Raw genomic sequence first — 143,353 nt, forward strand, 5'->3', positions numbered from 1 at the left:
GGCTAGTCACAAGCAAGGGCGACCGGAGCGCAGAGCGAACAACACAGGAGGCACCGAACAATAGCGCGCGCACACCAGTCAGGCACTTCCTTCTCATCGTCTTCTGTGAATATCCGTAGCAATATCAAAGTGACGAAAGTAAAGAAATGTAGGGAAGCAAACCTCTAATCCTGATCTCGTCGATGCACCGCTTCTCTACTAGGATGCAAGTCAAGAACGAAGCAGCGGATGACCCTCAAAGCAGGCCATCAAGCGAATGGAGTCGACCGATTTTCATGACGTCGTGGTTAATTCGATTAAGCCGTGGTTATTCCCATTTCATCTGCCACCCTCTGTGAGAGTCTAGTGGGAGGAGCGCCTCAACAGTGCAGCAGGAATAGGATACAGGTAGAAGCAATATGAGAGGGAACACGGGAGTGCATGGCTGCCACAATTCGTGAACCACTGTCGCCGAAATGCGGCGACAGTCGGCAGCAAAGGCGCATGCCCAGTGAGCATGCCCGGCTGCTCTTTCCGCGGAGGTCGAGCACTCCCGTGTTCCCTCTCATATTGCTTGCACCTGTACGCGGGGTGAGGTAGGAATTTGCATTGGCGGTAGTGCGCTCAGTGAGCGGTGTGTGGACAGGCCCAGTATGTGTGTGCACTGCGGCAGCATGAGCAACATGCGTACTTACCTGACAGCGGGAGAGCCAGGGTGGTTGTAGAGGCGGCGGAAGCGAGTTCAGTAAGGATTTCTTTCACATTTTTTTTTTCATAACTCATGTTTCATTGCGGCAGTAAATCACTGGTTTTCCCATTCAGTCTGTGAAATTATGACCACGAGGCGCATTACGCATCTTTGTTATATTTCAAAACTACCATGGGGTCTCAAACGTTCCCATATGCTTTTCATGTGCTGAGTTTTTAACGGTAGAGCTTCTGGCGCCATAAGAAGCATACGGGTTATGTGTGAGTCTATTCAGTAATAACGTAAGTAATAATGTAATGTAAAGTAAGTAATGTTAAGCTCGTCCTGTCGTGTCTTCTTCCTGTCGTCTTTTTTTACGCATAACCTTTCATGGAATTACATGTAACTTTATCTGCAATATTTTTTTCGTTTCTTGAAAATGAGTCACATATTTTCAAGGTCCGCTTCATAGTGTGGTAATTTATATTGTTTGTAAAGTACTTTGAAGTGAATGTAAAACGTTGCAAAAGCGGCATTTTATGTGCATTGGAACTAAAACTGCAAGCGTAGATTTCGTGTGAGTTGGAATGAATGGCATATAAAAGCTGCATTCGCTTAACAGGAATTCCTTCCACTTGTGGAATTCGCTAGTAATCAAGGCCCATGTCCACGGAGCTCCAATTAAGTCCATTTTTCTGCGGGCCAGCAACATTCTCATTGGGATCATGGCTAGAGTCGTTTCGGTCTTGAAACAAGTGGCCGGCTTCGCTGCATCAGATCATTACATATTGCCCTAAAGTCAGAATGTGGTAACCAGTGGTTCTAGTTATAGTACGCAGTTTTTGCTAAAAATATAGAAGCTGATGAAAATTACAGTTCGGTTATGTAAATGACTTGTGTAGCATTTACGGAATGCATCGCTTTATTTTGTGGGAGCACCATCACGGAAGTGCTGCTACTGGGTCTCTTGTTTCAATAAGCGCACGTTAACGTTTAGTTTGCGATACCTTACAATTCAACGAAGCTTTTAGGCTGGAAAGCATTGCTCGTGGAGCATAAGCGCGATACTAGGAGCAGATAGTGCAATTTGGTGCCCGTTTCAAAAAAAAGTTTGGCGGAGGCTTACCTTGGTTAAGCCCGGTAAATTGCGAAAGCAATAGCCCTGGCTGCGCCTGGTTTGGCTGGTGGTGTGTCTTGGTAGTGCTCTTAGTAAAGCTTATGTTATGAAAGTTTTGCCCATTTGTTTTACATGCCATTATGCTCACCACACGAGGGCCCCCACGTGCTGGGAGATTTATGCGTGTCTCGGTCGCCAAAACGAGCGGCTGACGCAAACGGATGATTGTCTAGAAGCTTCCCTCTTCTTTCACTCCCACTTCCTCCCTTCCTGTACGGTGAGGTTCGGGGGGTCCACCGAGATGACAGAGAATTTCCTTTCCTCAAAAGCGTTGCGTTCAAGGGGCAAGGCATCGTGCCGAACGGGTGGTGGCGTTCCTCCCTTCCTGTGGTTCGGGTGTCCACCGAGATGACAGAGAATTACTGCGCCATGCCTTGCCCTTTGAACGCACCGCTTTTTGAGGAAAGAAAATGGCGCAGTAATTCTCTGTCATCTCGGTGGACACCCGAACCGACCGCTAAGCGCGCCGCGCGCGGCAGGAGCGGGAGTTAGGCCGCGCTTGGTAGCTGCGGCCTCGCTACGCGACGGCGCGAGTTGGGCCCCTGGTTTTTTGCCGCAGATGGCATGACGTCACAGCAGGGGGTCATGCTAAAGGTCATTGGTAGCTACCGGCCTCGCTACGCGACAGCTGAAAGTGCAACAAGTATTGCTTTCGCAATAAAAGCATAAAAAAAGCTTCGTACGTTGACTAGCGAAAGTGGTTTATGCCATTACATTATCTTGAGGCAGAGAGTGCAGGGGCTAAACAAGAGGGTGCTCAATGAACGAAAACAGGAACACATTGTTAAAATGCGTCAGGCTGTTCCAGGTCACTGCTGAGGTTGCTGTTGCAGTTAATCGGCGAGTGACACCGACAGTGTTGTTAAAAACACCGAATATTTCACTCAGTAGTGTGTTTCAGATTCCTGGGAAAGAAAGATATTGAAGGACAGAAGGTTCAGCCGCCGTCTTCGGCCTACTCGGCTTAAGAAATTCGTTTCCCTGAAGCTTCCGGATAGTCTTTTCCGCGCCAACCGCTCGCGCTCAGTCGCCAGTGCTTTTTTAAGTAGCCGTCGTTTCCTGAAGGAGTACTTTTCCATTTTCATTCTTTCGCCATTTGGCTATTTGCCTGGTGCATTTTTGTCGTAGCCGGCCAATGACGTTGCCTATTGACTTTCAACAGTGAAGCCAAAGTCGGAAACTTCCAGTCACGAAGAGAGAAACTAATAAATCGCGAAATGAAGACTTACAAAACCTGGACCTAGGGCCTTGCTTTCTGTAGTATATTTTCTTGCCAGTTTTAGCTTGTGACTCGTGCCTGCAGACTGCAGTATCAGGTTAAGCTTAATGATTTAATATTTTTCGTTTTTTTCTCGCGGAAAAATGTTGATTTGCTAGTCAGCATTTAATAGGCGCGGCTTTGTTCAGCTTGCGTCCCGTCGTGTTAGCTATTTTCCTGAGAATATCCCATTTAAAAGTCGCGTTCACAAAGGTAGTAAAGAAAATATGCACCACTGGATACTTCACAGTTATTTCCGTTGTTTATTTCTGCTTTGGCGGCAGAAGGCTGCCATATGTATTACCCTCTCTCCCAGGTGGTCTAAACTATACTGGAGTCCTTCGCCACTGCTTTTCTTATTGTCCAAGGTTTCGCTTCTGCGCGGTTAGACACGCTTTTGTTAGGTTCCAAATTTGTTATTCACTTGTCCCAGATTAATGTTCATCCTGTTCTACTTTCACTGCCTTACCTGTTACGTTTGTTTTCTGCTGTTAGTCAACTGCGCTTTTTTTTCTTTCTGTAAGGAAATACAGCTGTTCACCGCTCTACTTTTGGAGCCTCAATCGCGGGGATGTGGAGGGTATGTCATGTGCGGCTCGGTTTCCACCCCCTGTTCACAGCTGGAGAAGCGCTTCGGGCTCGTGAGGCGGTGAGCGTAACTGCACGCGAGTTTGTGAATGATGGCAACTTGCGGGCGAACCCGATATAGAATCATGGATGCAGAAGACGACGCAGACTTGATCAGAATGGACTCTTCGTTAAACTATAAGGTGGCAGGTGTACGCGTCCAAGTGTAGCGAAGTGTACGCGTCCAACTTCAGTCAGAAACAGCAGATCACTATCGCCCACATTTTGGAAGAAGAACAGCGAAGTATCGGTGAACCTATGGGGGCAACGGACGACAGTGGCGGTCCAAAGGGGGGGGGGGGTTCGGAGGGTGGTCAACCCCTCCCCCCCCCCGCCTTACAAAAAAAAGCCTTTGCATATCTACCAGAACGTCCATTTTCGGGCTGTCATAGGGCGAGGTATGATTTTGACGTAGAACTGGAAAGCTTTTTTGTCTGTGATGCGTGAAGTATTTCCCTACATTGTACGTTAACCATGTTAGCGGCTGTCTTATTTAACACAATTATACATTATACAGGTTGGTAGATATAGGAGTACATTTCGTAGTCATATTCGAGGTATCGTGGTCCTGCCGTGCCCCCACCGTTGTCTTGCCTTGGCTACGGCGCGGCGACGACGGCGGCGGCGGTGCCATCCACCTGCGGTTGCGGTGGCCAGCAACCTCGTCGGGACGGCAAGGAACCACCCACTCATGTCTTTACCCCACCATGGGACACAGCGACGCCCGTGAGGTGATCATCCCTTTTTGACTTGACAAAGAGCGCCGACCAGCCGCCTTGTCGGAGGGTATCAAGGGCGCGCAACAAAGCCCCTTACCTGTAATGAGTTATGAAGGCCGCTAACCAGGCTCATGAAATGTCCGGGCATGTGCTTTGACCTTCCTGGACCCGCCGTGGCGGGATGTCTCAGCCGTTGACCTCTATTTCCCCGATGTCGAAACGAATATTGCTCACATGACTTAATACTTAAAGCATGACTTATGGTATAATATCTATATCGTTTGCCATTTATTTTTAAGCAACAAAGCGCACAAAAATTGTTGTACAAATAAAATGTAAATAAAATAATAGTTGTTTCCATCTGTTTTGCTTTTTGTTATAACAAAGTTCGTCCGACCTCCCTAAAACCAGTCTCTGGGACCGCCACTGACGGACAAGGAGTCCGAACGTGGCGACCACATAAATGTAAAGCGTCTCACTTTACGCTTAAACGGTTAGAGGAGGGGTTTTTGATTACACTGATCTTTTCTCCTATTTCTTCACAATACAGTATTATTTTCACCTCCATCTAGAACCGAGGAACGACCAGTGCTTTCTTTTTGATATTTCTTGGGCTTTATTTAAAAAGCGAGAAGAGGGACACGACCACTTGTAGCTGATACGCGAACTGCCGAATATCGAATCAGATGTTTTAACGGTGCTTAACAACTGTTTGGGTACGAGTTCCACAGTGAAAGTGCCCCTTTGTCGGGTGGCTACGTGCGGCGTATTGTTGACTTTTCTTTGCCTCTGCTGAAGCACTTTAACTTGAATTCGCGCAAGGCGTCCTGCTGATATGTATGCTGCATTATTATGCGAAATTCGACGCAATGCAAGCTGCGTTTCAGGGGTCGTTCTCCAGGACAAAACGTGCTTGTTAATGTCTGTGCCAGCTGACTGAGAATATCATAGGTGACAGATTTTTTACATTAATTTTTAAAAGTGTTGTCAGTTTCCGCCTATCTTGCTTGGCTCGAGTTTTTATCATGCACTGAGATTTTAGGGATGTATTTGCCCATTTGCTGTCAGTACATACGCATGAAAGCATTGACGAATATCACTTTTTGCTTACTATGATCCATTGTATGCAATGCGAAAAAAATGTGTGCATTTTATGCAATGAGAAAAAGGTGGAAAGGGGGCCCCCCTACCTAGCTAGGAAAGCGGACTTCTGGAGGGCTTGACTTCCCACTTCACCTTTGAATCCGATTTGACCTTCACTGTTTCGTTCCGCTGCTGCGTGAGCTTGTAGTGGGTCGAGACCTCGTGGAGGGTAGAGGCAGGTGGTTTGGTGGTGGGCGGGGCTTCTGGAGGGTGAAGGTTTCACTCACCGAGGATTCACACAGACGACACCGTCATCTTTATCGAGTGTGCTCGTAGTGCTTTCGCAGTTACAATGTTGAGGTCTTGCCAGTGTAAGCGTACAGGCATTAACTGAAGGCTGCTCTCTGCACTTACTTGTGTGTACACCTACGTGTCAGGACGGGCTCAAGGGAACAGGGACAAGGAGGTTTTTTGGCTGCATCCGTGTTCCGAAAACTTCTGAGCGACCTGTTCATTGTCCAGGTGGCTGTGGGCCATATAGTCTATAATCGTTTAGAGACGCACAAAAAACCTTTAGCTTTTGACCGGAGCTTAACTATCAAAGTTAGAGCTCTTCTGCATTTACTGTTCGAGTGAACAATCTCCTTAGAGAGAGAAAAAAAAAAACAATTGGCTGCAGTTACTGCGAAGGCTATCCGCGAAGCTTACAAAAATGCTAAAACGTTTTGTGTTTTTGCCCCAGAAGCATACACAGTGGCTTTCTTTGTCTTCCGGCCTCAAAAATCTAACAAACCGCACTTTCAAAAGCCATGGCAAATTGCGCGATTTGTAAGCGGGTGCGTTATTTGGGAGTTATTATAATATTTAGCCGTAAAACAAGTTAACATATTAGAGCTCAAACACGTTGGAAATGCAAGTATCTGTCCGTCGTTTCTTATAAGATTGCTTCGGTAGTAAATAAGACAACACTTGTTATAGAAAACTAAACAATTATTGGTAGCACTTTACTGCATTGGCTACTTTGGGGTATATCCGCACTGTCGGATTTTTTCTAGGTGACTAGCTTTTCCAGCGAAGAAATTTTCTTGTCTGTTGTAGTCAAAGTCTTCCCGCGTTCCACCGTAGTCCTTCGGAATCAAATCGGAAGGAATGACGCCAAGAAGTTCCGACAAGTCGTTCCGAATGAAATGAAGCTGGAAGAGACAGCAGAAAGAGCAGAAAAGTATGACGCCACATGACGAGTGATCAGTCACATATGTTTCAGGAAATGATGCCTTTGAACCACACGATATAGCTCGTAAATTTAATGTCCTGAGGTTCTGTTAGGAACAAAATTCTGTGCCAACAATTTTCCTTTATATTCCTCCTAAATGTCTAATATTTCCAGCCTTGGTCTGCAATAAAAAACACTGAATATTTGCCCGTACAACCAATAACCACCGGCTTGTTTTCAGTACGACTAAACAGGATTACATATCCTTCATTTTTCGTTTTCCTGATGGTATATTTATCCTCGAATTGGAAGGAAGTGCAGCTTCAAAACGTTTAAATGCATAGTAGAGATGTGTAAATATGTTTCATTTTGAATAGTGTCTCCCAGCCTCAATGTGTGTTCGTAATATATGTGGTATAGTAATAAACTTACCCTGTTTTTCAGTTTCGCTTTCAGGAATGGCTTCGCAATAGCATAAACTACTTCGAAGACAACGGGTGTGTTCAGGAAGTACATGGCCTTGATTCGGGCTGGTAAAGAATCCTAAAATAAAGAGCCAGAAAAAAAGTATAGGATGAACCGCGATATAATCTCTGTCAGAGCATTTATGCGTAGCTGTTATGGACATATTCTAGTAGCCCTAAAGTCGGCATCTAAGATATGCTGTAAAACATGCAGTCAGCAATTAGCCTCCATTCACGTGAGAGAAGGGTGCAGTATTTTTGTTGTTTCAGTGCGCTTGTCCCTCATTCTTGGAGACAAATCCTGGTCCCGGCCATACTATTGGCCTTAAGAAGTTCGTTTAAGTATAAATAAATTTGGTTCAGGACAGCGATGTGTGCCCTTTTATATTGTTTGAATCTGTACTTTTATTTTTCTGGGAAATTCAGGAAGGGAGTGCTTGTGGCACAACCAGGACGCTCTGCAACTATTTTTTAGCGCCTAAAGACGCGCACGAAAGTCTCAGTTTGGCGGGCAGAAGAGCCCCGTACGCGCTTGCCTGCTGAGCTGGTTGAGTGGTCGAACAGCAGTTCGCCTGCAGGCTAGTAAAAGACGCAAAACCAACCATGGCCGCCGGTCGTGGCCGACGTCGTCGAGTCAGGTTGGAGGTTTGTCGCAGTTCCTTATTTTTGAAAGATTTGGCAGTGTGCTCGCTATTCGCGAGCTATCGCCTTCTGCCGGCTTTAGCAGCGCGCGTTGAGCGCATGAGGCAAAAGGCTCTGAAGGACATTGCGACCGCCCGGCTACCAAAATTCTATCAGCAATGTTTATAAGTACTATAAAATATCCGATGAGAGTCCAGTTAGACTGATTACCTCATTCGAGCATTTTCTGTGTCTGATTATGTGTATAAAATAAAACAATTCGATAGAGACTCTTAAGAGTTATTACATGTGGGAATGAGAAAGCATTACGGTTCCTGGGTGTAATGACACTCTCCCACACGCACACCATCCACACTCACACGCGCGCGTATGGCACCACCTGGAACAATGTAAGACGAACGGCTGCATCACAATTTTCGTACAAAAGTCTGAGAAGGCATAAAATTCAAGGTTATTATGTCGTCTGTTCGAATCTCTGTAGCAAGCTGGCCTCCAACTTGACTAGCACATGTAAGCTACGTGCCACCCGGAACATTGCACGACAAACGGTTGCGTCACAATTTTGGAGGAGGTGGTGACGAATCGCGGCTACGGCCGCTTATCTTTTTTTTTCAGCCAGCGTCCGCTTCGGCAGACGCGGTTGTTGCTGCGACACGCGTCTTTTCTTTTTCTCTTTCCTCTGATCTTTTAACTCTTCTCTATCTGCACGTGGCAGCGGTGGTGGCTCGGCTGGAGCCAGTCGGCAGGCCCGTGCAATTTCCTTTTCATCCTTCTCTCAGTCGCAACAACAACAACAACGTCACAATTTTGGTACGAATGCCGGGAAAGCTGATGCCACATGCAGGTCCGCCAAGAGAAAAGTGTATAACAGCTGTATCTTACCGGTACTCACCTATGGAGTAGAAACGTGGATGATAGCGGAAACGAATCAAATTAAGTTAAGGACAAAGCAGCGAGCTATGGAAAAGAAAATGATAGGTGTAACGTTAAGGGCAGGAAGAAGTCGGAATGGGTCAGGGAATAAAGGCGGGTAATAACATCCAAGTCGAAATCAAGAGGAAGAAATGGGCTTTGGGCGGGGCACGTGATGCGACGGCAAGATAACTGCTGGTCCTTAAGGGTAACTGAGAGGATATCAAGAGAAGGCAAGCGTAGCCGGGGGCAGCAGAATGTTGGGTGGGCAGATGAGATTAAGAAATTTGCGGGGATAGGGTGGCCGCGGCTGACGCGGGACAGGGTTAATTGGAGATATGGGAATGGCCTTTGCCCCGCAGTGGGCATAGTCAGGCTGATAATGATGATGATGGAGGGCGGCCAGTGGTGAGTATATATGCATATAGACGAACAGGAATGTACAGGATTGTCTGAAGTGGCGGTGTTAGGCTTGCTGTGTGTGTCATATGGCCACTTGATGATGCCACCCTATTTTTCTAGCCAGCGCTAGGATTTTCTGCATGATCTGCGAGTACACACACACAGGCCGCCGGCTTTCCTCGTAATGGGGCTTATAATGCTTTGTCATTAATAATAGTGATGGTTAACCATATCGATACTGTTCTCAGAAAGCATAAAAAGTTGGTTTTATTATACTCCTTCTTGCCGTCCTGAGCAGATTCTCAGTCAAAAATAAATTATTTACTTACCTGCAGCAACCAGAGGAAGTTATTGCATGGTGGTAAATACAATTTATTCAAGGCGAGACAAGCTGGGAAAAGGCGAGTAAGAAAAAAAGAAAGCAGTGTATGCAAAAAAATAACAGGAATGTGCACACACTTGGTAACAGGGGCACTGAAAGCACAAAATAAATAGAATCTACACATGGCTAATATCCTAGAAAGAAAAATATAAAAATAAAAAAATTCCGAGAATACACACGGACACAAGAATACACGCTGTTCAAATCAAAGCAGGAAAATACAGAATATACACAGAATAATCGGATACGTGACTGCATGCAGACCCCGTGAGTGACAGCATAGGTTGCAATTTTGCGTTTGTCTCACAGTTGACAGTCGTGAAAAAGAAAGCAGCCTTGAACATATTAATGCGACTAATGATTACTCGAATTTTTCGTGCGTGATCACATCTTTCAGTAAAGAAGTTGGTGGTAAATAAGTTGATGGCCAGAATTCATATTTTGCGACGGCAAACATGAAATAAAACTTTTAAATTAATGTGAGGCCAACGTGCGCTTAATGCATCCTAGCCCAATGAGACCTGATTAATTGGCGTGATTTTATGTCTGAAACCATAATTACAACTTTCAAACTGAACCACCCCGTTTCTAATTTTCTGCTTAGTTTAATAATTCAAGACTGATAATCTAACCGGAATACAGATATAAACTGCAAAATAAGCATACTTCTAACTGCACTAGCTGTCCGCCCCTGAGTATAATTTTACCATGACTTTTCTAAAAGGAAGCACTCTATTATTTTAGATTCCGGTTTACATCAGACAGCCTGCCCGATAGCTGATGCACCTTGTAATCATGAATTACGCCTGTGCTTTTAATTAATTTATTGCGAAATAAATTATCTGTTTGTCCGCAGGAGGGCTACATTCATTAGTACCAATGAAGTTGGTCTCAGTTCATGAAAGAAGTGCCCCAATTATTGTGTACGTAACTCTAGCGCAGCATGCCACATAATATCTTGCTCATGTCCAACAGACCCTCAACCTGCACTCGCCTGAGCAATGGTCAAAGTCCTCCGAAGAAACCACGGCGTGAGCTCCATCAGGTGGTGAGCACCGAAGCCTTTCAAGTCAATGACGGCCACGAATCCCCGTATCTGTGTTTCTTCTTCAAGAAGATGGCATTCCATGGCCCACAAACCGCACCTGACTAGCTCTGTCATGGAGCACATGTCTGGTCTCCAAGCGCCTGTAACCATCATCAAGTCACTTGTTATCTACCGGGAAATTTACTCTTATTTGGCTTTAACGGCAGCATCTAGCATGAGCCCTCTTTACAGCCACTCTGCCACATTGCTTGGAACAGGCATCTGGGGATAGCAGTCAGTTAGGTAGACCCTTGAGACCGAAATGGTGTGCCTGGTGACGTGGGGGTCATAACCAAGGCGACTACCTAGGCACCAAGAGTAACTTTTCAAAAAATTAAGCCATCGTGCTTGTGCCAGACAGGAAATGTTTAGATAATCGCAGAGCAGGAAATGAAAATGAACATATTGTTTTCATTTCATCCTTTACTTGGTTCGGAAGACGCCTTGGCCGACAACCATGTTAGCAGAAAAACAGGCGTGTCTTATGGCTATATTACCGTTAGCACCAAGTCCCGCTATTTATAACTTTCTATTTATAAAAAAATCCTGCATTACAAGGGTTCAGGCATGAACATGTTAAATGCGATGTGCAAGAGAAGCAGGTCGGATTAGTTAAGTTTTGATACATCGTTTTGGAAAAACTAAGCAAACCCTAGTTCCCACAGAATGACGAAGTAAAAGACATGCATGATGAGGAGTACACACGCATGAACTATAGTATGGCATGTATAGCATGAATAGTATAGCATGAACTATAGCATGAACTATAGTATAGTAAAATTATGAGTAGCAGACTCATAATTTTGGCAATGAAAGCAAAAAAAAAAGCAGTCAATTCTCGCGACGCGTTCTCTCTCAAAGGCGAGTATAGCTAAGATAAGGTATGGGAGCCGTCAAGACATATTTTACCTTTTGTTTCATGAGCGCACAGTCACGCGGAAAAATCTATGCGCACATTAATTTTTATACTTTTTATACCTGCGTGTAATTTTACTGCGCAATGCTCGAACATTGCTGGGATAAGCGAGTTTTTATGCAAATGAAATGGCGGAGATGGGTGCGATTTTAGGGCCGGAAAGGTGTGCTATAACATTGCAAGGTAATGAAGGCTCGAATTTCAGCATCTGGTGAACGTTTTTCACCAAATATAAAGTGGCGAGCGATAATATATTACAAATGTGGCCCCGGTGCGTCAGTACACGACGATGCGTGCCTATATAGCTGACTGGGAAGAGGACTGCAGCGTCTTGGCAACGCGAAGCTGACGAGTTTCGATTCACATCGACGGATAATGCTCAATCAATTTTTAGAGGGGCGACACCTTTTATGACAACGCTGGTCACTATTCACGAAGCTGTGCACTTCTGGAAACGGTGAATATTATGGATTACAGGACTACTGTCGGTTTTCCGTTTGCATAATTCACTGCAGGCCCACATCCACGTAGATGAAAGCTTTTTCACGTCCGCCAGTCGTGGCCCGATCAGACCGTCATTTTTTGAGCAAAGATGGGCATGTCCGTTCAATTTTAAAGTGCTTCTGTAACAGCTTCCGAGGTGAGCACGCCAACTCTTTCAATCACTTCAGTGTGTTGTCATGAACACGTAAGCCAAATAATACATTTCTACACGTAGCAGAGAACCCACAATCAGGCGCGAAAGTTGGCGACCCATTCACGGCGACATTTTCATGTTCGCCGCCTCCTCCGTCGCGCGCACCTGCGTATACAAGTTGAGAGGTGGCTATTAGATTCTTTAAGACGGCAGGTAGCTACCATGGCCGCGGCCAATAACTGCATAGCTCCGATGGTGTAGGAAGCTCTGCCACCGGAGGTAGGGCTGGCGAAGGAGTACCGAGCTTCCAGCGTGCAAAAAGTGACGAGTGGAGAGGGAAAGGCGTGAACACGCTGAAATTCAAGTTTTGACTACAGATAACAGCTCCTACAAAACGCGTTACAAAAATTCTTCCTGGTTTATATTCGTGAGCGGTGTGCTTTAACATTTCAGGCATACCGACACTTTACCAGAACCCTTTTGAGTAATAAACCCCTTATTATCAAAATAGGAGAAAGAAATTGAAGCAAATAAAAGCATGAAAAAAAATGGTTAGTTTCGAACATAGTTCCCAACTCAGTTGTAGGCTGCCGTTACATACCTGAAAAAACCGAGAAATAACTTGATTTCTACGAAGGTTGCAAAAGCGAAGAAACTCAAATACTCGTTCAATCACACAAACAGCATTCGCCATTACTTACTGTTTATTTTGTTTAGTTAGGAACCAGTCTGTAAGATTTGAGCAAAAAGTTTTTGAGGTGGCTTGCTCAGAAAAATCGAGCCTAGCTGTATTAGATATATTAATCTGTAAAACATAATTAAAGCTTTTAGAATTGATGCATTACACTTGTATTTGCGCCGATGGGCTTACAAGCGATGTTGAATGCGAGCATTGTCCAAAAGGGACCTAGGAAATAACTTTCGATGGCGATGGAATTAAATAATTGTCGTGTTACATGGGCGAACAACGTCTTGAAAACTAAAATTGCAGTGTTACGTGGGTGTAAGACGTCTTGAAAACTTTCACTTCAGTGGCATCTGTTTTCCACCATTTACACCGTCTGATTTCCACGGATTTACATCGTCGAAACTTTTATTGCTGTCAAATGAGTGAAAAATATTGCAACAAATGTTGGGAGCACTTACCGTAATTTACTAGCGCCACCACTCTCCCTAGCTGGTCTCTGTCTTTGGAGTACATAATGAGCTTGCGGTCCCGGAAGAAAGTCTTGTACAAACTGCTTGAAGTAGTCAGCTCTTCGAAATACTCTGGTATGTCCCTGCGTGACCGAAAGTACTTCTTAATGGTTTTGAAGGCGTCCTCCACCTTGTACTTGCGGGTGCGCAAGAACATGAGCAGGAAGTCGTCATCTTGCGGAATTCGAAGGCCAGGCTCTTCTGAAAACGCAGAGGAAACATTGCATTTTAATTCCAGGTATCATTCGACTGCTAAAGGAACCCTGATGCGTGAATCAATAACAGGTCGTCGAGAAAAAGATTTCATTTTTTTTTTCAAATTTTATTAGCCCTATGAGGTGTGGCATTTAATGAATGTAGCAAAGTTGCAAGTATTTTAAAAGCCTTCTACCAAGCTGGTTTTATTAAATGTATGTGTACCGTGGATATTATGGAATTGTATTAGGGAGGAATGAAAATTTATTAACCTCGCCTTGGAATGTAGAATATAGCTGCAAAGGAGTCATAAATAGGAGATGATAATTTTCGGGGTCACTTGAGGTATAAGCGGGTGTCCAAGCTGAAGATACTGTGATAGAATAGACAACACTACTTAAGCCTGGCCTTTTTTTGTGAATAGCCAACGTTGATAACGTCAGAAATAACGCTGCACCCAAAATCCTTCAATAACAGCTGGAGGAACATAATCAAGAACATCGATTTCAAGCTTATCTTCATCACTTGTTCAAAATGAGGTATTGAACAGCAAGAATGAAAAAAAAATTAGATCTACACATTGCACATTTAGCTTAAATACTTGCTTCACAGATATCGCCGCATAGGGCATTGACGTGGTAATTTGTAATAGCCTTAAGTAGGGCTTAAGCAGTCTTAGAAACTCGTGTGACCGCTGCTAATTGAAATGAATGTTAGCAAACATCAAGTATGAAGCGAATAAGCCGGGCAACAAGAAGCTAGCGCCTTTCTGATTTACATACCCAACAATTCTGGACAAAGGCATCTTTGTGCGGGAAACCTTTTATGAACGCCACTTTTGCATATCGTGGAAGATTTCAATATAACAGCCAATATATCCGTGGATCACCCAATGGAAATCTTGTATTTTTTGTTCTATTGACGTTTTTTGTAACGTAAAAAGTGTTCCCCGTGGGTTTTCTATGGCATTCTTAACTGTTCGATGTGATCGATAGAAACGCTTTAAAAGAAAAATTCTGCTACATATAAGAAGAATGGAACATCACCTTCAATATCTCTATGAGAGTGCCTCCCATTTTTCAAAGTTTTTGCCTGGGAATGTTGGGCATGGAGTGAATCACCGTTAGACACAGTAGCCTACTATAAACACTCTGCTTTCTATACCAGCTATGAAATTGTGAATTAACTTACACGTTAGACAAGTAATTAACAGCAGTTTCAACAGCTCTTTAGGTACCTATATCGTAACTATGCCTTTTGTGGGGTTACTTAAGCCTGCGTTTGTTCAAAATATAAAAGAATAACCAGAGTATGCAGCTTGAAATTGGGGTACATGATGCGCCTTTTATTTCATAAGCAAGGTATAACTGAGTCTAATGCAGCTAGTCGCATTCTTTCGAACTAAGGCCGCACTGCTGGATTATCCTATTTACAGATACTACCTACGATAGCTAGACACAGAAATGACTTTCGTCTTTGTCTTAAAACAAAACTTCCGCCATCTACGATTAGCGCAGTTCCTTTCGTCACCTTCCTCGTACCGTCTCTTCGCGGTCAGAGTCATAAAACAGTCGTCGTGACGTCCCACGCAACTCAGCTTGCTCTGCCGTTGCTTCTTAAAACATCACATGACTGGAAATACACCATCTTATCAACAACATGCATTGCTAACTTTTTCCTTACCGCGGAAAATGAGCACTTTCACGCTAGGGTGCGTAGAAGGTTTATTCCCTCATAAATTTAAAAGTTTCGCTTTGTTGCAGCACGTCATAGTGCAGCTTTTTACCGCTATTTTTAATGACATAACAAATAAACAACAGGATATATTTTGCTTAGTAGGAAAAAAAATCTTCTATAATCCTATCAGTTTGACTGGCATAACGATTAATAAGGATATTAAACTGTATTTAGACAGAAAATTGGAGAATAAAAATACAGCATCTACGTTATTCGCATTAGTATGTAAGAAACGAGTATTCAGTTAAAGAAATCTTCGCGCTAAACTTCGCGATCAGTAAAAAAATATAAACAGCTCGCGCGAAGCGCATTGGGGTACTCCAGAGTGGAATTGTACCGGTCCATGTTGCAGGAATTTCCATCTGCTACATTGTTGGTGTAACAGAATCGCGCAGAACCTGTTCAGTACCTTCAGGGAGGCTCGGCAAGCAACGGATCCCCTCGGCAACAGCGAAAACAAATGGTACAGAATGCCACCTGTTGACAGTCTAGGCTTGTTGGAGTAGTCCCCTTTGTACGAACTAAAATCAAACGTATGCTCATCATCTATTTACACAAAGCTGTCGCTTGTGTCGGTGCTCCAAAATCGCGAGAACAACGCCGTTACTTAGCAGAGTCGATGTGAGACGAGGACGCTACCTTGGAAGTTATGCGCACAAAGATCGCTCCGCCATAGTTAACTTTAGTTTCATGGATGTTTTAAAAACACTCCCCGTGGGGATGAAGCAAAAACTGGACCCATAACTTAAGAACAGTTCTTGTGCAACTCACTGGATGGCGTTACGTATTCGGAAACAGCGCGGATAGTACAGAATGAGCCATTTCGCGTCGTCGTTCAAATTGCATGATGTGAATAGGGACGGTAAGACAACAGTGATTATCGTGAATTTGTGCCTTTTAATACTTTATTCACCCTAAATATCCTCTTAATCCCACTTATACTTGTATATGTGCTGTTGCAACCTACTCTCAGCCTTCGTTTGTCTTTGATGATAGGTATAAACAAAGCAATTGATGAAAAACTTGACTGGATACTCAAGCGTTCTCTTGTAGGACAAAATGAATGGTATCCAGGTGTGGCGAGCAATGGCTGCTCTCTAGGCCACGTGATAGAGATGGGCGTGCGCGTGGGGGATGTAAACCTTGGAAAGGCCACTCTCATTGGTTAAAGGGAAAAGTGCGCGGTGCTGGTACGGCTCTCATTTGTTCTTGCGGGAGTAAGCGAAGTATCTAGGAGCTGACACGATTTTTCGTGCTGCAAGGCATTTCTCGAGAGTGTAAAAAATGCTACATGCTTGAGCCCGTGTAACAACACAAGCAGCATGTAGGAGGACCAGGGTTGCACCGCGTTCTAATAAAAGCTACTGCAGACGCTGAAGACAGCGCCGCCTGGAGTGCGAACCAGCGAAGAGGCGGAAGCCATCGGACGGTAATTTGTTTGCGAATGCTTTCAAGTGACGATATGCCAACGGGGTTACTAGGACGAGCAGAGTTCAACGCGGCATGCTTCACCTTCAAGCAACAGCCGCAGCTGTGTGAGCGACCTCTGTTTCACTTCGAGTGTTTCTCCCAGTTCTAGCCTCGCCGCTGTTTCCAAGTCTTCTTTCGAGCGGTTCTCCTCGTGCGGGTCAACAATCAGTGACTGTAACAGAAAGAAAGACGGATAAGCCAACATCCTGTTATGTAAATGGGCACAAGACCGATAAGACGATAAGTAGTGCAGAAGTTGCTACACTGATCGGTACAACGCTATCGAACGAGGCCTATCGCAGTGGCCTATTTTAGTATGATAGGCGTGTAGTGAGCGCTCACAAAGATAAGGGGCGTTTTCGTCTTAATAAGTTGGGAAAAAAATTTTAATTGTACTTGTTGTCAATGGTGATGTTATCGATATGTGTGGGTTGGAAAGTGTAATCATTCGCCCTGCGAAGTCATGTGATGCGGCTCATTGTAGTGAGTACCCTCATTAGCAGCAAGAGAGGGGGTCAAATATCCGGTTATTACTACGAACACCACATTGTCGGACCGTATGAGGGCAAAACTCTTTAAAGTGTTCCGAATTCGTGCTTTTCAAAAAGGCCTTTGAACCTGGCGTCTTCGTGAGAGATTTGCCACCCCCGCTATCGATACGCGGCCCAGGCATTCGGTTACATACAGTCGGTTCTGCGCAGTGGGTACTTCATTGGTCATTCATAATACACGCAACGGATGCTGTTCACTTTTCACAAACGAGCCTCGGTACACGCATCTGCGCTTCATCTCGGACAAATCGCGGAGCGTTTATGAAAGATGATGAAGTAAACAGCCAATCGCGGCTCGAGAATACATACACTTTTCCGATTGTTAAAAAGTTGTCAAGGGGTCTGAGATTTCACTATCGCGTCGTTGGCAATTTCTACGGGCCTGCAGACGGGCTGCAGCGAATCACAAAACGTCTTTAAGTGTGTTAAGTTCTCTCAGTTCAGTTCCCTAAACCAAAGCGCACTCGTAATTCTTAAGTAGAACACTTATCGCTATTAGCTGTGGAGGACGAGTTGCAAGACAATAGCGTCAACAGCCAAGCTAGAAAAAGTAATCACGTTCTTTCTTTTGCAATTGCAGATTCTGCGATTTACTCAGTCACATACTTTGCGCTCCGATTATACGAACTGAACGGTTCCACTGGACAAGAACTCAAGCATTCAACTCAAGCTGCTTGGAACCCAGCACTATTTCACACTACTTGCATTGAAATGACATCTACAGATGGCGTCAGCGTACCATGGCCCAGATGGTCAGAAAATTATGAACCAGACGCTTCGCACGCTCGATCAGTTTATTGTTGATGAGGCCATCGGCTGTTGTGACGGGCTTGAACCGGCCACAAGCATTCTCACGTGAGAGGTGCTTTCATCAATGCCTTGTAATTGGTACTGACTGGGTAGCATTTCTTGTAGTAATGTGTTTCAAGTAGCCCTGTTAGCAGTGAAGTGCCATCGCTCTGCGAAACGGAATGTAAATGGATCACGAGAAATTACAGGAACAGCGCGGCCATCAGAAGTGTTCACGAGCCGTGATGCCATCGTGACCTGTCGACTATCTGGCCCATAAACTCCTCCGTGCCTCAACTACATTATTTGGTGCCACCCTGAAGCAATTACTGGAGCCGAATGGGATTCTGATAGCAAAAGGGTGTGATCATCATATGGAAAGTTCATGTGATTTAGTTTATATTGGTTATTGTCTTTTAGCTAATGTGAATTATTTTAAATTGGGTAGTGTCTATTAGATCATAGAACTTAGAATTTAGAGTAGATTTTATAATCCTACCAGCTGCACTAACCAGTACGTAGATTAGTTTTTATATAATTAGAAAGGTTTACGGCCGTCACAGTAGTCAAAAAGTTTGTACGTCAAACACGACTTAAGTATTAGTTTCCACGCTTCGCATAAAGCAGTTTACATTGGTTAATTATCACTACTAAACCAGCTCAGTTTAGCTACAATGACTCAGGAAGAAGTCCGTGGTGTCCACTTAAGCAGGTTTAAATGGAAATAATGCTGCTTTATTTTTAAGGGAAATGCACAATGGAAATCAGGCCTGCAAAGCAAGTAAACTCTCTTTAGAACTGAGACTCTCTCTTACCATTGTCGTTTGCTGCGCTTCCGGCTTTGAGAAGCCACTTGATGCACGACACAGTCGAGTGGTCAAAGCCACGGGGCGAGATAGGAGGCGAAGTCGCTAATGAACGAAAAGCTGGTGTCTTGGTTTTCGGTCACGTGTTCCTGCAGAAAAGGGATTCACTTCCATCACAAGCACTAACATGTATTCACAAGGGAGGCACCCAAACAACGAGCGAGCTTCGTGGTCGTCTTTGAAGAGACGCCAGATGCGGCCGTCCGCACGTCACGAGAAGCGCGGACGATGTTTACGGCCGCGAGGTCGCCTACAAATGAAAGCAGTCAACGTTGGGTACAAGCGCACGCACGCAGAGAGGGGCCAACAATGTACACTTGCTGCTGCCGTCGGGGGTGCGTTGCCGCAGCAACGGTCCTTCTCTCTCACAGCAGCAAGGAGCACGCGAGATCTAATCTTTCTCGCTTAGCTTTTGTTATTTTATTCGCTTTTGGCGAAGCGGGTCACGTTTCTCTATACAGCTGCGAGTATTTTACCTACGCTCCAAGCGTTTTCTTCCCTTTCAGCGTCGTCAAACCTGTATTCAATTACAGGCCACTTGATTGCACGTTAAGTGGCCATATTTTTCCACGATTATCTTTGCAGCTTGATTGTTCTGCACGTGTCACTGTTTGTAACTAGCAACATTGCTTATAGCTTGCAAGCTGTGGCAGTCGCTCGCAATGAATCGAGAAATAAATTTTTACGGATTTATCGGCTTTGTTTTAAAAGAAGCAGGACGACAAGTGACACCATAGAAGTCCCGCGCTTGCTTGCTTTAGGAAGAGAAGGAAGAGACAAGATAGAACGAGTCGAAAGGAAGAACGCAACCGTACTAGCCAGCACGAAAACCCCTGGAAAACAGGCCTCACAGAATACAAACTAAAAGGAGGTACAAAAAAAAAGCACCAAAACGGAAGGGGCGCGCACCAAAGAAAACTGAACAAACTAACACAGAACCGGCCACAATAAAAAATGCGAGAAAGTTAAAACATTTCAAAAGCATGCGCAGAACAATACGTGGGACGCAAATGACGCCCTAGCGCTCAGGGATACGAAAACAACGTCACGGGGTTGTCTTGTGTGCACGTTGGTTGGTTACTACAACGTTTCGGGTAGTAATCAATGAATGAATGAATGAATGAATGAATGAATGAATGAATGAATGAATGAATGAATGCATGAATGAATGAATGCGCATTTGTTGGTGGAAGTGGTGCTCATAGGGGGAGCTGTTACACTATACAGCTTGGAAGACTGTACTATCGTGCGTTGCATCTGCAATGCGCTGACACCCGGTATGCCAATGAAATAGGAGCCCGCTAGGAATGTATTGATCCTCAAGAAAGATGACGTAAAAAGCTAAAAAAATGAAGATCAGTAAGCGGACTGCTTGCCGAGTAAACGGTAATTTCATGTATAGTATTTCTAATGGCAGTTCCCAGGTAAAGCGGGCTGGAGTAGAATAAATACGTCCCCTTGATGTTACTGGTAGCTTCTATCAACGCTCATATCACGCTTTCATAGGGCTATACAAAATACTTGACAATGCAAACGTCAGCAGTCATGCATACGCTGCGTCTTGGATGTGTGCGTGAATACTGCTAGGTGATCAGCTTTTCTTATTCACGGATGTGTGCCAACCGCCGCCTGTGCCTAGATTTACTGTTTTTATTTCACTTCGTGGGACGAGTTATCGTGCGTACCAGGTTCGCCAATGCGGCTTGATTGTTGGCGAACACCTGCGATCGCGCGGGGGAATTTCCGCGATATTTCCTACATCGCGCTATCTCTTAATAGCGCTATCGCGAAAGTACTCAGCCATGTTTGGATAGAGCGCAGACGGCAGCAGAGGTGATTGCGATCCAGCTGGAATACAGGCGAATGTGCGTAGGGCTGTCACCAACAAAATGTGGTTCTCTTTTCGTAATAGGCACATGACTTACTTCTCTGTAATCAACAGTTTGTTTTTGTTTTGCTTTGATAGTCTTAGTTTTGCTGCCTGCTTGACTAATTCTTCCTATATTCCTGTTTACCGTCTTTGTCGCCGTTGTCAGAAATTGTCTGCACAGGATGCGCAGTAATCACTACCATTTAAAAGAAGAGCGAGAGAATTCCAACCAACGTAAACGAAGAATAAATCCTTGACAATCTATTTGCAAAGCAGGTTATGAGGTTCAATAACTGCCGACATAATTTACAGCGAACGACTGGGAATCAGCTAACATTGTGTTCAACGGCTAGCTGATAAATGGATATTAAAAAAAGTCAGGTAAAGGCCAATAGCCTGGCTACTAAGTAAGAACTGACAATGGGCAGTCACTGACTGAAAGTTATAAACCAGTACTAGCCCAAGCTTTGAGGGCAGATTCGGATCCCGACTATCAGTACGGTGCAGAATTATAATGCATTGCAGTACTTTCCTTTTGCACTTCAAAGTAATCAACAGCAACGTACCGCTATCTCTGGAAAAAGGTGAATGTAAGCAATGTAATGAAATTTGACTTTAATGGCGCAATGGCAGCTTGACCAATTAGCGCCATCGCTGACGTGTTGTGTGCACCAAGGGCACCAAATGCCAATTTTTCTAAGCATTTCACTGCACAAATGTCGATCACCAGGCCTGGCGAAAGCTTGTGCCCACTGAAAATCCGGCAGGTATCCAATGACACTGGACAACGAACTTTCCACCTCCCGCATACAAAGTGGAAGCTGCAACCACTAGGCTACCGCTGCGGTCCATTTACAAGCAATATATTCTGTAGGTATTCACTTCAATGGCTAAAACATGGAGAGTCCCGATGGATGTTGATAAGAAGGTACAGAACAGCATAAAGAACCAAGAATAGGGGAACGGTACGAGAAATTTTATCAGAAAGGGGCAGCACAAAGTCAGGTGGGCAGATAAGATTTGTAAGTTTGCGGGAATAACTTGGGCATAGCTGACTCATCGCTTCAAGAAGATTTGTTGGCTTGAATTATTTTTGTAGTCGAATGAGCACTTCGTGATGTATGTCGTATCACACATATCGCTTGTTAATCCTGTAGGCGAATGTCTGCTCGGGACGAATTAACGACATGATGGGCTCTCACTTTATGAAATCAATTCCAGCCCGGATGTAGAATTCGAAGGGGGCCGCAAAATAGTTCGACATATAAAAACTGTCTATAGATAAGCCTGTCTCAACCTAGAAACGAAAATAAACTGCATTCACTATAGTAACGCGCTTCTTGAAGCGCTATTCAGCCAGTAGGCGGGATGGCAGCGCAGAGTTCACAAGGCATTGCTAGGCCCAGCCTGCGTCGCGCTGAATACGCTGCGGAGGATGCTGGGTGACTAGCTACCGGGCACTGTGCTTCGGCACTTGCTTGTTACCAGCACATAATAAATAGAATAATCGCTTGTTAAATTAAAGTGTAGTTGGTTTCCTCAACGCCTACAGCAACGAAACCCGCCACGTGAGGACTGCTGCGAAGCTTTAGTTAGCTAGGTTGGCTTTGCCGCATGACAGCATTGTGGCGTGGAAAGGGAATTTAAGAGGCAGATCCGAAGTTCACCTCACAACGCGGATACATAGAGTTAGCGCTGCCAGCAGGTGCCCAAGGATGCGCAGCCTTGCTTGTGACCGGGAAAAGCGTACTACACAAGTAGCAGAGCATTTGAAACCAATATTTTTTTCGCGCTTTCAGAGTTGCAATTTTCTGCACAACTTAGGAAAAGGCTCACTGCCGTTTGATGTTTTACGCCTTGGGAAAAGTTACCGTGTAGCCATAAATAAACGAAAGTGTAGGAGGCGACTTAGACAAGCACTGATACAGTTGCCTCATTAATATGGACACTTTGGTTCCCGACGAAAACTGCCCATAAATCGAGTTACCCGGAATAAGAAACCGTGAAGAAAATAATGTTAGAAACGCTTCATGATTAAGGCACAACTATGTACATACTAGTCAGCACTGGTTTGGTAGAGGTTTATTTGGAGAAGCTTCAGGACAGGAAAAAAGCCAATAGCAGTTCGAAATCAGCCAGTACAGCCAGGAGCGTGCACTAGGCAACGCCCATGCAGCTCGCGCGTATGCCCGTCTTCTTTTTTACACTAGCAATATTCCGCACACTGAAATAGACCTTCTCTGTTTGTGGTTAAGAAGCTCTGGCGGGGTAGTTGGTTACGGAGCATCATGACGTGAACGGCGTGTACCGAGACACACGTAAGGCGATCGAACACAGAGATTTCACGGTACAAAAGAGTGCGCGCATCACTTCCTTTTTGCGAAGCCACTTAACCAGTCGCAGCCAGTGCTTACGTAGTTGTTATTTGGAGGTCGGAGATCACCGCAGCTCTCAAGGACGAAGAGGACTTCGAGAGCGATATGTGCGCAGCGCTATCACACTCGTTTCGCCGGTGATGAGAGGGACTGATGCGGTTAATCGAAGCACTCCAATGGGGCCATGTAACTTTTTCCGCTGGTTGCTTTTTTGCGCTGTCTTGTTATGGTGGAGGCGTCGGACGGAGAGCTGAGAAAATTGGCTGGGAGCCATCCTTTCATAACACCTTCGCCTGCGTAGAGCTGGCAACTTTGCTGGCCGCGATTCAGTGCAATTTTTTTTCGAGCTGTTTGCCACACCGCACTTGGCCTGCACTTGGCACAGAATGAAGTGAATGCTTTGCTTCCCTTTAAACCCTGTTGAAATCTGTTCGTCCTCTTTAGCAAGACTACGGTGTTCCCTGGTGGTCTCAGCTACTGAGATTGTGTAAGAAATTAGCAGCAGCAGTAAATAAAGGGCTGAGACTGATGCAGATAATCCACGGTTGAAAAGAAGCCTGCTTTTGCAGAAAATTGAGGGAATTCTATCTAGTGGCAGCGTTCTGGTGACTGGTGTAGCTGAGTGTGCCAGCGTTAACATTTGACCTTGAGTGCACAATCTGCTTCTGCCTCTTCATTGTTCTAGATTGGAGGTGGGGTATACAAAAAATTCTTTGTTTTTAGTTTTATAAGATCTCTTTGAAAGTTCCTAGCAGTCGGCCTCAGTTATGATGTGACAGCTTCAGTAACCGACCATAACTGGCGATGACTCGGTAGCTTTACAAAGTGGGGCGACTATTTTACTTGTACCCATAATTAGTTTTACACTACGCGGTTACTGTTAATTGCACCGGCATTTTACTGCAGAATCATTTTTTTTTGGAAAATACTGTTCTTCAAAGGAACAGTGCCTAAAGAGTTCGAACTCGCACACCTTAACAATATCACAGAGTGAAGTTGATGCTCAGGGGTATCCGCACGAAGAACATTGTAACAAAAAACTAGCAAAAGGTTCGAAATTTCTGCAAGCATTAAAAATTTCTTCAGGTAGTGGTTTTCGGGAACTGCGAATTTTCCGAACCACTCACTGCTCTCAGGACCGCCGGCGATCGCTTGCCTATAGTTTTCAGCCAGGCGAACTCACTTTTCGTGAACTGTTGTCACCCAGGCAAAAATATGCAATATTAGTGAAAAAAAGAGTTTTCACCATGCAGCATATAATTTTTTAACCACGCTGGAACTCAGATTTTGACCCGACGGCAAATCAGTTCTAAAGAACGAAGGCTGTCACAGTCGTGCTTCCTTTCCAACCGCAAAATTGGAGGGTGTAGGAAGGCTAGACAAGATATCTGTATTGTGAGTGGATTATAAAGCTCAGGTGCTCGGCTTTCGATTGGTAGGAAAACCGAGCGTCTATGGGTCGCAAACATGTCGCGGAATTGTGTTTTGTCACTACAGGGTGAGGTCTCTTTTCTTGTTTTTTTTTCTTTACCTACAGGGGATTACTCTGCTCTCTAATGTTTAGCATCCAACACTTCGTCTCGTTCTTACTCTCTCGTTGGAAGCTCCCAGCATACAAAGGTTGAATGATTAGTACGCGAGGAGGCCTTCAATTTCGTCCTCAGAAAAAAAAAAACGCCTTTCTATTACAAGATTGCAGATCTTAAAAACCCTGTTTAGAGCGCTTGTTTTAAAAATACAGTAGCACAGCTTTCGCTGTGGAACTTCGCCGTCATATTCGTGGTATTTTTTTAAAACAAATACTTACCCTTCTGGATAGTGCGCAGCAATTAGAACATCTATTAGTCTTCATCAGGCTAGAGAACATACCTGTAGAAGCATTTTAAACGCTTCAAAGCACACTTAGAAGGTTCACAGGAAATTAAAATAGAAGGCTGAAATGGAAACCGGAACATAGAATGGTGCTTTATGGCAATCTTACAAGTTCGAAATTCCCGGGTCTTCCAAGTAACTATCAGCAACGCAACGGCACAGTGGCGAGGCACATTCTCCTTCAGCGCCAGAATCAAAGTACATCGGTGGAGGCTGCGATACATACATTAAGCAGAAAATTTTTATGTCCGATTGGTAATTGTTTAGTGAGCCTTGGGGTTAGATGCAATGACGTACCTAGACCTGGTGGAAGATACGCGCATATATTTATTTATTTACTTGCAATGAATCTATATCACCACTAGGGCATTACCACGGCATTTTGCACAATTTCACGCGTTTACGCCACACAAGCCTCACCGATTTGGCAAAAATATTATGATCACTTCACAGCGTCTGTGTGCAAGAGAATTCGTCTGAAATTGTCTATGCTGTGCGTGGACCAAAGCGTTGAGAAAATGTAATGCGATCGAATTCGTGCGAAACCTATAGACCAGATGACAGATGTGAGAACATATTTTTACGCGTCAAGGCAGTGAAACACACCGTTATTGCGTGCACCGGCTAGTAGGAATTCTTGAATATGCATCAAAAGTCCCATTAAGAACGTTTTGCACTTAACATCCTCGGAAGTGTGTCCGCCGAATCAGTGTCGAAGTCGCGACTTCGTGTTTATACCAGAGCCTCATACGCGCTGGGCCAACACGGAGAGTCCCAGATGTGATCTGACGCATTTACTTGTGATTAGCAGAACCGTAAACAGTGAGAATGCTGTTAAAGAATCGTATTTAATACACTCCGCTTCCTCTGAGATCGGATAGTTGCTTTGCGACGCTTGAGAAACGTTTCTCAAGTCCGAGGCCGCATTGTACAGAACTTCCTATTTTTCTGTCCCACTCATTTCTTGTCGTAACCGCACTGAAGCATTGTATCGAAGTAATCCGTTTTGCTGTGAAAAAACTTCTCTTGTGCGTTGAAGTCAAAGTCTTCTTGCATCCCGCCAGACTCCTTCGGTATTAATTCAGGGGGAACGACTTCATGAAGCTCTGAAATGTCTCCAGCCAGGAAGTGTAGCTGAAAGTAAGAAAAATACATCGCTGTTTGTAATGCAAACAGACGTAATTTGTTCTGCCAAAATGTCTTCGTTACATCAACCGTGCGTTTGAAACGTTAGCCAACACAACATGAAAGATTATGCCGGGGGTTCATTGCGTAACAATTCATTACGTTTTCATTTCACTTTTTCGTGACGTCAGCAGTGACGAAAGCAACATCTAGTGGAGCAAAAGAATAATTAATAGCAGACACTGCCGCTTTGGCCCCGACACTACCGCCGTTGCCTCCCGTGCTCCGACTTTCGTCACCGTCGGCGCAGGTCCGTCACTGTCGCTGGGCGGCTTTTAGCAAGTGGCAACATGGCTGTGTTACTGCTACTATAAACATGACGTCATCCCGGCGGCCTGCGTCACTAGGAACAGCGATCAATGTTGAGTACCAAATGAAATGAAAACGAAATTATCTGCTGCGACGAATTAGGGAGCCCCGTAAAAGGCGGGTCAAAATGGGTTGCAAAGCCTTTATTGTTGCCCTGTTAACATAAACCCAAATGATTCTGAAAACCGCTTTTCTATCGAATTAATTTTTTTTTGAACACGTAACAAATTGTCCCCCCCCCCCCCCCATCCCCCGCAACACCTGTAGGAAATGCGGGCTCTCTGAACGCGGGAGCTTGTTAATATATAAGAGATTGGATTAAATTTGATTTGCTCATTTTTACGAGCCGAAGTAGCCGTGTGGGCTAGAGTCACACGGCAGCAAAACTCTCCAGAAATATTTTGACCATCTGTAGTTCTTTAACGCGAGCCAAAATCTTAGCAGACAGTGTTTAGCGTTTCGCCTTTATTGACATACCACCGTCGATGCAGGAAATATATCCCATAAACTCGGGCACACTAGCTGAACACCCGAACACGTAGCTCAATCCCGAACACGTAGCTTAATCCCGAACACGTAGCGCGGGAGTATGAGGCGATGGCGGAGTGGTCTGGCGCATCGGGAAACGGATTTTTGCAGTGTTTGAGTCCTGACCGCTGCTATTGTATTGTAAAGTGTTTTTTTTTTTTCCAGGACGCCGTTTAGGCGGAAAATTTCTGTTTCAGACAGGTTCGGCCTCATGTCGAGCCTCATGTTATGCTTCATGTTGGGTTTTATGTCTGCCTCGGTTTCCGGACGATATTCAGCTCAATTTGACGTGGGCATGGAAGCGAAAAGCATGAAATGCTTTTCGCTTCCATGCTGCCACTGTTTTCACACATTGTATTTTTGCAAGTCATGTTCTACTGGCTTAACTGCTTTGATAATCCATGGAAATCTACCCTCACTATTTCGCCCTATTGAGGTATCTGAGGATGGCTCTTGTTGCTTGGTTTACCATGGGTTTTGAATGGATGCTGGCATTTATGATGTGTTTGATTGTTGTTGATAAATGTCTTTTTTTGCCTTAAAAAATGCATTCCTTTTGTATGACGCATCGGTCGGTCATGTGTGGAGTTCGTCGCCTTGTACTACTGTTTCTGCAGCTTGATCTGCCTTTCGAGATCGAGCTTACCACTCTTAGCATGCTGTGTTTTACACGAACGAAGCAAAGTTCTTATTTTCTTCTTACCCTGCTCAGCAGCTTTGCCGATAGGAATGGCCTAACAAATGCATGGATAATCCTAAAGACAGCCGGTGTGTTGAGGTAGTAGACTGCTTTTAACCGGAGGGGTAATGAGTCCTGTAAAAAAACGAAACAAAAAGATGAAATGAAACAGAGCATTGATGAGCATCACTTTGTCGGAATAACGAAAGTTTTCCGAAAACACTGACGCCTTCCTGGCACTGACGCGTCCTCAGCATCCCTCAAAGCCTGTTTGTAGGTACAGATGATTGGTTTCATTTGTAAGCATGAAATTCTTTCCAAAGACTCACTAATTCTAGTAGCTCTTCGAAATATTCTTGATATTAAATAAAAATTTGGCTGCCTGACGCTTTCTAATGAGCAAGACAACACTGCGACATCCAAAAATTGCATAAACATAATGACCACATCATCATTACTCGTGCCGCTCATTACCTAAAATTGTTTTCATATTTGTAGTTGTCTCCCTTCGTTCCGTGTGGAAATACCCAGAATCGTCCTTAACGACCCCTTTTACTGAACAGTAGCAGGTACCCATGGCTGCATTGTCTCCGACTCAAAACTGAGCTGCAATCAGCTTTTTTGTTTCTTTTCTTCGTTGGAAAACTTGCTGACGCCGCGATGTGTAACGAATGTCAAGTACAGGAGTGCCGGCCGACAAGTGAGGTTCACATTCAGGTGACCTTTTATTGCAGTCCCCATTGAGGTTTAAACATTTTGCGCTGTTTATGATGCTAGTGTCAGAAAATAAACTTTAGAATGAAGAACAAATATGCAGGCGCAGTTATAGTTGCCCGTGCTTAAGCAGTATCGACTTAAGAATAGCATGAGATGATGGTGAAGCAACAACTGATCACCGATAGCGCTTTCCTAGGATGTCTCACCGTATAACCGAATTTACTGCGGTAGAGATTTTACCAAAAATAAAGTGATAGGCAATGCAGTTTCAAAAGTGTACATACCCCTAGCAATCAACTCCTCATACAGTTTCAAATGCGTGCAATGCCCAGCTTCTCTCCTTGTAACAAAACGCGCCGATAGATGGCGCCACCCTCAATTTAGAAAGTATGCCGGCCAAGGTCAGCTACCCAGCAGGAAATGACAGCTCGTTGAGCGACGCCACAGGCTTTGTTTCTATTTAAAGAAACACTCCACAAAGAAGTATGCTTTTTTCTTTTGAAATAAGTGCACGCCAATAGAAACGGATGTAACAAACTGCATCCTCTTTTGTAGACATTAGAGTAGTTGAAGCTTGTCAAGTCTCAAATGTGAGTCGTAACGAAGAAGCCTGTTTTACTGCTGAGATAGCTTTGAAATATGCTATTTTTTGCAGGTTTCTGTCACCTGGTGTAAACAAATGTATGAAAACAGAAATACAGCGCGCAGTTGTCACTTGTTGATTAGAAACGTACATATTCAAGAGGTAATTTTTACGAAAAAGTGAAATATTTTTTCCGCCGGCATCACCTCACAGATCTAACATCTTACACAAGCTCTCAGTCTGCACCTTAAAACCTTTCAGAGTTCTTTCGACTACGTGCGCCTAGAATGACTTTCCTACAACGGTGAGCTTCCCTGAACCGTTGCGCCCACGCGCAAGTCCTGTGGAACCAGCATTCGAAACGGTGCATTGGACACGAATCTACAGCGATACGGTATGCGCAAGAAAAATAATTCGACTAAACACAACTGTTTATTAGGTTTCTACTGCTTTATTTTTCGCACACTACACAGTTAAGGTTATGCTATTGTTGGAGGCGAGGACTGCGGAAATGTAGACGCTTTGCCTGCTTCGAAGAGAGGCGGCCGTGATCACGCGTTATATTTTTCTGGCTCTACGTTCCTTCCACAGCAGCGTTAATGATCAATGATCAATTTATTTGAGGCTCAGTGACATTCTTTTTCCATCACTTTATATTCCGCAGGGAGTTCTCTTACTTTACTGCTTGAACATGCCAAAATCACAAGTGCTGTAGTTTAGAGGCCGTCAGAATTCAATATGCTCCTTTCTGTACCTGTGGGCAGTTATAAGGAAGCAGAACCGAAGAAAAAAAATAGAGCAAGCTTTTCAGTTATAATTTTACTGACGCCAAGTTCTTGCAGGAATTCGGTCGTTTGGAGTAATCATGAGCGACTCTGTGAGTGATCCTGCTACGACTGTACAGAAAATATTTTCGTTCTTGTCGTGTTCGTGAGTTTCGATTTGGGTTTTAAACAGAATTTGTCGGATGTTTGGTTAGAGTTAGGTTAGGTTAGGGTAGATATTAAATAGAGGCATTCGCCATTATCAGTTCAGTAAACAGAGACTGGCAAGTTTCGCACGGTGAAGTTTTGGCGGGAGTCACGGTATACAAAGAGCTGTTTTTGTGCTTTTGTCTGGCTCCGCCCAGAATTGGTGGGTTATCGCTCCGTGAGCTTTTGTTCACGATTCATATGTGCGGAGTACCCCGAGATTGTCTAAATGCGATTGACGGCACCATGCCATCTCCTTTCAAGTATTTAAAAATAGGAATGTAGAAATGTTAAAAAAATAACAAGCATAAAGTAACTCTAAGAATGTAAGCCCCTCCGATGCTAATGAGCACGATTCGATGTATAACTTCATTAATGGATGAGACATTCCCGGTGCAAGGCCATTGAAACTAGGAAAGCATCATCAACACCAACTGATCGAGTCACTTGCCTGTCCAATTGCGATGATTCTTCTAGCGTATCTTGGGGTTATCTGCATCATGTGATGGACACCGAAGCCTTTCAGATCTATGATGGCCACGATACCCCGTACTTGCGTCTCTTCTTCGCGCAAGTTGGACTCTGCAGCCACTAATGCGCACCTCATAAGGTCGTCCATTGAGCAGATGTCGGGACTCCATTTTCCTTTCAGAAAAGACAAAAGACAAAGAAGTGCTCAATTCAGTCTTGTAAATTTTGTAAAGAAAACATCATGAGGACAGAAGACAGAGACACAAACTATGTAAATTAGTGCGTACAGCCTGTTCGATCAGCCATCTCGCGATCTAATATTCACCACCATAGAAGCACTTGCTAAGAATCTCGTTGAAGAATACCAGACAGATGGTCCCGCTTAAAACCAGAGATAGCGTTTGACGCTCTGTGGCATGCTCTTCAGAAGGGTCGGGTTATTTTGCTTGCTTGTAGAGTGCGAATATGCTGCTTGCCGATGCAAAGTGGCTTCCTGACGTTATATGCGGTTAAAGTAATACTTGTGAGTTAAACGTTTGTGGGTAGGTCTAAATATGATGCAATGTTTTTTTTTGTTATGAAGACACGTCTCTAATATTGGGCCGTAAATTTGTAACTTCACGTCGCTAAATAATTGCACGCAAACTGCTAGTAGTAAGACTTCCGTTTATTGAAGTTTTCGAGTATGTATCGTCATGTTCTTTCATAAAGACGGCAACGCATTTACAAATTTAATTAAACAAATTCGAAAAACAAACTGTTTACTGGATGATCTGCTAAAAGAATTAAACTTGGCATAAGGTCTTGTAACAAACACGTTCACCGGTAGCGATAGAATGGACACATTTAAATGGAAGTTGGAGTACAGCTGGCCACCATTCAAATAGGTCATCTTATCTAGGAGATTAGAAGGCTGTGGGAGCGTTCGGAGAAAAAGTCACTTGTACTCAGGTTGGCCATAATGCGTCCTCATTTTCGAAACACCGACGCGATAGCATTGCTCCGACGCAAAAGCCACAAAGCAAGTGCAACGCTTGCGCAGCGGCACATAAAGCCTCACATTTTGCAGAAATGAGACTGCCATACAATGTCCGTTTAAAAGCTTAATGCAGCAATACTAAAAGAACGGCTATGTAAGTACGTGCCACACTGACAAAGAAGTCTCGTAGTTCTGATAGTTCTGAAGCGATATTGCAAAGAGAAAAGCTGTTCAGGCCAAAAAAAGTACCTATTGTACAAAGGACTTAGTGAAAAACAATAACTTCGAAGTTTAAGGAGGACGTCCAATATGTAATACTGGGGGATAAAAGTCTGTAGGACGCACGGAAAGCTATTTTCTTACATGGGCACCACGTCTTTCATCGATGACATCATTTCAGAAAGGAATATTAGAGAACGAAGTTTTATTTATCACCTCACAAGTCTAGTCTCAATCAGGGAGCTAGTAATAGACATCGGCATGATTTGCAGTTGGCGCATCCTGAAAGCCTTTTTTCTTAACTTGCAGTCAGGCCGGAATGAATCGCAAACAGTGCCTGTGAACAAAACAAAATATATTACCTGTGTACTTTCAGCTGCAGTGTAAAACTAGCCTGATTCGTGCTGCTGGGGAGGTCTACCAAGTGCATATTCATAAACCAGTTGTAAAGGAATATCTAGCTACGAAGTAAAAAAGTACGGCATATGTGTGTTCGGCTTTGATTTCGGTCAGACTGTAAATGTCCAAAGCCGTGAGTATAGCGAAATTTCTTAAAAGCAGTAAGAAAAAAATGAGTCAACTTGAAGTTTATATTTTTACCTTGAGAGCGAACACAGGCGAAAAAGAGCACAACTAAATAATGCACACAACCAATTTTAGCTTGTTGGGATCACGCCGAATGATTTGCAGAGCTTGAGCGTTTATATCGTCAGGGAACCCTCTCTGCAAAACACTGCCTACACACCTTTATTTTGCGTTTCACGGAGCTATAGATGTGAGGAGCGGATCGTGGTGCACTTTCTCCCAAAGTATTATCCGATTAGGTCTTCAACAAATTTGGGATATGTAAGCCCACAGAAATAGTCTGCTGAGAGCGGAATAAATGAATAAGAAGCAAAGAGAAGGAAGGAATGAAGGAAGGAACAAAGAAGGTTAGGAATTAATGTACTCGAGAAACAGTAAAGAAAAAGGAAAAGGAGAAAATACGAAAGAGTGAAACGACTCCATAAGGAAGGAAAGAAGGAAGGAAGGAAGGAGGAAAGGAAGGAAGCAAACAAAGAAAGAAAGGAATTAATGTACTGGAGAAACAGGAAGGAAAAAGGAAAAGGAGAAAACACGAAAGAGTGAAAGGAATCCATAAGGAAGGAAGGAACGAAGGAAGGAAGGAAGGAAGGAAGGAAGGAAGGAAGGAAGGAAGGAAGCAAAGAAAGAAATTAATGTACTGGAGAAACAGGAAGGAAAAAGGAAAGGGAGAAAACACGAAAGAGTGAAAGGACTCCATAAGGAAGGAAGGAAGGAAGGAATGAAATAAAGAAAAAAAGGAATTAATGTACTGGAGAAACAGGAAGGAAAAAGGAAAAGGAGAAAACGAAAGAGTGAAAGGACTCCATAAGGAAGGAAGGAAGGCAACAAAGAAAGAAAGGAATTAATGTAATGGAGAAACGGGAAGGAAAAGGGAAAAGGGGAAAACATGAAAGAGTGAAAGGACTCGATAATCGCCATTGCAGGCGCCACCCAATAATACTCCAGGAAAATGTTTGCTCATATTCAAGAAGGAACACATCGCTGGAAAACGTTGCTTGTGCTGCCTTTTGATTCCCTTTGCGTCTTCGGCATCAAGATTGCGTCTTAGGCACCAAGCAGCGTTTAGTCGGTGGTAGTGCGGGCGAAATTGTGAACACTCACCAAGTTGTAGGTACCCGACAGCTCTTCCGCGTGTATCCCTAGCGAACATGATGAGGTTGTGCTCGTGAAAAACCGTCTCGTAGGGGATATTCGATGGTGTCAGGTTGTCGAAATACTCCGGCACGCCCCTGCGCGTCCGGAAGTACTTCTTGCTAATCTTGAAGGCGTCCTCCACTCTGTATTTTTTGGCGCGAAGGAACATGGCCAGGACGTCATCTGGAGGAACTCGGAGGCCCTCAACCTCTGAAAACGAAAGAGCGCAATGACTCTGCAGTCGCTGGTAAAATGAATATTAGAAAAAATCTCTCACTGTCCCAAGGTCCCAGTCGAGGAAAAAAAAAAGACGACAGAACCACATAAAAAACACGACAAAATTTTTTGTAGTTCTGTCGTAACGGCAGAATTTTCTGTTGTTTTGTGCTTTTGTTCTGCAGTACTGTGGTTTATTGTAGTACTTTTCCTTAGTTCGTAGTTGTGTAGTGCTTTTCTGTAATAACAACACAACACTCTGTTACTTTTAGAAAAATATTTTCTGTTACTGCACGTTTTTGGTCAAAAACGTTGCAGCAAATGTGTTGTGTCAGCAGACATTTTTCACTTTTCTATTTCGGCTGGGGGAATGGTCTAAATTTCAATGACCACATTTCATTCCGGGTATCGACCCGTTGGTCTGATATAGCATTGGACGCATGGTAATGGGGTTGTCGTGAGAGTTCACAGGCTCCTTATGATTATTTAAACGCCATTTTCTGCTTCTATGAAGTCCAGCTGTTCGAGTAAATTATCGATTCCATGTTAGTGGCAAGTTGCACTTTTCTGTCTTGATTAGTTCCGTGCTTCCGCACAGTCACTATGCAAGAAAAACTAGCCCGTTCAAGTGGTAATGTCCAAGTCAAATAGCGTCGCATCATCGCTACACTATAGCATCGTTGACGGGCGGTCACAGACACACGCGCGAGCGTCATGTTACATTCACATAGAGCCATCACCGGTGACAGGCGCCTTAGCGAGTCTGAGACGAAAAAAAAATACTACGACCAAACCTAGATTGCAGGAAGGTGATTCATCTGATGCTTGTACTTTCTTTTGAAGAGGGTATTGACATAATAGGGAGAACTAACGCGCTTCAAGACTGCTCTAGCATCGGGAAACACGTTTGTACGTTTTTTGAAACTTTAAGTACTGTACTGCGAAGGACACAGCAGTTTAAAAGGCATCGCCACTTCCATCGGTTTGTCGAGTCAGGGTAAGTTGTTGGGCGTGTTGGTTCCGCTGCGTTGTGTCCCTGCCTGTGTCCTTGTTCTTGTCCCGTTCGTTTCGCTGTAGTCACGGAATTGTCGAGACAAGCAACCGAAACCGGAATTCGTGTCTAAGACGGTGCAGACGCGGAGAGAATCTAAATCCGTGGCGCCCTTTTGAAGTAGTACTGGACCTATTTGAAGACTGCGGCTAGTATCATCTACAACCAATTGGTTACGCCGTTAATAAAACCCATTTCATGCGTACATCTACCCTGGATTGCGGGAGAGGCAGTGTTTTTTATACCTTGTCGTTGAGAGTAGGTTAAAATGTCTGTGCCCACAGGGACGAGAAATCTCAGTTAATAGGCGTAAAGTTGAATCTAAAGAGCAAGAAATCACTTTATTAATTTTTGTGGCCACTACTGCCTTAAACGTATAGGCATCAATAATCAGAATGCTGGCAAAATAGAGCCCTGCCAATAGTGCCACTGCATTTGCTGCAATAAAAATCCGCTCTGTTCATGGTGGCACTGTACAGGTCCACAGGTGTTTACCTGGCACTCATTTTACCTTGAAGAAGGTGTCGCAACCTCTCAAGGGACTTCTGCTTGACTTCCGGAGTTTCTCCAAGTTCTCGCCTCGCCACGATTTTGAGGTCTTCTTTGGAGTTGAGGTCCTCCGAAGGATCACAGATAAACTTGTACTGCAAAATTATAAAACAACGACAGATAATTATGTGCTGTATAAACCTCAGCCGTTTTTCCACTGTTACATGAAGGTACCCTGCACGAGATGCATATGCGAGAGTTTATTACCTTTTCTAACATTCATCTGTTGTGCCTGCCGTAGTACGGTCATTCTGAAAAGTTTTCGCATTTATAGCGTGACATAGAGGCGACTGATACGTTGACCATATGACGTAGCATTTGTGCGCTTGGAAGCAGGTGAAACGGGTCGCATGCTGCTTATTTCTGAATATGCGCTTTCTTTTTTCTAAGTCGAATACTGCATGTTCGTCGTAGTTCCTGGGTTCAATAATACGAAAAAATATGGTACCAGGCGCACCGGAGCGAGCCGCTCGTTGCTCTGTGTTTCGCTTTTGGATGTTGCTGCGCATAAAGCTTCTGCTGGGATGATTTGTTGTTGGTTTTTGTTTTATCGATATTGTTCTATACATCCGCCGGAAAGTGTTATCTTTTGCTTGCCCACCGTTCAGGGCTATTCGCGATTAAGTAACTCAGGGCCACGGTCAATGCGATTCCGAAGACTGTCGTGTTAACGCATTGCTACCTCCGCTGTCGAACGTTTATCTTCCCAAGCTGCTGAAGTTCTCTCAATAAAAGGTACTCTTTTAGAACGCTACATCTATCTCCCTCCCCGCCCACTTGCTTTCACTGCTACGGGACAATTCAGGTTTCCCAGCCAATCTCCAAAGTACGCGAGAAGCAATGCATTTTAAATACGGCGGAAGGGTGTCCTTGTTACTGAATGAAATGAAATGAGGTTCTGAAGTTTTCAGTGGACCTGGCTGCAGAAAATTACACGTCCCATGCTTGTTGGCAGCCGAAAAAATGAAAATGGGAAGTCGTCAACTCAGACCATCCCTCGTCTGTACAAGCTGGTCCCCGTCTTCCATGTCCGGGCATTGAAGGACGGTAACTCGAAGCTTACTGCACTTTTCATCAGATTATTACAAGGGAAACGTTTTTGACGGCGGCAGTGGGTGGTATTCTCTCCTTAGAAAAGGGGAGGTTGTATCACGGTGGTGTGAATGCGCTCGTCGCTTTCCGCTCCTGAGAGAAACGGATTTCTCCCCAAGGGCCGAGCCTACAGCACCTCCTAGTTCGCTGTAACCGAATTGTGCGGTCACACTTCTTAGTTGCATCTGAAATGCCATTCCCCTAATACATATATTCGCCTTCGTTCGTAATTAGCGGGTGTTCGTTATAACTGCGGCCGTTATAAGTGGGCTCGACTGTATTTGTATATACCTTTATGGTGTGCAGTGGAGTCCGTGTAATATGGTCAGTGTTTCCCATTTTTTGGCGAGCAGTAACGAAAATTACTCGAATCTATGAAGACTGAATTGAACGTGAGATGAAGGCCATTAAAGTTTAAGCCTGTATGTGCAGTTAACCTGTTAAGGATATGCGCACACGGGAAGGATGATGCTAGTCGGTTCTGATTAAACACAATCTCGCCTAACGCACCCTAAATAAAAAAAAACATTGTCAGCGATCTCTACCTGCCTGCACCTGTGCTTCCGTGTTTTCAATAGGCGACACGTATTTGTGGTTTGAAAGCCATAGCTCGATCCGTTTACTTCTGCCCGTGCCCTGCATATAAACATCTTGGCAATACGCCGCTAACGCCATCTGGAGGAAAGCGAAAGAGAATAACTCACCTGCCCCTTTCCGTGCCACATGCTTGGAAGATCGAAGGAACCGTGCAGCTTTTCAGAATACCGTGCACAACGTGCAGCTGCGGCAACGTCAGGGCGTCAGTTGCACTGGAGCTGCGCTCCCGAACCTCTTCATGGGTTCCGAGAGAAACACTGCGTGGTCATCAGCGCTCCTCCCGTAGCAGACGAAACCGTTGCGAAGAGCGCGCAGATGTGCTGATAGTGAGACACGTCACAGCGGACCTTCCCCACTACGACTGAGGGGATAGTTGGCACGAGGCGTTTCACTGGCGACGGAGTCGCATTTGACAAGGCCATCGCACTCTTACACTCGATTTCCTCTACGACGCCGAACCGGCTGCGTTCAAGGTCTTTGGTCTTTGTGTAAAAGACCGCTGACGAAAGGCGCTGACGCGTTCAACGCTACTGCACATGTGCTGCCTTCTATCGGCGCCGAAGAGAGTGAGAGGCGAAGCTTGAGAGGCTACTCTGTCGTTCGCTGTTTTCAGAAATGTGTGAAATGTGACGCTTGATGATAAGGAAACATCTCATGCTGTCTACAAACGCAAGTCCTTCGGCACTTGTGTTTGCTTGACAGTTAGGAGGAAAGAAATTATTAGAAGCAGGAAAGCTGAAACAAGTACCTCACAGTAAGTGGTCACCACAGCTGCTATTGTGACCGCTTACTGTGAGATAGTTGCAGCGTCGTCAATTACCTCTACTCTTCATTACTCAAAGGCCGATGCGATTCCCAGTTTGTGGGCAGTGCACGGAGGTTTATTATCTTCCATGCGTCGTTCAGTGCCCTGCCTTAGCAGAGCAAACAAGCTTCAACATATAAACGCAGGTTTTAGCACATAATCAATAAAAATAATAAATGTTCAGTGAGCGCTCACAAAGTCGAAGGTGGCTTCCAGACAGATGCAGTATTCCGATAACTACATAGAGTGTTGGCGACTGCGAAACATACCTCTTTTCCTCCTTATCAGTGAGAATGTAGCTGATTGAGGCAGGCAGTGACTGACTGCGAGATAAAAACTGACATTGAGTTCGGCCGCGATAGAGGAGCACGTGGAGGGGGAGTGGCCGCCCTGGTGAGGAAAAATATCAACCCACTCACTTTGCAAAAAAATGATAACTATGGGAATCTGTCTGTGAAACTATCGTGCGGAGGCAGTTATTTTTTATTATTCGCTGTGTACAATGCACCTGATTCACCACCCCAACTTTTTGTCTGATCTGGCCAACCACATGACAACATTTTGCCATGATACTATATTGCTAGTTGGTAATTTTAAAATCCCAGGAATTGACTGGGACTGTCCTATCTCCGATGCGAATCTTGGCACGAATGTTTCATGCATAGGTGACAACATGCTCAATCTAAATATGAAACAGGTTGTTACAACAGCTTACACGCGTACGAACCGAACGCGCATCTATTCTTGACCGGGTATTTTCTCAGCCGGACAAGGAAAGTTTTTCTGCTTCGATTAAGCCTGGGCGATCAGATCATGACATAGTGGTCTTCATGTGTCCCTTTCAACAATTTGAAGATGTGAAACCTGCAAAATTTTTCTGTGATGAGTTCTTGCGTGTAATGACGAAAGTTTGCTGGGCAACCTCCGCTTAAGCCTTGAGAACTTTCACGCAGCCTGAGTTGATGAAATGTGGAAGAAATTTAGACATTTGCGCCTACGGCATTTACATTTACATTCCTAATGAAGCACAGAAAACATTCGAGCGAACTCATTGAATCATGCGAGAAATCTTGCACCTAATGAGAAAAATTAAACGACTGAAGCCAGGATGCGCTTTTCGAAATAGTTCAATTCAATCATGTTAACCTAGGAAGGGCATTTCAGCATACTAAACATCATTTGCTCTACACCATACCAAAGATTTTCATGACTCACCGCAAAAGTTTTCGAAAAGAAAAACAATAACACGCATATCACATGATGGTGCACTCTTCGTTGAAAAGTCGCAAATCTCTGAGCTGTTTCATATGCATTTTTAGAGCGTGTTTTTCAGCGTGTTTTAAATGTATAGCCCATCACTATGTCTTCTCAATTCATCTCCGGTACTGTTTCGTCGTCTGGTGTATATTTCATGCTACAGAATCTTAAATCTAAACAGTCTGATGGACTGATGGGATAACAGATATGTTTTGCGTCGTTATGCTGTCACCATCTCAACGATTCAAGCTGAATATTCCGCAGATCTTATGCAACACGTACCTTCCATATGACTTGAAAACGCAGGCATTGCACCCGTGTTCAAAAAAATAAAAAACTAGCTGAGAATACCTAGTAGAATCCCTAATATTAACTGTTTCAAGATATTCGAGGCGAAATGACCGAGAGGGCAGGAAACATTTGCGGAACATAAGTTTGAAAACGCACATTGTGCATTTAACGGAAGAAAATGAAATATGTTTACCTAGGAAGCCTACATAAAAAAAAATGAAAAGGACATGGTTGTACAAGGAGGGGTAGGGGCGCTGAGAGGCGGTAGTGTTTCGTGGACTAAATAGCTTGTCACTGATTGTCCTCTTGCTAAGACTTGCAAATGATTTAACCAGTTCGCCCCCTAGCTGGCAAATCACCTCCTGCAAGTATAGCAGCTCGTCCTTTTAAACAGGCATTGAAGCTAAAAAATTTCGCAAATGTCAGAAATCTTATTTCGTTCGTTTACTATACTATTTCGGCATACCACAATATGTACACACAAAGAGCATTAATCGCACGCTTGCCAGAAAGTGAGAACCGGTAATAAAACCCGAAGGTTTTGTACAGGAAGCTGACCATGCAAACTACTACGAAAACCGGAGACGAACGCCAGTCATTTTGGGGGGACTGCATCGTCCAAGAAGTTATGCGTGTCACGTTGATATGCACCTCCGGGAGAGATTCTAATCAGCGTCAGGATGTAAGTGCTATTATTGGACTACCGCAGTCAGCGATAAGAAATGGCTCAAATAGTAAACTAACACCTTGTAAGGCATCAAACAAGTAGAGTGAAATTAACTAGTGCAGAACTCCACTCAAGCTGCTTGATCTGAGATTAGCGCTACCGGAAATAGAATACGTTAGAATAGAATGATCACTCTAAAAGTACTGTTATCAGGGCCAGTATCTGGGACGCTGAATCTGGGCTGATGTATTATAAGGGTTACATTAATTTTGATGTTTTTCGTTCATTTTAATAGTTTCATGCGACGTCACATACTGCGTTCTCTTTCATTGGCTCAAACTACAAGTTTCTTAATGAACAACCGAGAAAAAAACCATGCTCAGATCGGCACTATTTCTGCCAAGGGCTTACTGTGACAAACGCTATCTTAGGAATACCCTTACACATGTCTTTAAAACAGCCAATTGGCAGCTGATACTAAACATCGCAGCATTTGATAACTGCATGTGCATACGCTGGATGTTGTGAGATGGCTAATCATTGCGAAAATGATGGCGTGAAGAGAAATTTATTTGGACCTTGGAGCATACAAGGGACAGCCGTCCCTTTACAAAACAGAAGAAACACTACGGCGACCGATGTCGCGCGATGCAACACACATACATACACTCACAAGCAACGCAAGTGTCCGAAACACAAAATGTCCAAAGTAAAATGTTCAGGAGGGTCCAAACGTACGGGGGAAGCACACGGGAGGAAGACCGCGCACCAATTCCGCAAACAAACATCGCGCACAACACTGGCGCGCAACACTTAGTATGGCAGGAGCCGCACTGTCACACGGCCCCTGCTTGCGTCGATGAAGCGCAAATGATGACACTTCTCTAAGCACGTACCGAAACGTAAGGTAGCAGAAGCACTTTAATTCCATTGAGATCACGACCTTTCAAGGTAACAACACGTTCTACGCCTTGGCAATGGCGGCGGTCAGCTTTTCCAGCATTGTTCCTTTGTGTATAACTTTTTCACCTCCCTGCTGTTGTTGCTGCTGTTAGCCTCAGCAACCATGGTACATACTCACGAGGGGGGTTGGCCAAGGTTTGATGGTAGATGTCCAGGAGAATTACACAGGTAATTGCAAGAAAAAGGAAGGCATGGGGCGGAGAAGGAGAACCGCGGTATAACTTCGCTGCTTTTGATTCTCCTTCTCTACCTTCTTAGTTGTTGTCACCATGTTCCGCTCACTTCTTCGGGTAACCGCACTGAAGCATTGTTTGAAAGTAATCCGTCTTGCTGTGAAAAAACTTCTCCTGTGCGTCGAAGTCATAATCTTCTTGCGTTCCGCCAAACTCCTTCGGTATTAATTCAGGAGGAACAACTTCGTGAAGCTCTGAAATGTCCCCCGCCAGAAAGTGCACCTGAAAATAACAACACTTGCGTGAGTTTTGACGATAATGAAATAAAAAGACACCACTTCTTGTGCAAAAACGCCCCTCCTAACTAACGTAAGCAATTGTGCAGATTCAGCTAATTCCAAAGAGATAGGAAAGCTGAATCAAAACTTGTGCATTACAATCGTTATTTTTCGGCTAGGTGGTGCCCTTGCCCATATACGTATAATGGTCTGTTTGACAAAATTTCCTCTCAGTGGCGTCTAGGTCCGCTGAAACATAACGAATGGCCCACGTCATGGCTAAGAGTGGGGTGAACTGTTTCACACAGAAAAAAAAACGACGCTGAGCATCAAACATGCTTCAGAGCCCTCTTCTTGCCATTTATTTGAGCAGTCAGGAAGCGAACCATTCGGTCGCGCCTGCAACGTAAAGCCAGTATGCGTATCACTACATTAAGACCATAGTTCAGAAAAGAAACTTCAGAAGCGCTTTCTTTTTGCTAGTCAATGCTTCGTACATATATCTGTCGAAATCCAAGCAGACCTAATTGATAACTCTCAGACTATATTGGCTAGGCTTTTACTTAGATTTCGTTCTATGCTTTGTAACGCTTAACGATTTTGCTACTGCCAAAATTACGCCCCTACCCCTAACACTACTGTCACTACTATTCTGGAGGCAGAAAACTTCATGTGGTCGTAGACGTTCGACTGCGGGGTTCGGACATGAAAATAATTTCACAAGCTGTTTATTCCAAAAGATTAAAGCACTTTGCTTGCATGTTTATTTTGAAAGTTGAGCTTGCCTTACTAGGAATGAGCGAGCTGTGCGCAGTACCAATAAATACACTTGTTGGTGGTGGTGCTAGAAAGGCATATTGGGATGTAACGAAAATATGTTCTTTTTAGCTTTAAAAGCATATGATTAGAATATACCCACCAAAATTGGTTGCAGTGGCTCGCTAAATCAGCCTTGCAGAAATAATGTTCTTCTCGTCTAGCCTCTCTCATCACCCGCCGAAACCTAATTTCACAGCAAGGCCATCGTGACGTATTAGTGGAGGGCCTTTGCTGTCTGATTTCCCACAGCTTTGAATGAATGAAGAGGTTTATGACGTGTGCGTTTCATCACTAAGCTCTGGTGGCTCTAGTTTGATCTGCCTTGAACGTTAATGCTGATCATTCCTATATCTCGCTATGCTTCGCAGTGAACACGCGACCTATTAATTACCTTACCCTGTTCAGCAGTTTCGCCGAGAGAAATGGCTTAATAAGCGCATGGACAATTCTATATACAGATGGGGTGTTGACATAGCAGATTGCTTTTATCCGAGTAGGCAGAGAGTCCTGAAAGAAAAAAAGCAAAGAAAAATTACAGCGTAGTTTTGCTCACTACTACTCATGAAAGCAACGAAAGCCACCCGAATGCTTATAAAGTACGGGGAGCAAATCCTGCTACCCTGGCACCTGTCGGTTACTCAGTGTCCATTTGTAGGCGTAGATGCTTGCTTCAGTTGGCGTTAAGGAAAAATGGCTGTGGCTCAGCTCGGCTTAGCCGGGCTATACGGAGCGAAAGGCAACAGAACCAGGGGAAGATGTCAACGCGGAGACGTTGGCAGCATCCGCCGCCCTTTCCGTTTGAGATACCTGCCTTACTGCCGCATCAACTGTGGCTGCGGTGCACGCCAGCTCTCCTTTTCAATCCTCCGACATGTTATCAGGCGTGTGACACAGCTGGTGAAGCGAGCGGTGGCGAGCGCAACCGCGAGGGAAGCGGTGTAACGTCATACCAAACGGCGGCGGCGGTCCATCGGCGAGGCGCGCGGTGTGACGTCATGCCAGATGGCGCGGCGAGCGCGCGGCGTCCGCCAGCTACGGCGGTTGCTAGGCAACGGCTCAAGGTCGGTCTCTGAGCCCCCTCGGAGACCGCCGCAGCGAAATCGCAAGTTCGTGGTCAATGTAGCTTTCGTTACAAAATCAAGACGGCCACAGGCGATAGGAGGCGGAACACACAACTCGGAACGGTGGCGACACTCGGGCGGGTGTTTTTGCAGGCACCGCCGGAAAGAGAGTAGCGCGACATCACTCTTGCGCTCTGCCTATCGTCCTCTACTTTCCTCCTCGTGTTCTAGCCGTACCCTACTCCCCCGCTTTGCTCCTTGCGCTCTCTTCGCTATAGCCGCATACTCTCATCCTCCGCTATCCTCTTCATTCGCTCTGCCGGTCACGAGGCTGGGGCCAACGCCGACCAACCCTTTAGAGCTGCGCTCCAAAAGCGCCATTAGATCATGGTTATAGGACGCTGTTTTCTCTCGTAATTTTATGTATACGTAAGTCCATCAACTTTTCGGTCCGTTTCTGAGTTATTTCGAACAGGTGGGCTTGGGGCGCCGATGGGCTTTGCGAGAAGCTTGCTGCACCGTTAAGCTTCTCTGCTTCTTCATGCGCGCGGTCACGCATTGCATGTAGAGTGGTTTGAGAAAAAGCATTAAAATAGAGTGTAGGACAGAGGTCTATAGTAATCGACAAACAAAAATAGACTAAACTTCTCTTCTAGCTTTTATCTTTATGCGCAGCACTTTTCTCATAACACACGTTTCGTTTCCTGATAACCAATTTGTTCTGTGGTCATCTCGGAACCCTGTCAGCAACTAGAGTGTTCAAAACTTTTTCAGTACGAGAGCTCTATCCCGAGGTTGGACCGGCTCACTGAGTTTGTGTGAAGCTGGACCTTGAGGGTGACCTTGGCCAAACCATAAATAAATAAATAAATAAATAAATAAATAAATAAATAAATAAATAAATAAATAAATAAATAAATAAATAAATTAGTTAATTAATTAATTAATACATACTGCCGCGAATGGGATTTCAGCCCGCGGCGGCTCGAACTGATCCGTTTCGCTGGCCACTGCACTAGAGCTCCATTCCATCGACGCAGCCCCTCACGCCTCCTGTTAAACTGCAACACACGCTCACACTGTGAATTGTACACCGTCGTAGTCATCAACTAATACTACTATGCGACTAATGCACACACTTGCGTGCTGTGCATTCCACATCGTCGTCTCCATCAACTAATACTACTGCGGAACTGATGAACGCACAGTCTGGCGCTGTGCATTGCACATGGTAGTCTTAATCAACTAATACTATTGGAACGAAGAAGACGATTGATAATGCACCAACGCCTACAGCGACGAAGCTCTTGAGGTGGCCGGCTGAAGCTCGTGCTGGAAAACCGCGACCCTCCCTCTAGCATCGCTGCTTCATTGATTACATGCGGTAGTCTTCCTTGCCGGCGCTTCCCAAGTCCCAAAAAACTACCCTTCAATACAATCGAACTAATACCGTCTTCAGACGTGCCGACGACCGAGCAATGCAAAAGCATGAGCCAAATAGACTAAACACGTTATTTCGCACATCTACTCGGTTTAAGTACAGTAAAAGCCTACCACATTTTTTTTTTGCCCCATTAAGTTTTATGAACACTGTTATCAGCTTGCTGTACTGATATGCTGCAGTTTAGATGATGTCAGACTTAATGCATTTGTTTCTAGATGTACTGAGCGCTGAAGACGCTTACACATGCAGACGAAAGCAAATAAAAGATGTTTTACATCTCTAATTTATTCCTGACAATTTTCGCAGATCTCGCGTCATCACCAACAGAACCGTCATAAGCCACGCAGACTAACAGCAGTGAACTCAGCACAGAATGTTTCACTGTTTGGTGAGTGCACATCGCTACTGGCCGCTATGCGTACTCTCCTCTGACGATACAGTTTGCAGGAACCCGATTCGAAACTCTCGGCCGTGGACAGTGCTACAGTGTACTGCAGATATACAGCATACTGAATAATATTATCTCCCACAGATCTGTCTTCAGGAAGGCCGTAATCAGCAGAAAACGATGCAGAGAAAAAGGGATCGGTCTCCTCTTTGTGATGCACAATGTGATGCTAAAGCAACAAAAATCCCGCTTTAATTTTTAATCAAGCTTCAGTGCTAGCCGAACCCGAAGAGAGTGACACGTTAATTACAGAGGAAGTTTATGGGAAGCCAACGCGCTGATAAAGTGCGCACCTGTGGATAAACGGAAGTGGAGCACATTTCCGTGTGCAATTTTATTAGCAATTAGGTCGGTGAACTGCATTTCTGACGTGCAGCTGTGGGAGCAATTCTGCGGGCAGCCAACCTCGAAATAATGTCTTGTCTTTGCAGGTACAGGCGGCTGCTGCCGCATCTCGACATGCCCGTGTCTTATATGTTGTCAGTTATCTTGTCAGTGGAGGTTAAAAAACCCTACTCGAATTTAATAAGGTGCCCTCCACTACGGCACCTGTCTTTCTTATTTCACTCCCTCCTTTATTCAATCCCTCACAACACTGCTGGGATGTCCTAATTGCCCTGATTGCTTGGCGCGGAAACGAAAACAAAAACAAAAACAAAAATTCCAAAATATTTAGTGCGTCCTCCAGAAGAAGAGAAATTCATAGTTGTGCCAACGAAAATGAGAGATCAATGATTAAAGGCATTTAAAACAACCAAATAGTATTATTCGAACTGCAGCAACCATTAGAACCACTTACTTGTGCAATGGTGACGGCTCTTCGCACGAATCTCGGTGTCATATGGATCAACTGGTGGAAGCCAAATCCTTCAAGGTCTATGATGGCCACAAAACCGTGTACTTGCGTCTCTTCTTCGCGGAGGTTGGATTCGACAGCTACCGCTGTGCACCTCATAAGGTCATCTATTGTGCAGATGTCAGTATTCCATTTACCTTCGAGAAAAAGAAGAAACAGTGATTCACTCCCGTTTTGAAAGTGGAGTTAACAAAAAAGACACAGCCACAGCGACAAAGGGGAACACTAACAAAGACACACAAAATGGCTAGCGCCCGACCTAACAGCCTTCTCCTGAAGAAATAATCTTGTTTTTGGAAGCGCTTGCTACTAAAAGTGAATGAGTAGCGTCATATGGCTGCGCGATTTACTAATCTAGGCTCTTTCGACCCCATTTTCTGTAAACAGCATGCAAAGTGCCCTTATGGAATTGAAATTTTCCTCAGGATCATGCAAAGCTGTCACGAAACTTGTAATAATATCTGATAAAACAAACTTATTGGCTGAATTTTGCTGTCCAAGCTTAATTATGATTCGGTGTGATTTCTCCTGTGAACCCTAGACATGTCTAATACTGTCCGCAGCTGTTGAGTGCGTGTAGCCACAATATTGCACACGAAATATATCATAATAACACCGAGGTGACGACGCGCGTTCGAGCGAAGTTTACGATGTTCGAAAACCGAATTGTTTTTGATGCGAAAAGAATCTTGGCAGCGCCGACAGCGAGAAACGCATATTGCCTCTTGGCGAAAAAGCGAAAATGTCTGAAGGGGCAATAAAGAGAGACTCTAATTCAGGTTAGGCATGTGAAAGATTACTTTTTAGATGCCGCGAGTGGGATTTTTTACTCGTGTTCTCATTAGGCTTTGTTTTGGTGAGCAAGCACTGTTGAGACTGTTCAAATGTACGATAGCAGCACGACCAGCGTTACTGAAATGTAAAACTGCAAAGCTTAATTCGCTTCAAACTGTTCCTGCGTGGCCTGTGTGAAACCTTTGTCAGAGAAACCCCTGAAGCTCAAGTTCTCGGAAATGTTCGCGATTTGTTGGGACTGTCTGGTCGACGTGTCAAGTGGTTTCAGTTTCGCTTGACATGCCGAATCGGCCACTGCCATCGGCGCTCTCTCAAATTTGAGAATATCCGTAATTTTCCCTAGTATGTGTTTTGAAAGTTGAACGTATCATTGACGAAGAGAGAATGTTAAAAAACATTAAAAGAAATAAAACCCACAGAGAGACTGTCATTAACCACCGGCCGAGTACAATGTGGCAATGTATATGTTTCTTGCCTCGTTTTCGCTCTAAAAATATGGCTCCTCTGATGTCTCTATAGCGCGGATTATTCTGCGTCATAAAAATCACTTGGAATGCTTGGCGTCACCAAGAGCTCTTAATCGGGGCTATATTTTGATTTACTAAGTAACGGAGTTAGTGCTTTCAGATATTCAGTATTTACATTCATAGAGATTCTGGAGGGTAGCCGATTCGAGCCCATTTATTTGATTCTTCCCTTTAAATATGGGTTTCTGTACAGGCGTGACCATTTAAATGTGCATCATAAACCTACCCTAATCGGCTGTTACGAGATGCGTCTATCATAAGTGTGTAGAGAAGGAAGTCGCGTAGTTATGAAGCAATATTAACAAATAGATGCAGAATTCTTTGAAATCCCTTATTGTTGTAACTTAATTGTAAGCTAATTGTGGAACGCGAATTTTGTGCAGGAGTTATTGAAAGCTATGCTTCATCCTGGCACTGATGAGCATAAAACTTCTCGCCTACATAAAGTTTAGACTTGCAAACATAGTAGCAGAAAGAAATTGACGAAAAGTATTCAAACAGCCTAATGCTTTTTTAGCGCTCGAAGGCCTTGAGAGAGTGTTTTCTCTAATAGAATAGTTTTTGTGCTCAGTGATTCCCTTCTATAAAATTCCAGGCTCTAACTCAGTTGGCGCACTGATGGAATCACAGGGGTGGATCGCGGTACGCTGTGCCGGTAAGCATTATTAAGTTTTGAGCCATCAGCTGATGTTTAGCACATGAAAATAGAGCCATAATTGCAATAAAAACATTGGAATACCATAAAATGTGAAATGAACGAAAAGAAGCAAGAAAGAGAAGGAAGAAAGAAAGGAAGAAACGAGAGCACGGCTTGGTTTATATGTAATGCCAGCGTAACACATCAAAGGGCAAAAACGGTGTTCTGTGACCAGAGGAAAAGATAATGTACCCGGGTTTTGTACGTCACACTCGTTATGTCATAATTTCATTTGTATATGTTGTCTGCGTTGTCTGTGCTGTGTATCATTTCGACAGTGGTGCGAAAGGCGAAATAGAGGTCATTCACCTAGCCGAAGGTACCCTACAGCTCTTCCACGTGCATCTCTGCCGAACATGATGATGCCATGATCTTTGAAGAACGTTTTGTAGGGGATATTCTGTGGTGTTAGGTTATCGTAATACTCCGGCATGTCTCTGCGCACGCGGAGGTACTTTCTCGTAGTCTTGAAGGCGTCTTCCACCCGGTACTTCTTCGTCCGAAGGAACATGACCAGGACATCATCTGGCGGGATTCGGAGGTCCTCCTCTCCTGGAAACATGGAAAGATCATTATGGCTAAGGGTCGGGGGGTGGGTAATGACCTTGACGACGAGTACGGCAGGCTTGATAACAAGTGTTTAATAAGAACATGCGAAAATCAACGGGCAGCTTAGCCATAAATAGAAAACACAGTCAGTGTTTTACAGATAGTTGTGTGCGGGACTTTTGCTGGGCAAATGGCTTCAACGTCGTACCGCATATAACAGGAAAGAGGCCGCGTTTAGTTGCTGTGAGGTGGGTTTGGGCCATAAGAGAGATGTAGGCCTAGTGGTGGATTGTGCCATGTGTATGGTGGCAGATAGCGTGGCAATCATGCGGGCGGAGGCTGGGGCTCCGTCACCATCCGTCACTGTCACCATCATCATAGCTATCCTTGTTATGTCTTTGCCTCTGGGGAGAGCAAAAATTTTTGATTTTTTTTTTACCCACACAGTTGTGACATGGAGCTGTTACGAAATTGACGGCCTCAATTTCAAGTGACACCGAAGACTTCACACTCTCTTCGACTGCTAATACCTTTGCAGCATTCGTCGCCTTCACCCCATGTGCATTAATTTCATGGCTGCATATGTATCACATGATCCAACTCTCTGGCCGAGACTGAGCGGCATTCTCGTTGTCGGGCAAGAGAGAGTGGGAGGTTTTGTCAACGACATATGGCAACATCGACGCTGTCTTTGTCCTATTAAACTTCTTCTCGTGGGCTCCCCGGAAATACAGCCTCCGATAGTGCTAAACATGGCAAGGGCTCTCATCACAAAGGAACATGGTACAAAATGACATTGCCTGAAGACTGTTCTGACTTCGAGCACAAAACGCAAAGAAGGGTGCTTTTTAATGAATTGCCGCAATATAGAGGATTAATGCGCTCCAAAGCTCCACTGCAGCATTAAAAAGTGAAATCTGAAATTTAAGAACACACGTGTTAAGACCTTACCTAAATTGGCGACGCGTAGCTACTCAGTGTCTTGCCGGGACAAAGAAGTGAGAAGCAAAACATAAATATGCGTTTCTGCTATGCGATGTATAATGTCCCGAAGTTGCATGTGGGCTACAAAAGACAGCGCAGTGAAAAGGTCAGGAATAATTTCGACCACCTGGGGTTCAGCAACCTGCACTGATGTCGCGCAGCACACGAGCACTACTGTGCATTGTCCACAACGAAAAGTTGTGGCTGGTATTCGATATCGTGGCCACGTGTACAGCAGATTAACGCTATGGCCACTGCGCCATCGAGGTGGATGTTGAACCTGCGCTTAAAAAAAAAGCACCTCTGCATGGGACGCAAATAAGTGAAGAATGCCTGTAGGTTCCCGGCGCTCACAGGGGAAAAATGCTAAAGCTATGCTTAAAAAAATCAGATATATTTAGCGTAGAATAACTTCAAAACTTCTGGTTATCTAAATGCACTGCCACTGAATATGTAACTTTTACCAGAAGGCAATGCCTGATGACGTCATCGAAAGTATCGGTACATTTCTAACGCAAAAATGCCTGCTTTGAAGAAAAAAAAACAACGCCACAGAAGGCAAAGCCCGCCGAGCATTGTTTGGCAGCCTTCAACGAGGCACGGCAGGCTGTTGCTGACGGCAACAACGGTAATCTGAAATCATACCTTCAGTGACGTAACACTAATCTCCCCCCCCCCCCCCCCCCCCCTCGCACACCTCGACTACTGTGAGGAGAAGCACAAAAGTCAATCGTCGATTACGTCATTATTTTAAACGCTAGTGTAAAAAAGCACTTGGCATGCTTCACCTACGGCCTATATAAAAAGTGATGCAGTTGTCCTTTAAGGCACACTTGCCTCTCCACGCAGCTATCTTTACCTCAGTCTCAAATTTTCTATGCTATTCAATGTCGGCCTTTCTTATGGCCATGCCGAGTACGTCTCCAGTGTTAGATTCCCATTACTTGAATGGAAAGCCTGTTTCCACCTCCGTCTCGATGCTCTAGGCCAGTGGGGTTAGCTCCCTCATGAGGGAAGTGCCATCTAGACGGCTGCCAGGAATATCGTAGAGCCGGTGCGAGACTGCTCGGTATATGTCCAGCGTCGCGAGAGGTTGGTGCCGCACATTCTTCTCGCCTCCCCCGGCCGGTGCACGGAAAGTCCGTCGCGCCCTGCCGCCGCACTTCCGGGAAGCGAAGCAAGCGCAGCAAACGAGTGCTCTCGCACCCTCCCCCGGAAAGTTCCCGGGGATGGCTTTGCCCAAAGAATGCGGCGCGCACGAGATCACGCTCCTATTCTCGGCAGGTGCATATGTTCGCCGTCGGAGACCGGATCTGCCCTTAGCTAGTAAGTCGGAATCCTTACGTAGCCTTCCACTTCCGAGGGATGCCTTGTTGATGTTTTGTAACAACGTGACACGTTCTCTGCATTATTTGCAAGTATAATAAATAGCATTTTAGTGCACACACCTTGTCTTCCCTCGAGCACGCACTCCTTCGGGGTTAGGGAGCGAAGGCTCTGCTTTTGTGGAGTGGCGGTGAGCGGGCCGGAAAACTGCCCCATAACCTGAGGTTGTTGAATGACTGCCTATTGATTGTGGTTTAAAAATGAAGATGCTACTTGGTTTCGGTGACTCCTGATTGTTTCCTGTATGATTATACTTTTTTTAAAACAAGAATTACAACCTCAGGGAATTAATGAGCGAAAGTGTGATAAAAGATGCAGTAATGGTTAAAGTTATTGAAATAGGTTAGCTGATTTTATGAAGTCCAGTAGTGAGCGATGGTATGGAACTTGCGTCCAGGCAATATATGAAGCAGGATTGCGTGGTGAAAGACCCGCTGCCTTATGGTGCCGGATCCTTGTGGGCTTGAGAGCAGGGAAATCCCACAGTAAGTGGTGAATGTCGGCTTCAATGTCCTCGCCTTTATATATCGGACATCCAGGCCGAGGATAAAAACCTCGATACTGAGGCCACTTCCGAGCGACGGCAGGTGTGAGGTCAACCCTCACACCTGCCCTCACGCGTGTGTGATTATACCTCTGCAATATATTAATATTCGGAGATGTACACAATTTTTATAGCTAAAAAGGTACTGCCTCCTATTTTCCACCAATGAAACAATGGTACAAAGACTGATTTCTTTGCTATGCTCTCTGTCCATGCAACTTTCTGCCAGGATATATACCTATAAGAGTGTGCACACGTCTGTCTCACCATGCTAGAAGGTTTTGTTCTTTGAGGTGCATACTGAAACTTTGGCCATAACACTCTGGCTTCAGAAAAGGACTTTTTTTTGTATAATCTGTTAATTTTTTCTATTTTGTTGTTTTTGAACCACCAATTAAGGACTGTTTTTTGTTGTAAATATGCGGCACTATTACATACGGCTCTGCAGGATGTTCTGAAGAACGGTACTAAGCAGAATTCTCACGCGGTTCGATACTTTATTGCACTACACTCTATTAATAAAACCCTAGAGATAATTCTTCTTGGATTCTGCAGCCCGTGGAAAACCATCATGGTGGCCCGCTATTGTGAAACTATTCTTTCATCAGATTCAAACTTTTGATAATGATTGTTTATCTTAAAGACGTGTTTAAACAAAATGACTGCAAAAAAAAAACTGGTAGTTTCTTTTGATCATCAGCTCAGCATTGCCTCCGTTGTAGCTTGTTGTTGCACCGATAAGTTGTGTTTGTTAGATCAATTTAGTACTCTTCCCGGCATTTTGTAAAAATTTGATTTACATATAACATCGTTTCATTGTAATAACTATTATGATGAATAAAGAAAAGTTGCGTCGGACAGCATGTTACATTATGGCCGCCTTCCTGAAAGCCGACGTTCGAATCTCAATTGCAGATGTTTTCTTTCAGTTTCTGTTCAGTTTTTACTGTACTGGCCCAAAAGCCGGTATACATTAACAGGAAGAGATTTTTTCGCGGTTATGCTCAGGAGCAGTACAGGGTAAGGTATGTACTTACGACTGTCTGAGATCGTCGAACAATCGGCGGCCTACGAGACACTCGATTGATGCGGGTCTCATAATCATTGCGCACTGAATGCGAGTTCAACATGTGCTTCACTGAACCATGCCTCACGCCAGTAAAAGTCGGGCTTTGCTATTGTGAGACAGCATAAGGACTGTAACTCTTCTGCATAAAAAAAGTATAAGAAACCTTTTGTTTTCACTTCGTTAGTTATTTTTAAGAATTTTGTGGACAAGTTAAAAAACAGTTTCCAGGAGCTCTCTCAGGGTTGCAGCTAGAATAAAACAGCTTGCGTAAGCCAGCATTTCTAACGGCACCTGCTGCTGTTCCAGTGCTGTTTCATGATAACGCGGCAGCAATACTGTCGAGTATAAGGTTTGCTTATATGAAATCTAATAAGGGCTAATAGATGCAAGTTATACGAGTTTGACCTCGTTAGTGAGTTGCAAGGGAGTTGCATAGTTACAAGTTGGCTCCTGCATGCTAGTAATAACCAAGTGTCGCGCAGCTTGCATTACGATTTTCCCTCCCGGTGTCAGTCGGATATCATACCGCGACTGCAACAACGCTCGCCTGTGAATATGACGTGACAAAGTGCACTAAACATTCACTCCGTCCTGCTGCTCGATTTTGAATTCCGAGCGTCGCACTAGGAGTTGGAGCGAAACGCAGTTGCGTTTTATAATAGTCATGTGCGATTAGCTTGGTTACCGCTGCAATTAAAGGTTCACACGTGATTCTGAGCTCACTACGTGCTGCAAAATGCCCGCGTTTCCGCCGCTGCGAAGAGTGAGCGGGGATATAGCCTGTGATAAGACTACCAACAGTCTTTCTCAAAAGTTGAGTGCCCATGGAGGCTTGCTTCTAAGCCATGCATTTGATGCACTTGTAGCATTCGCGGAAGGCCTAATCATCAGGAAAAGGGGGACACCAAAGTTCCTCTTACGTTCAATAGATTTGGAAGGCTCGGACGCAAAGCGAGTCACATGCGGTCCCCTAGGAATAAACCCACCTTGGACAGTAAAGTTTGACAAAGGGTTTTAATGCTGCAGTGAAGGTGTGCTGTGTTTATTTTGGTGCTGTTTGTTAGAAAGTAGTTAGCTAGCAGCTAGCTTACCTTGGAGAAGCTGCCGGAGCTGCTCCAGGGACTTCTGCTTGACCTCTGGTGTCTCTCCAAGTTGTCGCCTCGCCGCAGTTTCCAGGTCTTCTTTGGTGCTGATGTCCTCCAGGTCATCTCGGCTGAACGCGTGCTGCAAAGAAAACTAGGACGAGAAGTTCTCATTGTAAAATGTGAGGCGCTTCTCACTTTCTTCCCTTTGTAACAGTGGCCTGCTTGCAAAACACACATCTCTAACAGTTTATCACCTCTTCTATCACTGCAGCCAACTGTGCTTGCTCTGTGACTAGTCAAGGAGAATGGCGGGCGCTTGAAAGCACCACAGGCGGATTGATGTTATGTCAGCCATTTGATGTCGCATGTATGTGTTTGGTAGCTGGCTACAGGATCAAAAGATTGCTATTTCAGACTAAATCCTTTCCTCCATATTTTTCATTTCAAATATTGCAGGCCTGTCATAATGTATGCCTACTGCACAGAAACAGCAATGCCATGCTACTGCAGCCAGTTTTACAAGTTTTACTCAGACGCAAATCGTTTCAAATACTGCTGGAAGCAGTCATTGAGCTTCTAATCTGAGTAGTAAATTAAAGCGATAAAAATAAGGTTACTGCAGCAAATAAGGATTACCGTGTGCCCGTGTTGTCTTTTTTCTTGTGTGTAGTCTTCGTTTTAAAATCCTCATACAATTGCACAATATTTGGAAGTTGTGGTGAAGGAAAGAAAGTGGGAAATCGGCAAAGCTGCGCTGTCTTTTTTGTGAGTTCGCGCAATACTGCACATTAGCTGAAGTTGAGAAGAAACAAGCTTCGAGTTTTGCAAACCAGAATGAAAAAAAGTAAAAACGCACACTGTGAAGACGGGCGCAAGAAAAAACTTATGCTGTAGCGATACGACGAGTTCTGTTGTTTGACGCAGAGAAGATAAATCACTGCACTCGGGAAACACGAAGGGGTTACTCGGGAAAGGACAATAAAAAAAACAACTAAAAAAGCTCCACAGATTGAAGAAAAGAAAAGTGAATATGTCAATTAAAAATAAACAAAAATGAACTGAAATTGCGCATGAAGAAAGAGGAATGAATTCCACGAGCCTAAAAACGCGCAATTAACAAGAGTTGCTTGTGCGGTTCTACGTCTAACCGAGATAAAGTTCAACGACTGGCGTGGAAAAAACAAAAACACCCTATTTATAGCACAGCACCACAGTGTTATCGTTCGTATATTTTTCCCGGGTAAGCATCGCTATTTTTTTTTTCTTCCAGCTAGAATCCCATCCATAATCAGATAAGATTGCTTGCAGCGCGGACTGCACTGCGGTTAAAAACAACACATTTGTTTTCAATTTTTCTAGTGCAAGCCCTCATCTGATGGAACGTATGATGAGTTCAGATCCCGCTATTCGCAGTAAAATGCTTCTGAAGGACGAAATGTGGATTGCTTCTGTTTGATGCTGTAGCAACCGTGAATTTTATGGGAATTCTTCAATGAGAGTATTACGATATTCCAACTCCCTAAGCTGTTTCAGTTGGCTTTGGCGTGCTGAATTATACAAGGTTATATATAGCTAAGACTCTTCTTTATTGAGGAGTATATATGAAGTTTTTTTTCCAGTTTTGGTACTGTGTACCTGCTTGAAAATAAACTACGTTAAACCTGCTCAAGATGTTTTAGTTCCTCACCACTCATATTTAGCGGCGGATTTTGTTGCCAAAGTGAAAAAATCCCCCCCCCCCCCCCCTTTTTTTCTCTCTTCCATATCCCTTCGGCACTTAAATAAAGCGCACATTTTAAAGTTATAAAGGACCTTGTGCATATGCATTATACGACCGCGAGAAAGCTCATCCTAGAGAGCAGTCATGACCCCGTCGTGTAGGAAAAGGCGCACGTCATACACGGATGACGCTGGGTCCAGAATTCAGTGCTACCAGATATTGTGCGTTCCTTGTTTTATGCCTACGAGCAGATTAGGTACGGCGATCATCTTCTTCAAGAGAAAAAAGAACATCATGGCAGTCACCTCAAGTCGATTTAGTCGCTGGCGCTTCAAAGTAGTGCATTTATCTTAAACAGCGTGCAGGACAGGCGTGTACTGCGACAGCGGGCAATGTATCAAGAGGAAAGTCTGTGTATGTTATTTTGGTTCTGTCCACATAATTCTTCCGCCAGTGCAAGTGAAAATAGCGGTCATACAGCCGAGAGGACAAAGTCTAAAAGAGGTATAGAGAATGAAAGCCATTTGTGTTTTTTAAGTTTTGAGTGAAGGTCAAGAATGCCATTTTTTACCACCATCTTCTGATGTCACATAACGACAGCTGTCGAATCAGAGGGAGCATTATATGCGGAATCCAAGAGGAGTGTTTAGAGGAGTGTTGATCTAAATTTTGTGCTTTGAACAAGCGTACGATAATTAATTTCGCTTTACACGACGGAATTAAGTAAGATATAACAATTACAACCTTAGTGTTTGTAAATGAAATACAACAATGCTCCTAGAGGTACAAACACAGAATTTACAGGACAACTTTGAGTTGCTTATAATATAAGTGGCAAACTAACCTACAAGAAAAGACCCGCCGGATAGAATCGGATAACCACTGAAAGACTATGTTTAGCTGTTTCTTAATATGACATTTTATGTTTTCTGCTTTTGATTTAACTTTATAGAGAACAAGAGTATCCAAAAGGCTTATTCTTGAACGTTCACTAAAAACATAGTAATCACTAGAACGCAAAACTTTTCGCAATTTAAGCTAACATAGCATAGCATATTACTGTTAGCATGTTACTATTAGCCAGTGACTATTAGCATGTCACTATTAGTATAGCATGTTGCTGTTAGCATAGCTAATAGTAGCATGGGACCCACGGGCAGCTTTAACGCAACGCAGCAAATAAGCTCGGAAGCAAAACAATTCATTTGAATTATTTCAAAGGCCTTGCTTGTGCCTTGACCAAAATTTGCAGCTGCCTTTCCAGGGGCATTACATGCAAACAGCTTAATACACTACGCGGCAAACACCTCGCGGTGAACGACAAAAGAGGATCGTTGACGCTCATGACTTACCTGTCCTTTTCCGTGCCACATGTTTCGAAGAAAAAACGAAACCTGTCATGCAACCTTCAGCACCACCGCGCACGACGTAGTGGTTTCGGAAACGATGGCGCTTGCGTAGAAGTAGCAGCACCCGCGAGCTATTCCACGGCTTCACAAGAAACGCAATGCTTGTCACCGCCAGTACATGGACTATCTGCACGCCGTGAACGAGCAAGGATGATAACGCTGGGACACGCGTTCGGTGAATATTTTGTTGGCAATGTCGTTTCCTGAGCTCCGCCGAGCGGATAGCTGGCGAAGGGCGTTTCACTCGCGCCAGACGACCGTGCGATAAACCGACGCTTCTCACCCACTCGTTACTCTCTCCGGCGTAGAACCGGCTGAGTTCAAGGCCTCTTTTCATGGTCGCTATAGTGTTTGTCTGGCCTACGGCGTTCTCTGCGATATGGACCTGAGATGTTTTCTGCGAAGAAAACTTAACTAGAATCAAGCTCTTTTTTGCTTTCGTTGCAAATTTCACTTCTCTCCGGTTAATGAATTTACAGCTTCGTGTTGTATCGGTTGTTACGTGTTTTCTATGCATCTAGAAAACTTTTTTTTTTCGTGCTAGTGCAGCGCCCGCTTCGAACCATACAAGGGGTATTCTTAAGGTTTGGTCTTTTACTCTGTAATAGTTCTTGTTTTGCAATGAAATAGAACGATATTGCTTTAGAAACTGTCAAGGGATGATTTATTTACACTCACTCACTCCCTCGTGCCGGAGTCTCCACTTGTCCGCAGTTCGCGCATCGTACGCAACGCGTACCCAGCTCACACTCGTATCACACCCGCGCACCGTCAGCACACATGTCCGCCATCGCCGACGTCGCGTCCCCCACACTCCAGTGTTGCCAGCCGTCCCCCTGTGTCCCCTGATGGAGCCTTCCGTACTGGCCCTTACAAAACAAAGTGGCCTCTTTTCTGGAAGCACATTCCTGTTCGACATATCCGCTCACCATCGGGGACGTACTTCCGGCTCAGATGCTTTAATCTGAATTCCGTCATACAGAAGACTGAAAACAGCAGTTGGCGGCATCAATGGTGAAGCAGTGACCCTTTCGTCCAGCGCGAAGCTCTGGCATTTCAGATATTTCTTAATCTTGGAAAAAATCTACCTGTCTAATGGCGAGAGGCCAGGCTTGCAAGGTGGATGAGGCAACACTGTCTCGTGTACTCAAACCCATAATGAAATAATGTAACACCGGTAGTGTAAATGAACCGCCGGAGCTGGGAACTATGTTAAAAAAGTAATATGCTTGTGTGAAAGATGTTGCTAACTTTGATTTGAGTATAAAATGCCTCAATTCTGCCGCTAAGTAGAAAAGGGGCAGCCCAGAGAAAATCTAATCTATTAACTTCGTAGTTATTGATTTTAAATTTACCTGTTACTGTAAGGCAATTTTATTATTGTGTGTAGCTCCATGCTTCGTTAGCACATCCACGAGCCGTGCAGAAATAAAAAAAGTATTGCAAGATATTGAAGGCAGAAATGACTTTATTGAACAAACACTGCACTGAATGATCCAGAATAAGCTGGACTTGAGAAACAATAAGCAGTCAAATTCATGGGAGTGGAGTTATGGCCAAGGAATTCTCTGTCCTTCGCTAACTACCCGAGATTTCTTTAGGCGGAACTACTGCATCCTAGTTATTTCTTTAAATCCGGCAAAAAAGAAAGATAACTAACTATAGATTGAAGCAACTCATTCAGTTCGGTCAGTAGTGATATTATTGTTTCCCATTTGTGAGGCCTCTAGAAGTTTTAACAGCATGACGCCTACCTGTTTTACGTTGTTGGATGCACCGTCTTCTTTAAACTTCCGCCTGTGGAAATCTGAAGGCTGCGATAAAATTATCCTCCCAATTAAGAAAAATATACAATATTTCATCGATTTCTGGTAAGTTCTGCATGTTTGGCAGCTTTTGAAAGCATTTAGTTGTCGTTCTCCAGTTCAGCAGTACGAAATGCTGGTACCTACTGCCGCTGAACAAACGAGCGTGATGTGAATTGGCCTTAGTACAACTGAGCGTTCATGCACTGCGATGGGTTTCTGTTAGAATGGCGGTTCCTGAGGTTCCTCAGCACAAGTTAATGATGTCAACGAGATCTTTCAGGGAAGAACATTTAGTTCTTTGGGTATCCGCAACGCTGCAGTAATTCAAAGTAGTCGCTGTTGCTGTCCACAAACTCCTCTTGGCGGTCGTGATCGAACTTTTGCACACCGCCGAACTCCTCCGGGACCAGGTCGGGAGGGCAGTTTTTCCAGAACTCTGAATTGTCGCCACTTACAAAGTGGATCTGCGAAATGGAGACAGCTAGACAGCACCTCTATGGGACCACCATAGAAATTGATTTCACATTGAGGCATAATGCCAAAGGAGACACCCTGTAACGTGGTCATTTTGTGATGCGCTCTTCCAGTGGTTGAGCGAGAGAGAGGGAAAGATAGATTGAAAGGCAGAGAGGTTAACTAGGAGACGCCCTGTACGTTACCCTGCGGCAAAAGCGCTCCAACATTGCAAGAAGTGTTTTCTCACTTACAATTAGTGCGCCGCACATGAAGAGTGGCCGACAAGTAACGGCTGCAATAAGCGGGACTACTAACGATCAAATGTTCGTTTTACTGAATATTTGGACGAAATCATGCAGAGCGTGCTTCGTTCTGCATGATTTCGACTACATTGACGCCTAATTAACGAGATAGTTAAGCACAGCATTAAGCGCAGAATTAGGTGGATGTTTTAGACGACTGCTATTCTGCCCTTACTGAGAGAAAAACTTTAGAGAGCCGCTAGGCACCTCATATTGAGCAACATGAGAAGAGCCTCTCCTTTGGAAAGCAATCCTTTTGATTCGTGCCTTTAAGATGCGCTCATTGCCAAGAAATGGTGCATTAGGTTTTCCCCTCGTTTCGTGCTTCTTAATTCAATAAAAAAAACGGCAGTTTTTGTACTATTTTTAAGGCTTTTCACAAATTAACCAGTTGAAGAGCCATACTACATCTCTGTTTTTGTTTACATAGCCGTACTAGACTGAGATAACATGCTGTCATGCATGATGTTACGCCTAACACCAGGGGCACTGCAAGCGAACATTTGCTTGCAGAGTGCGGGGCGAGGGTTATTTATGTGAGCTCAAAATTCAACCTTTATACTACAATAATAGTTAGATTTATTGCCTTAGCTGCATTAGCTGCATGCGTGCTATTAGTTACGATTAAAAACGCGATTAAAATTAGAACCACAGAATTGTGACAGTATTTTCATTTGCGAGGTCCGCTCTGCTGCAATGAGCTGGTCGGGTTAATTTTCTATGTTGGGGTAGATTCGGAAAAGGGAGCTATGGCTAGCTCTGCAAAACCAAGTTTTGAGTCTTGTGATTCCGCACTGTGGAAACCATGCCAACTGCGGATCGGAATAATACAACCCCGAAAATTCATTGTTAGACCTTTTGCAACGAAATTGTCCAGTACACGTCTTTTTAGAGGTTGCTTTTTTGATCCCCAGGAGGCAAGGACAAAAGAAAAAAGAAGGAAGCATAAATTCTCCGTAGTATCTCATAAATAGCTTTACACGTCACTGTGATGCATTGTATAATTCATTCATTCATTCATTCATTCATTCATTCATTCATTCATTCATTCATTCATACAGGGCTGCAGCTGCAAATCTCGAACAGTTTACTTCGATTTGCGCTTGAGCACACCTCTGGTGCGCTCCTCTGAATAACTGCGACTGAATTACGATGGCCAGTTTCGAAACATAATGACACTTCTACGGGTGTTTGCAAGTCATGCAGGACACGGCTTAATAACCTAGGTTCTTTCGAGTTATACTGTCTTAATTACACATTAACGTCTTGATAGAGCGTCGTGCGTGCGCAAGCGGTCAGGGCTTCTTGCTGCAAGGAATGGCAACTGTAAATTAATTTTTGTTTACAAAGTACAGGTCACGGAGAAGGAAAAAAAAAGTAAAGGGTTTACCCTGCTTAGAAGCTTGCTTCTCAAGAATGGTTTCACCGTCGCAAATATCACCTCGAACACAGACGGGTAATTTATAATGTAGAGAGCTTTTATCCGTACTGGCCAGCAGTCCTGAAAGTGTTAATAAGCAACAAGAGAAACATCACCGAAGCTCGCAACGCTACAGACGTCGTTAAGCCCACAGCGCTGCTTCCGCGGAACAGAGCAAGGAATTAAATGGCAGATTACGCAAGCTTGTTAACAGAAGCCCCAGCAAGTGTGTGTCTCCTTCCTGCTACACATAAGGTACTTCAAGAAATGATTAGGTACATGCGCGGGCTATGTTAACTATAACAAAACCATGAAAGCCGTTGTGCATATCTTCCGAACGTGCCACAATTATTCAGAACGGGGCCTTAACAGCTTCCCTTCTTGCTGCTATCTCGAAGCATTTGTATATACGTGATGATCGGTCAGAAATTAGGCGATTCTGAGGAGCGCCGTTCACTAAATAGATTGTGGTCAAGCCGCATTCAAATCATGGCGCGCTGATAGCGGGGCGTTAATCTATCGACAGGGTAAATAATGGTGTCCATGCGACGTCTTCCCCGCCACTTCTGCCACGTTGTCAGACGCGTACTCACGTTGTCAACTACTTACGAAGACTACTACGAAGAGAAGTCTCTACTTACGAAGAACTACTTACGAAGAGAAGTCTCGACCCCGCTCGTACCACCATGCAGCATGTTTGATATTTATTGCACCCTAGAGGTAAATAGTTGCGTGTTGTCTTCTAGTGGGTAGTGATTATCAGAAAGTTAATTGGTACTGAACATAATTGAAGCAACAGGCTATACAGCGCTGCCGAGGCAATTTGAGAAGTATGCGTACAGATATCTCGCATGTATTCTGTATTAATGTGTGAGCCTGGATCGCATTCATTGGGTTTGAGTGGTAGGAAATTTTTTTTTTCTGTTCCTCCGGGATCTTTGAGGCCAGTTACTGCCTGTGTTGTGGGGGCGCTTTGCAAACGGTACATGCTGCAGCAAATAGCAAACGTCAAACGACGAGAACTATATAAGCCTGCTGTCGAGCTTGAAGGCATTGTGAGCCTCTTTAGAGCAACAAAAAATGTCATCAGAATAATGGATTGTTTCAAGGATGCACACATGATGCCATATGCCTTTAATAATATTTGGTGGTCTAAACTTACCTGCTGATTGATTTCATTATAAGTTATCCCCCGATGACGCTTACAAATTCCCCAGGAACAAATGTAGTCCGATTAATTGCATCCATCAGTCTAGCCGCGCAACCCATTCGAAATGTTCTCATTTTCGATTTTTTGCTATTCAACTCAGAAAAATTTAACACAGGCTGTTACGTTATTTCTCGTTTTGTTCATATAAGCAAGCAAATAAAATACTTCAGTTGTAAGCGGAATAACATAAACAGCATGAAATTGTACGCATTGTTCAATTCTTTTAATTGTTTGTACTTCCAGTTCACTCTTTTTGTCAGTTTGTGTGTATGAGGACCACGAGTAGTACATTCCCTCTGAATAATTTACGGAACCCTCACACAACCTCTGTGCCGATTTCCGGGGTGTCTGCTTCATAAAAATTTAATTTTAAATGCACGAAATTATAACAAGACATTTCTGAATCGAATTATCAACGCTGCGTAGCCTCAATTCATTTTTGTTTTTACTATGTTACTTGACGGTTTTCTCTAAGTTCACAGAAATGTAGTCTTCACGCTGTAGAACACCAGAAAATATTCCTAGTGAGGCCGAATATATCGTATGAAGATAACAAGATAGACGTGCGTAAACACTGCCAAATAACAAGGAAAGAGAAACCATTAAAGAGGCGCAAAGAGATGATAACAAGCTGCGCAGTAAAGCTGTCATTCACACTAAATCTGCAGTGGAAGACACCGCTTCCGTACAATAAAAATACAATACATTACAGTTTTTTTTACCAGTGTCTCATACACATGTCTGCTGGTCAGCCTTAGCACATAGCGCTTGTTGGCTGATCTTGTGATTAGCTACAAAGGCCTAATGATAAGCAACGCAACGATAATAAAGCAGGATTCCTTCCTGGCCGAGACAAAAAAAAATTGAATCGCAAAGGAAAAGTAAAAAAGAACGAGGAACCCAAGCTAAAAACCAGAGAAGCGGCTGTTCATAGAAATTATGTAGGTTGTTTTTAATCTCAACAGACTTCAATTTGCTGTTTGGGCGACTACATGGACCCTTCTGATAGAGAAAGGGGTATATTCCTGAAATTGCTGGGCATTTTGAAGTGGAACGTTTTCATTAATCGGCCCTGGTGATTCCCAAATAACACTTGCACACTCTTACCGAAGAACAGAGAAAAACAGTTAGTTCCACTTGTAAGATGCCTTTCTAACACTTATAGTAAATGCCATCTCAGTCAATGTAGTTCAGAAGCGCACTGGTCTGACAAAGTACTTTGTATTAATACGCAACCGAATTCTTGCGAAGGTAAACCTCCAGACTAGACAACCAGAGCTCTTTTCTCACCTGTGCTATGTGAGCGACCTTCATCAAGAAAGACGGCGATAAGTGCTTCACGTGATGAAAGTTGAGACCCTTCAAGTCCATGATTCCCGCCACACCTATTACTTGAATATATTCTTGACGTATCCAGCTGCCGCATACCAAAAGCGCCACTCTCGCCAAGTCATTCAGGGAGCACACGTCGGAGTTCCAGGCACCTAGGATCCCACAAGATTGTCATAGATATTTCTGGAAACGAAATCCATCTGGCTTTTATGTTTTCAGAAACTTAGCGCTTTTGTTTATGCACTTTATTTTGAATTCTCTTTACCCTTTGTTCCCCCCCCCCCCCCCTCGGCTGTAATGCTGCAAGGGGAAGCAGGTATCGAATAAATAAATTAATAAATAACTGATCGCACTCGTGGATAAAGCGAAACATCATAGGGTAGACGAAACAAGAGCGTAAATAGCCTGCATAAGTCTTGTCTTAGACTAGAAAGAATATGAGGCTCAGCAACGCTGATCGGTGTAAGCGTGTCTTGTACCGCCGTACAGCATCTAAAATATCGATTCAATATTAAGCTACTATTTATACAAAGAAAGGCTTCTCTTGCAAAGTGTTGTCGACGTGCACAGTAGTAGCAGCTTGAATCACAAACTTTGTGCACCATTAGTGCATTCCGGTCAACCCAGCACCTTTAAAAGCCAGTTGAGATCAGGCTGCGGTTCCGCAACACTGTTTATTTAAATATTTAAATAGTCACTGGCATTTAAACAGCAAACTGGTGCCGGACACCGACCATCAGCCCTCCGGGTGAAATATTTTGTGTAAGCGTGTTTCAAGTGCTTTAAGCTGGTTCAAGCCCTCTTCACACCAAAAGCCGCCGTGGTGGCTCAGTGGTTATGGTGCTCGGCTGCTGACCCGAAAGACGCGGGTTAGATCCCGGCCGCGGCGGTTGAGTTTCGATGGAGGCGAAATTCTAGACGCCCGTGTACTGTGCGATGTCAGTGCACGTTAAAGAACCCCAGGTGGTCGAAATTTCCGGAGCCCTTCACTACGGCGTCCCTCACAGCCTGAGTCGCTTTGGGACGTTAAACCCCATAAACCAACGAACCATCTTCACACCAAAATGCTTCGCCCGGGGAGTCTGATGGTCGGAGGCCTGCCCCATCTTGCAGCAGACATACTTTTTGACAGATGCATACGCGTCGGGAAAGGAGCTTCGAGCTTCAGGCCGCAACGCGCCTGCCTAACTTTACGACCTGGGCCTGAGAATTGAAATATTGTGCTTTCATTTTTCCCTTTCTTTCGTGACCTCTGCAAATGATATGAAATAAGACATGGTTTTATTGGCAATCTGCGGAAGGAAGGCTAAGACTAGCAAAACTGATACAAAGTGATCTCGTAGGTGGGCGCTCCTGCAAGGATATGTTTTCCCTTTTTGTGCGTTAGTGTCTTCTTGATTAATTCAAGAGGAATGGCGATTCTTTTCTTTAACACCTTGTATACAAATCTCTGTGTATCCAGAGAGTAGGAATTAGAGAGTAGAGAATTTGGTGACATGATCACTAAAGGAAGCCCTATGATAACGACAGTTTTACATTTTCTGGCTTGTTGCAACCTGACACTTAGAGGAATGAATTGCAGGTCATATTAATGGACGGCAGGTTCACACATTTTGAATTTTTTGCTGCCCCTGCACAAGTTTAGCACTCCACTCACCTATCCTGATAATTGCTGTGCTCCTGCCAAATGCGTCAGGTGTGGGCGATATCATGAAGAGTGTGTTGTCCCGGCAAATCGTCCTCAACGGAACATTCGCTGGGATGAGGTCTCCGAAGAACTCCGGTATATCTCGCTGCATACGGAAGAACTTCTTGATCATACGAAAGGCATCTTCAACTCTGTATTTCTTGGTGCGAAGAAACATCAATACAAAGTCGTCTCCGGGAGGTATCTTGAGGCATTGTTCTCCTATAGAAATATTTGGCAAAGAAGGAATGGACAAAAAGGAATCAAAAATTATAACTCGTGAGATTATTTGCAAGACACAGTGTCTTTTTTTAAATATGGTATACCTTTTGAAAAAAAAATAGCTTTCCAGACCTCCAGCCAATTTTACTGTACCGTGGCCTCCGACGTGGCCTTCTGTTTAAACGTGCCATGGATGCTGCCAACGCGAGTCTGTTTCACTTATGCGTTTTACTCTCCGCAGTAACGTAATCCACCGTACCATGGATACTGAAACAAGCATTACTCCTAGAGGCCACTCGTTAAATTACCACAACGTGACGGACACACCTAATCTTAGTCTACGTAGAAAGCTGGCATTGTCGCAGTGGGCGCTGCGCGGAATGCTAAAATCATGCTGAAATACTGCGTTTATTGGCTGCTGCTTCGAATGCGTGTTTGAGTCCAGTATCTTGATTTTATGCAGCACACGAAGCCGGGAAAGAGGCATACGAGGTCCGGACTAAAAAACTAAACGAGTATTCATGCAGAATCGTGGAGGGCACTTTTGGCTTCTCCATTTCTTCCACGTTCTCCTTCCACGTTTGCTCCCATGTAAATTTCAGAGTATTGAGATAAAACTCAACATCACGGCTTAGTTCTCGTGAGTGTGTCTCGGCGACGTCCTGATCCACATATTGAGAAGGTCATAGTCGCACTACGAGTTCTAACCTGCGGCGCTGGTATTCAGTCACAAAATACACAAATCATTTCAGGACACGCTTCACGAATATAGTGAATGGCTTGCCGGATTACACAAGCTCAGAAGCGGTTAACGTCACATTTTGCTATATACTGTAGCGAGAAACGATGTAGTGAGCGAGAATGACAACAGCCGCTACGTAGAAACGTGCAAGTATATTCTCTGCTGTGATAAAACTATACTACAAAGTCTGGTAGTACAGCTTCTTGAACTGTATAGAGGGTATCGTCGATTATTTAAGTATTCCCGCAATGATTGGACGCACAAGGTTTTTGGTAACTACTCCGTTATTGCGCAGTGCTGCGGGTTAATGTATCGTGCACCAAACAGGAAGCAAATGAGTATACATTTCCTTTCATTTTGTATACGGTGGAGACCGGGCTAATGTATTTCACTTGGTAGAGTGGCGGAGTGAACGCAGTAAGCTGGGACAAGGCTTGCTCGAGAAGGTGCAAGGGGACGCAGGCGGACTGCACAGCGTTTGTGGAGTAGCAGGACAGGGCCATGTTGCCACGAGTCGACCTCTCCTCCTTTTCCTATCATTAAAATTCCTTTCTCTCTCTTGCACAGGGTCATTCCCGATAACTGCCGGAATGCTACATCACGTGCGGTTATGATAACGGGCCGAAAAATATCAAAACATACTATTCATCGCCGACATGGGTCCATAAGCTTCTATTTTTATAGATCATGGGCTAGCGTGAATAGTAAGGTAGTGGCCTAAGAAGGTGCGGACCATCCTTTTGTCGTTACACTGATTCAGCAGAGCTCATCAAGCTCATGGAGCTCTCCTGATGGATCTCTCCATCAGGAGAGCTCCGAAAGAGGTTTATAGTATGTACAAGCTTTCATGGTCGTAATTGGTATTAAAGGCAGGCAAATGCAGGAATGCAACATTGCGTATCTCATAATCCTTTTCACCTGCTTCGTAAAGCTGTTAAGCTTCTGGTGTGTAGTACATGCGGGAAGTTGTACCTCTGAGAGGCTATTAGAAGCTAAAGCAGAAATAAGCTTTTGTGAGCGAAGTGTGAGAATGTTTTCCCTGAAGATTGAATGGTATGCTGGAAGGGAGTGACGTACCACTTAAGAGCTGCCGTAGCTCTGACAAAGATTTCGCTTTGACTTCCGGCGTCTCACCAAGCTCCAGCTCTGCCATTTCCTGAAGGCTTTTTGGCGCCTCTTCCGTTGATATGTTCTTCTCGGGTACCACGGTCGCCGTAGCCTGTAAAGTGAAACGAATGCTCCAGTTTCCGTGGTCATGTTAAGCACGAACAAAACAAGGCAGAGTATACTTCTTCATCGTTTAAAGTTCTTTTAGTCGCCTAACATAATGAGTCGCCTGAAATATATTGTTGTATTGACTGAAGTACTCATTTTTCTGCGGCGCAGGTCAGTGGCTTTAAGGACGTAGTATGTTCTGCGGTAGGCCCCCGGGAGTATATCCCGGGACATAATGATGAACGAAATCTAAGGTTTGCGAAATGTCGCCTGGCCGATTAGTAAGTTCATTTCAGGAGAAAAAAAGGAAACAATGTTTTCTTTTTTTCTGTTCAAATACTAACCAAGGCACTCTGTTTTTTTTTAACCCATTTTTGCTACCAAATTTGTGCATAATATGGGTTCATAAGAAATATGTTTTTAGAAAAGCGGATACTCATACCGCCACCATCTGTAGTACCTCTCGAACTGAGTCCACTGAAGGACAAGGATTCCTTCTATAACAATCACCAGAATTATCTTCGCAGTTCTCACAATAAGCAAATCAAATATGACCACTGCAGGACATCCTGTACCAGTGACATCAAATGAACCCTTCCCTGCGCCATCCGATTCCGCACTATTCTACAATCCTCTTAATATCCGTCCACTTGACCATCGCTCGTTCTCTATTATGATTGCCTTCCTGTGAAGCCCGCTGCGTTACCTAAGCGACTATTGGTTCTCAGCGCTGCCTATTAGAAGCCGTGCCCATGCCTCTTTTCTAATGTTGATGTTTGAGCGGCTTTAGGGTACGACTGCCTAAAGCGACTAAGGCTATCCTGGATGCCATAGTAGAGGACCCTGGGTGGTTTCGACCACCTGGGTTTTTAACGTGCACTGATATTGCATAGCAGAGGGGCTTCTAGGGTTTTGCCTACGTCGAAATGCGACGTACCGCCGCGGCCGTGACGAATCCGTCTCTTGCGGGTCAGAAACCGAACTTCATAACCACTGAGCCACCTCGGCGAGGGTCATCTTGATACTATCTAGGATATTATTAGCGCGCTTTTGTTACCTAAGGCTCTCTGCTCTTTTCCTTTCTCTTAATGTTACCTCAATATTTCCCTCTCTGCAGATCAGTGCCGGTCCTCCAGTTGATTTCCAGCCTTTTTGTATGCCTCCGAATAACAGTCACTCAGGGGAGAACTATTATATACTTCCGTCTGCAGTCTGTTTTTATTCCTCTTCATTCTCAGGACTGTCATTAAACTTTGTCAATGTCCCCAGTCATTTGCGGTAATTCACCCCCTTACCAGGACAACATCTTTGGCATATAGGTAAATACTTACAACTAATCATGTTCCCTTCTTTTTCCCGAGTTCTTCAGGCAGACTTGAATTTCATGACGAGGAATGGGTGCGCCCGGCTAGGCACCTCTTCCGATTCTTATTTCTCGCTCCTGTTAGTTAGCACAGAGTTGGCTATGCAGTTCTAAATATTTGATGGATGCTTATAACTATTACGTGTTAAATTTATATGCTATTATTCGAAGCTCGTTTCGCGCAGTGTTTCCATAGCCACCACTATTTACACTGCTATTTGCACAGAATCGAATGCTCTCGCGTACTGTGTGAAAAGCGTATAGAAGGGAGGGCGAATTGGAATGTGCAGGTTTATTTATTATTGGGATTATTGTAACCTTTTGTCTATTAATAATTCCGAGAAGATGGCTGTTCTGTGCGCTGTTGAAAATCCTGGGTGGCTTTGATTCTGTTTGTGGCTATCTTGTTAAATCTCAGTTAAATCTTGTTAAATGCGTGTGCGAAACTAGTCTTCCGAGTGCATGATACAGCCTTTCTTGTGGTTTAGTACGACGTTAGAGTCATTTCATGTCTACGTACCTAGAAAGTGACAAGCCATTTCGTGAAAGAATGCAAGCTTTTCAAGAGCTGTAGCTTCAACTTCTTTCAGGAGAATCACAGGGAATTTGTCCTCCCACATTGTTTTTAGAGCCAAAGCTCTACTTTACGACGATAGCTGTAAAAGCCGTTTTTTAGCTGAAGCCTTACCTAAGCCTGAATAAATAAATACAATAAGTATTGCCGCGGCTGGGTTGTGAACCCGAGGCGACGCGAACCGATCAGCTTCGCTGGTCTGCGCGCAAGAGCACTATCCTATCGCTGCAGCCGATCACACTTCGCGTTAAATCTGCAACACACTCTCGCGCTGTGCGTTTTACTTCGTCATCTTCATGAACTAATGCTACTATCTAACCATTATCGTCACGATACGTGCCGATAACCCAGCAAAGGAAAACTATGAGCCAACCAGGCTAAACAAATTCTTTCGCACGTCCACTCAATTTAACTCAAATAAATGTTTTTAAACTCTTCGCTACTCCTCAAGTGGAACCGTAGTTTCAGTGTTCCGGTGTTAAATTTCCAAGAAAATCTTCCTAGGTAGCATATGCAAGTGCATGCACGAAAACTAATCAGGGAGCCGAAGCGGAAAAAATGTTTCATGAAGATGAACAAGTTGAAATGAGCGCGGTGATCAAAACAAAAACGCCTTTCGCAGTTTTAATTGGTTACTTCAGTACTGAAGGATGAAGGAAATCCACATATGGAATTGCAGCGGGAAACTTCTTGGCGCGTGCGCTAAAAATGAACAAGCAGATCTGATAGTAGAGCTTGCCGAAACAAAAAGTTTAATGATTCTAAACACGTTCTTTAGACAAGTCATGTTCAGAAAGTGGACATGTAAACGCCCAAAAGAAGAGAAAAATTTTAAATGAATTTCATACAGCACCGGTAAACCCGCAACCATGCAAGACATGGAGGTGATAGACGAGATAAGTTGTAATGGCCAAATATCTGTGTGGCTTCCAAGTAACCTTGACTTGAAAAAGGAACAAAGGAAACTTCTCGAAAAGAAGCAAATAAGCGAGTTGACAGTTATGTGCTGCAGCTGAATCTTAGTCTCAAAGCGGTATTCCGCTTTAGCCTTGAAAGATCATCGTCATGTTGGACACTAAGTGGACGCGAACTTGAACAAGATAGCCATGAAACTTGTGACACAGGCCGAAAGTAAGGCACTATATAAGGACTCTGGATAACTCTTACAGAAAGCGAAGGATCTGAATGAAAAACTTATCAAGGTCCCAGCTGGAACAAAGACAATGTACAATGAGCGAAATGAGCAAAATTGATACATAAGAGGTAGGTTGGTTTCATGAGGGTTAACGTCTCAAAGCGACTTGGGCAGTCAGGAACGCCGTAGTCAAGGTTTTCCGGTGATTTCGACCATCTGGGGTTCATGAACGTGCACAGAGATTGCACAGTGCACGGGCTCTAGCATTTCAACTCCATCGAAATGCGGCCGCCGCGCGAGGCTCAAACCCACGTCTTTCTGTTCAGAAGCCGAGCACCATAACCAGTGAGCAAACGCGGCGGCCCTATCCATAAAAGGAAAGAAATAGACCCCTCAAATATAACCAAGGAAAAGCATTAAATCGCTCATGCAAGGCAAAAACCATGAAAGGGCAGACAGTAAATAGCAAGATTCTTCCAGACGGCTTATACATGTATACTCCGTTTGTTGCAGGGGCTAAAGGTTTAAGACAGAAAAGTGTGTTTTTCGGAATTTTTGTTTTTTGCAGTCAAGGGCATTCCTGGTTGATGTTTCATTAGACATATGTAAATAGAATGGAAGTATGGGTGCTATTTTAGTGCATCTTTGTGTCGTACCAAGTGGAACTGCAGTACGGGGCGTAGTCTGTAATTACAGCAGTATTAAAGACATCAAAGGCCAGCACGGGTATTTACGGTAGACACTTAAGGCAGAAGTATGGTCCTGGAAAACCAGTACAGGTGTCGTTCAACTGTATGTATACCTTAAAAGGTTTATAAACAGCAATTCCTTTCAGGTCAAAACCAGGTCCACCCGATTATGCCACTCTGAGAAGATTTCTTAGATAATGGGTATAAGTCATCTTCTGCCCTAAGGTTCAAAAAGTTGTATGTTGGTTGTTTTACGGGCTTTAACGTTGAAAGTGGCTATGGCTATGAGAAACGCCATAGCGGAATGCTCTGGATGATTTTGAACACTGTGGTTCGTTTCTATGGTTTTAAAAATTAACGCATGCCTCATACAAATCTAGAAAGCGGTATTTTCAGCTTATTATAGTCGATATTAAGCTTTTTTTAAAGTTTGTTATGTATTGATGACATTTCTCAGCATGAAAACTTACAAATGCATGTTTTGAAATTGTATTAAAAGTTTCCGGCAATAAAGGCACCATATCCAATACATTCTCGGCGTTTCTTATGGCTGCTGTAAGCTGAATGAATGTTTTTTTCAGAATGGAAAGCAGATAGGCAGGTCTTGCACAGACGAGAAAACGTAGAACTTGCACATGGGCATGGTAATTAACATGCGTCAGCATGCAATCATAATGAAAAATACCGTTTTTGAAAATAGCTTTTTGGCGAAACATTTTATTTTTATATTCTTTGGGAAAATAATGAGCGAAGAATGCAGCAATTTAGGCCTCCTACGGAGGCAACGGAAGTCCCAAGTTATTGGCGTGGTGCAAAGTGACACGAAAAAAAAAAAACAACAGCAACAATTGCGATAGCTTTTTTTCTGGATATCTCGATCTCTGCTAGAATTTGCACCGAAAATCACACTGAATTTTCAAAGAATTTTAGCTGCCTCCTCCTCAAAACTCACCCTCCTTCCGGAAGAAAAAAAATTAAAAAGCCTTAACACCATGAGCCCTAATTATAGAAAAGTGGCTCACGAAATAAAGTTTACAACCGTGCCTGAGTTTCATGTTCTCTGGTGAGAAGTATATTTAATATAAAGCTCTGAAAACCGTTTATAATTCTTGTTTACTCTCTTTGCGTTCGCCCTCTGTGGTAGAAGAGACGGAAAGGAAAGTGTTTGATAAGAGAGAGAAGCGAGGGCTAGAGTTACCATATCTCTTCCCAGTTCGGGCGCACGCACGGCTATATGCGGGAGCGTGACGTAAAGGAGAGGCTTGCTGCGAAGAATATAATAAACACCCGGAGCAATGACCGCTGGTGATATGATAACGACGTAGTCCTCTCGTTCGTGTTGCTGCGCGCGTCGTGGGAGCCGACGTCTGAACGAATACTTACCGCGATTTCTTTCATTGTCTCTCGCGCACGCCTCACATAACCTCACTCATAGGGTTTGAAGTGTTAAGGGCGCATTGAGGGATAATACGCAGAAAGTGGTCATAAAGTAAGAACTATCTGTAGTTCTTTTATGGATGTGGAAATGGAAGCGGGAGCCGAAAACTCACCAGTAGCGAGAGTATGCAGCTGACGTAATCCCAACGGTGGCCTAGTTTTAGCAGCACTAACAACCAAAACCAGTAGCCAAACGTTGACCCACGACTGTGTTGCTAAATTTTATTAGTTCAATTGACACTGCCGTCGTACTGAGCCGCCTCGCAATCAGCATCCCGCTTGGTCGCCGAACCACGAAGAATTTCTACGCATTGCTGTATATTGTGACGAAGACGACGAAGCTGGCAGTGGCGCGGGACGGCGCGCTCGCGCTAGGCCAGCGGCCATTAAAATCATCTCTTATCCATCGTACACCGCGCCTCATTCTTCGGCTGGCCGCCACGTTACATTTGGTGGAGGTGCTGGGGTCTCTTCATCGCCATCCTGGTCACGGAGCTTCGGTGTCCTGCGCCTGCCGTGGACGTCGGCCGTGAGTGCCTGGTCCGCGCCGCCCGGCCATGCCCCAGCCCGCCCGACCTGAACCGACCTCGCCGCTCACGCCAACCCCGTACCCCGCCCGGACCACAAGACACGACAACCCAAGATCCGACCGACCGGCTGGCCATTTGCTTGAGCCCTATAGCACAATTACTGCTGACTATGAAATACTTTCTTTGTGTATTGATCACACAGTCCTATCAGTTTGATACCACCCACCACATAGTAATGTTACTGCTTTCCTTAATTTTTATGACAACTTTTTTTACTGGGGTTTAACGTACCAAAGCGACTCAGTTTATTAGGGACTCCGTACTGAAGGACTCCGGAAATTTCGACCGCCTGGGGTTCTTTGGCGTGCACTGACATCGCACAGTACACGGGCCTCTATAATTTTGCCTCCATCGAAATTCATTCTCCTCGGCCGGGATCGAACCCGCGTCTTTCGGGCCAGCAGCCGAGCGCCGTAACCACTGAGCCACCGCGGCGGGTAGAGCTTTCTTCCGTTTATTGCTGAGAATAAATACACTTTAATCGCAGGTGGTGATTTCAACATGCACATGAGTTGTACTAATTCTTTCCAGAGAGAATTTAATACAATTACACTTTTCAAGGGATTTGTTAACGTGATTAATGAACCCACCAGGGTTACTACGAATTGAATATTTGTATTAGACATCTTTATCAACAATGCAGTATTATCTACTTTTCATGCGGGAATCCTGTCTTGCTATATTAGAGATCATCTTCCTGCATTTCTTTGTGCAATGAAAGCTGGCAACACAATCGAAACGCAGCAAGCTTTTCGTACCAGTTAATTACAGGTAAAACATTAGAGGCTTTCTACGGAGCGCTCTCTGTTGTAGACTGGCGTGATGTAGCTAAATACCGTGACCAAAATGAGGCATACAACTGTTTCCTCTCAATGTATAAATGCAGTTACAACATACACTTTCATCTAAAGCAGCGCTGACCGCATCGGAATATACGTAATTCACGGATAACACCTGATCTATATCGCGAAATTAACGCTAAGCATAGGATGCACCAAGCATAGGGTGTATCAGTGCTAAGCATAGGATGTAGAAATTTCTTACTGTGCGTAAACCAGAGTACCTGAAACATTTTAAACACTTTTGAAATAAATTAACTCGAAAGCTGCGCTCGGCGCGATTAGCGTACCATTTTACTTTCCTTCAGGTGAAAAATGAGCGATCTGATTGTGGTATTGTGGTCTCTAGTAAACCTGCTCTTACACCGCGGGCGGCCAGCCGCATGCTGTCCCACTGAAATTGCTTGTGAATGATGGTCTTTCGTGCGGCAGCCAACTATAATGCATTTAATGATTTCTTCACAAATATGGTTTCGAATGGAGTACCATCTGAAGTGGTCAAATATATGCATACTACGACCGACAGGTCGCTTTTCTTTTACCCTACTAGTGCAGAGGAAGTGACAGACCTATTAAAAGAGATGAACAGTTCTGCCAGCTGTGATATTGATGGCATCCAGACACGGCCTGTCAAGTACGCAGCCGATGTCATTGCACCGATTCTTGCTGATCTTTTTAGCATGTGTTCGACTGCCGGAGTCCTTTCGGATAAAATGCAGGTGGCGAAGGTTAGTGTCTTGTATAAAAATGTGAGAGGAACGACTTCGGCAACTACAGGCCGGCGTCCCTTCTGCCTATTTTTTCAAACGCGTTCGAGAAAATCTTACATTTGAGGCTATCAGCGTTCTTTTATGCTTGGAACTTGCTGACACCATTCCAATGTGGCTTTCGTTATAATAAATCAACAGAACTGCCACTGCTTGAGCAAAACAAATATATTCTGTCTCAATATTAGAATAAGATATTTGTGGTTAGTGTGTTCGTGGATTTCTCGTCAGTCAGTCACAATATCTTGCTCCAAAAGCTTCAACAATGCGGTGTGCATGGACTTTCTCTGCAACTATTTCACTCATACCTGTCCCATCGAAAACAAGTTGTTTTGTTCAGATAGACAACGAAAGTTCTGAAATTAAATCTCTAGATTGCGGAGTCCCACAGTGGAGGATTTTAGGGCCGTTGATCTTGAATATATATCTCAACAGTTTTGTTAATATATCTACGACTGCAAAATATGTAACATATGCCGACGATGTAAGCCTCTTCTTTTCAGAGTCTGATTTGAAACAAATAATTTAGTTACGCAATATTACATAAAAATCAATACATGACTGGACCACTTTTAACGCCATGCGGATTAATGAAAAGAAAAAGGAAAGGGGAAAGAAAGTGTATTTATTTAACATAAAACAAGAAATACAAACACACAACTTTGGAACAAAAGATAAGAATATTCCTCCAAACCTAAATATTCTGCTCAAAAGCCGTACAGTTGATTTTGTCGAACATTTTAGATGTATTAGGGTGGTATTTTCATTCAGTATGTCATGTGATGGTCATGTCAATCGTGTATCACAAAAGCTAGCTCAGTTTACTGGAATTAGAGGTCACATGCGATCCCTACTTCCTGTGCAGGTGAAACTGCTATTATAAAACTGGCTGTTTTCTCTCATATTAACTACTGCCATTTGGTCTGGGGAACGGCACCACGTTCTACTTTACAGACGATTCACCTACTGAAAAAGGAATAACACGCCACATATATACAACGCCCCTTATGCAGCGCCCAGCGCGAACCTTTTCCGTACTTCAAGAATAATTAAAATATTCATCCTTTATAAATATCGGTTAAGCTTGCAAGTTATTAGAGAAACAAAAAAACAATATCGACAACTTGCATAGGATCTCCAAAATGCAAACAAGAGACTGCGCTTATAAAACAAGGCATAAAGAGTCCTGGCTCGTGCCTACTCCTCGCCTAAATTTGTTAAAAGAAGGGCTGTGTTATCTACTTCCGTCTTTACTAAACGAGTATGAATTGAATGGCTTTGATTTGTTTTCGTGCACGTATTAGGAGCTTTGTCCTCTTCACGAACACACTGTAGCGTAACTAATATTTTGAGCATTGCTACCTACCTGTGAATTCCATGAGTGCTGTAACATATCCATGAATACATACATTTTTTTAAATTTCATTTGTGACACTTGAATGTTTTCCTGGTGAGCATGTGTGTCTGCGTTTATTTCCTTTTGTTTTCGTCTTTTGCTGTTTTGCAATGTTACTGAATGGGATTGTTCTCGCTTGTTGTTTCCGATGATGACTGGCATTATCGTATTGTAATGTTGTACTGTACACGAGTTATCTTTCTTTTTACGTGTCTGTGTGCTGGTAACGGATGCTACCGCTGTGCCAAACTGGGTGCTGCGGGCCAGTCAAGCTCTCAACTGGCAGCTTTTGCTTGCAGCTTCCCTCCATCTCGAAATTTCTAGCTGGCAAAATAAACTGATTTGATTTGATTATTAATTTATTAATAAGATAAATAATTGGGGCTGTAGTACAGATTTAGTATCCAGCCATTGTGTTGGAGGAGGAGGAAGTAGACGAGGAAAGGCGGGTAGGTTAACAGGCAGGTGAAACCAGTTTGCTGCCTACGACAGGAGGAAAGAGATTAGGGGGATATAAAGGTGAGGGAGAAAAGAGAGAGGTATGATAAAGCAGAAGGCGAAAAGGCTTCGGCACAGTCACAGGCTGTCATACAGGCCCGACACCCTTAAGAACCGTAGGAAGGCCTGGCAGGCCCTCACCGCTGATGGTCGCCGCGGCCAGTGTTCAAGAATCTTCAACTCCGTTAGCGGATGTGAATCGGTGTGTTCCAGCCATTGCTTTGGAATAGCTGGTTTATGGTATATAGGGGTTTAACTTCCCAAAGCGACTCAGACTATGAGGGACGCCGTAGTGAAGGGCTCCGAAAATTTTGACCCCTTGGGGTTCCCTAGCCTGCACTAGCATCATACAGTACACGGGCCTCTAGAATTTCGCTTCCATCAAATTCGGGTCAGCAGCCGAACGCCATAACCACTGAGTCACCACGGCTGCGATGTGTTGGAATAACGCATGTAATGAACGACTTCCTTCATGAACTTTCTTGCACGACTCTCCTCACTGAACGGGAACAAATATAAGTTACATGCTCAGTGTTGCTCAAATAGGCCAGTGTGTGACATGACGATGGTGCAGAGAGGGTTTGCCGCGAAGTTCATGAGAGCTAAAAAAACGTCGAAACCACAGAGGCGAGAAGACGACTTTGTGAACCTGTGCCATTGATGTCCTGCGACTTTCTCCTCTGTAAGAGAAGTATTCAAATAATTTTATGCATGCTTTAGGAACAGCCCTGTTGATATTCCAGATGAAATCAGCAAATTTCGACGCATTACTCATCTTTTCTTCTGGGCTTTATCCAACTTGATGATGATGATAATGACAGAACATAACTCTGCGGCAGGAGAGCACAGATGCAGCCAGGAGATTTTATCTTTTTTTTTTCATCGGTGATGAAGCTCCAAGACAAATGAACTTTTTCAATGAATATAAGAAGGAGATATTTTCTTGGTTTCATTCAGTTATCCTCTTGTAAGATACGAACTTTCATGTGCACCAAGGCTATACTAAGAACGCGAACAGTGTCGTCGATAGGTCGGGAATGACTCTACGCGGCCTCATCATGAATGGCAGCGTTCAAGATGACACAGAAGGCGCGAAAAAACGAAACAGCTTTTTAGACACTGCTCGCTCATAAGTCGGAACAGCTTACAGTTACCCAGCGTAATGACTATCGCATGCGGGACTGGAATGATTGTCTACATTCATCAGCGCAGGCTATTATCTTATTGATCTTGCGTGAAAGAAGCTTTTAGAATTAAGCCTCTACTTTGATTGGTTGAATGATTTTATTTTAAGAACTGTTGCACTACATGTAGAAAGCACTTCTCGGACCAATAACCGTAAGCTAACTGAGGTCTGATGAAGAAGAAAGTGGCGTGCAAGGTCTATATACATTCTAAATTCTAAAATTACACATGAATATATGGGGAAGGGGCACTAGACACAAACAGATCTTACACAATGCGTAAAAATGCGAATAAAAATCGATGAAAAACTCCACAAACGTCTTGACACACACTTTTAAGTACCGGGTATAATTAATGCTGCCCTACCATGACCCAGCGTGACTAGGTGCTGAAAAAAAATATGCGATAGATGGCTGACCGAGACTGGAACACTCAAATAAATTAAATTGCCGGGAAACGAGCGCAGCTGAAATTGGAAGTACAAGAAACCCTGATGGAAGTACAAGAAATGACTGTTACAGTGATAAGCACGATGTAATTCACGATCGTCGCGATGATGCTCTTTTGGCGTGATTAAGAAGTAGGTGCAGAAATGATGACATGTCTAAAAGCTTTGTGAAACCTGGATCCCGCGGGAAAAATAAAAGCCACTTACCATGTTTCTTCTCAGATGTTTCAGCTACTGTTGCCAAATCCTGCAGGTCACTGAACACGCAGAGAACACGCGGGGAGCAAGGCTCGCAACTTAAATCATTTCAGTGTCGCTTTGCGGTCCAACTGTTGGAACGGAAAGTTATTTTACACCTCCGGCATACGCAGTGGCCCCGATACACGCAGTCCACCGTGCTACTTGTAGACAGAGCTACTAGCGCTATGCAAGAACTGAAGGGCTGACAAGGCTCGCTAGCGACACTCACGCGAGTGAGCGCACACACACACACACACGCGCGCGCGAGAGAGAAGGAAGTTTCTGTAGAAAAAAAAGATGTAACCACTGCAAAAATCTTCCGTTATCAGCCACACGTAGCGCTCCCAACGTTGCAGCGTGCGGAGAGACTGTTTTTCAGGAGTGCGAAGGTCATTCGAGGCGAAAGGGCTCCAGCTATCCTCTTGGTGGTTGCGTCGGTACTTGTTACGTGTTGCAGGAGATGCAGGATTTTTTAGTTCTTTACAAACTATACGTTTATTGAGAAACCAGACACTTCGGTAACTACTTGCTAGGGTTGTACCAAGCAAATTTTCAGGTTGTTGGAAGTTTTTTGCGGTCTCAGTACCGTTGAAACCGACGTGGTGGTGACGAAAATTCTCTTGCGGAGACAAACGCAGGTGCATCATGCCATTGACCTCTTGCGGCAGCCTGTTTGTGCCCAAGAGGTATCCAAGGCCACATTAAATGCGTCGGTGTTCCGTCTCCCGCTCGAGTCGGCGCAGCAAAATACTAGTGGCTCATTATATGCCACCGTAAATCTGTTTTTTCTACTACTTTTAGAATTCTTTTAAGCGTTGTCTTTTTCCAAAGAGAAAGTGGATTTTTTTTCTCGAGAAAGATTAAACAGCATAAGATTTTGTTCTGCAGAAAAAAAAAAAACTTGCCTATCGCAGACTTTTTATAAGGTGACCGAACTCACCCTATTTATTTCAAATGCCTAATTTCTGTTGGCGACTGTTAATATTTTTGTATTAAAGTTTGTGCCGGTGCCTGGTTGCAAACGTTCATAAAAACAAGGAAGTGAAATTTACTGTTAGCATTTTATATTGCAAAGCATTTTCTCCAAACTGCACCTGCCCAGGACGCAATTAATTTCGACTACCTCGATACACACAGTGTTTGTGATGCTGAATGAAGTATTGATGAGCCGTAATTTGCAGCAGCTTTTTATAAAAAAGGCAATTTTTTCACGTTGTTATACCAGGTACTTCAAGGAAGCCCGCCACTAATTTTTTTAAAACAGGATTTTTGAGGTAAAGAGAAGCTTTTTGCGGCATAGTAATACCACTATTGGCGAATGTGGAAATACAAGCTAGTCACGGCAACTAGTGAAGTGATTGACTAAATTATCATAGTTAACTTTTTATATAATATCGTTAAGTGCCAGATTTAAATCGTAGATTTCCTGCCAAGCGTTAGAGATATCCATTTCAGCTTTTAGAATTTCGAAAATGCGATTACCGTCGCCGCTGGGGCTCAAAAGATTTGAGGTAGTTCTCGCGCCGTTTGAAAACCTTCTCCGCCAACACTGCCTCAGTGATCGACTTAAGAGCGTTAGCTACGGGAGCTTGAAGTGATTACATCGGTGCGCTCAGAAAACGTGGAGAGGACCAAATGCAAACATCCGTGCATGTTTCCTGTCCGGAAACACAACTTCTAAGACTTAATCCGAGACATCTACCTCATGAAGTTTGCACTACTATTGCCATTTACAGTCCCTTCCGCTATATCCGATATAGTATTTTCTCGTTATATAAGTTAATAAATCTATAATTGCCTGCATCACAACAAGACGAATCGTTTGACACCATCCGGAACCCCCTGCGACAAACGGTGCGGCCGTAAAGGCTGTCTGAATGCACTCGAAATGCACTGTTTTGAAGAGGAAAAGTCGTTGTTGAGAATCCCGCACATATTTTGGGCTTCATCTCAATTAGTAGTTTTATCCTCAGGGACATGCCAAGTCATTCTGCGTCAAACGGGTGGCCCCCAAAGTTTATGCAAATAGTGGTATCGGTTAGGGAGGGGGGGTCCCACTTCAAAGGCCGCTATACTGGCACATGTGTAACGCATCGAAAGTACAAGTATTATTTGAAGGGCTACGCGCTCACTGTTCAATATCATCATCATCACCATCAGCCGGACTACGCCCACTGCAGGGCAAAGGCCTCTCCCATGTCTATCCAATTAAACCTGTCCTTTGCCAGTTGCGGCCACCGTTTCCCCGCAAATTTCTTAATCTCAACAGCCCACCTAACGTTCTGCCGCCCCCTGCTACACTTGCCTTCTCTTGGAATCCACTCCGTTACCCTTAAGGACCAGCGGTTATCTTGCCTTCGCATTACATGCCCTGCCCAAGCCCACTTCTTTCTCTTGATTTCGACTCGCTCACTCTTGCTATGTGATAAAGTGTGTTCACCTTTTTGGTCACTTTGACCTTCATTGCAGACAGATGCGTCCTTGGAAAATGTAGAAGTAGTAAGAGCTAACACTCTTAAAACGTACACATGCGGGAGCGCAAAGCAACGTTCACCAAATAGCTACTCTCTGCGACGAGGTACCACGTGACAGTCGTTGCCCCGTCCGCGCCTGGGCATTGAAGTAGTAGCGAGGAGTAGGGAGCACAGCAGCGCGGGCGGGGCAGCTGTGTACCATATGCAACGCCCAACAATGACGTGTCGCTGAGAGGGTGTGTAGGACGAGCATCACTGCAGGTCATCCGCTCGTGGATTTTAAATTCGTGCTGTGGGGTGTCGCGGATATTGTTAGAAGTTTTAAGGTTTGAAGATGAAATGCACGAAACCGAAGATCACTTCCTTACCACGGCGCTGAGAAGGTGGGCCCGAGCAGCGACGAGAGCGATAGAGACGAAGAAACTTAAAGGTATCTGCAGCTAGACGCCAATATAGCGTCAAACTGTATGGTACGATAAGAGAGTTTCCCGGCTTATTGATATGAGAAATGCTGCTTTTTGTCTGAGGACTGCACACCGCCAAAACTGTAAAAAAAAACAAAATGTGGGATCCCCAGACGATTGCATATCTGAAGGTGAAATAGTTGAAGTGGTGGTGGTGGTTTATGGGGTTTAACGTCCTAAAGCGGCTGAGGCTATGAGAGACGCCGTAGTGAAGGGCTCCGGAAATTTCGACCACCTGGGGTTCTTTAACGTGTACTGACATCGCACAGTACACGGGCCTCTAGAATTTCTCCTCCAAAGAAATTCCAGCCGCCGCGGCCGGGATCGAACCCGCGTCTTTCGGGACAGCAGCCGAGCACCATAGCCACTGAGCCACCGCGGCGGCGAAATAGTTGAAGTGTTCAATAATTTTGGCTGGGATATTTCAATCAGCAGTGGCTTGCACAACGTCTTGGAATACGTGCATGGTTTAAATGATGCCGGTATATAATCTGCATTTTGTAAGGGCACAAGAACCAATATGAGAGCTTAAAAGAAAGGCTGAAGACGTAACGGTTGGTGAGGAAGCAAGAAATACTGAAATTTCAGGGGGCATTATCACTGAATACGTATCACACCATCACCTTCGCTTTACGCATGCCGCTCCTGATATGAGTTCAGTGGCCAATGGATATATTTCTGTTTGCTTATTTTCTTTTGGTTGCACCTGTTTGAACAGAATAAATATAAAAGCAGTTCTATGGCTGGCAGAAGCGTTCTCTGACGCCGAGCTCAAAATTAGTGTTACCTGCTTGCACAGGCTATAACGAGCCTCTTCAGGCGTGGCAACAAAGGCCACCGTTGGCTTTAAAAGCACAATCTATAGTCGGCCTGTATCGACAGGCTACCTTTATCTTTTCAAAAACAGCGCCCTTTCCCTGAAAATGATTCTTTATAAGCTGGAAAATGCGAGCAAATGAAATAAAGGTATCGCTGCCACTGGCCTTTCGCGCAAGCTGAACTACTATGACGTCACCACATTTCTTTCCGGCTTGGATCCCTGATGTTAGGCTATCATTCACTAAGAAAAAGTGATCACGGAACTCTTTTCGTTCATTACGTCGCGTGTTTGAATATTGCGGCGGAAAAGGAATGTTCCATTTTTAACTTTCTTTTTTCGTTCGTTTGCTGCCGAACAAACATCAACGTAGCCAGGAGGAGCGGTACAATCAATTTTTAACACAGTAGAACACAACTTAAATCTGCAGTGAAGTTTCGTCCAGGTATATGACCGCCACACACTGTTTCCCCTCCGCGACAAGGGAACAAACAGTCTGTTGGTTACCTAAAGAAAAAGCTAGTCGCAAGATGAAATTATATGCGCGAGAGTTTTGTTTGGTTGATTAGTTGAACCTAGTGAAACACTAGAATGTTGCTTTTAACGGGGGGGGGGGGGGGGGGTTATTCTTTTGCCGAATTATGAGCTAAACCGCGGGCCATGGGTTATTGTTTCGAGGTGAAATTTTTTTTATGTTGTATCTTAAAATTTTGATGCAGTTGTCGCCAGACACCCTTAAGGTTAGCCGTTGGACCTAAAAGCAATCAGGTCTCAGACCACAGTTATCGCTATATAAACGGGTCGGGGTCCATCTGTTAGCAGTACACACAAGTGGTTGAGGGAAGCGATGCCGTACCTTTGTCGTCGATGAATATGTGGCTAAGATATGGGCGCTTTGAAGGCTGCAGCAGGAGGGACCTCGCTGCTAACCACCACATTGTTCTCCAGACAGACAGAGATATAAAATGAACAAAACCGCTTTATTACATCGCACAGATCATTTTCTATATATATACACTATATACACGGGGGCGTTTGCTTCTTCACAGGCTGCAGTCCGCGCGTTCTACTCTCCCGAACATGGCGCCCGGGAGCCTTTTAAACATTCCATGCTTCGCGGAACACCAGGGAGCAGCTCGTAAGCGGTGTATCGTCCGCTGGCAGTGAGAAAAAGGGGCTGCACAAAAAAAAAAAACAACCCGCTGTGTCACGGGGAGTCACTCCTTGAAATGACGAAGCGTCCGTAGTTCATTTCTTCGTGTAACCACACTGTCGCATGTTATCGAAGTGGCCAGCTTTCTCGAGGAAGGAATTCTGTTGTCTGTGGAAGTCAAAGTCTTCCTGCGTCCCGCAGCAGTTCTTTGGTATCAGTTCTGAAGGAATGACGCCTTGCAGTTCCGACAAGTCGCCACCGATGAAGTGCAGCTGCAAGAGATCACAAAAAGACACAAGTTTCATATGGTAAGCACCACCTTGTCTTTTATGGCAGCGCTAATTCTATCGGTTTCCAGAGCTTTTCAAGCCCAAATTCCCGGTATTAAACCACCAAACAAGAACAATTCCACTTAGGCGGCTCTTTAACATTTGGTCATTACGACTTCTCTTTCGTTTTTGTAAGCAGTTTGGCCAGAGACTCTAATAATAAAAATGTCAAAATTCAGCTTATTTGGGCTCGATGTTTGGTCTGAATAACACTTGCACTTCAAATACGCTATTACAGAGTCTGAGTGTGACACACATGTACAGAAATCGGTTTAGAAGTGTTCACTCCATGGTTTATCGGGGTTTAACGTCCCGAAGCAACACAGGCTATGAGGGAAGCCGTAGTGAAGGGCTCCGGAAATTTCGACCACCTGGGATTCTTTAACGTGCACTGACATCGCACAGTACACAGGCCTCTAGAATTTCGCCTTTAATCGAAATTCGGCCGCCGCGGCCGGGATCGAACCCGCTCTTTCCGGTCAGCAGCTGAGTGCCGTAACCATTGAGCCACCGCGGCGGGGCAGTATTCGTTTCAGATGAATGCTGTAAACCTAGACTTTCCTTCATAACGTTTACTCTAAATCACATTGCTGCGAAGAATTTCCTTTCACGCCTTGGTGCTACCACAAGTTATAAAAAAAATTTAGCAACTAGCAAATGCTTCAACGATCAGATCAGCGAATCTTGAAGATGTATAAACTCGCCACTTTACTGAGGTGTAGTTATTTTTCAATGTGCGTTGACGAATAAAGCTCAGAATAGGCGTTGTCATATTGCAGCTAGAAAAATTGGGGAAAGCTGCTCTTCTTTTTTTCTTACCCTGCTTTTCAGCTTCGATGGGAGAAAAAACTGGAGGAAGGAAACTGCGACCTCGGCGATGGCTGGAACATTGACGACGTAGATTCCCTTTATTCTTGCCGGTAGAGAGTCCTGAAATAGTAATAAAAAAGAATGTCGTTCGTCAATTGAAATTCTGAGGAATACGTCAGAGCTACAGGAGTTAGACTACGTGGAGCTACAGAGGATGTTTCTGACAGCTGCGATACGCATTCAGTAGTAATAAGAAAGCGCTGTTCTCAAGTTCTAATTGGTGGTATATTTTGCGGACAGCTTTTCTTATACAAAAAAGTCTGGTTTTAAGAACTAGAAGTTGAAGTGGCTGGAGCAGTTCTAATGGTCGGCCTTCTTATTATTCGTTAATGGAAGTTTGGTCCAACTGTAGTGATAGGTCGTTATAGGATAGGCCAGTCATTACAGAAAATAGAATAGCGTTCGTATTGCAGGACATCACAACGGGCGATGGAAACACAGGCGACACGTGCTTATCGCTTTTGTTTCATATAGTCCAATTTCAGTTTCTGTTCAGGTTTACAGAACGAAATAAACGTAACTGAGATGTTACTTTTGCTACTTGAGCAACATGATAGATATGTGCATAGAGATTGGCCGCAAGCTCTGCAACTTTGCTGCATGCTCGTTATACTCATTTTGATTGATAGTTAAAGTAATATTACGCCATGCTTGAAGCTGTCGCGCTGCTGCCACTGCTGTGATTGGTGTATTAATAGAGGTCATTGCTTCAGTATAACAACGAGTCATTTAAGACGCAGATAATTGCTTTGTCTGGCGTTAAAATCAAAATTAAACTCAAGGTTCTTCGTTAACTTCCTGCACAAAAGCTATTCTCCTTTTCGGCTATAAAGAACCAAACGCTTCGAAGCACGTTGAAACTAAAAGGTATAGTTTACAACAATCTAATTTCTTGTTTATGCTTTTCTCCCGAAATTCGCTTATGCACATGCTACCAAAGCTGCCACATGCTAATGAGGCATGTACACTCACAGTCAAAAGTTTATAGATGGCAACATAAGGAAAAAGTTCAGTTTAATTTGTGTCTTGTCATGAATTCAGTAATAGTTATATGTAGCTTAACTGCCCCTTTGCTCCTTACACAGCGCGCCATTCAATATCATGCAATATGCTCTTGGAGCGAAGAAATTAAATTTCTTCGACAGATTACCCCATAAACAATTCGCCGCAGGTGAATGTAAGACAGGTGTCAGGAGGAAGAAAAGTCAGTCGGCATCAGTTAGATTCAGGAATTTAATCTAATTAATTCTACTTGCCTGGGCAATAGTGATGAGCCTTCGCAGGAACCAAGGCGTGAGATGGATCAGGTGATGAGCGCCTAAACCTTGGAGATCTATGACGCCAACGACGCCGCATATCTGGGCGTCTGCTTCCAGCAGGCTACACTCAGCAGCCAACAAGAGGCACCTCATTAGGTTGTCCATAGTGCAGATATCGGCACTCCAAGAACCTGTAGAAGAAATGCACTCGAATGTCACTGCGCTCAACGTGCATCGAGTGTCACATATTAAAGATTTTGTAGCTGACTCTACCAGCTACTATATGTACCGTAATGTGACCAAGAAGTTGAAAAGAATTGTGCGTTTAGCCATGTAGGTAATAGAGCAGAATTGTTTATGTGCCCTACTTGGTCAGGATGAAAACAACTACCTACGCTCCAGAAACATAGTTAAAAGCAATTTAAAAACTACTTTATTCTCTGCCCCATAAAGAACTCTTCAGTGTTAGCAGTAGTGCCCATGCAGTACAATAACAGCTTAAAAATAGAGCTGAAACTCCGGGTGCTCACCAAGCTTAAAGATCCCAACCGCTCTTCCTTCCGAGTCTCTTTCTATCGCGTGCATTATGAGCTTGTTGTCGTGGAACACCTCTTGGTACGGGATGCTTGATGGAGTCAGGTTGTCAAAATACTCTGGCATGTCCCTGCGCACCCTGAAGTAGTTCCTGATTGTCTTCAAGGCTTTCTTCACATTGTATTTCCGAGACCGAAGGAACATGAGCAGCGCATCGTCACTTGGAGCTGCGCGTAAGCCGGCCTCTCCTGTAAGAAAAAAACATGCATTTTAGAAAGATGCTTGCAGTAGTAGTGTGTATTATATGCTGATATTACATCAGTCACAATGTGTCCCTATATCTTACAGCGGAATGGCACTATAGCCTAAACAAAAAATAAGAAAACCCAGGACAGTTAACTTTCGCGCTCTTTACTTCTAAGAGTACCAAGAGCCAAGCTAGCTACTGTCGTGAAAATCTTTACCATTTACTGTGCCAACGTACCTGAACCATGTTTTGGTGAAATACAAGAGCGCATACAAACACGAAGTGGTGCCGTATAGTGTGTCAAGCGATTTAAACTCTTAACAAGCAAGCGCTAACAGGTGCACTTTTCGTGATCGCAATTGTGAGTTCGAAATCGGTTGGCATAGTATACTGTGCCGCCTGTATGGAGGACAGATTTGATAAAAACCGGGAAATTCAAAGGTAAGGAATGTACTTTTAAGTGCGCTGAAGTGCCCAAGTCCTCTGCGCTGTAGCTCAATTCTAGAAAAGATAAACTAAATTAACAGATCTGCGAACGCAGACTAGCGAGGCACAAATCAAGTTTTGCAGCATGGATGATTTAAGTATATAAAGTGAAGTTTTCGATTATGACTTGCTTAATGACATTTCTACTCTTGGATGCCCCTCTGTCATAGCTCACACACACTATGATCGTCGCCTTCCCGGCACTGTTTTCAGGAAGCAAATAAAACTAAAAACAAGCAACATGCGATGAAGAAGTCGCCTCATTTAAGACATGGCGGGTGAAAACAGTGCGCAAGCTTAAATCTCGCACGCATTCCTGTAGTGCTCAAAGCTGCCATAAAGCCAAAGCTACATAGGTACGACGCCGGTAGTTCCAAATAAGAAATTATCGGTGGTCTCAAGTGCGGCTGGAACCTCAACGCATCATGCGCAGGCCTTTTCATGCTGTGAATACAAGAACAAGTGAATTCAAAATCCTTATTCTCCTTTTCGCACGAAGAATAGAGATAGGCATTGCTTCCTAGTATTCCTGCGGCGCGTTTCCTGGTAGTCGTAGATGAAACTAGCGTACACGCTTGAACTAGGTGTTAATATTAGGTTTTCGTGTCTCTATCTATGTACAATGTCAGCCATGACAATGCTTTTGCTCTCTCCGAGTTTTCTGTTATGAAGTGTAACGTATTATTGCATGTAGCCTTCCTCAGACAAAGCATGCGACTTAAGTTCAAAAGAACGGTCTCGTAGCGGCTTTATGAGTGCTTAAAAAAGTGTATTACCGCAGGAAGAGTTTTATCCGGGCCACTGTACCTTTGATCAGCTGCCGGAGTTGTTCCAGGTACTTTTTCTCGACCTCAGGACGTTCTCTTTTGTCTATCTCTGTCATGGTGCCAAGTCGCACTTCAGGTTTCCAGCCTCAGTGGTCTTGTAGGTTGGCGACTACGCCAAGAGAATGAACAGAAAAAGAAGGAAAACACGGAAGTGAACAACACTTGTTTTCTATACAGCAGCATTGTCAACAAGGAAATATGGTACTAAAGGCTTCGACCAGCCTTATTAGAGCCTCCATAACTGCGCATTTTGTGGTGTTTCCTTGAAATGTGTGATGCAATAATATGGTGCAACCAAACATCATTCTGGCTTGTTGCCTAAAAGCCTGCAGGCAGGTTGTCCCTATCCACAGTTCTACGCCTTAGTATGCTCACTTGATACTTGTTACTAACTCGATATATATCTATCCTTCATACAGTCGTATTATGAACAAGCCTAAATCAAATAAATACAAAATAAATATTTAAGAGCCAGTTTTGGGTAGAACAAAATTTAAGTGAAGACAGCCGTACGTTGCTGCAACGGGAAAAGAAAGCTAAGGCTACCTCACTTTGTGCCCTTCCCCTTTCCTTTCGCTTTTTGGAATATTTCTTGGCTTTGGGAAGGCATGCTCATTCGTGTTCTTTTTCTTCACTTCACACGCGCACTCTTCTCGTCCGGCCCGTCATCCCGCATCGTTCTTGTCAGACATAGTGAAAGCAACGACACAAACGGGAACGCATGAAGGGGAAGTGCGCAGGACGTCACAGGACTGACAAGTGATGTATTGAAAGGGGGCCGAGCCAGGAAACCAAACAACACATGCATATCAGGCACCCAGAACAGCAACCTGCAATTTGTCGCACGTGCATCAGTGCACCATCTGTGCCACTTGCGAATTAGAAATTAACCTACTAAAAAGGGTGCGTGCGTGTAGGAATGAAATAAACACACTGTTCTGTCCGCTCATTGCCCCCCTGAAGGTTGAGCGTGTTTTAGGTCACGTTCCAGGTGAGTGTTTCGAGCGCCTGATACGCATAGGGTGCTTGGCTTCCTGGGTCGGCCATCTTTCAATGAAACATCACTTGTTAGTTCGGCGCTCTCCTCTGTGCTTCCGCTTCTTGTGCGCCCATTTTTGTGCTCGGTTTCATTATGTTTGATATGTCTGATTTATGTTTGATACCAACGAGACCGCGTGGTTACGCTTTTCTATTGCTCTTTTGCTTGTCGAAATCTGGAAACAAGCGTCTGTCGCCTGCGGTACGACGCTTGTTGTGTCGTTGCGAAACTCAGAACGCGCTTATATGGCATAAAGACGTAAAATTTAGAGTTTGAACGTCAGTTAATTAATGCATGCGCTCTGAGATTGAAGTATTCGGTACTGAACAGTGAGCGGGCATGAAGATGCCCTGTGGGAATGCACAGTTTGGGGGAAGTCGTGAATAGAACGAAACAATAGAGTTAGCAACAGAAAAATTCTACGCCGGTAGCGTAGTCTGTGCACTGACTACCGATTTCTCAAGATTTGGTAGGTCGCAGATCATGGAATTATGCATAAAAGCTTGCAGAGGCGAGGTATTCTAGCATGCCGCATTTCATGCATTACAGGAGCATTGTTCTGACCGTAAAAAACACTGCCGCTGGAAAAGACACCATGTACTACTTCCTGTCTGAAGAGATATTCATCGCCTGATGAGCTGCGTTGGAGGTAGCTTGCTTTTGCTGCGTGACTATTCTACGAGTATTTGCGGGGGCGCACCTTTCAACGAGACTTCTGATAGCCTTTCTAACTCATTTTATTTTGTCAAAGTGAAAAGAACTCACACCGGTATCGCTTGCGCTGTTCTAGAGAAATGATATACAGGGACTAAGTAAATTTTTCTTCCACTTCACAGGATTATACCAAATGCAGTGCAAGAAGTCTGGACGCGCCAATGTAACAAGAGAATTTTTTCAATACCTTTCTTAGAAATGCTTCTAGAAAGCCTGACAGATAAAAATGCTTGAAAGTGATTTGCTGAAACTCTTAGTTCGCTAGATATGCTGGAGATCGTTCTGTCAAAATTTGCCAAAGCAGGTGGAAGTTGCGATCCATCTGCCTCAGTGAAAGTGCGAACCACTTAGCTCAAACCTTCAACCTTCTCACGCGCGTAACTGTATACGCTAGAGCGGTCTTAGTGTGCAAATAGTTTGAACTGAGCTGGATGACTCGCCCCTTTTCACGTATGGAAGACGCTTCTGAATATGCTCCTGAAGTCATCTGAATATGCTTGAATAGATTTTGCTGGCATTATCTCCCCATCGTAAACTCTTACCGCTTTAAAGCAAGAAGTATGGGGTGATCTGTGCACTCACCGTTTAGGCACTGGACACTGACCCTTGTTCCCCTGAAGAGATGAACTTTGTTGTCGACGCAGCCAAGCTCCCACACAGATGGATAACTATTCTTAGAGAGTCCACCGCAGAGTTAAATCAGACATACAAAAATCCAGCACACGCCACCAAACGAATCTGAAACCCTCAGAAGCCTCGCGCAGTTCTCACGTCTGCCCAACAGTAGCAGCTGGATCAGCTCGACGCCGTATCCGTAAGCCAGATGAGCCTTTCTTCGAACCGGCAGACAATCCCTTTTACGCCGGGTCTTTGTAGGCTCTCAAGCCAAAAAGAGAGAGAGAAGGGGAATCTTGACCTTGGCTGCTGACGCGGTCGCACGCGTCTGCACATGTCGTTACCGGATGCCGCTGGAACCGCGAGGCAACGTCACAATTATATAAATAGGTCGACTGAACACATAATAAAAGCAAGGCTTTTAGCATATGCTCGGTGCCCCAGTGTTGGCACTTCTTCTTGTTCAGACCATGCCTAATTGCTCTAGAGCTGGCTGCCCGCGCCAGTATAAGAATCCTTCGTATTGGCCGTTAGAGCGCACGCGTCAATACCAAGGACTCTCGCTTGCACTCGCGCCTGGAAAACAAATCTTACACGTGGAGCGGTGCGCGCGTGTGGATGTGCGCGGACGCCAAGAGTGCGTGGCTAACTGAAGCCAAATCCTTGGGTATACATCGGCGCGTGGCCGTGTTTATTTGGCTGTCCCACATAAGCATCGTTAGCTTGAATGCTCATCCTCTCTGTAAACAAGATATTCGGTCCACGCTTCGAACACTAATAAATGAACTGCGCGGTTTGAAGTATTTACCTCTGAAACTTCCCTACGCGGGAATTATGAAGACATTGACTCACTCTGGAACATTCGGACTTAACGGCAGAAACGGATGATATGTCACCGTTCCAGTGGAGACCAGTCACCCCGTGAGGCTCGCCCTCCATCGGCTGTTGTTACTCAGTTAAATAAACCAGTGCTCACAATGTTTAGTGCTTTCTGACCTCTACTTTTCTGAGTAAACGTTTGCTAGAAAATCAGACTAGGTTGTAACACGGGTGGCATAGAAGCAAGTGTTACCAATCTTTCTCGTACGCATATCTTCACAGCAGTAACGCTTCACAAATAAACGTCTACAAAGTTAATCACCTTTTAGAGCGCGTGAAAAAAACAGAAATCCGGCGGCTAATATGCACAGCTCAAATTCCCCAACAGTTCATGAACTATGCATTCCTGAGTCTGTCTAAAACGCTGGCTTGATTGATGCCGGGCTTCGCGTCTTCAATGTTGGACTCCCCATGCTTTGTATTTCTTTTTCTTCCATTAAATTTCTCACGCTGTATGATCAACACTGCATTTTTGTTTACATGCATGGGAGGGCGTGTATCCCAGCTCGAAAAATTTGTAATGCTGTAACAGTTACTAATGCTTCAATACAACCGATATTGTCGCTCTTAAGAAAGACGCTCTGTCAGTTATGATGACTGCGCATGGTCCAGAAACATTATAATATAAGCTGTGAGTATGATCAAAGCATATTTCATCTCTGCGCCGGATTTGAAAGATGTAGCAGGGCAGTATACAAGTAGACACCCGCTACACGGCGATTATATGCGCACGAACAACTGCTGCCTTTTCGTACGCTAGCATGTTAAAGAGTAGCTCAACAAAGTTCTCTGCTAGGCTAGTTAGTAAGGCATACTATGTTCTGAAAGCGCAGTTAAAGGCAAAAAACGATAGCACTGGTCGCATTCTGTTTTCTCAAACTTTGTCTTTATGTGCGCTCTCAAAACTGAGCGCGTTAAGATTATCTGAGAGGATTTTTTTAAGATTACCACATTTTAAATACACTTATGCGACAAATTTTTCTCTCGTCACTACTTACTTCCACGAAGTTTGGCAGCCTTAGAGCGTTTCCTTCCGGCGCAAACGGATTTTAAAATTTACCGTTTACGTGGCCTTATTCCAGATGACTCCCACGGGAAAACTCATTTTCGATGTCACAAACATTACCCGCACGTTATTACCCGCTCGCAGTTCGGAACAAAATTTTCAGGTTGTATTAGGTTATTTCGTGCAATTCATAAAATGTCATGAGGCGGCGGCGGCTACGTTAATTGCAGGTTGCGATGCTAGCTCACAGTGGTAGTAAGATGCGTTGTTTCTAGCCCATGCTTGCCGCCCCCTTTTTTCTCCGTTACTAGCGCGAGTGGTGGCACTGCAGTGCGGTGACCTTGGGTGGGGAGGTGGCACCCTGTAGACCCCCGGGTACTTACGAGACCGTAGCAGCAATTACATGGCTGCGAAAAAAGCAGAGCGAGCTGAATCCGAGGTCACTGTGATAATCCAGTGTTTACATGGCGGTCCATCGAAGCTTTCTCGATTGTGGTGCCACCTTGCGTCGCAGCTGCAGGGAAATTTAAGGCTTGGCCCCTTTAGCCTCAGGCTACAGCGATTGCCCGTTTTTCAGCGCATTCGGCAGCTCATGCTTCAAGAAAACTCTCCCGACGACTTACCCGGTGCGCAGAAAATGCTTTTTTTTTTTTTTACCGCCAGTTCGGGGCACTAAGAACTCTCTCTCGCTTCGCATCGACGGGCTTTCGGGTTTTTACACACATTTCTGGGAGGCTCAGTCGCGTTTCGATCTGCACCCTGTTGTCGAGGCGACTCCGCTGCGACTCTTTAGCCTAGTTAGCCGTTTACATGACGCCGACGTGAGAAAATCCGGTCTCGCTGTGACATCGTCGCAGGTTTGTTAACACTGCTTGGGTCAATGTACAGCTCGTCAGAACAGCGCCTTCCACAGAAAAGGCACGCATCACCACAAAAGGGCCAAGTTCACCGCTTGGAGCAGGTCGGAGTGCTCGCGCAATGAGAGCGACGTTAGCAGCTGGATGCCGCTGGAGTGCGCTCTGTCATATACATGGTCGGAGAGCGCGTCTGGCGTCGAGATGATCCCAGTAAGAGTTTTCGCCGGTGTAGGCTTCGAATTTTAGAGGAATGACTGGCTGAAGAGCACATTTAGGTGTGTTGGGAGCATCGGTTGTAAGCTGCTGGGGTTCGGCAGGGAACGAGGACGATGGTTAAGTGGCAGCGTCATCCCGTGGATGCAGCTTGATGCCCTTGGGGGAGAGTGGAATGCCGTACCGCAATGAAGTGACTGCACGCAGAAGTGCTCGAAAAAAAAAAAAACAGTCTTCAGCGTGTCGTAGAGGTGGTTGTCAGGCGGCGGCACGGTGAGCCGGTCGAAGAGCTCGCATCGCAGCGTCCGGTGTATCACGAAATGGCGCCAAGCCTGGAACGAGGAGCCGTTCCTTCCGAAGGTGGCTTCGACGTGAACAAACAAGGTTACCGGTTAGTCAGCACGGAGTGGCGGTAGCCGTAGAGTAGTTGGATTGTCGAGCGTAGTCAGGTGCCACTCGTCTGCCGTTTGAGTCATGGCCTGCAGGCATAGTGGCTGAACGGCCACGAACTGAGGCATCGGCGCTGTGGTTCGGTAGATGGATGCACAAACTCAGAATGTCCTCCGGGTCACCAAATAACGCGGCACCGCGGCGGCAAGATTTATTACATGTTGTGATGATGGCATTGGAAAAGGAGAGACCACTTCCGCTCAGCCTGGTAGGGAGAGGCGTTCCGTCTAACGCGTGCTGGCCGCTTCTTGGTTAGCGCGAGTGGTGGCGCTACAGAGCACTTTTACTCGCTACTTCAGCCATTCAACCTGAGAACGAGTGTTTTGTAGGGAAAGCTACACTAATATAGCTGGGACGCATTTCGCCGTCAACCTCCAAATGACCTTGAAACGACCTTGAGATAAGTCATGGCTAGTGTTGGTGTGCACTTATACCTAACCATGCGTGGTTTTTGTGGACCACCTTTGACCTTGAACTGTGACCTTGAACTTTGACCTTTACTTTTGGCCTTAGCATTTGACCTTGGGCTGTGACCTTGAACTTTGACATGAAATTCTGAGCTCACAGGTTGTCAGCAGATGCATTAAGAAAGCCATGTAGTAATCAGGTTGTGTCGCATGATTCAATTCACAGTTATGACGTTAGGTATGGGGGTTATATAACCAGAGCTCTGCGCTTCACTTAGATGCTGTGCAGAAGGAGAGCGTGCTGAGGAGCGGACGTTTAGTGAACTATACCTTCGAACATTATGGCAAGCCGCTTTTGACCATCCGGCAGACATCGTTCACCGTGAGCGGGCTCGTCAGCGAAATAATTAAGACTCTCAAAGCTAAACGAGCGGCGGAAACCTCAGAAGAATTAGAAGGGAAACTTGGCAAAAGACGGTGTAAAGAAGCAGAGAAGCGACAAAGGCAAGCCACCGGTGACACATCTCTTTCAACTACATCTACCACCGACAGCTTTCGCTAAGTGAAGCCCGGTTCGGCAGAGTTGGACCGCTGCCTAACTTTTTTCCTAGTAATGTTTGTCACCTCATCGCTCCCTGACGTGAAGCAGTGCCCTTGTCCTTGGTCTGAGTTTCGGTTTCTGATTATTGTTTTCCTTCTTCTAAAATGGTTCCACCCAATGTTTTGAAAAATTGGTTGTTGTGGCGGAGAAAGGAGACTTACAAATGAGACGTGGCCATGAATTAAAAATGTTCCAAAAACCGCCGGCGGCGGCGTTTGAGTTGGTGTAATGGATGCAACCACTACAGGTGGGCCCAGCCGCTGATTCCCTCTTTGTCGAACCTGTGCTAACGGTCTGTTCAGTAGACAGGCACGGAGAAAGCTCCTGCTAACCGCCACCGCACAGAAGTTGCACAAGCCTGCAGCCATTCAAGAACCGCATAGCCAGACCGGGTCCGGCCCTTGCCGTCAGGCAAACCTGGGCCACTACGCAATTCCGCCGGCCCATGCTCGAACAGGATGGGTGCTTATGACTTCTCGACTGAACACCGTCGTGCTAGCGAATGCCATGTGAACACCACACCCAGGTTGGAACACACCACCTCCCGTCCCAGACAGATGGTGTAAAATTCAAATTCACTGGTCAACCTTAATTATTATCAAATTGTCTCTACGGTTAATCAACAGGAGACAGTATCACATAAACCTAGTCCCTCCTGTTGCCTACAGCAGCCTCAATCTCTCAGAAATAAAACGAAAAATAAAAGTTTAATGAGACGACAATTCTTTCGCCTGAAGCACATGTCATGTGGCTGGGACATGTTTTTTGATTAAGTTGTTAATGTTTCAAGAATTTTCGCAAGGCGAAGATACAGCGTGTTGGGCGCTCTGTAGTGGAGAGCCCTGAATACATTTCGACCAGCTGACGTTCTTTAGCGCCCTCAGATATGTCAGTACGGGACGATTTTCGAATACTGTATCCACCAAAAGCGGTCGCCGCGGCAGGTAGTTGACCACGACACTCGAGTTCAGCAGCCGAATGCCGTAGCCATAACCATTGCTTTTTTACTGTGTCTCTGGAGTGGTGCTTCCGGTGTGTTTACTATCAAAACCGGTGTTGATATTCTGGGCGCTAGAGCGGAGTTTTCGGTGTCGACCTCGTGGTTTTTACGCTTGATATTTTCTCTTCGGCTGGGACGTGACACGAATGCAAAATTTGAAGGAGATATTAGAGGAAAGTGTAAGGCTTAGAAACAGCGACGCCCTTCATTGATCCGGATTCAACAGGTTCCAACTTCCTCCCTTCTCTTGGTGCATGTTTGCTGTATGTGTAAAAGTGCGTTGTTCCTTCAATAGAGGATATTGAAAATTTCTAAAGCGTGCTTTGCCGCATAAAATAGAGGTAAAATTTCAGAAAATTTTGAGTGGCTTGAAAAAAAAAAAGTTTTTCAGGTTTTTTTTTTTCGTGAAAAACTGGAAATACTCAAAACATGGCACTAACAGAGAATAATAATGCTCTGAAGTTCAGGCAAGTAAGCAGAAATAAGTGTTATATTTGAGAAACGAGCTTTTTGTTCCATTGCACCGAGAAACGGAATGTCAAAGATTAACCTATATATGAGTCCATATCAGACTTTGAGTCACTGTCGCTGGATGCGGCACTACGTGCAGCAGCATGGATTGAAGGTCTGTCAACAGCTAGGTCCGACTGTACATATAAAAGCTTTCCAACGGGTTCTCCTGAATGTTTCGAAGCCTTGTATGAACGTTTCCGAAACATGACCAGTTTCGTTCGCAGCTCGCGGATGGTGGTAGTATCTGCAGCAGTCTGCAAGCCAGAGGAGTTAGCGGCTGGTTGGTACAAAGTACTTGCCATCAGGTAGATGGTGTCACGTGCTACCGTTCATTAAATGGTAGTGCGAGCCCATCTCGCTTGGTGCTACTGTATAGCCTTCCCACCCAATCTCTGTTGCCAACAGGCTAGGCCTGTATTTGGCTAAAGCCGCAGCAGCCTATGGTGTTTTGGGCCGTGCGTGTCGCGCTTCAGAGTTTTCAGCCATTTTTTTCTACCTCAGCCCTGAGTTCAAGTATTAAAGATGTGTTGTTAAGTTTAGCAGGGAGCATCTATGCGACCTGGCCTTGAAACCGCGTACTCGCAGCATGAACGTTTGAAAAGAACTACCTGGTGCAGACGATGAGGATTGCTCTCAAACTGTTCAACGATGCACGCTGTAGTGGTTTTAAAAGCAAAAAAAAAATAATAATCCTAGATTGAAAGCAAGCAATCATAAATCCTTGAAATTGCATGGAGAAATTATCGATCTTTTTCAATCTTTTTCTCGGCAGAAAAAAATGCCTTTCTTTCCCCAAAATTTTCTTGTGTTTTTTTCAGGCCTTCACGTCTCTACCCAAGACATGATGGCTGACCATGCGTTTGCAGCTCAAACAAAGCAGGAAGGACTAGTTTTTTGTTCGATGCTTCCAAAATACGTTTCTTACATTCTATCCACATCCTCAGCGCCTGTCCTGTATCCCACACACTTTTTTGTAGAGAAGTCGGCCACCTTGTCTTTCGCAACATAGTTACGTGGGGATCGATCGTGTGGAATTTTGAGTACCCCCCATTGTTTCTAACTTTCTAATGCAATGAGCGTACGAAATTGCATGGCGAGGAGGTCCCAGTCTCTTCACCGCTACAAGATATTGACTGGTGGGAAAAATTTGAAGCGCCGACACACACAATAAAAGTAGCTACAATGATGAAGAAGCCAGACGGAAAGCGCCCTGCTTTTCTGCACACTGAGCATCGTGTAATTTCTGCCCTGCGACAAAAGGAACGTTACGGAAATCAACTGAGCTCAGAAGTGCCGAAAGCGCAGTGCTTGTTGCATGCAGCCACCAGTAATTTTCGGCATCTTTGTCAACTTATCGCACGCATTTTCGTCGACAAATGATAGCCAAACAAACTGAAGGTTTCTTGAAGTCATCAGAGGTTATGCCTTTTCACTTTTTTATCGTCGAGGCGTCGTAGTCGGTCCTATGGTGGGGGCAGCATACATATTACTTATCTGAATAATTTTTGCCATTTCTGTGCCACTAGACGAAACACGGAAAAATTTTTTGCATCGCACCACGGAAATATCTACCCCTTGGCGAGTATTTACACCGGACTCATACTACATTACTGTTATGCACAATTTCGAGTAAAAGCCCTTAAATCGTATCTCTCGTTCCGAAACCGGGATAAGCTCGCTAGTTGCCCAGTCCACCCCCCTCCCGCCTTTACCCCTTTTACCTCCATCACATGACAAAAAAGTTTGAGTTGTTAAAATGGCCTATCTTTAGGTCCACTAGGAAACATTTTTGTTTTGTTTTGGCGTGCAGAATAAAGTAGGCCAGTTTAGTCAGGAGATGATACAAAACCGATAGCGATATCTAAGCAGTTTATTCCGGAGATTCTCCTCCACAGGAAGTATCCATAAAAAAAAGTCGCTTGTTTGTAAATGACCCAACACAAAATAGCTGTTTTGTAAGCTCCCAAAAAGATTCTCGAAAAATACCAGGTAGTTCTCCAAGGGTACTAGCATGAATAATGAAAAATGTATGGCCTGTAACTTCCTGCAGGTAGAGTGTGCCTGTGGGGTCTCTTCGGGTCCCAGATACGCGAAGCAAGTATACATAGTTTGCTAAATAATTGTTGTTGCATTCCGCACAATATGTTTGCGTCCATCTGCTTAAGATGCACTAGCTGTTAGTGTTTTGTGTATGCACAATAGAAAAGATTTTCCCTCTAAGTGGTATATTTCTTGGCCCATTAGCAGTCATAAGGCTCTTGCGGTTTGTAAATTTACTCCTCAGAGGTCAAGAGTAAGTTGGTGTGGGCTTCTCGCAACTTATCGCAGCATCTGAGAAAATTAAGCATGAGATAGAACTAGTTGTGTCTACAAAATAAAAGACACAGATGGCAGTGTGGTTAGCAATCAAAATCAGTTCCTCTAAAATTCATACATATTTTATACAATGTTTTGCAGTGACGAAATTAGTCATGGAAGTAATAATAGACATATAGGGCGGCAAAAAATTAAACTACTCTTTTTTAGAAGGATAGCAGCATTCTCACATTGCAACATTCTGGGTGCAGCACTCAGATTTTTCATGTGGGTAAACAGATTATTTTCAAAGGCGCTGAAGGGATACTTAAGAAATCTCCTGTGGCTCACTGAGTTGAGACATTACGGTCTTCATCAGTACCACACCGATAAAACTAAACGTGATGCTCGTATCATCTTGAATATTTACCTGCCTCACCGTGATTTATTTGTCTCACCTTATTATGATTGGCACGATGTTGTCAAGCACGTAATTCTCGGTGAACACATAAAAGGCGTCGACAACGCTTGAGTGTCTGGCTGTGGTGTATGGTTGTTGCTCATGACAATGATGATGATGATCATCATCATCATCAGCCTGACTACAGGAGAAAGCCTTCTCCTACATCTCTGAAATTAACCTGGTTTCCAATGACGCCCGGCTTGTACGAAGACAGATATTCTTAGCTGCCTCCTAGGCATCACAGGTCTGCCCGCCGCCTTGGCGAGTTTTTTCGCAGCCGCTGAGGACTGAGGAACAAAGGTTAATTAGTATAATCATATCGTAGGTAGTGGCGACATGCCACACCAGGGTGGCCGAATGCTGTTCTGGTTGCCGGCTCAGGCCGCACCCCAGGCCTGGATGTTCACTTCCATTGATGCGCGTTTTTTTTTTATCTGGTGGAGAATTGCGCGGCACCGGGATTCTGCAGTCCTCTTGAACGCGAGGGGTATGCTCTACCTCTACGCCGTCGCCACTTGCTATGGTTGTTGCTAGGACTTAGAATCATTAACAGAGACCCTAATTTTACTATTTGTTGCTGGTAACGAACGCTCTCATAAGTGGTTTTTTGAATGAAATATTCTTTTTTAGTGCCACAGCATTTAGGTCGTCGTCACACTAATGATCTTCAGTTTTCCTCACGACGTCACCAGGGTCACGTGACCCAAATTTACCAATCTGTGAGCATCGCCAAATTTGACATCCCCTATGGAATTCCCTCAATGGTAGAGAGAGATCACCTGACATCTTAACAAACTGCCCACCGTTAGCAAATTAAATGAAGTTGCCAACTGCTCACCATGGCGCTGCGCACGAGACTTGCGGGAGCTGGGTAAGAGCAATTTTGACCTTACAAGCCCCACCGGTGGCTAGGTTTCAAACAGCCATCTGCCGGGGCATTGGCGCATCACCTAACCGCTGCACCACTGCTCTAGGAGGGCTATGAGGATTCTAAGGGATCTGTTAATGCAATCGAGTGACGCTATCAACACCACGGGACCACCAGTGGATTTGTGACAGGGTACTGTCAAGGTTGAAAATTTGAGCACTCTCAAAATTTTTATGTTGGCCCACCTCCTAAAATTTCTAAATATCCTGAAAATTTTTTGAAGTGGGGCCACCTCAGAATGGATTAAGTTGGATTAGTGACTTGCATTAGAATAACCCCGTATGATAATTTGATACCATACCATATAAGGGCAATTGAACTTGTTCAAACGGGTGCCTTGACGGGAAAGTCACGGGAACATTAGACACTCACTGTATGACCGCAGCAAGCAACCTAAATATTATCGTATTTTCTTCTTTGGCGGAGACGGTTCCCGAAGATTGGAAACACGCCGAAGTAATAATGATACCTAAACCTGGTAAAAAGCTACAAATTGAAAACCTCAGGCCTATATCACTCACGTCGTGCCTTGGCAAGCTTTACGAACGGGTTGTAACTTTCAGACTGCAAAATTACATGGAAGACAACGACTGTGTACCACATACCATGTTCGGCTTCAGAGCGAAGCTCTCGACGCAGGACGTTCTCCTCCAAATACAAGAAGATGTCCTGCGAAACGTACCTCGGACGGGAGAAAATGTCATAATGGCCCTGGACATCAAGGGGGCATTCGATAACGTCAGCCACGAAGCGATCCTTACGGGCCTAGACAACCTGGATTGCGGACGCAGAATCCACGGCTTCGTCAAAGCCTTCCTGTCCGATAGAACTGCCACCATCGGCATAGGAGACCTTCGATCGGAAAAAATTCGCACTCCAAACAAAGGAACACCCCAAGGGTCAGTTATCTCACCCCTACTCTTCAACATAGCTATGATAGGCCTAGCTCGAAAACTAGAGAACATCGAAGGCATCAGGCATGCAATGTATGCTGACGATATAACAGTCTGGACAAACACGGGCTGTCTCGGAGAGAAGGAACAAAGGCTACAGCAAGCGGCCTCTTGTGTAGAGCAATACCTCGCAGAAAGAGGACTCGCATGCTCGACCGAGAAATCGGAACTGCTGAGAGTCTGGAGAGGCAAGCAAAACCGGACCGTCCCAACCAACGAGGACCTAAAACTCAACGTCTACCTAGATGGGACGCCCATACCCGAAAAGACAACGATAAGAATTTTGGGCATGTGGGTTCAATCCAACCAGCGCAGTACTCACACTTTTACCCTACTGAAAGCAACAACGCTACAAGTCGCACGCATGATCACCCGCATCACCAACAGGCGACATGGCATGCGTGAGGAAGACACACTAAAACTAGTCAGAAGCCTAGTAGTTAGTCGAATCACGTACAGCCTACCCTACCAGTGCCTCAACAAAAATGAAATACAACAAGCGGATGCCCTGCTACGCAAAGCGTATAAGACAGCGCTCCGACTACCACGCAACACGTCTACAGAAAAACTCATGGCCCTGGGATTACACAACACCTTTGAGGAGCTACGAGAGGCGCAGCATGAGTCGCAAAAACTCAGGCTGTTGCAAACAACGACAGGACGAGCGCTCCTGCAGAGGCTCGGATACCGCGAGCAGATGCGAGAAATGTCGAGGACGGCAACGATCCCCGACGAGCTTCGCAAGACCCTCAAGGTAGCGCCAATACCAAAAAACATGGATCCCAACCTCCATCGAGGCAGAAGAGAAGCGAGGGCCGAATTCATCGAGAAAACATACGCTCCTCAAGCCACGACCGTGTATACAGACGCGTCTTGGAGAGGAGGAGATACCAAAATCGCTGTAGCGGCGGTGGTCGATTCGTCTTTACGCGAAATGACCAGCGCGTCTCTCCGAGGCTGCACAGCTGCAGAGTCCGAGGAAGTAGCCGTTGCTCTAGCGGTGGCGGAGGGCTATAGAACCGGGCGGTCACTAACAATACTTACGGACTCTCAAACAGCCTGCCGAAATTACATGAATGGCAGGATAGGTCGTCACGCGCTCCGTATACTCCTCGCAGCGAGTGACAGAATTAAAAACCGGGAAGAACAAAACGACAAGATCCTACACAAAATTGTGTGGGTACCGGGGCACACGGGGGTTGCAGGGAACCGAGAGGCCGACAGGATAGCTCGAGGATACATTACTTTCCGAGCTTCCGACGAGACCGCGGAACTCGCGCCAGCACCCAGGGAATACTCGGCCATACTACAAAACTATAGAGGCAGAAGAATGCGATATCCCCCACCGCACAAATCTCTCAGCAGAGAGGAAGCTGTCACTTGGAGACAATTACAAACAGGCTCTTTCCCAAACCTACATATACTAAACAAAATGCACCCTACGATATACACGAACAAATGTCCCTGGTGCGACGAAAAACCTACACTATACCACATCACATGGGCCTGCCAAAACATAGACGTGGTCCCCAAAATACAAAACCCGAGTGCGGAGCAGTGGGAGACTCTGCTGTCCAGCGACCGCTGCGAAGACCAACAAGGTCTGGTACAGCGAGCTCAACGGGCGGCAGTGGCCAGCGGAGCCCTGGACTGAGGGCAACCGACCACTGGTTAGAGGCGGACGACTTCGACAGAGAAGGCTCCTGGGGGTAGAACCAAGACGTCTCTGAAGAAGCCCCCAAACCGCAGAAGAACCATTACTGTAAATAAAGTTTTCCCTTCCTTCCTTAAGAATGTGATGAAGAAGACGTCAAGGTTTATTTTTACTAAATTTTAGGAACGGAACCTACATAGGAAAGGAGCTGCAGCGAGCTCAGCTGGATGACATTCGATGTGCTCTGGGACTTCTTTTGTCCTGGAGATATGCTCAGGCGGAAGGATAGGCTCAGGAAGGATAGGCTCAGGAAGGAAGATAGGAAGATAGGATAGGCTCAGATAGGAAGGATAGGCTCAGGCGGAAGGAGCCGCCATCGCACTTGCTCTGGCCCACTCCATCATTGACAAAAACATAACAGAAATTTGCACAGATTCACAGGCCGCGTACCGCCACTACCTACAGGGCGTGGCGACTCCGACAACACACCGTATTCTTACCACGGCCACCTCTCTCGACCGAACGGTTACTCTGTCGTGGGTCCCTGGGCATGCCTCGATCCCCAGTAATGAGCGCGTTCATGCGCTGGCCCGAGAACTCTCCTCCCGGACCCCGGAGGATCAGGCACCCAACCCTGCGCAAGAAGCCCCTTCGGTCCTCTCTACATATCACCAAATTACCACATTTTACAAATTCAGCCGCATGACACTGCCACCACCCCACAGTACCTTGTCGCCCTTATCCAGCGCCACATGGCGGCAATTACAGACAGGCTGCTTTATTTCACCCCACCGCCTGTCATGCTTTCATCCCACCTTTCCTCCTGATTGTAACACCTGTGGCGTGCCCAAATCCACACTTTTCCATTACCTTTGGGAATGTCCTTCCCCAAAGGCAGTATCCCCCATCCCCAATCCCACTCATTCTTCCTGGGAGGCTGCTTTACGGACCGCTCAGCCCGCCGGCCAGAAATGGCTAGTGGATCGGGCTTTACGTGAAGCACAAGCCCGTGGACTCCTGGACCAGTAGGGGACCACCCTGGAAGATTTTTTTTTTTGTGTAATAAAGTTGTTTCCATCCATCCATGCTCAGAGGAATTTCTTTTCTTTCTTTAGAAACACATGCCTCGAATTTAGCAGGAGTATTTTCTCTCAGCGCACACGGAGAAAACGGAGCATGATGTGGAAGCTTTAACAGATTAAGTAGAGAAACATTGAAGACCTTTGTAAGCTCTCTCATATTGCCGTTTCTCGCTATTTTTTTGAGCGTGTAGGTGGCTCGACACACCTTATTATAGCAGCTGCTGTGGCCGTGTATTCCCACGCTTAGAAGCCCCAAGCCAATGCTTTTTCCTGATCCGCCACTTGAGTCCGGGGAGGGGGTCCGTAAGCATCGGAGTAGAAACTTGATGTCACATCTGATAGCTTTGACTGGACAGAGGTGCGATATGGGTCCGCGGAGCGTCCAGGGTGTTGTTTGCTGTCGGTCTTTTTATCACTGCTGCATATATTTCTTAAATGTAAATCATTTTGATTTTATTCATTAATAAGTAGCCGGAATCCCTCAAGTTTAAAGAGCATATAGGACGTCGGGAAGAAAGAGAAATCTTTGCTATATGCAGAAAAGTTATTTTAAACAAATAGACAAATTATTTATCACGACATGGAACGAAATGTGTTCAGCATAAATTCTTCACTATATGAAGACAAGTTATTTTAATCAAGTATTCAGGAGATTTATCATGGCACAGAACAAAATGTGGTTAGCATAAATTATTTACTATATGCAGACAAGTTATTTTAAACAACCAGACAAGCGATTTATCATGGCACAGAGCGAAGTGTGTTCAGCATAAATTTGTTTTTTTTTGCGCTATTTTCAGTAACCTTAAAAAGGGAAGCCCTTTGTAGCCAAGTAATGACGCCTGACCAAGCTTTGCGCGAGAAGCAAGTGCGCTCGAATAACAGGATAAGTGTTTCATAAGTGGTGGCATGTACTGTTAATATGAGAGATGAGGATGATCCACATGCATCAACAATATTGAATTCACTTATTTCGTGCGTCAAACAAGAGAAAACTTATTGGACAATAATAGTGGGAGCAGGAGTGAGGGCGCAGCTTTATAATAACCATAACTTCCATACGAAAATCATTTATACTAAAACCAAAACGACATCCCCATAACTCTTTCTATTGCGGCAACCACTTAACTGGACAACGTTCTGCACTTATGCGGCAGGTCGTCCCGAGAGGGTTGTTCCTGCCCAAGGACGAGCGGGACAGCACAGATCTTAATGATTTAATCGTACAGAGCCTTTTTAAGCATGAAATGCTTTTAGCTCCCGTTGTCGGCAGTGTGGTGACGTCACGCCGAGACCGAGAGCCATCATCCGGGCTCTGAAACGAGAACATCCGGGCACCCTACGAGACTTAACGCGATTTAACGAGACTCTCTAAGCCCTCCTACGCGACCGGCATGCAAGCGCCGGTTGGTCTCCAAACGAGTCACAAAAAATAACTGCTGCCAGTGCCTTCTCAATGTTTATCAAGATATCAGTCGAGCTGTGCGTTTGATAATGCACGGAATTATAATTTCCGATTTCTAATAACGCGTGCAAAAAGCACATAAATGCCACGATACACTTCGTTGTCATACGTGATCTTTTAGGGGCTTCGCGCATCGAAGCAAAGCCGCGCAGGCGCACAGGGGCCCGGGGGAGAAGCGCTGCGTTCAAAGGGCAAGGCATCGCGCCGAACGGGTGGTGGCGTTCCTCCCTTCCTTTACGGTGCGGTTCGGGTGTCCACCGAGATGGCAGAGAATTACTGCGCCATTTCCTTTCCTCAAAAAACCTTGCGTTCAAATGGCAAGGCATCGCGCTGAACGTGTGGTGGCGTTCCTCCCTTCCTGTACGGTGCGGTTCGGGTGTCCACCGAGATGACATTAGGCCCGTAAACATTTCATGCTTACTCTACTCTCGGTTACGGGAGAGGCAGAGATCTTTTAATGTTCTTTTTTTGCCAGCGAGAGGCAGTGGTTTTTAGTTCTTGTCAGAAAAACGTTAGGAGGTCAGATTTCTGAACTAGCATACGTAACTTTAGTCCTCTTCTGTGGAAGTGACAACAAGAGTTAGGGCAAAGAACGCAGACATTGCAACGAGCTGCACTTCAGGTACAGTCACAGGCAGTGCAACTTGGACGACTAGGTCACTCATAACCAAATTTCCGGATTCTCTCAAAGTGGTCTGCCTTGCTGTGAAGGAATTTCTCTTGGCTGTGGTAGTCGAAGTCTTCCCGCGTTCCGCCGAACTCTTTGGGTATGAAGTCACGGGGAAGGAATTCGTGAAGGGTTGAGGTATCGTTCTCGAGAAGTCGGAACTGGAACGCAAGGCAAGAGGGAACAAAGGAGATGACGTCACTTAACGCATCATTTCTGTATGTTTCTTCTCAGATATGATCTTATTTGTGTAGGTGGTTAGGTTTAAGCCCTGTCACCTGCGGAAGATACTGTCATTATCATTCGTGTTGGCGTTACTTTTCTGCGTATTATTTTTGCCAAAAGTAATGAAGCTGTATGTCTACAGATAAAATGGACTTACAGCGGAACGGCGACACTGCAGTCGCCAGCCCTTGTCAGCTTCGAAGATTACCTTTGTGACGTGAACCTGTGCCATTGCTGTCTTTCTCTAGACGATAATAATAATTTTCCTTGTAGCTTCAGAAGTGCAAATGGCAACCTGGTTTCTTTCGTTAAAGGCAGTCCATCTGTGCAGATATACAAACTGCGACATATTACTAGCGCTAAAATACACACAGGACAGACGCTAGACTTCAACTCCGACTTGAGGTGAAGTCTAGCGTCTGTCCTGTGTGTTTCTGCTCGCTGTCCTTTGTGTGCATTTTAGCGCTAGTAATATGTCGCAGTCCGTGAATCAAAAGCACCATGTAGTCGGTCTTTATTCTTTAACCATTATATATTGACACCAAAAAAATTAGTCCACACTCCATAACAGAGCGGGATAAAACACATTGACATGGGGAACGAAAGGAAGACTGGAGCCTGTTGCAAAAAAAAAGCTGCTCATAAAAAAAACAGAACCTTCACGACGAACTCTCTCTATTGTCGAACCGTTAAGGGTAGGCAGTGATCACTGATCCGGATCATGAGTGGGAAATAACTAGAAGAATAAAAATGAGGTGGAGCGCGTATGGCAGGTTCTCTCAGATCATGAATGGCAGTTTGCCATTATCCCTCACCTATGGGACAGAAACGTGGATGCTAACAAAGAGGGTTCAGCTTATGTTAAGGACAACGCAGCGAGCTGTGGAAACATAAAATGATAGGTGTAACGTTATGAGATCGGAAGCGGGCGGAGTGGATGAGGGAACAAACGCGGGTTAATGACATCCTAGTCGAAATCAAGAGATAGAAATGGGCTTGGGCAGGGCATGTAATGCGAAGGCAGGATAACCAGTGGTTCTTAATGGTAACAGAGTAGATTCTAAAAGAAGGCAAACGTAGCAGGGGTGCCAGAAAGTTAGGGGGGCAAATGAGATTAAGAAGTTTGCGGGCATACGGTGGCCGCAACTGGCAAATTACAGGGTTAATTAGACATCGCAGAGAGCTTTGCCCTGCAGTATGCGTAGTCAGGCTGATGATGATGATGATGTTAAGGGCCGCTTTCGGACTATTGCATAGGGTGTGGTTCAATTTGACCGAGGCATAAAATAAACGATAAACGTATTTCAATATGAAAGAGTTCGCTTTCGTCTGGTGTCGTTTGTACTTATCGTACTGTCTTTAAACAGTGAACATGTACAAAAATGCTTTTTTTGGCATGGAGTTATGATGCAATTAGAATGTGATAGACGCTTTATTTGAACTTAATTAAAGAGGGCTGATGCGGGCTGTTTGGTACATGTTAGCGTAGAAGATGTAACACACTTAAAAGGGGACCGAGGGTACGAGGCACGCTCATAATATGATGACTAGTAATCAAATATTTTAACACAACTTGTGCAACGTGTGGGTATACTGTCTCGCATGTTATAATAAATCCTTTCTTAATCAGCGCAAATGTTTGTCTCTTTCCCTTTATCCCGTCTTAAGCGCTGTTGCCTCCTCTGCGTTACTTGAATTTAAACGAGCTTTGAGTATATCTTTTAATACATATCGAAGATTGCATGTCTTTCAACTGTGGTGCCAAATTATCTTAGGGCCATTGCAAGTTTAGGTGGTCTGTAACATTATATTGCTTGTATACTGTAGAACTCGTGGCTAAAAATGTGAGAATGCGTTGTTGGTTTCACCTAGTACGTACCCGTTCCTTTAGTTTGGCTGGAACAAGGGATCTTACGAGTGAAAAGATGACACGGAAGACTGTTGGCGTGTTGATGAAGTAGAAACCTTTGATCCGAGCAGGCAGTGATTGCTGAAAGAAAAAGATTAATTTATAGTGGCTATAAATTCTGATGTGCGAAAATCATTGATTACTCTGATGAAGATTAATCGGCGGTCAAAAAGTCATGTTGTTGAGCTAAAGCTTCTCTTTATCTTAGAAACAATAGTTTTAAAAGGCTTCATTGAAACACTTGGTATAAGCACAGTGTACTCTTTCGCAAAGACCCGAGTGCAGAACAGTGGGAGAGCCGGCTCTCCAGCGACGATCTGGGTTGCCAACAAGGTCTGATCCAGCACGCCCAACGAGCAGCGAAGCTCAGCGGAGCCCTGGAATAGGGGCACCGACCCTGTGAGAAGAAGGAAGATGGACCTCTTCTTTCTCGTCTGCTACTAGCACCTTTCTAGAGCAATAAAAGTCTTTCCTTCCTACCTACTCTAACAATGCGGTTTATTGGTCGTTGGTTCATTCCTTGCCCTACCTCTCTCGAGAGTGATTCTGGAAGAAGCACGCACTGCGCCCGACACAACAACAAATAAACGCCAGCAATCAACTTTCTACAGCTGTCGTAACACGCACACACACACACACACACACACACACACACACACACACACACACACACACACACACACACACACACACACACACACACACACACACACACACACACACACACACACACACACACACACACACACACACACACACACACACACACACACACACACACACACGCACACACACACACACACACGCACGCACACACACACACACGCACACGCACGCACGCACGCACACACACACACACGCGTGCACACGCACACACACACGCACACACACACGCACGCACACGCGCAGACCTACACTACGCAGTGAAGGTCTCAATGCGCCACCTTAAGTAAGCAAGGAAGTTACAACCGGCACACTTGTTGGTTTGTTCTTTATGTCGGCTACAGATTGGCGAATGAAACTGCCTTCATAAAAAAATTTCTTTCGAAAATAAGGCTTAAACTGAACCGTTGCGCTTCCATTACCAATCTTGTTTATAGAGATATGACCCTCATGAGGTAACGAGTTGAGCTGACCTAGGAATTTATGCTTGGTGTGCTTGGTTGCACCGTCAGACGCAATGAGAAACAATTTTCTTCGTCTACAGATGCTACTCGGACTAGCGGGGCCAGTAGGAACTGAGAGTTGTTTTCAGTTGTTGAGCGCCATCGTTTTGCGCCGCACCCCTTCAAGCTGTCAACCTGGCTGGCAACGACAATCTGTAGTCCGGTGGATCAGGCATGGAGGTTGAATAAAATGCAAGAACTGCGCCGTCCCTTCGGCCAACCAGCGAAAGCAGCGACATCAGATGAATCGCACAAAAGGCCACCGCAGGCACAAACCCCGCTCAGTGGTCTTAGTGGCACCGGGAAGGACACCATGAGAAAGAACTTTTTTTGTTCTTGCACAGGTTAGAAAAAATAGTGGTGTTTCGCTAATTGTTACAAAGTAATGCTATCTCTTAAGTTGTGCTACCAAGCCCTGGATATATTTTATATATTCTTTACCAGGCGTTTCGTGTTGCATGTGCGATGCTATCGTTTCTATGCGGTAGCACTGAGGAAAATTCAGGCCCATACACGCTTGACAAGGTATTGAGAGGAGTTACGAAAATTAAGACCTCCCAGTGAATTCTAGAGCTGGAAGGTTTTCAATGCAGACTGGCAGAGATATAAGTTACACTTGAATCGCTTATACAACATCATCAAAAGCTACAGAAGTGCGAACAGCTGGTCACCGCAATAAGCAAAGATGTCAAGATGCTGATCAAAATACTAGAACACGTGAAAAACAGAAGGCACACGAAAAACATTGCTGTTTCATGGGTGAAGAGAAACGAAGAAGATAGTAAATATTTTTAGCAGTTTTTGAAAGGTGAACAAATCAGGTTGGTCTCACGTGTCAAATCAAATCAGACTATTTTCTCTATAACGAAGAAAGAGGAAGCTGAAGGAACAGGCGTGTGACACCTGACAAGGTATCAGATCCCTTCTACAGTTTTGAGTAAGTGCACTTGAAAAATGTTACGCGTTACAGTGAAAGAAAGGTACGCAGACTGCCTGACAAATAGTCACAGGAGTGTAAGGAGGCAGGGCATGAAATCATGTTTTCTGTACACAGAGATTGATAAAAAATACATGACTGTGTTACAGTACAGTAATACTCGATCTGAGAAAACTGATCAGAGAAAAAAGTTCAGTACATGTCAAATATGCTATCGACGTGTCGAACATCAAAGCACGAGAGGTAGCCTTTGATTATTTCATTGAAATGTTTTAGAGAAATACTGAATTCAAGAATACTCGAAAAAATATTTAGGGCAGTAGGTGCTCGATAGCTTATTTTCGGTTTGCCGTAGTTGGTACGAATCTTAGAGACCAGTTTTCTGTGTGTTCGAAGGTGTTCGAAGGTGGTACTGTAATAAGGAATTGTCTGAAATGGTGATGTACAGTCGGGCTTTATATATATGTTGGAACAGACGATAGAAATATATTTGACATATTTAAGCAAACTGTGTTTAAGGAAGAGGGAGGTGCTGTATCCAGATATTGAGGACGACCGCAGCACCCTTCAATGGCTCATAGCGCCTTCTTTTGTACAGTAATCAATTTGTTATAATTGCTTTTAATCGTAGTGCTCCATACAAAAATACAATAAGACAATTTAGAATATAAAAGTGCACCGTACATAATAAAAGTGCACCGTACATAGATAACTTCAATCATTCAGGCATGACATGGGCGATTCTATAAAGATAACCAACTGTTTTACATTGATCAGATACAAGACTAGAAACATGAATAATCCAAGAAAGAATCTTGGAAAAGGAGACACTCAGGAATTTATGACTGCTGACGCTATCAATTACTGTGATCCCGCACTGAATATTAATTCCGTAGCGTTCACTGGTATTGATGGGTTTAAATATACATTATAATGTAGGTAGTTTTCTTCAAATTTAGGGTGTGCTGTTTGACAGCTACCATACATGTAATTTAGTTAAATATTAGTCATAGTCTCTGGCCAGCCAGTGAAGAGCAATAAAAAAAAAAGTTCACGTTGCGGCGCACATTGCGAGGTCGAGAGAATCTAATATTTCGGTTATGTCAATAATGTACACTAACAATAATAAAACTTCTAATATGGAACCTTGGGGAACACCTTGGGTGATTTCTACCTTATCTAAACTGTGCTCATTTATGAGAACATACTGTAAGCAGTTTTCTAAATAGCTGATAATAAGATCTAGAGTCATTCTGCGTACACCATAGCTTCGTAACTTATTAAGGCGAATAGTATGCTGTACACAGTCAAGTGCCTTTCGAAAATCTAAAAACAAACCTAAGGTGTACTTTTGCTCCTCAATATTGTCGATGATTTCGTCTTTAACAGTGACCAATGTTTGATCCTTGATGCGTTTTCTCGTCGTCTCTTTTTGTCCCTGTGAAATTATTTGCGCACAGGTGTTTTTTTTTTTCAAAGTTTGAAGAAGCAAAACCAACCAGCCCGTCAACATGCCTTCCAGTGCTTGATAGGTGGACCTTTACTATGTATACGGCTTTGCGACTTCATGGAAGAATGTGACCGTTCTTCGTAGCATCAAGAGACTTAAAAACAGATTCATATGAGTATCGGAAGGCTTCTCGTCCTCCGTACCTCAGATACACTGTAAACTTTGTAGTCCTTTAGAACAGAACGATATGAAAGGGATAAGGAAGCCTTTGCTGCTGGTAAGCCTAAAGTGATCAATCAACTGGATGTATGAAATGGCGGAATAAAATGCTCACAGCCCCTGATTGTCGTTCGTCAAGACGACACCGGGACGTCCAGCGCTCGGAGGGCATGACAGGCAGGAAGTGTAGATTCACTTTAACTCGCTTTTACGAGAGGAATATTGTGAATAATCCTGAAAAATTTGACGAGATTTGCTAATCCACTCTGCTAACGTTGTGGTCCCAATAGAAACATGGCTACACGCCGGTATTCTTGATTCAAAAATAATTCCTCTCTGTTTTCTTCTTCGCCCCAATCGCTATAGTGACGGGGATGGTGTCGATGTCGCAGTAACAAAAGAGTTTACCTTTTCGCAAAGGGCAAGACATTCTAGATCATGATCCGCTGATAGGCGGTGCTTACAGGAAGCCAAGCGCATTTGATGGCGGATTGAAGAAAATTCACCTGCTCTTCTGTGACGGGTTGAAAGCTCGTACTAAGCTAATTCTTACTGGTAATTCCAATTTAGCCTCTCTTAATTGCAGAATATTGATTACCGCTGCTCGAGATGTTAGCAGTTCCGAGCTGCTTTTGAATACAGCGTTTTGTTTTTCATTGTCTTAGCTTGTCTACGAGCCAACGCGCCTTCACGGCATACTCTTTCAATAGTAGCCCTTCTATTTGTCTTTTGCGTCCAAACAGCCATCATTTTTGATGAGGGCATATTATGTCGTAAAATGCGGCCGCGGATAGTTAATATCTAGAATGTCGATGTTAGAGGGGCGGTTCCTTAATTACGTGTAGTTGCTAAAGACTACAATAGAGCTGATTATGTAACCGATACCGCGGACACAATTTTCTGCAACCCCTTGCTACGTTTGCCATAGCTTGAATCGATTATGTTGGCTTCGCATCCCATGCCCTGGCCAGGCACATTTATTCTTACGTGTAGTTGTTAAAGAGTGCAATAGAGCGGATTATGTGACCGATACCACGAACACAATATTCTGCCACCCCTTGCTACGCTTGCCTTAACTTAGGATTGGTTAGGTTGGCTTCGCTTCACATGCCCTGCCGAGGCCCATTTATTCTTACTGATTTTGACTAGAATATCATTAATTAGCCTTTGTAGTCCTGACCCACTCTGCTCTCTTCCTGTTAACTTTACACCTATCATTTTCCTTTCCATATCTCGCTGCAGCTACAACTAGCGCAGTTCTTTCCCACAGAGCCGGCGAAAACTCTCCCTTTTGCCACGTCGTCGCTTAAGGCTACATTTTATAAGTTAGTACCTCACTCTACGATCATCGTCAAAAAGCGTCAGAGCACCGGCACGCAGGACATTTGTCTTATGAGTGCCTTAATTCGCAGTGCAGTATTCTGTTCACTACGTGCCATGGCCCAGCTATGACTCGGTAGTCACCCCTGCGTACGCTAGAGCGACGGGGCTTCCGAATTTACGCCCGCGGCCCTGTCATGAGACGAACCTGAGGACAATATGAGGACCTGGGGAACATTTTTTTTAATTGTGCAGTATACCACCTAGCTCTCTTGTTCCCATGTAAGCGTTGTACTGAAAGTCCTTCTTTTGCCGTGAATTTCGTATTTCTGCTTTCATGGAAGCGGCGTCAAACTAGAGACTCCGGCGACTACTCCACTGCCGTCCCAATGGGCGGTTAAAGAATTTTTGCCATTAGGACTATGTATTCAGTCATATGACAACCTTGAGCATTGTACTAGCTATTCGCGTGATTAGGCGAGCCATTACAAAGAAGGGTCGATCATGCAGGACATTTCATATTTCACACAATTTAAAAATAACGGGACCATGGATAATGTTCACACTCATTTTAGAAACATTTGTGGCATGTTTTTGTGGTCTTGCAGTCGCACTCAAATATACATAGTAATTCCAAGTACCTTCGTCCATCGCTTACCGTCACTATGAAGACAATTCTTCGTAGAAACCACGGCGACAATGCCATGAGGTGGTGGGCGCCGAAGCCCTTCATATCTACGACGGCTATGGCACCCCTTATCTGCGTCTCTTCTGAGAGGAGGTTGCATTCTGAGGCCAACAAGAGACACCTGACCAGATCAGTGAAGGAGCAGATATCTGTGTTCCACGCTCCTGCAACAAGAATCAAAATCACTTTCTTACTTTTAGCAACTTAGTGACAAGTTTTTCTCCAAAGAATTCTTTAAGACTAAGGAGTACAAAAGCGTTGCAAAGGACCGCAGGACACATACACACAAAGAAGCTCACGGAGAAACTAAGTTGCCTGTTTCCCAGACGATGGCGTTATATATACACCCGAGTCAATATGCATTTCGCTTTTGGCGGAACACATTCCATTTACCCGTTCGGTGGTTTTCTGTACGTTCTTAATATAATATGACGTGACCGGTAACTGTGCCTTTTACTGCTGATTATAGATGGACAAATAAGCTCTAGATATGTATTTGGTTCTGTAGGTGCTGTCTATAGTTTTCTTTCTGTGAATCACTATTTTTGGCGCTCTGTAAGAAGGAAAATGACGCAGCGACGTAGGTCGGAAGATTTCTCATTTTTGTTTAGTTGTGATCCTGAGATGAGATTTTTAATTAGCTGCATATATGGGTAGAAATATGTGCTAGTTACGAAATTCTCACCTAGGGTTCACTGTGTTTGTTACGCGCAGCTTTACGAGCTGCCAATAAAAGCTTCATTTTACGCCAATGCAGCCTTCAGCGGAGGTCAAAGTTTGTGTTTTTAAGAATGCCAAAACCTGAATCACTCTAACAATGCAGTCGGGGCATCAATTTATGCACAACATTTTGCGATAAATAAATAAAAAAGAAATTGAGCAATAAGAGCAATAAAAAATTTCATTTAAGTTGGAAATTCTTTGGAGACATTATGTCAGTAATTTCGCCGGCATCTTTTTATATGCGAAAAAGTTCAAATCTACTGATCAACTTGCAGTGAAAGCGACTTCTTCGAGCGCATGTATGCATACGATTCCCCTGAGGCCCGAGTCCCCCGAGTTCCATTCCCCTGAGACCCAAAACAGGGGAAAATGCTACAAATAAACAATGCGAAAAAAATGACATAATTTTTGCACAAATTCATAAACGTGCGAAAGCAGAGCTGCATGCGCGATAATGACGACGATGAAGTCAGTAAATGTTCTTTCTGTATCTTCGCGCCGCAGATGGAAGTTGATGAAGATGATGTTGTGTAATGTACAGCGCGAGAATGTGTTGCAGTTAAACACGAGACGGGCTCATCTGCTCATCCTTAATCCTGTCTACTGCTACGTTGTTGTCTTTTTGAGATGTTTTTCGTGGCATTTCTTGAAAGCTTGTGTAAATAGTTCATACAAATAGCACATAAATTCAGTGTAATAAAGACCATGTTTAAAAAAAAATGTGATGATAGCCCAGTGCTCACGGGAACTGGCCTGCGAAGGTGATACTTCGCGCCGCCACGGGTTCTGTTCCAGGTCGTGGCAATATTCGTTTGATTTATTTTTATTTTGCAAGATGCTAGGCAGAAAGTCACAAACATTACAGGATCTTGCTCGCGGTTTACCCACCGGAATAGTGCGTTCGCTTTAAAAGAATGGGGCACAAATGACTCAGCTTTGTAGCCTGCAGGAAGGTTTAAAACTTATGATTCATTTTTTACGACTCTTTGATATTCAGAGAACTGTGTACGAGGGGGTACCCAAAAGAAACCGGAATAATTTTTTGAATCGGCACAGCTTCTGTGGTACCGCGTTTTGCCGCTAGGAGTGCATAGAACGAACATTTCAGAGGCAGTAAGCCGAGTGCCGTCGCTGAAGGAGGTCAGACTAGTTTAGGCAAAGTTTTAGAGTGACGACTGTTTTGTGTGAGTGTCGTTTTTGCAATGGCTGATTTTCGTGAACAGCGTGCGCCGGTGAAATTCTGATTTTTTCTCGAAAAAAGTGGAACGGAAACTTTTGAAATGTTCAGAAAGACGTTCAAGGACGATGCTATGGGGACAACTCAAGTGTTCCTGAATTAAATCCTGAATCAAAGCAACAGTCATGCCAATGGAAAACTTCAAATTCACCTCGCCTCAAGAAAGCTCGTCAGGTGAAATCAAACCTCAAAACAATGCTAATTTGTTTTTTTCAACGTGAGAGGAGTCGTCCATTCAGTATTTTTTCCGTAGGGTCAGACAGTTAACCAGGCTTTCTGGTTGTATGTTTTGAAAAGATTGGGCAACAGTGTTCGGTGGAAGCGGCCTGATTTGTGGCAAACGGGTGACTGGTTTTTCCACCATGGCAATGCCCCTGCTCACACAGCCCTGTCTCTACGACAAATTCGGACCAAAAATGGCATGACCTCTGTTCCTCAACCCTCATACTCACCCGACCTTGCCACGTGCTACTTTCTTTGTTTCGTAGAATGAAAAAACAGGTGAATAGAAAGCGTTTCGCTGATGTTGCTGAGGTGAAGAAAAAAACGACGGAGGGACTGTCAAGCCTCACAAAAGATGAATTTAAACAATGTTTTGAAAAATGGAATGAAAGATTCGACAAACGTATCATTGTAAGTGGAGAGTACTTTGAAGGATATTGAAGGTCTGTGCTTAAAATGTGAACAAATAAGTTCAAACAAAAATAAGTCCGGTTTCTTTTGGGTACCCCCTCGTATAACAAATCCAAACAATGCCATCCTTTCATAAACATGCACTGCTACACGTTTATGTTTTTCTTGAGAGGTTTACAATAAAGGGTGCTACCCCCTCGACACCTGCGCTATTTTGTTAGTACTAGGAAAAATTTGTGTTCATGCGAAAGTGGCGAAAACATAGAAGCTAAAACAATTTGAAAAGTGCATAACTATGTTTACGAAACTAATTGCACTATTCAGGAAGTTATTCTCTATTAAGCGCCACATACTGCAATCCAGAATCAAGAGTGACCGCTACAACTTGCTGCAAATGTATATATCTTTTTCTCTCTCTCTGTAGATGCGCATCCATAACGTGAACAAACTACACAATCGCGCAATCATGGCGTTTTTTCATGCTGCGGGAAGTATCCTGCAACTATCTTCATATTAGTCAAGCTGATCTGCTGGTATATCCTTTTTTTTTCACTGAAAAGGAATAAAAAGCGATTAAATGTGCAACAGGGTGATACTACGAATATGGTATATCACAATGCATTGTTAGTCATTTCGAGGATTTTAATGAAACCACCCTTAAACAGAGAAATTTTATGAGAAATGTGCGGTACTTACGTAACAAAGGCACCAAACAGGAACAAATACCATTGTTGGTGGATATTACTAACGAGACTTGTGAAAGAAACAATGTGCGACTTATGATGAATTTTAACGCAGGCAAATAGCCGCAACCGCGAGAAGTAGCGCGAAAGTGGACCTGATCAGGAATGGTTAAGTTTTAGTCCAATTTTAATCCGGCTAATGCCTGTCATGAGATAAGAGCAGCAAGTTCGACAAAAGAAGAGGTAAAACGGCACTTAAGAGGCGCGGAAGCTTTAGGCGAATTGGGAAAAAAAATAAAGCGGTAAATGGCAACAACGCCGAAAACGTTCGGAATGTCACGAAGGTGAAAAAACGAGCTTCCGTCCTTACAGTTCGTCGACTGTCACCAAAAATATTTCCATAGGAGGGTTACACATATTTCTCCGTGCATATTCTGAGGTGGCGGCTATTAATTGTGATCATTAACACGATAGCAATACAGAAAACGTTCTGAGGAAAAGCCAAGCACAGCTTTCTTGAACAAAAATTTTCAATATTTAAATATTGTAAGGCACTGTTCTGTTATGGAAGTATTCAGGAAATTGTCGATTCTTCCGATGCGTAGCAAAATCTTTCTTTTGAAGTTTTTGCATAGCTCGCATCGAATGGTTAAACTGCCCTTGAAACCCAAAGGGGAACTTTTATGACACAGAAAAAAAGTTAATAGTAAAAAATGAAGGCTTGCCGAGGAATGGTCCGCCGACACATTGATTGTGATAGCGAAATCTTACAATATAAAAAAAACATGAATAAGCTCTTTCTCATTGAACAATGCTTTCGTCCAGAATTTCTGCTTATCCATGCGCGTTATCACACTAATTCAGTATTGGTGAAGAGGGTTCTGACGTCTGGCGTTGAGCTATGGAATGAAAACGAATAAAAATCGAGTAGAGTTAAGAGTAGGGGGTCGTAGCATCACTGAAGTGTCAACATGACCTAGTACGCTGGAAACAAAGTTTAGGTAGTCGTTCTGAATCGAACCCATGACCTTTGGGTTGCGACTGTGACACTTAGGCTCTTAGGCCACTTAGGAATTATGTTTTAGACATTTCATTTAATGCAATGATGCAATGTTCTATGTACGTGAGGTATTAGTGTACCTTCTGCAGGCAGCAATAAAATCGCCCCGAGACCAAGCAAACTGAGGCCACAGATCGTAAGAAGGGAAGCAAGGCTAAGCATGCCACAAAGAGGGAATACCTCTCCGGTTTTAATGTCCGTCTGGTCAAACAGTTCTTGATTATAGAGAATCATATGAATGAAATGGAATTTCGTAGAAAAAACTGATCCACAATGCTCGTCCATCACGTGAATTGCCCATAGGCTGTGTAGTCAAATTATAAAAAAAATGTCTAGGGATTCTTAGACGTACGGGAAATCAGTAAGGTACCGTACTCAATGGCCTACTTCAACTTGCTGCAGCGGACATTGAAGTAGGCCATTGAGGGACATTCGTCCGATCTGGTTCAAGAGAGAATTTGTTTCTTGTGGTGTATCACGTGTTCTAGCATGCCTGCTGGTGTACGCTAATGAGTGCGTATAATTAGAAGCATGTAGCAATTAAGAAAGTAGCAAATAACCATGAACCCTGTCGCGTCATTACCTTGACTCCGAGTTTAACTGTCCCCCTAATTTTTCACTTTTCTGTGATTCGCACACAATAAGCATCATTATCATACATCATAACATCTTGAATGACATGTTAAAGACACTTACCAAAAAAACAATATCCTGCAGCTCTGCGTAGTGGGTCTCTGTCTTTTGACGAAAGTAGGAGTTTGTGGTCGTAACAGACTGCCCGGTACGCAATGTTCGAAGGCACCAGGTCATTGAAATACTCAGGAACGTCTCTGCGAACCCGGAAGTAGTTTTTGACTGTTGTAAAGGCATCCTTCACTTTATATTTTCGGGCTCGTAGGAACATAAGCAAGAAACTGTCATCCGGAGGAACTCGCAGGCCCTCTTCTCCTGCAAGCAAGGGAAAAAAAATGATTGGATTGAACTGTCATCGGTAATTGTTTTCTATTCAGAAGGCCTCGCAATTTTAAAGTGTGATTGTTAAAGAGGAATAGACTAGAAATGGAGTAAGGGAGGTCAGCTGCTTTTTATTTTGAAGATAATTAGCTTTTCCATAATCGCTTATCTGTTAGTGCTGAAAAAGAAAGTGCTTAACCTTTAGTACTATAAAAACTCATTGCGTAGGCAAGCTTTCAACAGCGCAGGCTCTCGGGCCAGTTCGTAAAAGATCATTGCAGGGAAAACATTTGCGCGTAGAATACGGGACTCAGAGGGAAAGAGTGTGTTTGGAGAGAAGCACTCTGTTTACTAAGTCCTGCTCATCTTGGGGAATAATTTTGCTTGTAAATTTAAGCGGAACCTATCCGCAGCCTGCCGCGTCACTTATTTCTCAAGAAAGTTTTCTTTTTTTTCACGTGCAATTTACTGTAACACGCTAAAGCATGTGCCCTAAAACTGAGTTAACATAGAAAATGCTGCCTAAATCTTGTGTCTCCGGTCTATCCCTTAAACGCCCGGCGAGATAGCTCAATGGCTTATGCGATTGGTTGCTGATTACAAGATCACAGGTTTGATACCTATTCCGCCCGTAACGCCCGTATTTCGTTGGAGGTGAAATTAAAAAAAAAAACTCTCCTCAGATAGACCCAAAGGTGGTCTATACTAATTCGGAGCTTTCAACTATCACGTACCTCATAGCCCCTTGTGTCGCTTCTGGACACTACAAGAAGTAATGTAAAGTTTACAATTCAGTATATAAAACAAGTAAGATGTTCGCGTATACAACTTTCATTCTCATTAAACGCACTGACACTACACTGTAAAGGATGACAGCTTGTTTCTCATGCGCTTTCCAGGGAGGCTGTGGAGAGGCGTAATTAGGCGCAGCGCTCACAGTGCTTTTGTTATAGATAGGTAGGACTATGCGACCACTCGACACCAAGTGCTTCACAACCACGGAGGAAAGTTTTTGCACATGCTTACTAAGAAAAGATGGCATTATAATTGCAGTAATAGTGCGCTGAGTATTATGCCATATGAAAAATTGCATCGGAGATGATATGGCACTATTGTTTCTTATTCTTTTTCTTTGACAGGAAGTCAGAGCGGCTGGTCTACCATTTGTCACTACTCGGCATCGTTTATCAGAGTGCTGCTGTTTATAAATATTATTTCTTTACACATAAGAAGGATAAGTACGATGGTTAGTTCATTTTCTTTGGAATGGGCACAGCACCGTTTAGAACAACGCAAAATACATTCCTCCAGCCCGTACATTGTTCACATTTTCTATATTTCTTTGCCGACCACAGCACTAAGTTCCGGAAGGACAATTCACAGTTGCTCAACCGAAAGAAGGTGTATCATACCTTTAAGCAGCTGTCGCAGCTGCTCCAAAGAGCTTTCTTTCAACTCAGGAGTTTCTCCCAGCTCTTCCCTCGCTAGAGTTTCCATGTCCATGGGTGGGCTATCCATTGCCATGCCGTCAGAGAAAATTCTGTGTGATAGGAGGGAAAAGAAGAGGAATAATAACTCACACGGAGATCTCGGCGCTGAGCGCGACCAGCATGCGCCAGCAATGACACTGTTCTGTGCAGTCCGAAGATGCTCTCCCCATTAGGAGACAGAACACAAATCTCAGATGTTTCGAGCGGCCCAGCTGCGATGACGCAAAAACTTGGAGCGGACACTGAAGCTCCGCCTGGAGGGTGGAGCTTCATCTTCTAACAGCTTAAACTTCAACACAAGATTAACCTTCTACACAACTGGCGCTTTTCTAGAAGCCATGCCCTGGAGATCCGCTATATGTTTTATTTTTATTAGGGAGGGGCATGACAGGTGGGTGGGGCGGGGGGAGATGAGGCGTACGAGAGATAATAACCTTCGAAATCAAGGCAGCGGCTAAATCTGATATGTGGAGCGATTTCAAGGACAGAAGAGATCAATCATGGTCGTAAAATTGTGGGCTAATGGGAATCACTCTGGGCATGGCATGGACTACGAGCGCATTTGAAACATGCAGCGCAATGCTCGACACATAAGTCTACATTGACCAAGGTTAAAAAAATATTAACATTTTCAATACGTGCAGCCTGTGGACTATGCACCGGAAATTACTGTGCATCTGCCGTCAAATAAACACAAACCGATTAAGGAATATTGTCCATGAAATACTCTCAAGGAGCTAGAAATGATTTAGGTTTGGAGGATAATGAATTTTTCTATTTGAATATACAACCGAAAACTGGCTTATATAGAACTAGATGGGTAACCACAGGATATGCAAAAAGCTTCTGTCACTTTACATTTTGAGCTCACTATTCAACATGAACAGATACAATTTGTCAAGCTGCCTGTTTTGGTGTTTCGAGGAAAGTATTGAGGCCTTAAAAACAAGCGTTGCCTGTGCACTGTAGAAGCACCAGTTGCGTGCTAAGGTTTCTTAATACATTTCATTGCGAGCTTAATTTACTGATTGAAAGAACGATAACTATGCCCACGGTTATTTCAGCCTTTGTAATAAATCAGCACATTATTGCGTTGTCACTTCAGCTGGATATCACGCAGCGACCTACCAGCGCGCAGCAGTGTTTATATACTTGTCGACACTCTTAAAACAAATACCTCGGTTATTAAAACTAAGCAAAACGCAGGCAAATGGCAACATCTTATCAGCAGTACGATGGTTATAGTTGTTTGTAAAAAATCGTAAACAGATTCAACGTGCGAAACGCTTTGTAGTGCTTATATCTGTATTTTGCTAACTGTCGTACATCGCAACAAAGGAAGAAAAAATGATCACGCCCTGCAAATGTAAGCAACAATTTTCAAATACTGTTAGCCACTTGCGTTGGTAAACAACGGGTCTTTCATTGTCTCCTCATTTGTCTAAACACATCACCACAGCCTTTTCTCGGGAATGAGAACAGCTTTAAATTCACTCACCGTGTTTGGCGCCTAGGCGTAGCGCGTTGAATACAGCCTCGCTTCGTAGTGCAGCTGATGTCTCTCCGTACGATCCGAACGAAGGAAAGTAGGCGTCCTTCATCAATCGGGCACCTCCGAGTTGTCCGACCAGTTCGCCACGAGAGTAAACCTACCGGGCGCTACAACAAAATATTATTGTAGGAACTTGCCAGCAACTGCTGCTGGGGTCATTGCATTGCCTGCCACTTGGAAAACGGCACACGCAGCACGAGTCCACACATCTCGCAATCTTGTCGCGTAGACTCCAGCAGTGACCTGAAGAGCGTATCACAAGAGTGCAACCATGCGCGCGACAAACCTCCTCCCCCTTCGTTATCGCGATGCCGGTACTCGCCGAGTAGCTTCCGCAGGGAACAACCGGGGTGACCGATAAAGTTGGCTCAGGAACAATTATTTCCCGTGCAGGAACAGGCGAGCGGCCGAAGACCAGCTGTTGACATCTACGAGCGTCGAGCGAACGCAGAGAGCATTGACCATAGCAACCCACAATACGGTATGACAGCGACACAAAGCACAAACATGGTGCTCTGTGACATACTCGCAAGCACAGCGACTGATAAGAAAGACGCAGAGGCGCCTTATCTTTGCGGGGGAGGGGGTGGGGGGTCCAAGATGCCAGCTGAGAATTCGAGTGGTCCGCTTGCTGTCTTCTATGACGCTTATGCTGTCTGTACTTGTTTCGAGGTAAACCCTGTCTATGACGCAATAGAACGACTGAGATGCACCCGCACCATTGTATCCGGATAGGGCCTGGATAGCACTCGGAACGTAGCGCGGCCGCTGTAGTTGTTACAGAATAGGGTCTTTAGTGGCGTTGGACAAGAGTGCGCATGAAAACAGCAACGCTGCGGGCGGCCCAGCAACGAATTGGTGGACGTGCGAGGAGCATGGCTCCTGTGAAAACAAGTCTCGCGTGCAATTTGCATCTACCAAGGCCGTTGCAGCCCGTGTAGCGAGTTTTTTTCCCTCTCTCTGAAGGGTGTTGCTCGGGGCTGAGGCTGCACTCTCTCGCACCGGTTCACACCGACGACGAGCGCTTTCTCCTCAAATGCGGCAGTCATGTTTGTAGACGCACCTGTTAGACACAGAGGTCGCTGCATGTACATAATGGCTTGAAATCCTACAAACGGCGTAGTTTCGAAATGAAGCTGGTATTTTCCACTCGAAAATTTTCACTTGTGATTATAGTTAAACATATCTTGGAAAAGAGCGTGCGCTGTGTTTGTTGGCGAGCGCGGATTTATACGCAGCGCTAGTAGAGGGAGGTGCTGTTTAAGCATTACATTTCCGAAAATTTCTTGGCTAAAGAAAGTGAGTTGTTATGTTTTCTTTTTTCAGAAAAAAATAAACCTAGCTCGGCGGCGGTGGCGGATGCGCAGGCCAGTAGGTAGTCATTGTTACCCATGTTTCTGTGGAGGAGGTCTTATAATGTTTCTGACCAGAAAGGAGGCCTAAATAACTTTAGACAACTGTGTAGGCACCTTCAGTGTTGTCCTTCACATGGAGTAAAGAAACGAAGCAGACGCTCGATGAAAGAGCTTGTACTGGCAGCTGTCCTGTGACTGCTAGTGGAAAGCTGCATTTATTTCGACTGGAAGGCTCGAGGCCTATCGCTTGGCTTAAATAGAGATAGAAGTACATCCTTTGTCAAAAGTAAAGAGGCCACAGGGCTTGCTTCTAAGCCGTGTAGTAGGTCGCTTTTATACACCGTTGAACTCTTCAACTTCCGGAGTAGTCAGAACGAAAGTTCTCCTCATTTTCAAGGCAATAGCAATGCTGGCAATGTATAACAAGCCGCACGCTATGGCCCGGAAGAAAATCTAAGTAACTATATTCTGTTGACAATGGCTGTACAGAAAGGCGGGAATTAAACGCGAGCAGGCGAATGCCGCACTTTTTTATTTTGCAGCGAAATATTCCTTTACAATTGGCGGATGAATATTTACAGCGCTAGATCATTCACCCAGAAACACGAATAGGGCTATTTGTGCACTGCGCATAAAACCCCGCAGGAAAAATGTTTTTCGTTATCATAGCTGTTCGCGTTTCATTCCGGCATGACTGTATATGAAAACATGGATAGGTGTGATTCGGAAGCTCAAAAATTTTCAAATAACTTGACTCGCACTTTGATCCATGAAGCACGACCTAGTGGAATACCCAACTTTGACCTCCTGCGGGTTTTTAAGGCAGGCACTAATTTTATCACACGAACGTTTCGAACTTCGCTCTCATCGAGTGTGTCTACCGCTGCCTGGTAAATTGAAGAGGAAGATATCTACTTAATGATCACAAGGCAGTGCACTTCTCCTGCTTTCGGTTCGTACAGGGGCGATGGAAAGAAATGCGTACAGAGCGGAGCTGATCCGCCGTTCACATTTCGTTTAATCCCGCTTTTAATTTGGTGATAGCAAAAAGACGCTACAGTCGTGCATGATACATTCCAGGCGAACGCTAACGTCTTTTTCTTACCACCCAGGAAACAGCGCAACAAAAAGAAATTCGAACAGCGGAGCGCGTAGGCGCCAAGTTGTTCGCGTTTCTTTCCATCGCGATAATACATTGTCAAGTACACAGTGGAATGAACGGCATCACGAGGACTGAGAGTATCAGGAAAATAGGTGCAATGATTTCTCTTTATTTTATTAGAGAAATTTATTATTATTTATTTATTTATTATTTTATTTATTATTTATTATTTATTTAATATTTTATTATTATTTATTTTATAAACACTGCCCTCCTAGCATCTTTTAGTTTTTTTTAATACGACTATTTAGAACGGCGATGGTTCGGGCTAGTGGGTAATTCTGATGAGGTTCCATGGCACAAGAACAATGAAGGGACAAGGCACAAGCGCTAACTTCGACTAAACATTTTATTTAGCGCTCATAGGCTTTATAAATGTACAAACCAGGTTCCAGATCGGAAGCCCATGAAATGTTATCAGGATGACAGTGTTGAATATCACAATGGGCGTTTTAAAATCAAAAACAAAACAAAACCAATCGCAAAAGAACGGAAACGTAATAAAGCGCTTAGTGGAAATTCGCGCTTGCGTCTTGCCCCTTCGTTCATTTTATACGATGGAACTTGACCGATGTTTATAACGTATGATATCAGCAGTGGTACTAGATTGTTTTAAGCGTTGTTCGATATTTTCATTATCTTTTAATCGGTTTTTGACATACTAAGAAAACCGGTTATTCTAGTTCTGAGGGTACTGTTACAGCATGACATTCCAATCAGAATCTTCTTGAGGCAAGAGATCAGGCATCGAAAGGGGTTTTAAATACGTGGGTGGGCAGCGTGAAATGAATGGGAAATAAGGTGAGACAATGAGCCGGGGAATGATGTATTTTATGGTTGACTGCTGAAGGAAAAATGCGAGATATATAGCGAAAATGCTGATAGTAAGAGAAAATGATAGGTGTAACATTAAAAGAAAGGAATAGAGTCGAATAGGTCAGGTAGCAAACGTGAGTTAAGACATCCTAATAGAAATCAAGAAGAAATGGGCGCAGGGAAGACATGTAATGCGAAGGCAAGATAGCCGATTTTCGTTACGGGTAACGCGTGGATTTAAAGAGAAGGCTAGCTTGGCAGGGAGCGGCAGAAAGTTATGTATGGGGATCAGATTAGGAAGTTTCCTTTGATAAGCTGGCCACTGCTGGCACAGTACCAAGTTAATTGGAGAGATAAGGAAGAGTCCTTACCTCTGCGGTGGGCATAGTTAGCCTGATGAAAATGACTGATCGGGATGTGGAAAAATTTGTCAAGTGAAGCAAAGACTAGTGATGTGGCTGCGAACAATATAGAATCCAAGGTATCGTGCTCTTATTTTAGTGAAGATGGGCTTATGACCTGCTCGCAGCTGTTTTGAATGAACGCCAGTGCGCTGATTTTATACTTTTGTGCTCCTTTCTGTAACACCGCAGACTTGCAATACGAACAAACGCTGATCAAACTGGCGCGCGGGATCGCAGCGTATGCCCGTATCCTGGACTGAAGACGCCGCCCGGAGAGGATTCCACCATCTTTTTCCCATTCCTAAATATAGGGTTTCATTAATCGGGTTTTCCATTAACATCCCTGAAACTATACAACATTAGATTATTGATGTTTGTTTCGCCCCAGTCGCTAGCAGTCCTAGCAGCGGTTATCTTTGCACAAAATTGCGAATACATCTGCAATCAGCCGCACCTGTGGCCGCCTGCTTAGTGGATTAATTTTACTTTGCCAGTTTTTCAAACGCTACTGCATTGCCTATTTTGAAATGCAGCAACCTTGTCCGCATATCGTATCTACATCTATGTTTCGGTGCGCCCAGCCACATCCTCCGGGATCGCATACGACACAGTAAATGGCGAACTATTAGATTATGTAAGCATTTTTATTCTCAAAAGGCTGAATTCTTTCAGCTAAATTACCATTTTAGAACTTCGTTTCGGGATAGTTGGTGCATTCTATTGTTAAGACGAAAGGTGAGAGCAGGCATATGATAACCCACAAATAAGAAACAAAAGAAGAGTTGTTTAGCTCTTGTCCTTGTTTCTTCCTTGTTTGAAGCGTTGTGTCTGCTCTGATCATTCACCTCAAAAATACCTCTTTAGAAAATTCCTAGAGGCTCCTTAGCATTGAATGCATTACTTGTACTGAGTCATTAGTTATAGAAATAATTACTTGTACTGAATTGATAGTTGTAGGTAGTGGCCGCCGCGGTGGCTCAGTGGTTATGGTGCTCGGCTGCTGACCCAAAAGACGCGGGTTCGATACCGGCCGCGGCGGCTGGAATTTCTTTGAAGGAGAAATTCTAGAGGCCCGTGTACTGTGCGATGTCACTGCATGTTAAAGAACCCCAGGTGGTCGAAATTCCCGGAGCCCCTGACTACGGCGTCTCTCATAGCCTGAGTCGCTTTGGGACGTTAAACCCCATAAACCAAACCAAACCAGTTATAGGTAGTGTTAATAAGGGCTGCGACTTGAACAAGTTGTGTTCGTACTGATCCATGGTTTAAAAGCGTAATAAGACAGGATGAACGAAGAACACCCAATACAGGCGCTGACTCACAACTAGATATTTTATTCGGAACAAGAAAGGCAGTTGCTCGTGAGCGTTTTTGTTGGATGTTCTTGATTTGTGACGACTTCGCAATTTTTTTTTCCTGAATTAAAACCTCATTTTTCGTGAAATGCAGTATCGATGACCTTAACAAAAACTGTAGATAAAATCAGGAGAAGTGATGTTAACGGACGGCAGCTGATAGCGCGTCCACTCAAGGTGGGGTGAGAAATCTGACCGATAATTATTTAAACTTTAAAAAATGCATGACACTTAGGTAGTCGCGACATTAAAAATACTTTTTTTTCTTCATCCTTTTTCGTGCCCAAATTGAGCGAGAAAATGGTAGCTTTCATTCAACTACGTAAATATTATAGCACGGAGAAACAAGACAAAAACATAACAAATCTATTTTTCCCCTAAAGTACATAACTTCATTACGAGTTAGGTAACACAACCGTTTCTATTCTCACACAAAATTTCAAGACTATGCAGCCAGTACTTTTTAAGACAAAGGTACACAGTCGCCCGCTCTTAGTTTGAACACGCGAACGCATCGCCGTGCTCCTGGACTGCCACGAAGTCCAACATGGCGGTGCATCGAAGCGAAGTGGCCGATGACGTGAGGCACCGCGTCCAGGTGAACCATCGCCAGAAGAATTTTGCTGCGATGAATGGCTGTGTCGCGAACAGTGGCCCTCTAAATGGTTCGTCCACGCGCTCACGTGTTCGCACTAAAAAAAGACGACCCTGTTAATCAGTGGAAAAAAAATGAACAATTTTATATAAAATTTCATTCTATTTTGGAACTCTAATTCATGATGTATTCATTTCGAAGATCGCTAGCGAATTTCTTGGCAATAGCTTGTTTTCAGGAATATTTTACAGCCAATCTTCCATTTTCAGTCTCACCTAATCTTACAGGACCGGATCATCACACGGACGGTTAAAGAGCATTCCAGAATCAGGGTTAAAATCCCTCTCTATTCATACGCGAGAACAGTGTACTCAATATTATACCGAAATGGGGCTCTTAGTCACAGGCGGTATTGGGACATTATGTACTGAGGGGTAAGAACAGATGACATCTTAAGCAATGAAAAAAAAAAAAAATATTAAACAGGTTGTCGTATACACAGTATACACTTATAATGCCGCCGGCGCACTGGAGGGCTGAAAAACTAGTAAAAAGCGATTAAGAATCTGTATAATAATACGCACAGCCAGCTTATCTAACTCATGAAAAACATCGGAAAAGGTTCAGGAGAGATTGAACACCGTGCATGATAATAAGACGAAAAAAGGGGGATGAAAAAATGGTGCGTTTGTCCCTCTCGGGATAATTTTCTGAGCAACAACCGTTAAATTCAAGAACAGCAAGAGCAGACCTCACTTATTCTTCAAACGACTCATCACGTCGTGCCAAATCTAGGGATTCGTTACAACCGAGTCGAGTTTGCTGTTTATGCGGTGTCGAGAAGTCGTAATCTTTTGCTTTGTTTCTTTGGCGAACAGACGCCTATGTCGGTGGACAAAAACCTTTAGCACCTTTTTGTATTATGATGGGTGTGCCAGCTGAAATAGATCAAGGTTGAAAGAAAGCAAAAGTGTTATTCCGAATTGAAATAAAGTGAATGTCGTTAGGAGGAATCTAGAGTACCGGCTAGTGTTTTTTAATAAGAACGGTAAACTGGGCTAGTTGGTAGGAATTCATATTGAAAACTGCGAAAAAACGAAGACACAGAACGAGAAGGCACGACACGGGCCTTGTGTGTGTGTGTGTGTGTGTGTGTGTGTGTGTGTGTGTGTGTGTGTGTGTGTGTGTGTGTGTGTGTGTGTGTGTGTGTGTGTGTGTGTGTGTGTGTGTGTGTGTGTGTGTGTGTGTGTGTGTGTGTGTGTGTGTGTGTGTGTTGTGTTTGTTGTACCTGGGATAACAATTCCGACATTACTTGATGGACTCTTTAAATATGACTCTAAACGCTAAGGTGTGCATTGTTCGACAGGCATTAATTAATCACTGTACTGAAATAAAAGATACTGCCCATTTGTCTCAAACTTCACCAAGTTACACTTATTCTTTTTCTTGATGTTGTTTCCGCCTAAATCAGACTTTCGCCATTAATTATTGACCAACGTTGTATTGTGATGTAACGTTTTTCATTTTATTGTATTGCATTATGTTTTGTTGTATTAACGTATTATTCTCAGTTGTATTTGCTTTGTCCCCCCCCCCCTCCGCCTTACGTAATGCCTCAACAGAGGCCTTTAAGGGTAAAATAAATGATGATGATGATGCAAAGCTGTTGAGCGCCATAAAATAGTCCGACCGAGGTGCTTCTGCAGAAGTCTTGGCGTAGGCACTTTTATTCGGCTAAAATAACAGCGACACGAAACTTAAGAACAAACACCCTGCGGTAGCATGGTTCAATGCACGTGAATTCGCCTCGATTATAGCGCTTAAACTAGCGACATGTTAACCGCTGCCAGCGCCTCACCTGCTCTGCTCGTCACCAAGTTCTGCTTTGCTGATGGTTCCGAGATAATCGCCAGTGCCTGTTGACGGAGCGCTTTTTCGGGACACCGTCAGCAGTACACGCACAACAGTGTAGACTAAAGGTGCTCTGCTCCGTGAGTGACCCACTGGGCTTAAACACATAGTATAGCTTCTAGTTATGGCGTTAAGAATGGAGCTCAGACAATCGGCCTACAAACGAATCGGAGGCAACGCGGAGAGCGTGCTTCGCGTACAAAATAGTCTGGCGTTCCTGTCGCATTGGCCATGGCCGTTTTAGACCACGTGATGCCATTTTTCCCCACGTCTAAAGGCTGTTGTGCAGTGTGTCGCGCATCGGTTAGCAACCGACGACGGTAGATCTCGGCCTAACTGTGATCGCCATGCTTGTGCGTAGAACAGGTGTCCCGGTGGAGCAGATGCTGAGCAGCGGTTTAGCGCGGAAGTCGCTTTGTATATTTCGTTAGAACCTCTACAGACACCGCTGTTTCGAAATGAGTCGGCTATTTTCCAGTGGGAAATTTCATCTGACGGCCATACTAGCGCATAGTTTGAGAGAGATTGCGTGGTCTGTTTTTGAGGGCTAGAACATATTTATAGACGACTAATTCTAGATGCTATTTGCACATAAAATTCGTTTGCTATATAGGCCTGTACGCTTTTCTTCCTAACCGCATAACTTTAGGAGGAGTTGGCGACGTTTATGTCGCGAAAGGAAGTTGAAATAGCTTTATAAAATATTGTAGACGCCCGCACAGTAGCTTTTCACATGCAATAGAGAAATGGAGTAGCGGCTGCAAGAAGCAGCTTGGACTGGCGGGAGTCTGAATGCTGTGCTAAACCTGTCACTTTATTTCGATTGCAAATCTGAAGGCCTAAGGATGGTAAAGCTATAGATAAAAGTACAGCTTTTGCCAAACGTAAAAATCTCTGCCTCTCCCGTAAACGAGATTAGAGTAAGCATGAAATGTTTACAGGCCTAATGTCATCTCGGTGGACACCCGAACCGCACCGTACAGGAAGGGAGGAACGCCACCACCCGTTCGGCGCGATGCCTTGCCCTTTGAACGCAGCGCTTCTCCCCCGGATCACGTATGACAACGAAGTGTAACGTGGCATTTATGTGCTTTTTGCACGCGTTATTAGAAATCGGAAATTATAATTCCGTGCATTATCAAACTCACAGCTACACTGATATCTTGACAAACATTGAGAAGGCACTGGCAGCAGTTATTTTTTGTCTCGTTTGGAGACCAACCGGCGCTTGCATGCCGGTCGCGTAGGAGGGCTAAGAGAGTCTCGTTAAATCTCGTTAAGTCTCGTACGGTGCCCGGATGTTCTCGTTTCAGAGCCCGGATGACTGGAATTCAGTGCCCGGATGAGTGGATTTCAGTGCCCGGATGACTGGAATTCAGTGCCCGGATGAGCGGATTTCAGTGCCCGGATGAGTGGATTTCAGTGCCCGGATGAGTGGATTTCAGTGCCCGGATGATGGCTCTCGGTCTCGGCGTGACGTCACCACACTGCCGACAACGGGAGCTAAAAGCATTTCATGCTTAAAATCTCTGCCTCTCCCGTAAACGAGAGTAGAGTAAGCATGAAATGTTTTCGGGCCTAATGTCATCCCGGTGGACACCCGAACCGCACCGTACAGGAAGGGAGGAACGCCACCACCCGTTCAGCGCAATGCCTTGCCATTTGAACGCGAGGTTTTTTGAGGAAAGGAAATGGCGCAGTAATTCTCTGCCATCTCGGTGGACACCCGAACCGCACCGTAAAGGAAGGGAGGAACGCCGCCACCCGTTCGGCGCGATGCCTTGCCCTTTGAACGCAGCGCTTCTTCCCCGGATCACGTATGACAACGAAGTGTAACGTGGCATTTATGGCTTTTTGCAGGCGTTATTAGAAATCGGAAGTTATAATTCCGTGCATTATCAAACCCACAGCTCCACTGATATCTTGATAAACATTGAGAAGGCACTGGCAGCAGTTATTTTTTGTCTCATTTGGAGACCAACCGGCGCTTGCATGCCGGTCGCGTAGGAGGGCTTAGAGAGTTTCGTTAAATCTCGTTAAGTCTCGTACGGTGCCCGGATGTTCTCGTTTCAGAGCCCGGATGACTGGAATTCACTGCCCGGATGAGTGGATTTCAGTGCCCGGATGAGTGGATTTCAGTGCCCGGATGAGTGGATTTCAGTGCCCGGATGACTGGAATTCAGTGCCCGGATGAGTGGATTTCAGTGCCCGGATGAGTGGAATTCAGTGCCCGGATGAGTGGATTTCAGTGCCCGGATGATGGCTCTCGGTCTCGGCGTGACGTCACCACACTGCCGACAACGGGAGCTAAAAGCATTTCATGCTTAAAAATTACGCGGGGTTTTCTTGTAGTGGGTCTCTTGTGGTATCCGTAGTTCCAGCTTTCAAGGAAGTAGGGACGAGAGCTGTGCTTTCCGTCGAGAGATTTGGAAAGGTAGCGAGGCAAAAAGAGCCGCCCCACATGACTTAGAAGCAAATTCTTTGGCTTCTTTACTTTTCACAAAGGATGCACATAAAAAAAAATTGCTGGTTGTTTTTATTGTAAGAAAAGGAAATGGCGCAGTAGTTGTCTAACATATCTCAGTGGACACCCGAACCACGTCCTAAAGGAAAGAAGGAAGATGGGAGTGAGGGAGGAAAGAGAGAAAGAGGTGCCGTAGTGGAGGGCTCCGGAATAATTTCCACCACCTGGCGATCTTTAACGTACACTGACATCTCTCTGCTTACGGGCGCCTTTTACGTCATGGTACGTTAGACCAACCGATGGCGGTCTCACCCGCTTTAATCTGGGCTCGTTACTGTATGTCCGTCGAGAGCACCTAGGGTGTACAATTTTAGTAGGAGGAGACTTCAACGCTCCTCACCCTGACTGGCGTTACCCTATACTTAAAGCTTCCGCGGAAGGCGCATCCGGGATGCCTTCTCGGATGTTTTGTTTGTTCTACTGAACCGTCCCAATTCAGCAGCGCAAGTGCAACATATGCGAACCACCTTTTGTGGTGGTTCGAGTCCCGGCACTACCTCGTGGCACCGGAAGCCCGACTACTTGGGAAGGGATCACCACCCTGTCATCATCAGTCTCCATCCGTCATGGTTCCGCACGTTATGGCGCAAGTGTACTGTGGTCATCTGAGACGACTTCCGCACCACTATTCAAGACGTCGCTGTGGAGTCGTTACCACTGCTTGCTGACCACACAGAAAGCGCCCTCAATAGAGCTACAACCATCACCTGAGCAGACGTCGATCGACAGGTACCGGATGTCGGTCTACTTAACTTGTGGGCTGCTTGCCGACAAGTTGAGTTGGCGGCTTCACGAGACCTACTTCTACACGGGCACGCTACACGGCTGAATAACCTCACTGCTAAGGCTCGCACGTGTGAGGACGATCTATCACCACGACAACTGTATGCGTCGTGTAAGCAGTTTTCTACACAGCCATCATACCATCATATGCTTTTTTGTGGCCAGCTTTACGTACAATGAAACATGATGGCCGTCGCCCGACGCAATATCCACAGCATGCTTCGCAGCTAATCTGCCGCCGGATTATTTCGCCATAGAAGCAGCACGAAAGGTTTTTCCAAGGTATGATGTGTTGCCTCTCCTAGTAAGATGTTCTCATTTGGCAGGCATTCCAGCGCACGTCGATAGGCTGCCATCAACAGTTGATGCCTATAGCATCTCGCACCCATTGAGGATGCCTGAGTTGCTTTCAGCAATAGATGGTGTCAATCGGTAGAGAGCGCCCGTTGCTTACTCCATAGTGAGTGAGGTTTACAGGAACCTCAGTTGCTCTGCGCTTCCTCAAATTCGCGACACTCTTAACAAAGTATGGCTTGACGGCGTTATACTAGAGAGCCGAAAGTCGGATATTGTGATCCTTATTCTGAAGCACGGGAAGAAGCTGACAGAACCTTGGCAACTTCCGGCTTATATCCCTAACGCCAACACTGAGCGAACTGGCAGATAAAATTGCTGTACGACTGTAATTGTTTCAACGAATTCTACTACCCAACCCATTTGCTTTCGTACGGCCATAGGTGCTGAAGATAGGTAGGCTTTATTGTCGTCATCAGTTTTGTCGTCATCACCTGGAACCACAATGTACGCACAGTACTAGCCGCGGATATGCAAAAGGCGTACGATATAACATCTGTCATGTTGCCATCCTGCACTGGTGCATTTCCGCCTACGAGTACGCAATCTTAAGTACTTCCTTGAAGGCCGACAATTTGCAATATGCCTTACTGAGCATTACCTCGGACCATTTGTTGTTCTTCGCGTCCTACAGGGGTGACTGGTGTTGTCACTAATTTTATTTAATGCCGATTTCATCCTCCTTGCATGGCGCTTACATGATTTCCGTGACTTCAAGTTCGTACTGTCGACTTATGCTTCTTGAGTCGGACTTCAACTTTGCTTGAGTAGAACTGCGTACATGTCAGTCGCCAAGCCCTAGGGGCACCGAAACCTCGCTGCAACATCTATACGTCTCCATTTATTCCAACGGAGCCCCTTTTAAGGAAAGTTCGGCTGTAAGAATTCTGGGTCTTACGGTCCACGAGTCCAGAACGGGGACTGCTTGGCTTTCTAGGTCGACAAAGCAGGCCATTCAGCCTTTGGGTCAATTCGACGCATTGCTGCTAAAACGGGTGGCGCCCGCTCATGCTGCACGGAAATTGGTAAGAGCGATTGTGAAACCGAGCCTCGTTTAACAAGGACAATTCCTGCATTTGACCAGGGTGCTATGGCATCGCTTTGAAGCAGTAAATAGAGAGGCAATGAGGGCCATCACATGCCTTCTGCACATTGTCCCGATCGTGACGCTCCAAGAGAATGCACAGCTAAACGAACTTTAGATGAGCTAGTGCAGCAGCGACGCGATGCCCGTAGGCTTAAGGCCAGCCTGTCACACACAGTGTGTGATATCTGGTCTTATGCTTCGTCGCACTCCATACTACCGCCACCTCCGCCAGTTCTTTCTGCCTGGCAATTGGTACTACTGGCAATTGGTACCATCGACTCATGCGGCGCGTCCCTTCGCCACCCGATTCCACAATGAGATGCCCACCTGCCGAATGGTTGCAGTGTGATTTTCGTCGATGCAAGCATTCAGGCCTGAGATACGAACAACAGTTGTTAGTGTAGCGCTTGTCCTTGTGTTTGTCTGTTCTTCGTAGATTGTCTAGTGTTTGCGCTCATCGTTCAACATAACAAACAACTGCAGTTTACTACCCTTGCCAGCCTGCCCTTAATAAAACGTGCACGTTTCGACTCCCAGAGGCTCCCTCCTCCTGTGCTCAGCTGATTGCTGTTCAAGAGGCGCTTTGCTCTGTAGCCGCCATTCCCATGCTCCCACGGCCTGCTTTGTCATCCGCACAGACGTCCTTCAGGGCCCACTGTGGCGCGTCGGCCGCAGCCCAGAAATTTGCCAAAACATCCATCGTCTGGCGGCACGCATCCCGCAGCCAATTCGTATCGGCTTGATCGCATGTGACCTACTGAGCTGCCAAAGCCGAACTGATAATCCGACTTTCCAACCAACTCCACCCTCATCATTGCTTCGGCTCCTAAATCTGGATTATGCCACGCCTCTTTTGAACGAGACAGGAGCACCTCCGTCGCCGCACATGTGCTCTCATCCCTCCGTGCGTGGTAACCATCATCCGAGGTCTCACCCGTGCAGAGGAGATTGCGCTTTGGAGGATCCGGATCGGGGCAACCCTCACTCCTGCCGTGGCTAGAAAGTGGCCTCAATTTCGAGACTTACATCCTTGCCCCGGGTATCCAGTCTACAAATGCCGGAATACTGAGGCAGATATACACTGTATGCTGTGGATTTATCCGATGCTGAAGCAGACGAGAATCCGGCACCTGGCGGCAGCGCCTCTTTCGTCGAAAAATCCATTGTCATACACCGCTTGGACGCAGGGTACGCACCTTCGCTCACTCCTCCACTTCATTCGATCGGCCAACCTATTTTCATTCATTTAACCATCTTTTTCTTTCAACTATCATTACATAAACCCTTTATGCCCTGAGGCAATAAATATCGCTTAAGAAATATCGAAATATATTTCGGAAAAGCTGCTCGAGGGAAAGGTATACAAAGACGGCAATAAAGAAAGAAATTATGAGGTAACATACATGACACATTGGTGTTGTTTTGCTGAACACAGTGTCAACGATAAAAACATCAAGAAAGGGTCTGGTTTGTTCTGCCGTTGGCCTGCCACGTGACCAAAGTTTGCGATTAATTACAACCTACTCCCATCGGTGGTTGGTGTGTATGCAAGAAAGAGTACTGCTTTTTTCCTTCAGATCCTGGAGGGGAACAAACTTAGATTTGGAGTTAAGAGAGCGATGATAGATAAGTTCTGCGAAATTAGTGGTGTGCGGTACTCAATTGTCCTGACGCTACGTGTCTGTAGCACTCATTCACATTTTAGGATGACTTTCCTTAGCCATGATGTCCAGCAGTTACCCTTGCCGCCGCACAGAATCTATGATAAATTAGCGGTCAATTGGCTGCCCTTGAGAGCCAAATAAAAAATGCTCTACTTGTTCTCGATTACTGATTAAATTTTCTAACATGGATTAAAGTGCAAATACGCGCTCAAAAATAATATGAATTACATATTCGCATATCAAGTATCCTCGCGTTGTGAACTGAACTTGTCAAAGTGCAATTTTGAATCCTATATTTCCTCCCCCGATGTGAATTACTGATATTGTAAATTCACATTTGTTCCAGGTTTTATCTTTTGGCGCGAATGAATACTCCGGACTGGCGTGTTCTCTTTTTCATTAATTTACCAACCCATTTCTTGGTGACGGTACTTCATTAAAGCAAGCATTATTACTCACTGGTAGACAGAAACAATCAATCAAGCTTGAAAGCGCTAGATGAAGGGACAGCCGCAGTGATCTGGCTCAAGGTTGGGACCTGAAGAGCTGTGCTAAACCCAACCGCATTGCAAACGTATCAGGGTGGGAAGTAGTGCTCGCGGCAGGGCTCACCTTTAAACCACTCATTGCGGTCGGCTTGCAAAAAAGCAGGTCACAGTGGCTGTCGGTGCGGCGCACTGGGCCAGGGTCACACGTCCTATAACCGAGCAGCGTCGGTCGCAGGGAGCAGAAATGAGACGCTCGGAGCGCAGGAAGCAGAGAGCCTGCCAGCTGCCGTCACGTCCATTCTTCTATTTTTCTGACTCGGCCTAGCCTCGTCAGCCCGTCTGTTCGCAGAGGAGGCACGACGCGAGCGCACATGACACCAACCACGCGCCGCTGCGACGCTCAGCGAGACAGAAGGTGCCCGGCTTCCTTCGTAATCTCTCTTTGGAATTATCTGTTAGTAGTTGCGCAAATTAAAAAAGTAATTTGCAGTAGCTTGAAAAAATAAATGGTTGCAATTAAGTGCAATAAATTGTAATAAAGTGTCGTTGCCTCAACTACGCCCTGAGAAGCCCATTCATTCTTGATTTCGGCTAGGATGTCATTAAGCCGCGTTTGCACCCAGACCCACTCTGCCCTCTTCCTGTCTCTTAACGCTGCGCGCATAATTTTCTTTTCCGTAGCTCACTGGATTGTGCTCAATTTAAGTTGAACCCTTTTCGTTTGCCTCCACGTTTCTGCCCCATAGGTGAGTACCGGTAAGACACAGCGGTTGCGTACTGTTCTCTTGAGGAATATTGTTAAACTGACATTCATAATCAGAGACCGCCAGCCAAAGGTGCTCCACCCCATTGTAATTGTTCTTGTTATTTCACTCTTGTGGTACAGATCTGTGGTAACTACCTTCCCTAAGTAGACGTATTTCTTTACCACTTCAGCACCTTGCTACCAGTTGTGAACTGCTTTTCCCTTCCGACGCTCTTCAACATTGTTTTGGTTTTCTGCACATTTATTTTTTTCTGCACAGTTACTCGTAGTTTTACGTGACTCAAACAGCCCGCGGTCCCGCCGAAACAACTGGTTTTAAACTTTATGTCCCGCCCTCGGTGGGGACAGTAACCAATCAGGTAACCCCACAAACATCCACCCAATAAATCATTGCGAAAGGAAAACATCACCAATCAACAATTGGGAAAGAACAACACAGCCAATGAATAATTTTGGAAAGAAGACTCATCTCGACAAACACTGCAAATATGTACACTTTCCACCATCAAATTTTCAGAGCATCCTCTTTCCTTCCCGCCAGCTTCGCGAACAATCTCGCTTTCCCATGGTGCAGGTTGTTTCAACCTCTAGTAAACCCAGGTTCGAGGAAAGTCGCCTCAATGCCCATCTGTTCAGTGCCCTTACTTACAAACTCTCTTCATACCTGCAGCTAGCGTTGCAATGTCCTTTTGACCACGCCTCAAGCGGTCAATGCACGCCGCCATAGACATGGGAGAAAAGCCACGCGATGCGGATCCGCCTTGCCGCAAGAACGTGCATAGTGGGATTCGACCTGACGTAAACGTACCCGGAGAGGATTTGACCGCCCAGTAATCTCGGAATTTTCCGCTGTCCGGCTCCCCTTATCCCGCTGGGTAGCGAGTGTGACTCACCCCCCTCTCTGCAGTTGTGCGGAGGGCAGAGAGAAAAACTCATTGGACATTTCTTTATCGCGAACCCGGACTCGGCAAACAATGCACAAGTAAAATTTCGTTGTTTGGGCGAGTTGAATCATCTTTGAACGGGTACGCACCTGCATGCACAAAGAAGACGGGACACAACAAAGATGTGTTTCTTTGTTATATCCCGTCGTCTTCACGCAAGTACGTACCCGTTCAAACAATGCTCAGCACCGTGAACTTCACTATCACCATCGGCACGAAACAATTATTTCTGGCGCAAAGTAGAACATAAAATATTACCATTTTGTATACCTTCTTGGGAGTCAAAGGCATCACTATGTCTGATGCTATGTATAAAAAAAATAAAAACCACATACTTGATTTGCGATGCTGGGCGCCTTCAGGTAGATGATAGAAACGAAACCTTTGGCGTTACCGAAAAGCGCACTTGGTTTTCGCGTCGTTTTTGGGCCTGAGCCGAGCTTGTGCAGTTCAATTGCTGGGCCAAGTAGGTCAGGTTTTCGCATGGGTCCGGCCCAATCAACAAATTACGGCCAGAGCAGAGCTCTGCGTTTCGCACACCTGGGCACGCAAAAAAAACCTAAGCGTCTACTGCAGCACTCGAGATCCCATCTTACGGTAGTTATTATTGCCAAGATGTTGACAGTCGTTGTTTCAGCAGTAAGCATTATAACTCTTGTGTGTATGAGATCGAGCCGTGCGGGCAGCGTGGAAGGAACACCTGTCTATATTTTCAGGACTGGCAATGCGAAAATCTGTAAAGGATCTCACAAAACATGTAGCGGCATCATTGTAACCGCGAAGGCTCTGCGCCCGTGCCAATGGTGAATTACAAATGCAACGAAAGATTGCCGTCCCCGTGCCAGCGGAATCCTCTGCTTCGTTTCTCCAAAGACACCGGCATGATGCCTTATGCTGCCTCGAGCGCCCTCAGTATTGAATATTTGCTTCCCTCAGCTGTCAACTGCATGAAAATAGCTAGGCGGGTATCGAAACTTACGCGACCGACTTCGCTATCGCGTCCACCCATCACTCACATCCACTCATTGCCCATCACGTACACTCAAAACCACTCATTGCCACTCACGTCCACTCAGAACCTTCAGAGAATTTAACCGATATAGTGCTAGTTCATCTGCTCTTCTTTCTCAAATTGAACCTTTTTTCTTAAAAAGAATAAAACCAGCTAACCAAACCGATATCGTTATTGTGATGTCACTTTATTACTTACATCCTAAGAGATCTTAGTACCTACCGTTTGCCACTTTGTATCTTGCATGAAATTTGAATGCCAGTATATACACTTCCGACAGCGATCAGGAATGCACTCCATGCTGCTAGCAATGTGATCCTTAAACTGGTACATGCTCGTGTAGCGTAGTGTGGGAACATCTTTTCGAAGGTGAGAATAAAAAGATGGGACGACCAGCTTGGTAAGTAAAAAATTATTTAATTGGCGCATTTATTATGTGGTGCCCACCAATAGCTGAATGCCTGGTACTATGGTACATGCGGCGATAACTGAAGTCGAGAACAAGTGAACAGAAGAAAACATGATGTTGATAAGAAGTGTCAGGGAAACTATCAACAAGGGTTGAAGCCTAATGAGGTCTGGGAGCCTTGTATAACAATGGCCAAGGCACAGTGAAATATACCAAGATTTGATGCTATCAGGCATTTGTAAAGAGACACCATTCGCACAATGATGCTCCACTGGCTAGGGGTGGCGCCAAACACGCTGATTGGTAGTTTAGTCTGTCCAGGCACTAGGAACTTAACCACCTATGCCAGGTGCATGCTGTCAATATGAACTTCAATGTACTTTTACAGCAAAATAAGGTCCTGTGTCAGCCGTCTAGTCCTCAGATGGCTTTGTTGCAGGGTGTGCCGGGTAGCACTGCTATTGCCTGGCTGAACGGGTTACCAGTTACGACGAACCATGACGTTCCTGATGAGCTGCTTTCACGCGTCCTCGAGGAGTAGGAAAGATGTGCAACAGGTAATATACCCGACTACGACGACGAGAGAGCCTCTTGCTCGGATACAGAATTACAGAGCGTGCTGAACTCTGTAAGGCTCGCGTGTGTCTTCATGTCAAGCACTCCCGAACACATGATCATAATCCATCCCCAGAACGGGAGGCCATAAGTGTAATCTAGCATCTAGTAAGACACCTAAGACACGGACCAGATAGCCTCACAATTGCCTGCTTGTTTAGAGAGCAGAAAGACGCAATCAGGTTGCTCTTGCGCGTGAACGATGCCATTGTAGTATCTTTAGCATTAAATTTGAACCCTTTTGACAGACATCTGAACGACGCCATTTTATTTCGAGTGGTTACCTCATCGTAGCGATACTTTGTTCCTTTTTTTTTGCGTGTTCCAAATGCGCTTTCTTCAGGCAGGTCTAAGGAGCTGTCCCATTTTTTACATGCACTGATTGGGCTTTCCCTACTATTTCTTCTGCTCTTTGTTTCTGCACAAGATGTCTATGCCTTGCTGAGGTAAGTCGTGAAGCCAGCCGAGTGACATTCTCAGACCATTCCCCAAATGTATGCCTATGGGCTTTCTACTGCTCTTCAGTGGAGATAACGTTGCCGGGCGCGGCGGTGGCTCAGTGGTTATTGTGCCCGGCTGCTTACCGAAAGGACGCGGGTTCGATACCGGTTCCGTTTTAAAGTTTCAAACGCCGCAAAATGATATCGTATTTAATAATCACCACACTTCATGGTGGTTATTAAGTACGACACTTTTTCTATTGCGGCTTGTTTGTGTTCCTTATTCTTGAAGCGTACTATCCCAAAGAATAATTGGTATATTTTGCTGCTCTAATGTTCATGAAATTCACGATGTCGGTTACTAACGCTCACTTGAACAGCAGTCTGTCAATCTGTATCCACAGCCGAAGCCAAAACTCTCTACACCAGGCGGAGGGCTGCTGCGCCGAGTTGTACGTCCAGTACCCGAAATGAAAGTAAAAAAACTCGTGAACTAAAGTGTTCCGAGCTTCGATGTACACGGCGTGCCGTAAGACTTCTATTATTCGGCTCAACAGCAAGTCAGTGGGCTTGGGAACTTTTCGCTTACAAGTTGCTGACCAAGCAACGTGGTTAAGCGACAGAACAACGCCGTTAAGTGAACGCTAACTGTCGGCTTGCATCCAGCTTCTGCGTTGGTTCATTTGGTAAAGTAGCCATACTGCTGTATTTTTTCAAAGTATGCGGTTTTCTTGTGGAAGCGCCGTTCCTGAGCGTCGAAGTCGAAGTCCTCCAGTGTCCCACCAAACTCCTTTGGAAGAAGTTCGGGAGAAATGATTCCAACAAGTTCCGACAAGCCACCGCTGGTAATGTGAATCTGAAATAAAGCACGATATTCACGGGCACAGTCACTTGCGCTGGTCACTAATCTGATTTCGCAATCTCATTGGCATAAGAAAATTCTTGAGGCAAGGGCATAGGTACCCAATCAATTATGGGCAGATGAAGCTGAATTGTCAGTTGATAATAGACGAGAATTTTTATTTCAGTGCTCCACGAAAGATCACTGCATTACGTGCATTACGTCACGATAAACGCTATCTATTATATGGTTTATGAGTCGGGTCATACGCATATTCTTCGATTAATTGCTGTACAAGTGTTTGAAATACAACATATATGGGTGTGCAACATTCCTTAGCCGAATAATGTCCTATGCCAATGCTTAGAACTTGTGCACCGGCAACTACGCTGGTGTGAGGTATAGCTACTTCGGCAATTTTTGTTCCGCGGATGAGAACTCGTTTTCGGCAGCAAATAATCCTATAGATTCAAGACTTTCTTAGTCAGAAAGAACAAAGAAGTTCTCACAGTAACAGCTGCGTCAAAATTATTTGCCAGGCTTAAGGCACTGAGATGGTCGGCATGAAGAGTGAATGTATTGGTCATTGGTCGGCACTGGTCAATGCATGCAGCTCAGGTTAACAGTGAGTCAACTGGCACTCTTCTTCATTAACAACAAAATTGTTTTCGCAGCAGGTTCCGCGGGGAAAAAATGCGATACTGCGGTGTTTTGCCTGACTTAAAATAATGATACTGCTTTTCTTATTCCCTCGAAAGGTCTGCCATAGTCGACTTGTGCGAATAAAACATAGAGATTGCATTAGAGATACCTGGGGCCAGCAAAGGTTTTGGCATCTGTGCAGACCAGCACCATGGAACAGTAAACAAAATGAGATAATGGGAAAGGTAGCGACTGCGCAAATTTACTTTGGAACTTAAACGGCGCACTGGCTCAGGCGAGCAAGAAAAGGTACTTGTGCATAACACTTTGACAATAGAGCAAATAATGCTTGGCCTGACTTACACTCGCGTCGAAAAACTCATTTTCACTTATAGCGGGTCGACCAAAGTCGAATGGCCATTCGACAGGGATGAAGCGAAGCAACATTTTAGAGTGAAATAGAAACAATTGGGAAGACAGCGAATTATAAATGATCCCGTAGGCCGGTCTACACGCAAAGCCTGGATGTAGAAGGTTGCCTATATTGTCTAGCGCTTCATCTTCCATCCCATTTCTGGGTCCTGTTATCTACCGTAGTTGTCTTGCGTTTAAATATATTGTGATGGTGCCCATAGATCAACATCATGCGAATTTATTGCAAGAGCCACTAATGTTTGAAATTTTCAAGGGCGTTGCATTGTTCTGTTTACTGTCGAATTTTGCCACAGGTATTGGGGCAAATCGCTACATTTGCCGAAGTATAAATCATTAAATGTTACCTTGTTTTGTTTCAGCTGGATTTCTTAATATTTACTGAACACGACGCCGGGGCTACAGTAAATAATCCAACAAAATTTGTTTCTTCATACTTGTGATTAAAGAAAAGAAGACAATAATTTGAGTTTAGCTATTTTCTTCCCTCCCCAATTATTGTTTACACAATCTACACTGCATATAATCATTCGCATCCTTCCATTTTGTATGGGGCCTGTCGTCAATTCCTTTTTTTTTTTTTTTGCTGCGGCACTGTTCAGACTGTCACCACTCTGTAAGACAGTGAATGTGCCTACGGCCATTTACTTTTCCCATTTTCGTGCTAAACGAACAATAACACCGTAACTGAGAACATGCAGACAGTTGTCATATGATCACTCCTGCCCCCGGGCAGGAGTGCCACTTTTGCTGCAGGTATAGGCCTTCGCAGGGAGACAGATAAGCGCTCACAGCCTCCTCCCCACAGGAGCAGTAACGAAAACTTAATACCGCTCTTTACCGCCCCTTCTTCGCCGACTTCATTCACATTCATTGTCGATTGCTTGCCTCA

General features: G+C 44.6%; 7 protein-coding genes across 8 annotated transcripts in view; all 7 read right to left on the reverse strand.

Moving 5' to 3' along the window:
• Positions 1-6,521: 6,521 nt before the first annotated feature.
• On the reverse strand, positions 6,522-19,292 carry LOC149371055 (alpha-tocopherol transfer protein-like). Its single transcript, XM_089564514.1, has 6 exons — positions 18,941-19,292; positions 16,828-16,957; positions 13,333-13,584; positions 10,541-10,734; positions 7,177-7,287; positions 6,522-6,724 (listed from the first exon to the last, which is right to left on the reverse strand). Exons 1-6 carry the CDS (start codon positions 18,941-18,943, stop codon positions 6,548-6,550), a joined length of 867 nt encoding a protein of 288 aa, XP_089420640.1. The 5' UTR covers positions 18,944-19,292; the 3' UTR covers positions 6,522-6,547.
• A 6,651-nt stretch (positions 19,293-25,943) lies between these two features.
• Positions 25,944-37,530, reverse strand: LOC149371056 (alpha-tocopherol transfer protein-like). Its single transcript, XM_089584515.1, has 6 exons — positions 37,081-37,530; positions 35,247-35,379; positions 33,436-33,678; positions 30,532-30,725; positions 27,834-27,944; positions 25,944-26,242 (listed from the first exon to the last, which is right to left on the reverse strand). Exons 1-6 carry the CDS (start codon positions 37,099-37,101, stop codon positions 26,066-26,068), a joined length of 879 nt encoding a protein of 292 aa, XP_089440641.1. The 5' UTR covers positions 37,102-37,530; the 3' UTR covers positions 25,944-26,065.
• A 3,013-nt stretch (positions 37,531-40,543) lies between these two features.
• On the reverse strand, positions 40,544-56,980 carry LOC149371057 (retinaldehyde-binding protein 1-like). Its single transcript, XM_089584525.1, has 6 exons — positions 56,744-56,980; positions 53,678-53,822; positions 48,364-48,606; positions 45,979-46,172; positions 42,623-42,733; positions 40,544-41,411 (listed from the first exon to the last, which is right to left on the reverse strand). The coding sequence occupies exons 1-6, from the start codon at positions 56,762-56,764 to the stop codon at positions 41,235-41,237; spliced, it is 891 nt and encodes a 296-aa protein (XP_089440651.1). The 5' UTR covers positions 56,765-56,980; the 3' UTR covers positions 40,544-41,234.
• Positions 56,981-58,898: 1,918 nt separating this feature from the next.
• On the reverse strand, positions 58,899-65,208 carry LOC149371058 (alpha-tocopherol transfer protein-like). Its single transcript, XM_089564521.1, has 4 exons — positions 64,986-65,208; positions 63,287-63,480; positions 60,757-60,867; positions 58,899-59,072 (listed from the first exon to the last, which is right to left on the reverse strand). Exons 1-4 carry the CDS (start codon positions 65,191-65,193, stop codon positions 58,899-58,901), a joined length of 687 nt encoding a protein of 228 aa, XP_089420647.1. The 5' UTR covers positions 65,194-65,208.
• A 17,863-nt stretch (positions 65,209-83,071) lies between these two features.
• Positions 83,072-90,433, reverse strand: LOC149371059 (alpha-tocopherol transfer protein-like). Its single transcript, XM_089564526.1, has 6 exons — positions 90,151-90,433; positions 87,796-87,924; positions 86,252-86,503; positions 85,719-85,912; positions 84,412-84,522; positions 83,072-83,535 (listed from the first exon to the last, which is right to left on the reverse strand). The coding sequence occupies exons 2-6, from the start codon at positions 87,869-87,871 to the stop codon at positions 83,359-83,361; spliced, it is 810 nt and encodes a 269-aa protein (XP_089420652.1). The 5' UTR covers positions 87,872-87,924; positions 90,151-90,433; the 3' UTR covers positions 83,072-83,358.
• Positions 90,434-103,505: 13,072 nt separating this feature from the next.
• LOC149371060 (alpha-tocopherol transfer protein-like) lies at positions 103,506-122,731 on the reverse strand. 2 transcript variants are annotated; one of them, XM_089564529.1, is made up of 6 exons: positions 121,809-122,731; positions 120,233-120,360; positions 118,563-118,814; positions 113,501-113,694; positions 107,721-107,831; positions 103,506-105,777 (listed from the first exon to the last, which is right to left on the reverse strand). In XM_089564529.1, exons 2-6 carry the CDS (start codon positions 120,342-120,344, stop codon positions 105,607-105,609), a joined length of 840 nt encoding a protein of 279 aa, XP_089420655.1. In that variant the 5' UTR covers positions 120,345-120,360; positions 121,809-122,731; the 3' UTR covers positions 103,506-105,606. The 2 variants fall into 2 exon arrangements, with proteins under 2 accessions (XP_089420655.1, XP_089420657.1); XM_089564531.1 differs by lacking the exon at positions 120,233-120,360.
• Positions 122,732-139,479: 16,748 nt separating this feature from the next.
• LOC149371061 (clavesin-1-like) overlaps positions 139,480-143,353 on the reverse strand; it is a 15,117-nt gene continuing 11,243 nt past the window's right edge. Inside the window, exon 6 of the mRNA XM_089564537.1 lies at positions 139,480-141,402. Within this exon, the coding sequence (XP_089420663.1) occupies positions 141,226-141,402 (177 nt within the window). The 3' untranslated portion in view covers positions 139,480-141,225. The remainder of the gene's footprint in view (positions 141,403-143,353) is intronic.

Source organism: Amblyomma mixtum, chromosome 1, assembly GCF_055824585.1.
Source record: "Amblyomma mixtum isolate Tamu chromosome 1, ASM5582458v1, whole genome shotgun sequence".
NCBI classification, from domain to species: Eukaryota; Metazoa; Arthropoda; class Arachnida; order Ixodida; family Ixodidae; genus Amblyomma; species Amblyomma mixtum.

Bases quoted from the DNA above. Each gene is read 5' to 3' on its own strand.
- LOC149371055 (XM_089564514.1), bottom strand. The intron at 10,735-13,332 runs GTAAGTGCTCCC...TGATGGTTACAG, and splicing joins GGTGGCGCTAGTAAATTACG to GCGCTTGGAGACCAGACATG. The intron at 7,288-10,540 runs GCGAGTGCAGGT...TCTTTATTTTAG, and splicing joins GGACTTTGACCATTGCTCAG to GATTCTTTACCAGCCCGAAT.
- LOC149371056 (XM_089584515.1), bottom strand. From the start codon at position 37,101: ATGTGGCACGGAAAGGGGCAG. The intron at 33,679-35,246 runs GTAAAATGAGTG...TTTCGTTTTCAG, and splicing joins GTTGCGACACCTTCTTCAAG to AGGTTGAGGGCCTCCGAGTT. The intron at 30,726-33,435 runs GTGAGTGTTCAC...CTTTTCTGAAAG, and splicing joins TGTCGGGTACCTACAACTTG to GAAAATGGAGTCCCGACATC.
- LOC149371057 (XM_089584525.1), bottom strand. From the start codon at position 56,764: ATGTGGCACGGAAAAGGACAG. The intron at 46,173-48,363 runs GTGAATGACCTC...TTTTTCTCGAAG, and splicing joins TGTAGGGTACCTTCGGCTAG to GTAAATGGAATACTGACATC. The intron at 42,734-45,978 runs GTAAGTGGTTCT...TTTTTCTTTCAG, and splicing joins GAGCCGTCACCATTGCACAA to GACTCTCTGCCTACTCGGAT.
- LOC149371058 (XM_089564521.1), bottom strand. From the start codon at position 65,193: ATGTTTCTTCGCACCAAGAAATACAGAGTTGAAGATGCCTTTCGTATG. The intron at 60,868-63,286 runs GTGAGAAAAGAG...TAACACTTTCAG, and splicing joins AGGTCGCTCACATAGCACAG to GACTGCTGGCCAGTACGGAT. The intron at 59,073-60,756 runs GTAAACCCTTTA...TCCATTTCGCAG, and splicing joins GAAGCAAGCTTCTAAGCAGG to ATCCACTTTGTAAGTGGCGA.
- LOC149371059 (XM_089564526.1), bottom strand. From the start codon at position 87,871: ATGACAGAGATAGACAAAAGAGAACGTCCTGAGGTCGAGAAAAAGTAC. The intron at 86,504-87,795 runs GTACAGTGGCCC...TTTTTCTTACAG, and splicing joins ACTCCGGCAGCTGATCAAAG to GAGAGGCCGGCTTACGCGCA. The intron at 85,913-86,251 runs GTGAGCACCCGG...TTTCTTCTACAG, and splicing joins GGTTGGGATCTTTAAGCTTG to GTTCTTGGAGTGCCGATATC.
- LOC149371060 (XM_089564529.1), bottom strand. From the start codon at position 120,344: ATGGCAATGGATAGCCCACCCATGGACATGGAAACTCTAGCGAGGGAA. The intron at 118,815-120,232 runs GTATGATACACC...CCTTGCTTGCAG, and splicing joins GCTGCGACAGCTGCTTAAAG to GAGAAGAGGGCCTGCGAGTT. The intron at 113,695-118,562 runs GTAAGTGTCTTT...TTCTTGTTGCAG, and splicing joins TGCAGGATATTGTTTTTTTG to GAGCGTGGAACACAGATATC.